Raw genomic sequence first — 124533 nt, 5'->3', positions numbered from 1 at the left:
CGTCGTGTCCCGACTCCCGCCGCAAAATACGGCTGGGTGTACACGAAGATTTTAGAGCGATTCAAAATGTTAATGCTAAATAGATACAATGATAATTATGATGTCAGAATCACACTTCCTCCGGAATTGTTAAAAGATTTAACCTGGTGGACCGAGAACATATTCTTAACTTTCAATCATATGCGACACTCACATTATAAATTCGAGATATACACTGACGCATCGAGTACGGGTTGGGGCGCAGTGTGTAACGACCGACGAGCTAACGGTATGTGGTCCACTTCAGAACGCGAAAATCATATAAACTATTTAGAATTGCTGGCTGTTTTTCTCGGTTTAAAAAGTTTTATTAATTCAGAGTCTAACTGTGCTATATTGCTTCGTATCGATAACACAACCGCCATTAGCTATGTGAATCGAATGGGTGGAATACAATTCCCTCACTTGAATAACTTATCTCGTCTCATTTGGCAATGGTGCGAGCAGCGTAATATTTGGATTACAGCTTCCTATGTTAATACAAAAGAAAACCATGCCGATTTTGATTCGAGAATTATAAATACAGACACAGAATGGGAGCTTTCAGACAAAGCTTTTAAAATGATAACTAAGCATTTAGGTCGGCCCGAGATATATTCGCTTCTCGCACCAATGCAAAGTGCGAAAAGTTTGTTTCCCGGAGACCAGAGCCGGACGCAGTATACGTAGACGCATTTACTTTAAACTGGCAACAATTTTACTTTTATGCATTTCCACCTTTCGCACTTATGTTAAAATGTTTAAGAAAATTGATAGACGATGAAGCGTGTGGCATATTCGTTTTTCCGTACTGGCCTTCGCAGCCCTGGTTTCCTATGATTAAACAATTAAGTTGTTCTGAAATACTATATTTCGATTTAGCTAATTACCGTCTTCAATCTCTTTACAGAGAACACCACCCGCTCCATCGGAACCTTACCCTGGCTGCAGCGAGGCTCTGCGGCAAGCCTTCGTCCTGCACGGATCTCCGCCCGAAGCCCTTAATCTAATGGTCGCTTCACTCGCTGATAGCACCATTAGACAGTACAACGTAACTATAAAGCTCTGGTGGCAATACTGTCACGAAAATAGTTTTGACGTATTTCGGCCTCAAAAATCGGCCGTACTGTCTTTTTTGGCCAAACAATTTGAAAATGGTTGTTCGTATGGTACCTTAAACAGCCATCGTTCTTCACTTTCATTACTCATCGGTGACAGTATTGGCTCAGACAATTGTGTGAAGCGTCTTTTAAAAGGAGCCTTTCGATTAAAACCCTCCACATCTAAGTACACCAGTACCTGGGATCCACTTTTAGTTTTAAATCACGTTTCACAATGGTACCCTAATGCTGATTTAGATCTTGAAAAGATCACTAAGAAATTAGTCGTTCTTCTTGCTCTCTGTACTGGTCATCGAGTCCAAACATTTTGCTTAGTAAAACTCGAAAATATTACGGTTTTAAATAACGGTGTCAAAATTTATATTACGGAACTAATTAAGACATCAGCTCCCGGTCGCGATCAACCACTCCTATATTTACCTTTTTTTAAGGATAATGTTAGCATATGTCCTGCGACAGCTCTCAAAGATTATATTTTTGTAACAAAAAATAGGAGAACTGCTAGCACGGGTTCATTGTTGTTGACGTTTAAAGCTCCGCACAGACCGGCCACCACCCAGTCGGTTAGCCGCTGGATAAAGCAAGTTCTGTGCGAGAGTGGCGTCGATACTAGTGTTTTTGGCGCGCACAGCACGCGACACGCCGCTACCTCGGCCGCCTACTCCCGGGGGCTGTCAGTGGACACAATTCGCAAGACGGCAGGATGGACCAGAGAGTCCAACACTTTTGCAAAATTTTATAACCGTACTATTATCGACACACAAGATTTTGCCAAATCAGTTTGTAATCGTCCTGATCTCAGGACTTAAATACTTACCTTAATTATAATAATATAAGGTCTATTTTATTTTGTTTCTAACTTTCTATTGATCGTTATTATTTACATAATGTAAAATGATTTTTCGAATATATAATGCATATTATTATTTACAATGTATTTCATTATTTATACACATAGCCTTAAAAACTTTCTTTCAATACTCTGAAAATCTACCTGGTTATATTATATTGAAGAATGAAGCGAAGAAATATAATAAAAGATCAAACGAACTTCTCAAGTGAAGTTCGATCATTATTATATGAGTCGCTTCATTCGAAGATATAATCTCCCTCCCTCCCGGTCTGCAGGAAACTATGTTTGCTGCTGTCCCCAAAGAAAGAAAGTTTTTCGTATTTCCTCTCTCTAAACATAATGAGCAGCGTTGGCGACCGAGTGGCCGTGCCGGCTGGTAAGTATTTGTTTTTTTTTATCAAGTACCCACATATTGTTTCATGCTCTAAAGACTGCGACGTTGCCTAGCGGCTGAAGGGACTACTACCTGGTTATATTATATCTTCGAATGAAGCGACTCATATAATAATGATCGAACTTCACTTGAGAAGTTCGTTTGATCATTTATAATATTTTACCCAAAACCGCCGTGCACATAATATTATATATTTCATTATTTTAAATAAACAATATATTTTTATCTAAGCCAAATTTCAAATTCATCCTATATCCATTTTCAGGCCCTAGGGCCTAGACTATTTATTCTGTGTTCAACATGGCATTTTATTATAATCGGTTCAATAGTTTTTGCGTGAAAGTGAAGCAGACAGAATAGACATATACTTTCGCTTTTATAATATTAGATTGGATAGTATGGACGTTGACTAAGGTGATAAGGTGTAGTGCTATGGATAACCAAGCCAAACACAGAACCTACTTTTTTAGGAAGTCTGGTAAAACGTTTAAGTAAAATACAAACCTCACGTTACTTCCGCAGCCATTATAATTTTACTGATTGATTCTTGTTCTTCTTGATACTCTTATACTAATAAATAACGTTTAGAGCGTGGCTCCTAAGGGTCAATTTATAATAGAGCAGAGTCGAAGCGCATCGAAGCGCATCAAAGCGTCAAGTTCGCAACAACTCAAAACTATCCAAATCTCGATGGAGCTGCTAGTTTCTAAAATCGGCCACGTGCGTGTCGGGCCACGCGCTATATACCTATAGGGTTTCGTAGTACCGCTAGTTTTTGATAAGTTTTACATGGTCAATGAATGTACATTAATAACGTGTTTTACACTACTAACATAGACCGAAGAGAAAAGTAACATTTAAAATAAAGCAGAACTAAAAGAATAACTAAACATAAACATAACAAAAAAAACTTCAAGTTTACGGATTCAGAAGAGATCTAAACAGCATCATCTGTTGTGCTTAAAGGACAAATCTTAGTTATAGGTCTTTCGAAAACTTGACCTTTCATTTTTAATGAGACGACGCGGGTTAAACCATCTTTACTAGGATGTTTTTCAAATACTCTAGCTAAAAGCCATTTGCCCGGAGAAAATCCCTCGTCCTTAACTAAGACAACACATCCAACATCAGGCTCTTTAACTTTGTCTTTGACTTTTTTTGATTGACTTTGATCGTTTTTGTAAAGTGTGAAGATATTCAGAACTCCAACGTGACCATAAATTCTGAATCATTTTTTTAATCATCTGCCAGCGGTCAAAATGAGAAAGAGAGATATCCTCTAAATTAGGCTCAGGTACAGTCATAGGAGCTTCGCCAATAAGAAAGTGTCCTGGAGTGATTGGTGAAATATTTTCATCTAGGCTATTTGAAGGAACAGTAAGAGGTCTTGAGTTAATAAAGTACAATATTCCTGAAAAGTAAGTCTAGTTTCACCAATTACTCGTTACCAATTACGCGATTTTACTGACCTTACCTAACCCGGCTTCCCATAATCCACCCATGTATGGTGAACCAGGAGGTATAAAATACTAGGTAGTGTTAAAATTCGTTAATATTTCACCTAGCACTTCGGACTTACTATTGATTATTGCTGGATAATATGTTTAATAGTAATTAAACATATTATCCAGCTCCTTGGAGGCACTTACAAAATTTGTTGCACTGGTCACTCCAAAAGATCACTACAATATCCATGTCTTGATATAAATCGTCGAAAAGCGACCAAGAAGTCATTAGTAGAGAGGTCAGTGACTAATTCAAGCTTTGGTGACCATACAAACGAACAAACAAAATATGTAAGCCTTACAAGTTTGTAAACATCGTCCGGGATACAATTTTAAGTTTACACGTCCTGCATAATCAACTCCACTACATCAAACCTATTCCCTTCAGACCTATTAGGTAATTACAGGCCTATATCCATCATACCAATTATATCAAAGATATTTGAAAAAGTCGTATCAGACAAAATCCAGACATTTATTTCTTTGAATAATTTGCTTAGCAAAGAACAATTTGGTTTTAGAAAAAATAGTTCTATAGCCCTTGCCTGCTTTAACTTAGTTAGATACATCTCTGAAAGCCTAAACAAAGGAATTCATGCCTTGGCTATATTTCTTGATATGAGCAAGGCATTCGATTGTGTTGACAAGAAATTACTTCTTCGGAAGCTTGAGAGATATGGAATAAGAGGAATAGCTTTAAAATGGATAGAAAGCTACCTTGAAAATCTCCAACAAAGGGTCGCAATAACTGTCATAGAAAATAATTCTAAGAAAACATATACCTCTAACTTCCTTACTAATACTTGTGGCGTTCCACAAGGAAGTGTTTTGGGGCCTTTGTTATTCCTTTTATATATTAAGGATCCTACTTTTACGGACCAAGAGTGTATACTGTTTGCAGATGACACAACACAGATAATTCAATGTAAAAATAAAAATATGTTAAAAACTATCGCAATTAAAGAGTCAAATTAAAATGTTTATTTAATTTATACAGCAAAGTATTTTTATTTTAACTGATAATTATAATAATAAGTAATAATTGCTATAAATAATGCTAAAATATAAAACAAAGACTATATATAAAAAACTAAATCTAAGTCAGAGGCTGCGGGCAATGTACCCAAGAGGCTGGCAGCATTACCTCGCTGTATCGCAAGACTGATGCGTTGGCCGAGGTAAGCGCCAGCTCTGGGATCGTTAGTTTTCTCAACCAGTCTTTGGGATAACTCTCTGAACATTAAAGAGTTAAACAAAATAATTAAATTGTTATATAGTAATAATTTCAATATTAACATAGAGAAAACACAATTTATAAAATTTCAATCTATAAATAAAAAAGAAGAAACACATCTTCATTTTTTCCATTTTTATTTTGCATGTACCGTTGAACAGTTGCTGAAAAAGGTATTTGTTTAAATTATTCAAGTACTAGCTTTTGCCCGCGGCTTCGCTCGCGTGAAATTCGAAAATCGTGTACAATACCAGCCCCCCCAAGTACCGGCCGGGGGCAAAGCCTCCCGCATGTTAACCAAACGACACGCAAAATCTGCATGTTTAGTTTTGGTTAGATTAATTTCACTTTTAATAAATAACTTACTTTGATTCTAAAGAAGGAGAAGTAAGTCTCAACACTAACGACGCAACACCATTTTGCTTAGCAATATTACCAGGTGGGGGGGGGGGGGGGGGCAGCCCCCCCAAGTACCCGCCGGGGGCAAAGCCTCCCGCATGTTAATCAAACGACACTCAAAATCTGTATGTTTAGTTTTGGTTAGAGTAATTTCACTTTTAATAAATAACTTTTTATAAATGACCAGGTGGGAGGGGGGAATTGGGGCATATATATCTGCAAAAACCGTATTCAAATCGGATCAGTAGTTTTCGTGTTAAAGAAAAAAGTTTTATGCACCAGATATTAAATTGGAAAATACAGTTTATAATATGATGTAAGTTTATTCAAGAAAAAAGTTTGATACAAAATCTGCCCCCTCTTTGGTCCGTTTGAGGGGTGGGGGGAAAAATTTTATACACCAGATATGAAGTTGGAAGATGACAAATATATCTGCGAAAACTATATTCAAATCGGATCAGTAGTTTTCATGTTAAAAAAAAGTTTGATACAATATCTGACCCCCTCTTCAGCCCCCTTAAAGGGGTGGGGAAAAATTTTATACACGAGATGTTAAATTGAAAAATACAGTTAATAATATTATGAAGTGAGTCCATTAAAGAAAAAAGTTTGATACAAAATTTGACCCACTCTTTGGTCCCCTAAGAGGGGTGAGGGGGGAAAAATTTATACACCAGATGTTAAGTTGGAAGAAGATAAATATATCTGCGAAAACCGTATTCAAATCGGATCAGTAGTTTTCGTGTTAACGAAAAAAGTTTGGTACAAAATCTAACCCCCTCTTTTGACCCCTTGGAGAGGTGGGGGGAAAAATTTTTGTACACCAGATGTTAAGTTGGGAGAAGACAAATATATCTGCTAAAACCGCATTCAAATCGGATCAGTAGTTTTCGTGTGATGCTGGATAAAACATACAGACAGACAGACAGACAGACAAAAAACTAACCACAGTTTTGGCTTCTATAGCGATGTAGTAACAGCCCCCGCTTATTATTTTTTGGATATCTTTAATGTATAGAATTGTCATTTCTACATTTTTATTATATGTATAGATATGTATAGATTAATTAGGTAATTTTCCAATTAATATAAAGCTCCACTTTCACGTCGTACAGTCGATTACCTACTCTGGTCTGTGGTATTACTTTTACACGGATGATTCGTTCTCCATCATCATGGATTTCGAAGACTTCATGAACATGATTGCTTTGGAATAGTTTGTGCCCTATAATTTTTAATTAGGTAAACAACCTGTTATTAGTAATAAGTGATAACTAATAAGATGATCTTACAAATAAATAAATACACAGTAAAAATCATATTCAATGAATTTGAAAGAATATTTCATGATATTGTATATTTAAGTAAATATAGCTTTCGATACAGATTTTATGCGGAAAAAGTATGTGGAAATATTCTGAAATCCAAACTTAATATTAATTTGACTCATTACTTTTTATTGTGCCAAAAATATAAACAATTACCAAAAAAGTGCATTGACTTGTATGAGAATCATGTGAGAAAAGCGTCCTCGAGTTTCCGCCGTCAACCGACCCGCGACGTTGCCGTAGCTTAGCAACGATATCCAATAGGCCTATACAGGTGTAACAGAACAAAGTGGGTGTGTATAATTATGTCCCTTATATTATATAGAGTTTGCTGTGAAAGTAGCAGCGCTGAAAGAGCAATATTTTTGGAGATTTTTAATAGCAAGCGATCCACTAGCGTCATGAATTTTCCCATACAAAAGTTTAAAAAATATATATTTACTCTTTCAGTGCTGCCACAAGTATTATCACTCAGTTTTGTTACACCCCGCATAAATCAGTAGCGGATCAGTTTCAGTAACGAAGTTTATCTAAATGCGCATCATAGAACAGATCCCAGAAAGCCATCCTGCTGCGTAAGGGCCGCGAGATGACGGTGAGGTCGGCGTCGAGCCGCAGCGCCGGCACGGTGTCGGCCGTCAGCGGCGGCCAGACCACCGGCAGCAGCGCCGTCCTCGCGGGGGTCGGCTCTCTGAAATAACGAGCCGTTTCAATCCTTAACGAGTAACGATTTCTACCCCCTTTACTTGATTTAAAACAGATTTATCTTCGACGCCCGTAAACTGTGTGTCTCCAGGCTGTAACTCAAGAACGGTAATAGCTACAGAGTTGGAACTTGAAATTTTCACAGATTAAAAATAAAATTAATGTTCAATTAAGGGGCTCCCATACAACAAACGTGATTTTTTTGCCTTTTTTGCTCTATACCAATAATGGCAACAGGTAGGTACTTGAATTTTTCACAGAGTCCCAGTTATATATTGTGTATTTTAATATTTAATAATAACATAAAAAATAAAATGAAAAATCAAGGGAGTCTCCCATACGAAAAACACAATTTTCGGCCTAATTTTGCTCTTAATTGGCACGGAGCCCTTCGTGCGCGAGTCCAACTCGCACTTGGCTAATTGTTAGATATTCAAAACGAATCCAAAGTACGTGAATCTGCACGTGCGTAGAAATGGAGTCAAGAGGGGGGGGGGGGGGCGCCCGTCTCACTATCGTCATCGAAACATTTTAATTTTAATTAGAATTGCCGTATGGTACGGGAGCCCTAGAACAAGATTTTTTTGTGATTACTAACAAGCTAATTTTTTGTGAGTAGCTTCATTTTGATAAGAGGAACAACATTTTTAGTATCGAAAAATCTCAAAAGTTTAAGTTTAGTGAAAAGCTAACAGAGATAGAAAGGATTTCATACTTTGACTTGATGGTCCTAAAATATGGATTGTTCTATTTGTAGGATAATGTAACTTTTAAATTATATAACTATTAACCTACCAATGTACAAAAAATCTGCTGGTTAGGGTTCCGTTTTAGGGTTCAGTAGTCAAGCAAGTTTTGTTGATTACAGATCCCTGTAACGGAATTCCGTAGCCAAATGGGAAAAAATGTAACCCTTATAGATTGGTCATGTCTATCTGTCTATCTATCCGTCCGTATGTCACAGCCACTTTTCTCCGAAACTATAATAGCTATACTATTGAAACTTGGTAACTAGATGTAATCTGTGAACCGCATTAAGATTTTGGTACAAAATGGAAAAAATATTAAAAATTTTAGGTGTCCCATAGGTACAACTGAAACAAACAAATTTTTTTTTCATCTAACATATGCGCAATTTTTTTTCATCTTACAGATGGGGTATCTATGGATAGGTCTTCAAAAATCATATTGAGGTTTCTAATATCATTTTTTTCTAACCTAACCTTTTTCTAACCCAAAGTGGTAAAAAGTATGTCCCCCCCCCCCTCTAACTTCTAAAGTAGGGGCATGATAAATCTAAAACAATATATGATATTCATTACTATAAAAACTACCAACGAAAATTGGTTTGAACGATATCTAGCAAGTATTTTTTTTTATATGTCATAAATGGTAAACCTTAATTTAACTTTCATTAAAACAACTGAAACATAAAAATAAATCAATTACCTTTTAATTTCATAGAAATAAACCTTTTTGCTGCTGCGAGTCCAACTCGCACTTGGCCGATTTTTCAATATGAACTGCAGCACAAAAATGTGTACAAATTTAATTGTACCCTCATATCGTAGCCTTGTCAAGACTATTGTGTTATAATATAATTATTTTGCAACGTAATAATTATTCGAGTTGTTTCTTTAATACTAACAGTTATTTTGTATGTGCAATTAGACTTTTAAGTTTTAATACAATATTGCGAAAATGTCTCAGTATAATAGGTAGGTAGTAGGTACCTATAAAATGTTCTATGAGTGATGACTGATGAGTGACTGTAATTTCCGAAAGTGATTGAGTTTGTGTAACTATTTTGTGAGGAAGAAACTGACATCTAAGATACAGGCTCAGCCTAGTTTAGATGCCAAGGGAACCTGCATTTTCTGTAAGTTATTGAATTACAAATATCAAAACTTTCCTCACTTCTTAACTAAACGAAATGTCTTAAAAATCCGTTCTTACTAACACATTCTTAGCCTTTAAGTTATAATGTTTTGTTAAATTCGGGTTTATAAAATAATGTGTGAATAATGTGTAAGTATTTATTTTGTAAGTGGGATATAATATCTGTTTGAACCAAATTTCGCACACAATATAACTATGATATAGGTAGATACTTACTTACAATTCACAATGATAACTATTGTTGTAAGTTGTAACCTAGCGTAGTGAGTATACCTAGTGGCAAAATTTTCGATCCCAAGAAGTCATTCGTAGGGCTAGGTACAGTATATGAGTACATACGTAGGTACGTCAGTAGAATGATGTAAGTACATTGACTATTATTATTAGCATGTGGCAATCAGTGGATATGAGAAGTACCTAATAATTGTGGAAAATCTTCTTGTTGTCGACATTGTTTACTTCAAAGTTTATTATTTTATATTATTATTCCTTATTTTGCTAAATATCTTATACTAGCTGTTGCCCGCGACTTCGTCCGCGTGAATTTTAGTTTATAGTTGTTCCCGTAGATCGATTGAGTCGTTTACGCGCAAATCAGAAAAGTATATTGTGTGAGAACCGCATATTTTTCCGGGACAAAAAACATCCCTTGTCCCAGATTCAAATTTGGCATGGAGATTGGAGATCAATCTCCGTGCCAAATTTCGTCAAAATAGATTGAATAGTTTAGGCAATAATCATCAAAGTTTATTGTGCGGGAACCGTACATTTTCCGTGACAAAATTAGTATTCCTTGTCATTTCCCGAGACTCAAAGTATCTCCATACCAAATTCCATCAAAATAGATTGAATAGTTTACGCGCAAATCATAAAAGTATATTGTGCAGTAACCGTACATTTTTCCGGGACAAAATGTATCCTTTGTTCTTTTTCGGGACTCAAAGTATCTTTGTACGACCACGCGAAATATAACGTTCCGCGCAGCTCCGCCCGCGTAAATTAGATATTTCATAGACAAATAAGTCCACAAAAAATAGCCTATGATCCTTCACGTGGTCTAATTCTTATCTGTGCCAAATAACAGAAAAAATGCTCCAGTAGTTCGTGAGATAAGCCCTTTCAAATAATTTCCCCCGTTTTTTTTCCACATTTTCCTCTATTTCTTCCCTCTTATTAGTCTTAGCGTGATAAAATATAGCTTATAGCCTTCTTTAATAAATGGGCTATCTAACACTGAAATAATTTTTAAAATCGGACCAGTAGTTCCTGAGATTAGCGCGTTCAAATAAGCCCTTTCAAATAATTTCCCCCATTTTTTCCACATTTTTCTCTATTTCTTCGCTCCTATTAGTCTTAGCGTACTAAAATATAGCCTATTACCTTTCTTGATTAATGGGCTATCTAACACTGGAAGAATTTTTCAAATCGGAATATTAATTCCTGAGATTAGCGCGTTCAAATAAGCCATTTCAAGTAATTTCTCACGTTTTTTCCACACTTTCCTTTATTTCTTCGCTTCTATTAGTCTTAGCATGATAAAATATAGCCTATAGCCTTTCTCGATAAATGGTCTATCTAACACTGAAAGAATTTTTCAAATCGGACCAGTAGTTCCTGAGATTAGCGCGTTCAAACAAATAAACAAACAAACTCTTCCGCTTTATAATATTAAGTATAGATGATTTGAGTGAATGTGTATCATAATGCAATGTGCCTGCATACAATAAATATGGGTATACTTATTGTACGGTGAAACAAAGACATAATGGATGTACCTATGGACTACTATTTACTAACACTCAAAATATGTACAAAGCCCGTACCTACGTGAAATTTATAACTAAGTATACTTATTATTATACTTATTATGATACTGATACACAGCTGAGTGTCCTTTGCCTACTGCATCGATCACATATAAGTAATGTGGTTTGTAATTTGTATATCAGATAGTGTTTTTATGTCTTATCCTTGATTTTTCGCACATTGTTTTTCGATTTTATGTAAATAGGTTTAGTTTCTAACTGTATGAATCTGTAAAATTTGAAACGTTTATTTGTGTTGCAATAATAATAATAATTATTATTATTAAAGGACTTAGTTATATGTCTACTTTAATAATTAATCATAATATCTAAATAAAATAAAAAATTAAGGTCGGCTCTCATACAAAAAACCATTCTGGCCTATTTTGTCCTCTATAACGGTACGGAACCCTTCGTGCGCGAGTCCGACTCGCATTTAACCGATTTTTTGTATATTGATAGATTAGTAGTCATATAATTTGTCCTACAAATAGAACAATCCATATTTTAGGACCATCAAGTCAAAGTATGAAATCCTTTCTATCTCTGTTAGCTACTACTTTCGAGATTTTTCTAAAATAAAAATGTTGTTCGTCTTATCAAAATGAAGCTACTCACAAAAATTTTGCTTGTTAGTAATCACAAAAAAAATGTGCTAGGCCTCCCGAACTAGTACTCTTACCCGTACTTAACGAAGTTGGCCCACAACGTGGTCAGTCGGTCGATCATACGCCGGTCTCTGCTATCGTCCATCTCCGGAATTAAGTCCATGGTAAACATGTACCCCAGCTCGTCGGAGTGAGTCGCTCCGGTATCCGTTATGTTGAAGATTATTTTCATTCTGTTCCGACAACCGTCGTAGGAGAACACGTAGAGGTACACGCTTGAGTTCGGGTGCTTCGCGTACTTCATCAGCTGTCGCTGCATCGGGTATGCGTAAGCGAAATCGGAAAGCAAATCGACAGTGTCATCTTTCACGATATCGCGATCTCCGTCGTCGTCCACGTAGAAGCGCCGAACTATATCTACGAGGTCGCTCTCGTCCCAAAGATTAAACTTTTGTTCCAGAGTATACCGAAAGCTATCCGGCTCGCGGTATAAATGTCTATAATCGGAAAAGTACCACGTAAAGGCGTACTCCCTGTCCGTGAACCCCCCCAGTATGTCCAACCCGTCGACGTTTCGCCCCTCCGAAAATTCCGGGTTTTCGGCGACGAACGGGACGACGCCGGGAAATTTTTTTTCGACGCACGGTCGCCACTCGTACTTTACCGTCGCTTCGACGACGGCCTCGGGACTCGCCTCGGCCAGGAACGACAGAGCGGCGGACGTGTCGTTAGTTTCGAAGCCGAGCGTCCCGGCGATATCGACGAGCGCCATAGGATCGGAGGGGCCCAGGAAGTCCGGCCCCAGGGTGGTTCCGCTCTGCAGGATGGCCCGCCGGAACAGCCGGGGCCGCTCGGTCAGCAGGTGCATGTCGACCAGCTGGGCGCCGGAGCTGTGGCCGCCGAGGGTGAGCCTCCCAGGGTCCCCCCCGAAAGCCCGGATGTTGTCTCTGACCCACTCGATGGCGGCGTACTGGTCCCGGCCGGCCTGGTTGCCGGGGATCTCGGGGATGTCCGCGCACATGAAACCGTAGGGGCCGCTTCTAAAATTAAACGTGACCACTATGATGTCGTGCCGCACGAGATATTTGGGTCCGTACGAACTTAATTTGCTGTCTCCTTCCACGAACTTGCCACCGAATACGAAAATATAAACACCTCGGTGTTTAGTCTCCGTCTTCGGTACGAATACGTTGAGCCGCAAGCAGTCGAGGGTGCCGTCGTACCTATCGCTATTTCTATTTGTAAATATTTTCTTCATCTGCGGACATACTGCGGATTCGGTGGAGGCTTCAAAAGTTTTGTCAAATTTTTCGTGCGGGATCGCGGCCTGAAAAGATTTGTTTATGTTCTAAATATCGTTATAGTGTCTGTCATATAGTATTATCTTTAAAACTGACCGACTAGGACCATCGAATTCGGCTTTTAAAATTAACTCGGCTGCCTCCCGGTGATTCGACACCCGATAATGCCAATAGTAGTTACTGTTATAAATTATTATAATTTTACATTATGGATTTTCCTGTCTATCATACTCGTAGTAGTGAGTGCACAGGGGCATGCGCGTGACCTGCGCGTCTACTTAGTAGACAATTAGTGGCAAGCGATTATCGTAAACGCTAACAAAATGTATGCAATTTGGCATAAGCCATCGCTTCGCTAGCGAATACTATTATGACAAATCCCATACATTTTTAACCGACTTCCAAAAAGGAGGAGGTTATAATATGTTCGGCTGTGGATATTTTTTTTGTATGTTCAACGGCGCGGCCCAATTGATATATACCTAGCACGTGTTCATTTTGATTTTTTTTATGTAAGTATTGTTGAAAGTTATCTACGGCTGATATTAAATTGTAATTTAAAGATACGTTCAATAATAATATACGTACGCGATGGTTTATAGTAAGGGAGGGGAAGGTGCTAATCACGAAGCTAAAAATTGTAGACAGCAAGGACCAAATCATTTAGTTTAGTGCAAAACAAAATATCTGCGAAGCTTAGTTAGGAAAATATGAAGCTTTATTTTTTTATATTTTAAAATGTCCCTACTGGCTTACCTAACCTTTGAATCGTCAGTGCTTTATATGGAAGCTTCTTTGGGGTATACTTAACATCCCCTATCTTAATCTGACAGATCCGATGACATTTAAATATTTAAAAAATATATTTTTAACCCACCACGTGAGAAATCTGATTTCTATATTATGATAACTAGACACATGTCGGAAGCCTATACAAGCTTGATCTGAGACGCTCGAGCTTGTCCCGAAATCCCCTCTTCCCCTCCCTAACTATTACTAGGTAACTGAAAAGAGTGAAATTATTATTTTTAACAAAAAATTAAAACCGACTTCCAAGGTGAAAACAATAATAACATCCTTATAATATGAACTAAAAAGTTTTAAATATTTTTTAAAATCTAAATCTAAAAAGTATTACCAGATATACTTAGCTGAATCTTCAGTCTGCCAGAATATTTGAAACTTTTTTAACTGGCACCGACTTCAAAATGATGAAGATTGAGTACAGAAATAGTTGAGTTTTAGCCGAATTCGTAAAAAAGGTACTATTAGATAGGAAACATTATTTAATACTTTTTAGTTCATAAAGAATGTTATTATTGTTTTTACCTTGGAAGTCGGTTTAAATTTTTTGTTAAAAATTATGTGGCGTTGGCGTTAGCGTTTACGATTAACGTTAACGATATCTAGAGGGCCTAGACAAGCGTGTCTAGGCCCTCTAGACAGGCGCGTATATATTACCATACGTATTCATAAATTCTTATATTATAATATTCCTGAAGTTATCGAGGGATGTTTTAATCATTATCGAGGCGTGTATCGGTCGAATCGCGGCGGAATAACTCGGACGAGCATGGACTCACCCCGAAAGGATTGCTGGCGTTGACTCTGGCATACGGTATGCCCAGGAACATGACGTAATCACCGTCGGGAGCGGGCACGCCGCGGATGCTGCCGGCCGGCGCGTGCACCAGCAGCCCCCCCTCTTCCCCCGCGGCGAGCAGCGAGCCCGCCCCCACCATCAGTATCGCTGCGTACACCGACATTTTACTCGGCCGCTGGCGGGAGCCGAGTAGCTGACCGTACAAACGATAGCCTCACGTTTCACGAAGTGTGTAAATAATATTATCATTGCGACTAACATTTATATAGATATTTATGGAAATGCGGAAATTAGCAAATCGCTAATTAAGCAGACGTTTGTAAGTGTAACGACCGATTAAACGTATTAAATATGAATTTAATCTTTTTGTAGAGTCAGTAAAAAACGAGTTCTCATTTGTAACAGATAACGAGCAATGCCAAATTCGAGCCGATAAAACTGGCGAGCGCACCGAGTGTAGTTTTGGTTCGACTCTTTTCACGCTACTTCTTATCGCTTCATAAACAAACATTTTCCACCTGTTACATTATGTGCTTTCCAGTGCTTTATAAATAAAGCACTTAATGCGCCAGTTGCACATGTTGAAAATCCACGTAAGACCTTAGTTAACAGTCATTCACTGTCCCTGCCTTCAGTAGCTCTATGAAAATTGATAAAGCTAAGACTTTATACTATAACTAGCTTTTGCCCGCGGCTTCGCTCGCTTGGAATTCGAAAATCGCGTAAAATACGAATATTGTTGCAAATCTCCTTCGGAAACCTATGCTACTCTCCATCCTTTCAACTAAGTTTATGCCAAAAATCAAGTCGATTGGTTGCTTCGTTAGGCTGTGAAGAAAGGACAAACAAACACACTTTCGCATTTATAATATTAGAATGGATAGCTCTTGCCCGCGACTTCGTCCGCGTTAGCATAGTATAATAACGGAAATGGATAATTTTATCCTTTTTATAGTATATTCAAAGGGTAAAAATAGGACCCGATCACAAAGATCAAACATCAGCCTGTCCGTCTGTCCATATCCAGGCAAAGCCTCCCGCATATTAATCAAATGACACTCGAAATCTGTATGTTTAGTTTAGGTTAGAATAATTTCACTATTAATTAATAACTTAGTTTGTCCCTAAAGAAGAAGAATTAAAACTCAACACTAACGACGAAACACGTTTTTGCTTGGCAACATTACCAGGATGGGCGTTTGGGGGGGCTCAGCCACCCCAATTAGGGGCCGGGGGCAAAGCCCCCCGCATAATCCAAAGACACTCGAAACTGTATGTTTAGTTTAGGCAAGAATAAATTCACTTTTAATTAATAACTTAGTTTGTTCTTAAAAATGGAGAATTAAAACTCCACACTAACGACGCGACACAATTTTGTTATAAGCAACATTTTCAGGAGAGGTTTGGGGTGACGCAGCTCCCCCAAGTAAGGGCCGGGGGCAAACTGCAAGCCCCCCGAATATGCAATATTCACATTCGATCAGTAGATTTGTATTAAAGAAAAAAGTTTGATACAAAATCTGTCCCTCTTTGGTCCCCTTTGAGAGTTGGGGGGAAAATTTTTTGCACCAGATATTAAATTGCAAAATACAGTAAGTAAATGATATGAAGTAAGTTCATCAAAGAAAAAAGTTTGATACAAAATCTGCCCCTCTTTGGTCCCCTTTGAGAGGTGGGGGGAAAAATTTTATACACCAGATGTTAAGTTAGAAGAAGACAAATATATCTGCGAAAACCATATTCAAATTGGATCAGTAGTTTTCATGTTAAAGAAAAATGTTTGATACAAAATCTGATCCCCACTTTTGCCCCCTTAAAGGGGTGGGGGGAAAAATGTTATACACCAGATGTTAAATTGGAATATTATACAGTAAATAATATGAAGTAAGTCCATTGAAGAAAAAAGTTTGATACAAAATCTGACCCCCTCTTTGTTCCCCTTAGAGGGGTGGGAGAGAAAAATGTATACACCAGTAGTGCTAGCACGGCGACTAGCGGAAATGCGAAAGTATGGACAAACTGTGGAAATAAACCTAAGGTGCCGTTCCGATCTTTTTTCGTTCCGAAAAATTCAATTAAAATGCCACTTTATACCACTCTATACCACTAGACCACGGAGGCGTCCAAATAAATAAATGTTTATAGCCGATACAGCATATCGATGTCCGTCATGCTTGCCGCGTCAGAACAAACTAACTCACTCGCAAGCGTGTGGATGGATTTCGAAATCAAACCAAACGTTTGTGTTCATTTGTGGCGATTTGGAGTTTGTAAACGTGCGGACGTAGCATTACGTGCGTGGCCCCCCTTAAAGCAACTTCAAAACCCACTAAATTTCAACCAAAACTCCCCATAAAATAAAAATATTTAAAATTACTTGGGGTGTGTTGAGTGTTCTACTAAGCGCTCAGAACGCTGAAATACACCTTCAACAGGCCAAACAAACAAACAGGCCAGCAGTTTTAAAATACTTCAATATTTTTTCTCCATTACATACAATGACAACAAAATATAATAATAATCTGTCAGCCTACTGTCAGCAGTGTCAGCTGGTATGACTCATAGACTATTCACTATAGAGACAATATTATGTGCTTTGTGCGGCATTTCCATCAGGTGGCTTTCGAATCTTTGCCGCGAGTGACCGCGAGCGGTAAAAAATCAACTAAAATGCTACTGTATGACATAGAATATAGGTATCATTTTCTACTGACATTTGCGCGGCTAGTGGCTACCCATGCTGCCCCCGGCGGCGGCGTAAAAGCTAGTGGTAGAATAAAATGAAACCTATAGACTATGTCATAAAGTGGCATTTCGTTTGAATTTTCGTCCATCGCGGTCGCTCGCGGCAAAGATCCGAAAGCCACTTTAAGGTTGTTATTAAAAAAATATTCCATTCTTCAAAAATTTTACGCCCAAAAATATCCCCAAAATATTTTACCCCCTAAAAAACCCACTAAATTTATTTTTTTCCTACTAAATTTAGTGGGAAATCCCCATAGTTGGCAACACTGACGCGTTGTCCGACGCGAGCGCCGGAGCGGTATGATTCGCTCCGGTGAGGCGGCGGAATGGCAGCGCTGAAAGTGCTCGCCTCGCCGCTGCCATTCCGGTGTAGCGCGGCCCTTAATTAATCAAAATACCCAAAAACAGCTGTGCAGTGTGCACATAATCTTTTCTAATATTATAAATGCAGAAGTATCTCTGTCTGTCTGTCTGTCAGTCTCGCTTTCACGCCAAACGCCAAAACTACCGAACCGATTGTAATGAAATTTTGTTTACAGATAGTATGAAGTCTGAAAAAGGACATAAGCTACTTTTTTACTGGAAAAAAGGGTTGTAAGGGGATGAAAATGCGTAAATTTGTTCAAATTAAGTTAGTTCCAAAAATTCATAATAGATGGCGCCGTGCGTCTTCTACATCGCGCTGACGCTTGCTCAAAAGTCTTTCTATAAAAGGTGGTATCATCTTACATTTAAGTTTAGATATTTTTTTCGATTGTTATATCTATTCTACGGTATTAAATAACTCAGTACTTTATCTGTGCAGTGATGTAACCTTAAACCTATCAATGATAAATAGTTTATGGGTAAAGTGATATGACGCTTCGCTTATTTTTAAAGTGAAGCGACGGCAGTCAAATTACGACGAGGTAAAAAGTGAACTCTCAAAAATAGTACATTGGTTTAATGTTAATAACTTACTTTTAAACTCTAAGAAAACCAAATGCTTAAAATTTACTTTGCCCAATGTTAGGCAAGTTCAAACCAATTTACTATTAAATGATGAGAAAATGAATTTGGTGGACTCCACAGTATTCTTAGGCATTACATTAGATAGTAAATTACAGTGGGGTCCTCATATTGCTCAGTTCTGCAGCATATGCAGTCAGAAAAATTAGGGAAATTTCTGATGAAGACACGGCAAGACTAGTTTATTTTAGTTATTTTCACAGTAGAATGTCTTATGGTATCCTTTTATGGGGAAACGCTGCCGACTTCAATACAATTTTTGTGCTGCAGAAGCGAGCTATACGCTCAATTTATAAAATGTCAGCTTTTGAATCTCTGAGAGAAAAGTTTAAAGAAATTGGTATTCTAAATGTTTCTTCTCGATACATTTTGGATAATGTATTGTATGTTAGAAAGAATTTAACTAAATTTAAAACTAAAAGTGATAGTCACGGTAGAAACACTAGAAATAGGCACAAGCTGGAAATACCAGTGATCAGACTTAGCAAAATAAGTAAATCTTTTAAAGGTCAATGTATACGCCTTTACAACAAAATCCCGGAAAACGTTCAAAATCTATCAATTAATAAATTTAAAAAAGTAATTAAAGAACGTTTGTGTGCCAAAGCCTACTATACGGTCAACGATTTCTTAAACGATAGCACTCTTGGGAGTAGGATGGCTGCTTGCAAGGCTGCTTCTACATTTATTATATGTGACTTACAATTGTGTATTCATATTGTATAGATTAAGTTATTTACATTGTAAATTTTATTTTTTTAAAAGACAAATTTTCCACTTTTTTACTAAAAAGTGGCCCCGTGCGAGTTTCTTACGCCGGTTCTTCTCGCCGGGTTAGTTCCCGAACCGGTGGTAGGCAACATGTAGTTCAACGTTCTGAAAATATTTGATTCAAATTTATTCAGAAATAAAAGAATCGCTCGTTTAAAGATATAAGATATATCCACATCCAAACATATTAACATAACCTTCTCCTTTTTGGAGACTGGTGAATAAATACAGTCTTAAGGAGTTGGAAACTGCGTGATTGGACCGATGCAATTTAGCCGCTGGTCGCTCGCCGCCGCTGCCGTTTCCGACAGCAGGAACATACAAATCTCTCATGCGGCTTTCGTCACCGAGACGGTCGCTTTCGTTATCAGTGTCACGGTTGGAAAGGCTAGTATTTTATATAAATTAAACTATTCCGCTAGATCATCACAAGACGGCAAAACAGTTTTACTCGGGGCCGAAATTGTCGGGGCCACGACGGCCGTAATTGTCAATACGTCAGCGGCTAATTAGATTGTGAGTGAGACGTCCCGCGCCGTCCCGCCCGAACCGGGCCGCGTCGGGGGACGGCCGTGTCCATTAGTTGCGTGATGAGAGCTGCATATTACTTTGTCCGCGTTGATTACCCCGGGGACTGACGCGTGCCGGCTCCGGACGAACAACGAATGAGGCGGGTTTCAGTGACGTGTTGACCTTCCGTTGACCGTCAGCCGTCACCGTTTGAGCACGGTAAATATAATATTATGTACAGTGTTACGTCTTCGAAGAAACGGACGGAGCGCGAGCCACCGTCGCCAGCTGTCAGCGGACGGTCGCGCGAATAAATTTTGTGCAGCGAGCGTCGCCTTCGTCCGAGATAACCACAAAGAGTCCGGGTGCCATCGCAATTCTCACACAAACGTAATAATATCAAGATCATTTCCCATAAAAGAATTGTGATGGCACCCGGACTCTTAAAAGCTATTTGTTGGCTTTCTGTATGGACGTTTTATTCAAATTGATTTCTCTTAAAATCCTTTTTCCTGGAATTTTGTATTCTTTGAGGAATTTTAAGATATCGTTGAAATTGTATTTACGCTTTAACCCTTACCGTTATCGCTCGATTCTAAACCTTTACGTTTAAAATCGAGCGATTGTCGCTCACTACCTACGATGCTCCAAAATAGATCAGCACCGACCAGCACATCTATTGGTGAAGGCCTATAAAAACTAGGATCGGCTAGCTGAACATCCGTAGGTATATTGATAAGCTTAGGGTCGATGGACCTTAAGCTTAGGAATTTCGCCAGTCAGATCAGATAGCACTGGGCAAGTAAGTTGCACAGTATAATCACTGTGTAATGATTTTAATTTGAATTCGCAAAATTCGTTTACCCAGTGTGAAGTAGAATTGCCCTTTGCCTACAACGTTGATCGAGCCTGCGGGCCGTGATCCTAAACCTAACTTGTCCCTCAGACGCTTAGAAGCTAGGCTGCACTGACTGCCGCAGTCGAGTAGCACACGGACAATTTGTCTCTTATTATTGCACGGATTAATCGCTAACACCATAGCCGTAGATAATAAAGTGAAAGTATTTTGACTTGACTTCGTCGTGCAAAGAGTTTGAGCAATTGAATCTGAATTAGTAACATTATTGTCTGCAGATGACTTTACTTAACCTTGAGAGTTATCATCGCAAAGTAAAGTATTGTGTCGTCGCTTACAATTACGATAAACACCAAACTTGCAAGTGAAAGCCTTGTGCCCCGGACGTAGGCAATTTTGACAAAGCTTTGATTTTAGGACAAAACCCTGACGCTGTTCAATAGGCATATTCCTAAACTTATCGCAATCGTAAATGCGATGTTGTTTGTCGCAAACAATACAATTTTTGAAAGTGGTATTATTGTTACCTACGCTAGAAATTTGCGCTGTAAATGAACTGTTATTGTTTGACATTGAACTTAATCGCCTTTTATTATGATTGTTAGATATTTTATTAGAACTCGTATTTAACTTATCCTCGATACTTCGGCTGTGATTATAAGTTTCTAGGATATCAGCCCGCTGTTTTAAAAATGAATTAAATTCCTCAAGTGAAGGTGACCCCGAGAGAGTATTTCTATATTCCTCCCACTTCATACTGGTTTTGCTACCTTATTTTGAGGAAATAATGTGAACTATAATTGAGTCCCAGTATGAGGTTTGTTCGCCTAGGCTAGGCTATCAATAATAGACCTAAGTGTAGATGCGCTTTCGTTAGATTTTACGTCGAAGTTTAGCAAGGCATTTAAATGATTTTTAATTAGTTATCGCTTATTGTCATAGCGCTCGCGTAACAACTCCCACGCTTTATTATAGTTGGACTCTGTGACCTCTAAATTGCTTATCATACGCGCGGCCTCACCCTCCAAGTATGAATTCAAGTAGCAAAATTTAATTGGAATAGGCATGTGCTTATTTTCGTGAACGAGAGAACAATATAGGTCGCGAAACTCAAGCCACTTGTAATAGCTACCATCAAACTTGCATATTTGTAGTGTAGGAGGCTTAAAACCTAAGCCTGGGCGCTCATGAAAGCATGAAGACGTGCTTTGAGCATCACAGAGAGGAGGTGTCTTGCTACCGTTATACCTATTTTGGTACTGATGGGCTAAAGCAATTAAATGTGCAAATTCCTGCTCGATTACATCGCGCTCCTCTAACTCACTATCTATGTCTGTCGAATTTAACACTTCTATCTGAATTTGCAAATCTTCGAACGCACTAGATAAGCTCTCAATTTTAGGTAATTGAACGTTAAGTTTAGATATTTCGAGCTCATCTAAAACATCAACTTTCTCGAATGAAGCTAGATAATTTTTAAACTTAGTCAAACGACCCTTTACGTAGCTATGTTTAGCGTAAAGTTCCTTTAACTTAGCATCTGAGATGTTTATGAATCACTAATAATTGTTAATTGAAAAAATTGATAAGAAATTGTGAATGAATATTGTAATCTTACGCCGCTCCAAGGTATTGCAACCGGTTTACCACGCTAGCCAGGCCGGCGACGCGCAGATTACCTACGTGGTCAGCTGATATCAAGTCCACCGAAGTTCCTGAAATTTGCAGTTAAAATAATGTAAATCATAGGAAATATAAATTGAAAACTGCGATTATTGTAAATAGAAAATTAAGATAAGGCAATTAGTTAAGTTAGTTAAGTTTTGTAAATAGTTAATTCTTGTAAATATCACTTGTAGTAATATAAATTATTGTTTAATTTTAACCTTAGAATACACAAAACTTAATATAATTTGATTTTGTAAATAGATTAGGGAAAAATAGCTAGAATAATAGGACCAAATAGCTTCGATAAATTATGTACCGAGTTTGGTGGGTAGGCTAAAGCTAACTATAGCCTAAATTATAGAAAAAATGTTTAGATTTAGCTTGAATCTTATTATTTGCTGTAAATAGCTAAAGATTGAGTTGCGTCAATCGATCCCTCGTGAAATGATCTATATTGATCGATAAGATCCACGTTCTTTGCACTACCACTATCCACACAGGTATGAAACTACTAGAAGAACGGGATTTTAGGAATAAATGAGAAAAGGAATAGGGACACTTAGCTGGTTGGCTGACGCTGCGGCGCGAAGAGCTGACCGGCGTGGTTCCAGAAGCTGTGCCACCTGCCGCTGGGAATAGGTGAGTCGTCTGCGATCGCTGCAGACCTCACGACGGCTGATGATGCTGCTGAAGATTCCTCGGGCTGCGCTGCTGCGGCGAAGACCTCTCACCGGCGGCGATGATGTCCCGAGAACAAAGGCAAACCAGTTAAGTGTCCTGTCACGGTCGCCAATTTTCTTGTTAAATACAAGAAAAGACTTGGAAATTGCTTATTCAAACAACTTCGTACAAAATACAAATTTATTTTGCACTATTTAGAACAGGGGTCGATTACAGATTGCTAAGATTTTAGTGGATTAACAAATAGAACGATATGCGGCTACGGGCGATTGTAGGGCGAATAGAGGACTTCAAGACAGGTCGAGCCCCCTCCTCAGTCCTCGATGACGTAGCTGATGACGTGAAGCGGTGGGGCCCGCCGACCATTTAATTGAAGCGCCTTACAGAAGAAAATAGCAATCGCTCGCTGCTGGTTCTCATGGTTGTGTTAAGGCCAGGCTTTAACACTGTGAGCACGTTTTTTACATCGCCATTGGCTACGAATAATTGCTATATAAGCTTTTACTCAACCTCTACATGGCCAAATTGGACACACATTATACAGTAAATTATTGCTGTGACATTACCATACAAGTTTTTTTTTTTAAAGAAGGTCGCTGTATTCCTGACGTCACTGCGACCCAATACTGCTCATAAATTGAACGATATGGTTGGGGTTGGTGCCACGAATTTCCTCTGTGGACGAGTATTCGTGACGACCAAGGTGCCTGTTCCTGCTCTGTAGTAGAGCAGGGCAGTCGAGGAGAAGGTGAATAGGTGTTTCATCCTCCTCCTCACAGAATCTGCAAGTCGTTATGCTACAAATACCCATTCTGTTTAGGTGTTTGTTGAGCTTGCAGTGCCCAGTTAGGCTTCTGGTAAGGATTCCTAATTGGTTCCTACCCAAGGTGAGCACTAATTCTGATTGTTTCTTGTTGAAGTCAGGAATTAGTGCCTTGGAGTGTTCAAGGCCAGGGGTCTCAGCCCATTGCTTACTGCATAGTCTGTGACCCCATTCCTTGAGCACTTGCTTTGTGATACTGGGAGCTATACCACAGATTGGTTCTGGACCATATATGAGACTCTCGGCCCCAAGCCTAGCCAGTTCGTCAGCGGTTTCACTGCCGGGGACGTTGCTGTGGCCCGGGACCCATACTAGGCGGATGTTGTTGACCATACAAGTAGGGTTCTGCTATATGGAAGCGATTTAATTTTTTTTTAAATTACTATCAAGCTAATTTTTTTGTGAGTAGCTTCATTTCGGTAAGACGAATAACAATTTTATTTGCGTAAAATCTTGAAAGTGGTAGCTAACAGAGGTTGAAAGGATTAAATACTTTGATTTGATGGTCCTAAAATATGGATTGTTTTATATATGGATTGTAGGACAACGTTACTCTTAAATTACGTAACTGTTAACCTATCAATATACAAGAAATCAGCTGCTTAGGGTTCCGTATTAGGGTTCTCTAATCAACAAAACTTGGTTGACGAGCCGACGAGCTCCTCGCGGACGCATTGCGCCGGGGAAAGAAATAAAAAGCCACCTTCAGAGAAAAGTGTTTATTGAACTTCCGGCCCCAGACAGACGGCCACGCGCTACTATGTACACACAATATACAACAATATGTACACACCCGGCTCCCACGTACGTCACACGTAGCTACAACACAGTACCTCTAAGCAAAATAACGTAACATTCCGGTAAAATAAACAAGTAATATTATTATTATATTCTAGAACATAGGAAATTACATTTTTTTTATGAAATAAGGGGGTAAACGAGCAAACGGGTCACCTGATGGAAAGCAACTTCCGTCGCCCATTAACACGCGCAGCATCAGAAGAGCTGCAGGTGCGTTGCCAGCCTTTTAAGTGGGAATAGGGTAATAGGGGAGGGTAGGAAAGGAAAGGGAATAGGGCAGGGTAGGGAAGGGAATAGGGTAGGGGATTGGGCCTCCGGTAATCCATACTTATATTATGTATTAATAAAATTATGCTATCGTTTTAAAGACATATGAACATATTTATCACTCCTAAAACACAATATAAAAACTAGCTCTCTACTGGAGGTAACACGTGAGCCGCGAGAGCGAGTCACCATAGACAAAATTACATTACAAAAGTACATTTATATAAGTATTTACATCATCGAGTTCATAACACAATATAAAATGTCAATCGCTAATGATAATATTATTATATAATTGTTTGAAAATCTTTCGCTATGTTACCGAGGAGGGGAGAGGGGGAGGGTAGTGGCGGCGGTACATTACGACGACGCGAAATCTTCCCCGGCCGACCTCCACCTCCACATCAGCTCTCAATTCACACGCTGCACGGGAGAACGTGCAACTAATATAGCTAATGGTCTGTCGTTCGAACGACCGTTCAACTGAGAGATTTTCATGGAGCGCATGCGATATTCGCAGCTGAGGGTATCCTGAGGGTGCAGCAATATGAATCGCCCGCGGATATGTCATCGCCGGTACGACTACGCGAGCCTCGCCCCGCTGCCTCTGCCTCACATCGCCACCCGACCGATCAATTAGGACACCTTTCCAATTTATTTTTCCAAAAAATATTTTTAATTGGAAACGATCAATTCCGGGGAAAGTTTCGAAGATTACGTAATTATTGGACCCCTCCTCCGAGAATTTGTATTATTTTTGATAATTAATAGCATTTTGAAATGCGAGTAGCGGATAATTAAAAGATGATACCCGGACCGGCGGTCGCGGGGCGGGCGGGGAGGGCGGGGAGGACGTGCGGCACCACCTTCGTCGCTGACATGGGAGTGCCCACCTCAGGTTATATTATAATATTTTAGTACTTTGTAGAGAGTAAGAGCCTGCGATGGCCAGACCTTCCTCAGTTTCGGAAAGCTGAAAGTTTACCGTTGAGGGTATCTAGCAGTGGAAAGCAACTGTCAAAAATGTCCGGCACTGGAAGACGAGATTTCTTAACTTACCGCGAAGAATATAAGCTATAAAATTGAGCTTTACTCTTTCTCGAAGGTCAGGTAGACATTCATAACGGGATACCTCCTAAAGTAACCGTGACCGAAAATCCATAGTTAATTTTAGTTACAAAAACTGTTAGGTACACAAACAAGTAAACGTTCAGCTTTTTGAAACTGAGGAAGGTCTGGCTGTCGCAGGCTCTTGGTCCATAGATATACATTTTTTTTAAAAATTGTTTCCGAACGCACTTAGTTATAGGGTCCCAACGAAGATATAAAAATAACAAAAATCAATTGGTAGTTCAAACGATGGTCTCTTGGGTAAGATAACAGACATCTCAAATGTAGCACGATAAATTCCTATACAGTAAACTATACTCCACTCGGGCTAACTTGTCGCTAGCGGTCATTGACTCCCTGTCAAAAACTTGCCATTTTCCATATAAAACCACGATTGACAGTATCTGACACTTCATTGTCAATCGCGGTTTATATGGAAAATGACAAGTTTTTGACAGGGAGTCAATGACCGCTAGCGACAAGTTAGCCCGAGTGAAGTATAGAAGTATAACAATTTTTTGTACAAAAAATTCTAAACACTCCTGAGTCCCGAAGTAAGTACGAAATATTTACACTGACAAACTTTGCTTAGAGAAGAAGCCCAAAAACGCGGGCCGCCCGAAAGTTACATACCGATCCGTTCGGAGCGGTCGTACGCAGGGCGCAGGAGCAGGGCGCAGGGCCGACACTGCACGGAGCACGACCTCCACCCCCCCCCCCCCCCCCCGCGCTCCGCACCAGCGGCACACGACTCATGACATTTACGGAACCGATAGAATTGAAGTTAACGATGTTACCGCTCCAGCATGAGAGACGAGGTCCGGCGGGGGTCCAGCAGAGCGACTCCTATCGTCTCGTCGTCAAAGCTATCGGGCTCCGAATCTAGCCCCACCGACCTGCATATAAAATGTACAACCTCCCCAGTCCGAACACGGCCGGACACCTTATACGCAGGCGGAGGAAGTATAAACTGTATAAAATATGTAAACGGTCCTAAATACGAAGTAACAGCTTCCGCACCGACTCGTGCCGATACATTTCAGAATCTCAGACAACAGTCAACGATCGGAGGTAAGTGCTAACTAACAGAACGAGCTCTACGACCGAGGCCGAACCACCCGGCCGCGGCCGTTTCATTACTCCTAGATTAATATTATGTACAGGATCCCGTATACTTATATATTTCACAAAATTTAATCATTCATTCGAGCTAAGTCTGTTGACGGTTTGAGCGTCGTTGGAAAATATCTTCACTCGTCGACTTCCAGTATGTTCCTGTGTTGAGTATGCCGGACGTTTATATTCAAACACAGCACTCACTCGACGACCGCAGTAATACTACAGTGGTTTTCACGATATACTATTTCTCGTTGCACCGGATATCTGTAACAAACAAATAATTATTAATAACTGCAAGGTAGTTCCCACTTCCCCTAATAGAAGGGATAGTGTTCCCGTAGCCCCGTGCTACGCCGTGCTACGAGTGCCGCTACGAAGCTGCTACGTCACACTGGGATTCAGCTGACAACCATTAATTATTTGTCTCTGAAGTCATCCAAGTGCTTTACTTATTACTGTAATATTAATATTCACAAAATATTCACAAAATAACCTGACTATTTCGAATAATAACCAGGTCGGAACTTAATATTATTATATTATAATATTAATCCGACCTGGGCGGTGAGCCAAAATTGTTTCGTTTTCGCTTCGTTATAGAATCGCCGATGAAAATGTATGGAATTGACATAAGCGTTCGTTAATATGACGTTGACGTTCGACTCGTCTTATGTCAATTACATACATTTTGATCGGTGATCTATAACGAAGCGAAAACGAAAAAGTTTCGGCTAAATGGCCAGGTGTCATTTAATTGACAAAGAGCGAAAAAGGGCAAAAAACCATATAATTATTTTGTAGTATATGAGTTCTCCTAATATTTTATTTTGTGTTCAGTATTTGTTGACGAACTGCAATAGCTAGACTGTCTTGAAAATGTCGACAGTCTAGCTATTGCGGTTCTCGAGACACCCTGGTGACAGACAGACGGACAGAAATACTCGTTTTTACTCTTTGGGTGCAGAATTCTAAAAACCAAAATATAATGAATCAAATCTGTCATTTTACGCGCGATTTATTTAAAATCAGTAATAGGCATGATGACTATTTTTTTTCTTATCGGTAATTGAAAGACACTTAAAAAATAAAAACATCGTTGAAAGAATGACTCTGATAGCTTAAAAATTCACCAAGACATGACAATTCAAATATCTCTTAAAAAATACCTGCCCGAAACGCTCCATACAAAGTGCTACGAAAGTATGACGTCAGTCTTTCGTAGTTTGTACGCGTCGGGAGACAACTTTGTTCGACAGGTATATTAAATATTGCGTTTATGAAAGTGGTTTCATAACAAAATTTGCTTTTAATTGCATAAGTTATCGAATTGTATACAAATATTAAGAAATTTAATTGAAAAAAAATTCGACTTGAATATCCAACTTTGAAGGCGCATAACAAAATAAATACAAATGCTATCAAGCTGAAATTTTGGGAACACTTATTATTTACCGTGATGTCTTTATTTTATTAACAAAATTCGCTAATCTTTGACCTTGTCATCATCCCTATTGGCGAATATTGAAGATAAATATCCGAATTCGTATTTGCGAATGCGATTGCGAATATTTTAAAATTAAAAAAAAAAGCGCACGTAAAATGTTTGACAGGTTCGACGTTTCGTGTCGGCCATGTTTAAATTGAACATAGCCGAGCATATATTAAGAATAAGAATAAGAAAAAAATATTTTGCACATCACACAACACAATATAAATTACAAAGGACGAAAGAACCAGGATACAGTACAATACTTAATTACATTATATTGTGTGATCTCACAAAAATGGACCCCAGCTCAGCATGAGCAGCAAGTTGCTGCACTGATTTTCTGCTGGGACCAATGAGTGACCTCACAATAATATAGTTTTAACAATACAATTAGGAACTAAGTAAATAAATTAATAAAGAAAATAAGAGCTAAAAGATAATAAATATTATACCATGTGCATAACATTGGGAGAAAAAAAAAGAAAAAAGAAAAAGCTGTCAATTGTCTATGACGTTTGACGTCTCGAACACTGGAACAAGATTTAAATTTTTAATTTATGCCTACCTTATTCTGTGAAAATAAAACTATAACGTGGTTTCATACGTGGCATAACCTATTAAAATATGATGTTACTGCTTAATATTATATATACTGTTGATAAACATTAAAAAATTAAACCTGTGGAGTGAGAACAGGCGTATAATTTACGGAGTACGGAGATCATTTTTTTTTTTTTTTTTTATGAAATAAGGGGGCAAACGAGCAAACGGGTCACCTGATGGAAAGCAACTTCCGTCGCCCATGGACACTCGCAGCATCAGAAGAGCTGCAAGTGCGTTGCCGGCCTTTTAAGAGGGAATAGGGTAATAGGGGAGGGTAGGGAAGGGAAGGGAAGGGAATAGTTGAGGGTAGAGAAAGGAATAGGGTAGGGGTTAGGGGATTGGGCCTCCGGTAAACTCACTCACTCGGCGAAACACAGCGCAAGCGCTGCTTCACGCCGGTTTTCTGTGAGAACGTGGTATTTATCCGGTCGAGCCGGTCCATTCGTGCTGAAGCATGGCTCTCCCACGTATAAATCATGGAACAAATGGGCTAAGATTGCTCATGGCTGTCCCGTATTCCGACCATGGACCAACCCTACACCACCGCCAGAGGTGCATCCATCGAAAGGTATTATATTGTATATTGGTTATTATATTGGTTAATTGAATGAATTTAGTCACAGAAAGTTCATTCTAAAAGTTTTATTATGTTTTGAGGTAAGTTTTAAGTTTTATATTTCAAATTCAAATTCTTTACTAAGCATACAATAATATACAACAGTATAAAAGCTAGGTAGCGTACATGACGTCGTCTAATCCCATGCTAAGTAAAAACTTGTGTTATGGCAATCAGACAACGGATGCACGCCGAACTATTTTATCCTAATATATATTATTTACACATTCACACACACAATCACACTACACTTTATCACATAAAGTCTCTTTCGGCGACTCTTTCAAGTAATTATTTAGTTTTTTAGTAAGTATAAATTGTAAACTTTATTTAAAAATGATAGTAAAGTAATAATACACTACTAAATGAATGCAAACCTTACATGGTTGTAACAAGGCTGATTAATGTTAGATTTGATAAGATCTCTGAAGTTCTTTTTTAATAAATGAGGCTTTAATTTAGAATGTAGAAGTATGATTCAATAAAAATATCTAAGTGTTATCTATTGTATTACTATGTCATATGCATGCATAGAATAATTTCCTTTTTGATTATTAAAAACATTCGCTAAATATTAGCATAATTTTTGCGAATGCGAATATTGTAAAATACGCAGATATTCGCGAATGCGAATGCGAGTGCGAATATCCGTTACATCACTAATCACTAGTATAATATAACAGACAACTCGTTCTAAGAATGACAATGCGAAAAACAGACCTGGTATCGCAACAAATAAAGGTACTGAGTGGGCCAGTCGCGGGCCAGAAAGGCGTAAACGAGAAGGTGTAGTTTTATGTAAGCTAGTGGATTTCTTTCCCCAGTAAGTTAGGTGTGTAACTTTACAACTATAATAGCTCCTGGGCTGAACACTGTTTTATTCCGGTCCTCCGGTAATCGGTATAGTCATTAGTCAGGTTTTTTTTTATGAAATAAGGGGGCAAACGAGCAAACGGGTCACCTGATGGAAAGCAACTTCCGTCGCGGATGGACCTCCGGTAAACTCACTCACTCGGCGAAACACAGCGCAAGCGCTGTATCACGCCGGTTTTCTGTAAGAACGTGGTATTTATCCGGTCGAGCCGGCCCATTCGTGCCGAAGCATGGCTCTCCCACGTATTTCCGGTTTCGCTCACCTGGTGTCAGAAGTCATCTAGACAGAGATCTCCTGTATTTGCACTCGCTTCTTGTGCGGTGCGGGAGCGGGCGCGGACGCGAGAGCGGGGGCGGGGGGCGCCGAGCCGCAGCTGCGCTGTGGACACCACGCCACGTTACTCGCCACGTAATCGACTGACACTCAATCCGCATATTTTGTAAAACGTGTAACATGTTTATTGTACAAACACCACCCACCAAACAGCGGGGAGCGATAGGGTTACCTTTAGCGAGCTTTTGCGCGGGCTGGCGGGGGCGGTGTGGGCGGCGGGGGGTGCGGAGGGCCCGCGAGCGGCGCGGGGGGGCCGGCGGCGGCCACGCTGTAGGTAGATGCCAGCGAACACCAGCAGGTTGAGCGCCAGCAGGCAGCAGCCCGCGCCCACCGTCACGCCCAGCGCCACCGTGTAGCTGCGCACACACGCGGAGGTCAATACCGTAGTGAGTACTACCATATGCACTTGGGCAACGACAGCGGGGCATTATGATATTAAAATTGAGGTTAAGTCTGTTTAAGTCATCTTATAATCGATAATTTTTAAACGAGCATTGGCCCACCGTACATTCCTACCACTGTACCTCTTGTGTCACCAGGATCGACAGCGGTAGCCAATTACGAAAACCCTTTGAAATTAACTCAGGGAGCTCGCGGGCCATGGTAAAGCTGTCTTGAGACCCGCAACTAAATTAATCAGATGAAAATACGAGGAGTAAGATGAATTCCAATTTCCCTCCCCATACAAAGTAGGAGATAGCATAAAGTTGCAATGACCTAAAGACGTAGAACTTATAGCACCACGGAAATAAAAATATTAATAATTGTAGTTATAACTTATAGCTAAGTTGCTAAGTTAATATTGAGATTTGTGACACCTGATTTACAATGTAGGTTATTTAGCATTGTAGTTCTTTCATCTTGCCAGAGACTATACTCCCAGAGAACAGGATGAGCGGTGTGTTCAGACATACTGCCTTCGGTCGAGCACTCGCACATAGGTGTATGCTACAAATTTAAATCTATAAAGTTTAGCTTTAAAATGCCTTTTTAAAGCCAAGCATGATCAGTCAGGAATTGAGATACGGGGTGATCAATATCCTTACAGTATTTGGATAGCCGTTCACGAATATTAGGGAAAAAGTTATAAAGACTTCGACCTTTAGTGGAATTGTCCCATCGCATCTGCTGTTCGGAGATATCATGCTAACTACGCAAGAAATACCTTCTTCGAGCGATCATGTTCCTATTGCACGTAAAGTAATATAAATTCTTTTGATATTTTTTCAAAAAATTTGAAGACAATACGAAATAGAATTAAATGATCTAATATTATTTGGATTATTAAATAAATTATATAAATTATATATAAAGTCGATATTGAGTACCGTAAGTGAGCTACACATTGTGTATGGTCACTATTTGGTTGTATCCGGGCCTCCCCGCCGTGTTATGAGGTGATAAATGGAGTGCGGCCCCTCCCCCGCTGGGCCCCCGCCCTCGCGGCGCCCCCGGCCGGGCACCCATTAACATCAGGTAAACCGGGTTGCAGGAAAAGCTTTTAAAAATCATTCGGGTTAGGGGACTTCCGGCGCGGTAGTCGGGGGAGGGGAGGGGCGGGGAGCAGGTAAACACATTATCGTGATTACTTCCGGATGCTCTGATCGATGTCGTCGGGGGTGACGGGCGCGAATGTCTGTCAAGTGTCAACACGTGAGCCTGTCGGGTCATGGTTTTAGAACAGGGACTTTACGACTTATACACGAGAATGTTATATGTACGAACGATACTCGTGCTTCGATTAATATAATATATGAAACAGCGACAATGTTATAGTGACTGCTGTATTGGCGTCTATAGTGACGGAGGACTGGAGTTTACTCGACGAGAGGCGACGCGGGCGCAGGTCGGGTCAGTCGGTTGTACCTGTAGTAATGCGCGTCGAGCGTGGTGAGGGAGTCCTCGCGCGGCGTGGGCGGGGGGGCGGCGAGCGCGGGGCGCGCGGGCGGGGAGGGCTCGCACTCCTCCGCGCCTCCCTCCTCCCCCGCCTCGCCCGCCGCCTCGTCGCCGGCCTCGTCGTCGTCGCCCGCCGTCGCCGCCGTCGTCGCCAGCTCCGGCAGCACGTCGCCTGTCCGCACAGACCACACTCGATTACGATAGGTATGACGACGAGGTCACAGTTTGGGTAATTATCTGAACAAATTAGAGACATAATAACGGTAAAAACGGTAAAAAATAAAAATGTACCATCGAGGAACTTGATTCCTAAGCAGATGACAGACCAACGTCATTTGGTCGGATCATGTCGATTATTCGATGTTAATCATAAAGTTAATATACTAACTTTATGATGTTAATTGTGAAGTAACCAAACTACCTAGGTCCCCCATCTGCCTAGGAATCAACTTCTCTGATAGTGCAAAATTTCAGCTTGATAAATTATGTATTTTTTTAAGTACCTAGTTGCTTATCTCACTTTGAAGGCTCATAAGTCGCATTTAAAGTGAGTGTCTTTAGAAGTGGTTTCCTATAAACCACTTCTAAAGACGCAATAATATTTAACATAGCCATCGAATAAAGTCTTCCCACGGTGCGTACAAAAAACAAAACTGTGACGTCATTATATTAGGTTAGGTACAGTTTGTATAGAATGTTTTTAGAAGGTCGACTTAGATAGTTTTTAGCTAACAGAGTCGTTTTTTCACCGACTTTTCTATTTTTAGGAGGTTCTTCAATTACAAAAAAATATAAGTTTTGTCAAGCCTTTTCCGAAATTCACATATTTCCTTATGTAACCTACTTTTTAGGGTTCCGTAGCCAAATGGCAAAAAACGGAACCCTTATAGATTTTTTTTGTTACAGCTACGACGATTCGTAGCGGTTTTACTAAGAGGAACAAAAGTAAACAAGAACAATTTATCTTTTATACTTTACGAAGAAAGTTGATGGAAATAATAGAAGGTAACCCGAGTGTGAGAGATTAGGGCCCCGCTGGCCAGCGCCGGTAGCGCGCCGCGCGCGGGTAGTGCTTATGACGTATCTTTATGCCGTTTTATCTCGTATATCACACGCTTCCTCACATTTTCGCTATATTTGTCTCGTTTTATAGGAAACACAATGTTGTGCGCACTATCGTTAGAAACATCCTCGTTTTCGGAACAAAAGAAATATTTAAGTCGGACGAGCATCGAGATAACAAAATATTTTTTGTTATGTAATCGGGGCGCCACGTCGTGTGTACAAGTGAACAGGTGAGTAATACCTCTACATAATATAACAATATGATTGACGATAAATGTTTTTATTAGGAACAGGTATGGATCGGGTCCTGAAATCACGATTTATGAGCTAAACTGCTCGAAAAACAAATGAATGTAAAAACAGTAAAAGTGTCCGGCAGTCGGCGCTGAATACGAACAAACTGAGATTCGAGGGTTACTTTTGTTTATGAAATTCTTACCCGAAATATTCGTTCTCTCCTCGCTCGTATCTCGTTATGAATCACAAAAACGTAATTAGAAAAGTTTACTCCGCCAGACCGAACCCTTTGAAACTCCCGCAAGATTTATTTATAATACACAAAATGATTTCATAAAATATATTCTGGCGCAGAGATCGTAGTCAATGGAGTGCAAGGAATATAAAGTACGAACCTCCACAAAGGCGCCCCGGGGCATTTTTTGGCCACGAGGGGCACTCAGGGCACCGCCAACGTTACTCACATTAAATAAATAAAACAAAATAAAATAAAATATCTTTTTATTAAAAATGAGTATCATGATACACTTTTTGAAAGTCGAACGAAGAAACTACGTTGCCTACCACCGGTTCGGGAATCGGGTCACATTCACCACAGGTTTCTAGATATCGGTGGTACGACCCGTTCAGTGTGATATGACCACTTTCCTAAACCGAAGTAGAGACCGAAACCACAGATTACTAAACAGCTACTACGTAAACGAAACTCTAATCGCGAATCGTGTACAACAATATTACTAGCAACAATTGTAAGAATTCTCTCTGAATACGAGACATGATTACACATGAAAAGTCAAACGTAGATCTTAATTACTGCGAAGAACCCCTGTTTTGAGGGGCCCCACTAGTAACTGTTGGGTCGCGGGCGGTGGGCGACGGTACGGGCACACGTCTTAACTATCGCACTATTGCGGCTAAATAGTCGGGCAGGTGGGGGAGGGGGCCGCAATTAGCAGCGGGGAGGGCAGGTATTGTTACCGGGCTGAGCCCGTGGGCGCGGGAATTAATAGCGCCATCGGTGCCTATTTAATTTTGCCTCGATCGCGACATATCGGTTACATAAAAGGTGGCGAGCCTTTGTCTTTCAAGCTGCAAGGCGTGGCGCTGAAATTGCGGGTAAAATACCGGCGCTTCCTGACGTTGCCCCGCCCCACTATGGAAAATGGTAGAACTAGAGCATATCATAAATGGATTTTAAAAATATCACAATTTGAATGAAATATTTATTGCATTCGATACTCTAATAACCAAATAATCTTAATCAGACATTTTTTTGTTCTAAAACTGCATAAATATTTTTTTTTCATAGGTTGAAGTAAGTTGAAGTAGCGGATGGCTCATTCAAATGTTTGCATACACGTAATTCAAATGAATATTGTGAAAAAAGTATTTAGCTCATGTATGCGGTTTTATACATTTTTAAAAATGATATTTTATGTTCTTAATAATGAGCTATTAACTTTTTTTAATATGCTTTTTATTTTTGAGTAAGTACTTAAAAATTGACATACCCTATTTTTCACTTTTCTTTTTTTTTCGTCGAAGGTTTTCACATTTACCGATGGCTCCCGACGCGCAACTTTATGTGTTATTTGATAGCCTAACTATTTGTAAATGAAAAATTAAAAAAATCTGCTGCGGAAGTTGCGGTCCTGGAAGTTATGGGAAAAAATGTGATAGCGGTCGGAGTAGATAATTCGGTATCTTTTGCGGTTACTGCTGACATAGTGTGCAAAAACTATATTAACCACAATATTTTGATAGCAATAGTTTATCATCTATTTTGCACTCGTCGTGCATGAGTAAATATGCATAACATTCATATTAGTACGTATTTCATATCTAAAAAACCAGTATATAAGGGGAAGCAAATATCTTCAAATTGCACACTTCAGCGTGTATTTCATATTGAGTGACACTTATTTAAATTGGTTATTTCCATTAAAATGTCAACTTTCAACTGTACTAAGGGCGATTTCATCATTCCCTATATCGAGCGTGGCAGAACCTTGGAATCGTTGTCCATAGTTCTACAGCAAACATTAAATGTTTATGAAAACATCTTGTGTTTTGTAATTGGTGACATTCAAAGAAATATTCTGCCTTCTTTCAATAAGCGCTGGGCTCAAGCATCACGGAAAAAGGACGAATTTATTCGAAATAATACAAGCTGGCTGGAGTCAGGATATTCAGTACAGTTTCCGGAGTCTGAAGCACATTCACTGCCATCAACTTCTGGTAAACGAGGAAGACCGTGCATTGCTTATGGAGACTCCTCAGAATCAACAAAGAAAAGGAAAAACACTCTTTTACTAGAAGAATATGGGTTTGAGCACATTTGTAACGCATTTTTGCAAGGACTGCGGGCCTTAGGTGAGTATGCAGAGGCTCATCTTGTTGAAGAGCTAAGAAACTCTGAGAGCGAAAAGAAAAAAGTTTTCTCGACTATGTGGAAAGAGTCAAACCAAATGAAGATTTTATCTGATACAGAAGCATTGAGTGCTTTTATTGATTTGGATCTAACTAAAGCACAATATATGTACCTAAGAAATTTAACCAACGAAAGAAAGTGTACAATGTTTCCCTCATATTACAAAATACAAGAAATAAAACAAACTTGCTATCCACCATCTTCTACAATCGAAATCACAAATACTTATGCTAAAGTGATTAATATACAAGACTTACTGGACCACACAGTTGCCAGAATTTTAAAAATTAATCCAGTTTTCCTAGAACAACACAGAAATTTAATCCTTTACTGTAAATGGGGATGTGATGGTTCATCTGGCCAAAGTCAATACAAGCAGAAACTGCCAGAAGAATCGGAAACTATTTCAGATGCCAATCTGTTCGTCACTTCATTAGTTCCCATTAGATTAATTGATGACCTCTCACAAGCCATTATTTGGCAAAATCCAGTACCTTCATCTGTTCGTTATTGTAGACCCATTTCTATTGAATTTTGTAAAGAAACTCCTGAAAAAACTAAGGCAGTTGTAGACGAAATTACCAGACAAATTGAATCTTTACGCCCGCCATTAATAAACAAAGATGGTGTTGCAGTAAATGTGAAGCACGAACTTTTTCTAACAATGATTGATGGTAAGGTGGCTCAGGTCCTAACAGAAACTCCATCGGGTTCTACGTGCACGATATGTGGGGCTACTCCTCGATTTATGAATGACCTATTAAAAGTGACTGCTAGACCTGAAAATGAAAGTGCTTACCAATATGGATTATCCACATTGCATGCCTGGATTCGCTGCATGGAAATGGTATTACACATTTGCTACAATCTTGACTTTAAGACTTGGTCTGCTACAACAGAAGAAAAAAAGAAATTGAAGAAAGAAAAGAAGGAATTTGTTCAAAAACGTTTCAGGGAAGAGCTAGGATTAATTATCGACAAACCTCGTCAATTAAGTGGAAACTCAAGTGATGGAAATACAGCACGAAGGTTCTTTTACAATTACACTTGCTCGGCGAACATAACAGGTGTTGATGAAACATTGATTAAACGCTTGTATATTATTTTACAAGCTCTATCTTCTGGAATGATGATCGATCCCGAAAAATTTGGAGTTTATGCCTTAGAAACTGCGCGAATTTATGTTAGTAACTATGATTGGTACTACATGCCATACTCCGTGCAAAAATTACTTATACACGGAGAAAGCGTGATCAAACATTTTTCTGTTCTTCCTATTGGGCAACTGTCGGAAGATGCACTAGAGTCGCGCAATAAAGACTACAGAAATATGCGCCTGCACCATGCCAGAAAATGTTCCCGTATAGCTACAAATGAAGACGTATTTAAAACGCTTCTATATACTTCAGATCCATACGTTTCAAGTTTAAGAAAACCTTATGTGAGAAATGTGAAGGATCTTGATGAAGAGGCACTAAGTCTTTTGAAGGTGGTACCTGAAGGTGATCCTACATTTACACCTGAAGTAATTTTAGTTAGGAATAGCGAGGATAATAACAATTAGATATAACATTATAAGTAACTAAAACCTAGAATAAAACCAATAATATTATAAGATTTGTCTAATCGAAGATAAATTAGTTTGGTGTGAGGCATAGATAGGTACTATACGATTTTATAATTTTATGTATTTTATTATGCTTGTGTGATATGTATAATTTTACTCATATTAGTACTTATTTATAAAAAATAAACTACTCGTATTACTTTTTTATCTTTTCTTTTTTTAACCTAAAATAAATATGTATACAATGAAAAAAAATACAAAATTTGATTATTTTTAAAATCTTTGTATATCACTGTATACATGTGCCAAATCTCAATACAATACGATGAAAAACCTTGAAGTTACAGATTTTTGATCCGATAAGGACCCAAATTTTCCACTGTGCGCCCGCACCGCGCCCGCTGGATGTAATTAAAACGAAATGACGGAACGGTTTTGTGTTTTTGAAATGTTTTGAGGGCAATCCCCTCCACCTCATCTGCCGCCGATGACGCATCTTTCGTTTGAAGAGCCGGCTATTTTACTAATCAATTAGGGAGGTTTCGATGGCATTCACAGTGAAAATAGCTATACTATAATAGTGTGCTGTAAACAGACGGAGGTTTCCCATGTATGATGTAGCATGGAGCTTAAATATTTGCTTCATATGCGTTACTTTTGATTTACTAGCAGACGCCGCTTTATTAATTTATTTTTATAGCCGCATTTCCAACATCCGGAGGGCGAGGGTGGACAAGGGGAAAAGGGGAATTCCCAGGGAGGGGAGCTGGTGCTCTAGGTATGCACTCAGTAAGAATATTAAGAGAGAATTGTAAGAGTTCAGTAGTTTTGGCGTGAAAGAGAGACGGACAGAGGCATTTATTATATTAGATTCTCCCCCTTACTAATAAAATCTTCTTACACATGCATTTAGCGCATGAATAGTAATACCGTACACTGTGTTTGAGTTACCCACACATTGCACAGGGCTTATACTACTAATAATCAAATGACAATGACAGTTATGACTTGTGTAACTAAAATCGCGTTATATACCACATACTGTAGACTCAAAGGAAAACGTTCAGGAATTAAGTAACACGCTATCTCATGTTCGGGTGTTGATGACAAAAATTGATATAAAAGTTATGTTTTTATAAACCTGGTAATTATAATTGGACACAAGATTGATATTTAAACATTTTTAGTCAATATTAATCAGTCGAGCGTTATCGTTGTAGGTGCTTAGTGCTTAGTGGAACGCACCCTAAATAAAACGATCGCGATGTATGTTATACTACGTTTACATTGATTATTTTTCCGACCCAAATATCGACCAATAGAATTGCACCATTCGACGTCACGTGGTACAACCTACATGGTATTATACTGATATTTTTTTTTAAATTTTCTCTGGTAGTTGCTATATATAAAAAACAAATTCTAATTCTATTGGCCGACATTTGGGACGGAAAAATAATCCCCCGAATACCACACGAGCTTCAAAATTATCTGGCATTTCCCTCAAGGTTCCCTGCAAACAAATAAAGTCGTCAAGTTTTTTTCAGGAAAAATCACTCGCGCTTCGCGCTCGTGATTTTTTAACCTGAAAAACTTGACTCCTTCATTTGTTTGCAACGAACCTATCGGGAAATACCCGATAATTTTGAAGCTCTTGTGGTATTATAAGTGAAAATCTATTTCATTCAATTGATTAAAGAAATAAAACGTATTAAATAGTTATTTTTATGTTTCTTTGATAATAAGATGATAGAAATCACCAAACGCACTCAAAACTACATATTCAAAATAAAATATAATCAGCTGATCTATTGAAAATCCGCCATCTTGATCTTATCCAGACTCTATACAAGGGTGATGCCTTGTGTAAGCGTTGTCGTAATTTGTATGGAAATTACAACAGCGTTATACAGGCCTTAAAGTAAAAAAAAATGATTATTAGTAGAAAAAATCTTATGCACCGTCTATAGTCTATACACGCTGTGTAACTTTTTATTAGTAAAAGGGTGTGTGTTTAATTCGAGTACGGACTACGGAGTAACTTCGGCGACGGGAGGTCCGCGAGTGACAGAAGAATAAATTCAATTTAATATATCCTAAGATCCGACCGTAAAATTCTGCATTAATCGTTTTTTTAGATCAAATATATTTTAAAATAATCTTTAGAACGTATAGAATGGATTAATGTTGGGTTGCCTTGTTAAAAGTAGCCGCAAGTACCTCTAATTGAGCAAAATGAAAGTAATACAAACTTGCGTGTATTCAATAGAAAAGTAAGAGAATTAAGAAGGAATGACATTGAGGAATGACAGGACAATACACATAAAAATAAAAACGCCTGTTAAATAAAAATAGCAATCTTGCGAGTTCTCGACGTCCTCAAATAATGCCAGGCATAATAATTGTAGGCCTGAACATTTGTCATATACAAAAGTGATGGCAACCCCAGTTTGCGGCTATCGTGCAACTGGCAACCATGGATATTCATGTACAAGATGCATAAAACTTTAATTTGGTATCAAAATTATTAAAAAAATCGATGCTTCAATTTTGACGAAGAACTATATCTGTTTACGGGCTGGCAACCCTAGGTTGCGGCCGACTTAGAGCTGGCAACCATTTATACCTTATTTTCTCACGTCATTTTCTTTCAAATGATGTAAAATTTAGTAAAAAAAAATATACATGCAAATGCATGCATTTATCTCATGAACATTCAACATAATTAGAGGTAGTTGCGGCTACTTTTGACAAGGCAACCCAACATTAATCCATTCTATACGTTCTAAAGATTATTTTAAAATATATTTGATCGAAAAATACGATTCCTGCAGAATTTTACGGTCGGATCCAATACTATAATAATTTATAAGTAGCTACGCTACAATCTCACGCACTTACTAGAGACGCATGCTGCGACCTATGTTTGGAAAATGCTTGCCTGAATACAAAAAATATCAGTTCTTAACCGAATTTGTATTTTTTTCCTTTAAGTATGTTTTAGTAATAAATTTATGAGTGTAACTGAAGTAGTATAGAATAATTAAAAAATTAAAAGCACAACTTTTCAATAGGTAAACTTTTTTAATTATGTTATCAGCTATAGATTCCTCTTTTTAACCCCCGACAAAAAAGAGAGGTGTTATAAGTTTGACGTGTCTGTCTGTCGGTCTGTCTGTCTGTCTGTCTGTCTGTCTGTCTGTCTGTCTGTCTGTCTGTCTGTCTGTCTGTCTGTGGCATCGTAGCATCCAAACGGGTGGACCGATTTTGATCTAGTTTTTTTTGTTTGAAAGCTGACTTCATTGAGAGTGTTCTTAGCTATAGTTCATCATCATCAGCCTGCTCCGTGCTGAAAAATCGCGGTTCATCTGGTTCGTGAAGGGCCGATTAGCAACTTATAGTCGTTTGGTGGGCTTTATTGCATTCTAGTTCGTGACATTTATGAATATATTTTATACATTAATGGAAAGTTGACCTGGTGCTGCAGCATCACCTGGTAATCAATAGGATACCCAACTCCTCACCAACTTAGAGCAACGGTTTCGTGTTTGGGCTCATTTCAATTGCGACAACTAGTAAGACGTAGATAATCAATAAATTTTTGCATGCTGCTGCTGCAGCATCACCTGGATTCTATAGGAGCCGAGCTCCATAAGAACCCAAAATGGAGGTTTCATGTTTGGACTCATATTGACGGCCTCATCCAAAAGGACATTCGTAGATGGTATTCATTGGGATATAATAATATAATCCTGTTGATAGGAATTATTCTGCACTATAACCAACACAAGTTTAAAAAGCATGAAATAAAATTAAATTAAGAAATTTAAAAAACCCCCGCCAAATAACTTTAAAAAGTAATGAAATAATATATTTTACTGACTTTAAGTTTAAATAATTCCTAAGTGTAAAGTGGTATTTTAGTCCATAATTGTTGTCAAGGTGTGTCGGGAGAATACTACACAGAGATGTCGTTCTCGTCCCGATCTGCAGTGGGTACGCCCGCGGTCGCGCACACCACGCGGTAGGAGATGACTGACCGGCGAACATGTCGGGGTGCGGCGCGCGCAGCTGGTGGTGACGCGGCGCGGCGCCGGGCCGGTGCAGCTGCGGCACCAGGTGCAGCCACAGCGCCATCTTGTGCCCGCGGTAGTGGCTCTTCACGCGGACCTTCGAACCTGCGCACGACCACATGACGATCATTACAATAACCGTGTTCGGGATCACTTCGACCACCTCGTCGCTGACGGCGCTAATCGTTTACTTTTTAGATTTCATAATACTAGGTTTAGTAAAAACCTCCCTACATCTACACCGACACGGAAACCCTTTTACGAGCAAAGAATATTTCCTCAAACGAGTTCCGAGGCGGCATTCGCGGGCGTCGCTCGCCCTCGAGGATGAGCTCGTACTCCCGAGGGCCGTGTTTCGAGAATTCGTCGGCACGTTTATTCAAAGCCGAGCCGGTGCGGCGGAGCGAGTTAATATATTTTTAATGACGGCGGAAGTTGCCGTGTGATGTAAACATACTCGACGGCTCGTTCTCGTTCAATACCGAGGAGCGGCGTCGGAAGTCGGAACTCACCGATGCTGACGTACTGCTGCGTGTTGAGGTCGTAGCGCGGCCATGCGGGCCGGTCGGGGCGGGCAGGGGCGGCGGGGTCGGCGGGGTCGGCGGTCTTGGCGAAGGCGGCCAGCAGCTGCACGGCCGCGTCCGCCGCGCCGGCGTCCGCGCGCGAGTAGTTGCGCGCGCCGCCGACCAGCGGCAGGCCCAGGAAGTACCACAGCGTATCGGCCGACAGCGAGCCCAGCCGCTGCGAGTTGCAACATCCCCACATGTAATCTCAGAGTCGGGTAAAGTTTCTTAAATCTAGTACCCCAAAAGTAGGGGGACAATTACCTCGACCGTAGTCACCGGCGCGGCCCGACCGAATGTCGAGTGTTCGATGAATAGTCGTTCCTAATGAATTGTTCAGCTTCTCTATTCGAATAATTTGTATGGAGTCGGCGGTCAGGCGAGCTTATTTACGACTCCGGGTGGGCTGGAGCTCGGCCGGCCTAGCAGGAGACAGAAAATCTTGAAATAGCTGCTCCGCGTGATATCGATCGGGATTCGGGACGGACCGGTCGACGAGACGAGACGAGATCGACGAAGGACGGGCTCAACTTTTATTCGGCACGAGAATTAATACAATCGTCTATTGGACGAATTATTGTAATCATTATTATGATTAAAAAAATACACGAATCACCTGCGGGTAGTCGGGGTCGCGCGTGGCGTGGGCGAGGTGCGCGAAGTAGGTGGGCGCGCCGCGGCGGGCGTGCGCCTGCGCCACGCGTAACGCGGGCGCGGCGGCGGCGTCGCTGAGCGCCTCCAGCGTGGCATCGCGGATGTTGATGGGGTGCTGGATGGGCTTCTCCCAGTCCGTGTACTCGTTGCGGATGGCGGCGAAGATCTCGTTGCGGTGGTAGCGGTACACGTTGCGCACGTACGTCCGGAGGATGCGATTTCTGATGATAATGTGAGGGTCCGGTGTATTACAACTGTACCATTCAGTATGTCGTTGAGCTCGTACCTTCTCCATGATCATGTATAAAAAGCATTCGTATTAAAACAAAGACGGATCATAATGAAGCATCAACTGGGTTTCATTTTACTTCCTAACGCCATTTGTATCAGCGTCAATATCAGTATCACCATTTATCAACAACATCGATCCTACAAAATGTTGTTGTAAGATTCTGTACATCGATAGAGTTGATGCGTGTGTGAGATGTGTGTGGTGTAGTAGGTAGTTGTTGTCAACAATTATAATAGTCGCAGGACGTGTCGGAGCAGAATATAATAATAATTATGGTACGCTTTTCGTCGGCCCATTTTTGTATAATATTAATTGAAACCAGCTGATCGACCGGTTACTCGCCGGTATAATCGCGAGCACGAACCTCTGCTCCTCCTCGAAGCCGTGCCGGATATCGTCCTCGCCGAAGAAGTCGGAGCTCTCGGTGGTGGCGACGACGACGGCGAGCGCGCAGTCGAGGAAAGCGTCGCTGGCGTGCAGAGCGCGCGCGGCGGGCTGCGGCGCGCCGTCCGCCGCGCGCGGCACGCTCGGCGCCCACCCCGCCAGGAAACGCGCGCGCGGCGCCCGCACCGCCAGCACCGCCGCCAGCGGCCGCGACCGCACGCACCGCACCAGCCTCGCAACACATACAACATTATAATATTATAATAATAATAACTAGAGATCGCCCAATAGTCGAATTTGGTTGAAATATGACCTTAGTTTCAACGACATTAGGACTACTACCTATATTTTGTAAAAAAATATTGACTTTATCATATTTTTTTCAAATCTTGTCTCTGGGACTCAGCTGATCTCAAACTGGCCGTGTAAGCATTGTCTAATAGTATCTAAGATTCAATAAAAAAAAAAATCATTTTGTATGATTATTTCCATAAATAAAAGAGTATAATTTGTATGTATAGGCTTGTCACTCAAAAATCTGTAATTTTTCCTAGTATGTGTGTTGTATTGTGTGTAATGTTTTATTTGTTAAACATTTTTTTTGATAAAAGCATAATTTCAAAATAATATTAGCTCGATGCACTCCTTCACTATATAAACTATAACTGTACAAAATTTCATTCACCTACGTTTTCCCATTTTTTGTCAAAAGGGATAATTACAAAGTCACGTATTAATATATTAATTAACGTTTATTAACAAATCACACTACCTTATAGAGTAAGAGCCTGCGACGGCCATACCTTCCTCAGTTTCGTAAAGCTGAAAGTTTACCTGCTTGTGGCCTTTACGGAGTAAGAACGACCAGCAACTATGGAGTTTCGGTCGCGGTTACTTTTGGAGGTATAAAGTTCTGAACGTCTACCTGACCTTCCAGAAACTCCATTTCATAGCTTATTTTCTTCGTGGTAAGAGGGGGAATCTCGTCTTCCAGTGCCGGAGATTTTTGATAGCTGCCAGACATCCTTAAACTTTCTTAAAGTATTAGACTTTGAGGATGTCTAGCAGTAGGAAGCAACTGTCAAAAATGGCACTGGAAGACGAGATTCCTCCACTAACCGCGAAGAACATAAGTCAGATATACCTTCAGAACTGAATACCTCCTAAAGTAACCGCGACCCAAACTCCATAGTTGCTGGTCGTTCTTATCTCTTTTATAAATGAAATGAAATGAAAATGAAATGAAAAATATTTATTTCTAAGTAGGTTAACAAAGTTAACACTTATAGAACGTCGTGTCTACATGAGGCCTACCACCGGTTCGGGAACTACCCCGCCGAGAAGAACCGGCGTAAGAAACTCGCACGGGGCCACCTTTTACCAAAAAGGTGGAAAATAACAATAATAGCTTAAGCTAAATTACACTAAGTATGTAAAATGTAGTGCCATTAATTATATTATAGAAGCGGCCTATGGTTTGTCAGCTTATTTTTCCCAAGGTGTGCTGTCATTGAGAAAATCAGTTACCTTATAATAAGCCTTAGCACACAAACGTTCTTTAACAACTTTTTTAAATTTATTAATTCAAAGATTTTGGACGTTTTCTGGGATTTTATTGTATAGGCGTATACATTGACCTTTGAAAGATTTGTTTACTTTGCTCAGCCTGGTTATTGGTATATCTAGCTTGTGCTTATTCCTAGTGTTCCTGCAGTGAATGTCACTTTGCATTTTAAAATTATTTACATTTTTTTTCACGTATAGCACATTGTCCAAAATGTATTGAGAGAGTACGGTTAAAATTTTCTCTAAGAGACTCAAAGGATAACATTTTATAAATGGATCGTATAGCTCGCTTCTGCAGCACAAATATAATTGTGGTAATATCAGCAGCACTTCCCCATAATAGAATGCCGTAAGACATTCTACTATGAAAATAACTATAATAACACAAATTTCTCTAATTTTTCTGACTGTATATGCTGCGGTACTGAGCTCATCAGCCAGTTTGGCAATATGAGGACCCCACTGCAATTTGTAATCTAGTGTTACTCCCAAAAATACAGTATTGTCAACGAGATTCATTTTCTCATCATTTAATAGCAAATTGGTTTGCACTTGCTTAACATTTGGCAAGGTAAATCTTAAACATTTCGTTTTATTAGAATTTAAAAGTAAGTTATTCACCTGGACCTTTTACTATTGACTTCAACGCTTTGAGTCCTGTTCCTCAAATAAGATGTCAAAAGGTTGAGTGCCGAGTCCCTTACGCCATAGTGGTGCAATTTCCTGATCAATGTAGCATGATCAACACAATCGAATGCCTTGGAGAAGTCGCTAAATACCCTAATGCATCTCACGACTCCTCCCAAGCTTCAAATATCCTACAAAGAAGACCTATACCAGCATCCGTAGTGGAACGACCCTTAGTAAAACCGTATTGATTATTATGCAATAAGTTATTAGAGTTAAAATGTACTAACAATTGTTTTAAAATTATTTTTTCAAATATTTTACTAAAAGTCGGTAAAATAGATATAGGCCTATAATTTTCCGGATCAGATTTAATTCCGGCTTTGGATAAAGGTCACAAACAGGTAAACTTTTAGCTTTACGAAACTGAGGAAGGTCTGGCCATCGCAGGCTCTTGGTCCATTACTGTTTAAATAATACACCAAGACGCAGTGTATCATAATATTTATTGTCTATATTTTATGTTTAACAGGGAGTGGAGGCGGTACCAGTGGTCGTCGCCGTCGGCGTGTGTGTCGGCGTTGCTGGCGTCATCCCGCTCGCAGCGCAGCGCCTGCGCCGCGCGCTCGCGGGCCAGCGCCGCGTCGGGCGCCAGCGACGCCGGGCCCAGCGCCGACCCGCTCAGCAGCAGCGCCCGAGATATCAGCCCTGCCACATTATACAAGGTTTATCAAATTTAACTCGTTTCATTTATACAGACCTAAATGTTACACAACTATAAAATACACGACGGCAATAAATTTTGTACAAAACGGTCTTATATCAAAGCGATACAAAATATACATGTAACATCGAAGGGGTCGATCGCCGACACCTCGTATCAGTTTCCTGAACACTGTTCTGTTCGGAGGTAAACTGCCGCCGCACACGCCACAGCGCGGCCGGGACACGCACACGACGTGCACCACACGATCAGTGGTGACTAGCGGGTAAAGTGGCACCGAGATTGCGAGTTATGTTATGTATTCCCTAAGAATACCTTGGTACCTTTGGGCAGCGGCAGCATGAGCACGACGTTGGCGAGCGCGGCGCCGGCGGCGTGGCCGACGAGCGTGATGCGCGCGGGGTCGCCGCCGAAGGCCGCCACGTTGTCGCTCAGCCATCGCAGCGCCGCCGCCACGTCCAGCGCCGCGGCGCCGCCCGCTTGCGTGGCCGCGTCCGCGCCGCCCGGCGTCAGGTGGCCGAGCAGCCCCAGCCTATGGTTGAGGGTGACGACGAGCAGGTGCGCGCGTGCCGCCAGCACGGCGCCGTCCAGCGTGTTGCCGGAGCCCCACTCGTGCGCACCGCCCAGCCAGGCCACCACGGCGTACGGCGCCTCCACGCCTCGCGCACCTGTACACAGACCGCCCACGTTGCAGAGTGGCATCGAAATTTTGAGAGATGATAGGAAAGCCTCCTGATCACAATAAATATCAATCAGAAGCCAGTCGAGTATAGTATGCGTGCACGGGGGAAGGAGAGGGCGTGCTCACCGCTACCGGGCACGTAGATGTTGAGGTAGAGGCAGTCCTCGCTCTGGTTGCGCAAGTGCGGCGCGGCGGCCAGCAGCTCGCGGTAGGCGGCCAGCGGCATCTCTTGCAGCGCCGCGGTGCGGTTGCGCGTGTCGGGCGGCTGCTGTGGGCAGACGGGCGCGAAGCTGTCGGCCAGCCGCGTGCCGGGCCAAGGGGCGGGGGGCGGCGGGGGGCCGAGCCGCGGGGGCCGCGCGCCGTACGGCACTCCCCGAAATACCTCCACTGGCTCCAGCCGCCGCGACGGCGGCTCCACGATCACGCCGCGGATTGCGCCTGCACGCAACACACACGTTCAATGCGTCGTACTATTTTATTTTATTTTAAAGGAAAACTTACAGCTACGAGTAGTACAAAGGTAGGATTCAAATGTAACAATACAAATGCCAATTAAAAGTTTTCGCGACTAGGTATTTGTTTAGATTGTACATACATTTGGTTGACGTCACATTGACGCACTGTGGTGAATATATTATCATATTATATATAAAAAAAAGAATAAAAAAAGACAACAATAAATATCGTAGACTATCCTTGGATCATCATGTATCAGTAATGTGGAATGTGGAACGAACTGTCACTAGCAGTATTTCCGGACCTATACGACCTGCAAACCTTCAAGAAGAGAGCGTATTCCCTCTTAAAAGGCCGGCAACGCACCTGCAGCTCTTCCGATGTTGCGAGTGTCCATGGGCGACGGTAGTTGCTTACCATCAGGTGACCCGTTTGCTCGTTTGCCCCCTTATTTAATAAAAAAAAAATGTGCAAATTATTATCATAAACTAAATTAGCTTTTATCAGTAGTATTAAAGAAATGGTCTGTTAACACTTTTCTGAGACTTGTAATATTAGTATTAAATAGATCTACGTCGGTACTTTGAGACGCTGTATTGTACGCTTTGCTAGCGCCTAGCTCGCACGATGTACGCATTTTGCCGGTAGGTGGTAGGGGCATATGGATCGTGTAGCAGTTGACGTCTTCTGAGCGAGCCGGAGGGTCGTATCACTGGACAATCAGATAGTAGGACATATTATGTAGCTAATGAACACTTTTTATTGTTGCTTGTAGGTTATTAATAAGTGCAATTAAAAAAGTTTCATTACCCACTTCACTCAATCTGATTGAGTACTACGAAACTCGTTTAAATATATTTTAAGAAGGTAGATACTTTCGTAAGTCAGCAATAATGTGGAGTCAAGTGGAAGTGAGTGTGTAGGTGGCGGCGCCGGTGGCGGCGGCGGCGCGGGTGGCGGCGGCGGCGCGGGTGGCGGCGGCGGCGCGGGTGGCGGCGGCGGCGGGAGGGTGCGAGGGCGGCGGTGTTTACTTTTAATAAAATCTCGTTGTCGTATAACTGCCTGAAGGGCGGCCTGAGTGCTCAGCTGTGATGTGACGTCACAAGTCGGCCATGACACGTAAAAGTTGGTCCTGCGCCTGGTCTCTCGCCAGTTGTGTGATCGTGTCGGTCATCCGTCCGACTGGGTTATGAGAGAATAGGTAGTATTATGTGCTATTTAGTACTGCTCACACATTCGCCAGCTAAAACGTTACAATATGCAAATTACAACTAATAGATAGATCGCCGAAACAATATTATGAGGCCTTGTTTGTATATAGGTGTGTGCGCGATGTATCACGTGGATGGCGATAACACGGGACAACTACGTGGTCTAGTGAGTGTCCCGGTGTCTGCATTAGTCACGACCGGTCGCCGAGCGGTCGCGGCGCGTAAAGCGTGAACACGATACATTATGTCCGAGCATTACGCGGATGGAGGCCGATGAAGCGAAACTCGAATATCGACTAATTAGGTTGGACGTTAGCCACCTACATCTACGAGCTGCCCGGGCACCTGACCAGTGACCACGTTGGATGCTCCCTCGAGTCCGTTGTGGCGGCATTCGACCTACCTACTCCTACCACAGCCGATTTTTTATTTGAGCCCTATAAGAAGCCAAAGTTCACCGTTCCGAGAAATAGATATTCTAATGGCGCGGCGGGGTGCCCAAGTCGGATCGGCGGGGACTGCCGGCCGGCGCCGGGGATCCCGTGCCGCATATTAAACACACTCGTCCCAGGAAATTAATCCCGCATACCATTAATAAAGCTCGGCAGGGGCTCGTCGGCGCCGAACGATCCGGGAAAGCGACTCCTCCGTGGCTCGCGGAACGTAGGAGGCGGGAACAAAAACCTTCACTTAAATATTACGATTAACTTCTCTTGTGACATGTTTTATGTAAGTACGGCGCTGTACCGCGAGTGCAGTGAAAGATCTTATCGGCGATAAATCAAGCCGAGCGCCGCTCCCCCGGGCGCGCAGACAGCCGGCCGGGGATCTCAAAGGTTTCATAACTACATACAGTTATGTCTCTTATATTATGAAAAATACTTCCGACAATACTACCAAAAATATTGAAACTTAAATGACGCAGACCGCTAGGCGTAGACCCTCTACGGCGGCGTAGACCCTCTACGTGGCCGTGTCTACGAGACCGGTAGTGTATACTTTTACCATCTACTCGTTGGTTGCCACAAAATAAACAGAAATTACAATACCTGATGAACGACCAACCCCTGCTAATAAATAGGCTACAATTTGCAACTAATTATGGAATAGAGATCACTTATAGAGCATAACCGCTTAGGGCTGTTATAACACTAGTGATATTATATGTAATATCTGTTTATTGTAAAATATAGTACGTTACCTATTCTCAAATCGTGGACTTCTGTCTGTAGCGGTCATTGACTCCCTGTCAAAATTCTTCTTGTCATTTTCTATGCAAACCTCGATTGACAATGAAGTGACAAAGGTTTCTTCTAAGGGTGATATCGTATCTGCATACACAATGTGAACATAGTACCTATGAGTTATATCACTTCAAACTCATAAATAGTTGGAGATTATCATACTAAGGGCCGATTTTTCAATCGTCAGATAACTTTTACCTAAAGAATAAATAAGACACTTTGACATTTTTTTCATATAAAGTCTGTCAAAACGCCAAATTTATTCCAGTTATAAAATTTATCTGACGATTGAAAAATCAGCCCTAAGTATGTAAATAATAGTTGTTTCTTTATAAGAATTAAATTTTATTCTTAAGTTAACAGAATTCAGTGCGAATTTTTTTCACATAGCCCCTAGACTAGAAAGGTCAATGACCGCTGGTGCCACCTTAAATTGTCCTGGCTATAACATAATATTGTAACGAGTGAGTCGACTAAAATTTTATATCATCATGTAATTTACCACAGTCATGTAAAATATACAATTATTATGTGTGTGTATGTGTGACACCGGTGTCCGATCCTTTCATGTTATTTATGGCATATTTTATTGACAAATTGGCTGTCAATTTTTTGTCTCTAATTTTTTAAAAAAGTTTGTCTGTGAAAGCCCAAGAAAAACTAAAACTAAAATGGCTGTCATTTTACAACCGTGAGAGAGAAATAAATGAGGGCCAATTTGTCAATAAAATTAAAGGATCGGACACCGGTGTCGGGACACATTGTATAAGTTGGAAGTTTGCATGTAATCCCTAAAACTAAAAACAATAAACAGCAGCCGCGGTAGCCCTAAGCCGCTGCGGCCTGCGGGTGTTAATTATACCGAGCTATTATTTGATCGGTCCGGAGTTCCTGAGCAACCTCCTCACAACCCCCAGCGGCCCCCAGCGGCCCCGAGCGACACCGATCGACCCGGAGCCTAATTCGGGCCTATTTTGTGTGGTCATTGGGAAGTTGATTCGATATTACATTATCTAAACAGAACATTCTGTTTATTAATTTACTCCGGTGTCATTGAGTTTCATATAATAGATCGTTACACAATTAAAAAGATTGTTAGAAATACGTAATGAATAATATAGACTTTAGACTTAACCCCACAATGTCACGATATGAATAGGGGGAAAAGCGTAAATTCACGTCTGCCACCTTAGCCCTTAGGCCTTAGGATATCTTCACACCGAAACGAGACAAGAACACATAATATCAAACCGCGTAAAGGCATTTCAGTTTCGTATTTCTTTATTTATCGCCAAGCTGCCGTTTGCTTCATCATGTTTCGGTACCCCCAACGTTAGCGGCCGACGTGTGTCGAGTTCTGGGGCAAGTATCGTCAGCGTCTGTGTCTTGTTATATATAGATTCGACTTTGAGCGTTACATTACAATAGTACCGACCGTAAAAATTTTAGATTCCACATGGAGCGAAATTAAGACATAAAAAAGTGCATCAATGTCACAAGTTGTATACAAATAACGTTAAATTACAGACGAATGCTCCAGGGGAGCACCTTTGCGTTAAGTAAATGTGTTTGTGTGTGTGTATATAACTGTATAGCGTTATATCAGTGCTCACACTGACCGGCGTGAGTGTGCACGATGCGCGAGCTGTAGCGCGGGCCGGCCGCCGCCAGCACCGCCAGCGTCAGGGCCGCGCACCACGCCGTCCGCAACCGCTCCATGCGCCATCACGCGCCGCTGACTGCAACAACACACGCACTGTTAACACACATGAAGCCGACGTCGATGGTTTTGTGCAGCTAGTGCGGACGTCACGCGCCGAATCGGAAAATAGACCAGGATGTTTTCTGATGTCTGACTCTTGGCGCTTTCATCAATAAAGTGAATTTTTAAAGTCAGTTTCGCTAAAACTCGAGAACAGCAGCTGTACCGATTTGACTGATTTTAGTCTTGAAAGAGTTGTGGGAGTTCAGGGAAGGTTTATATTAAGAGGGATGTGCTACGAAGTTCACCGGGTCAAAGTTAAGTTACAGATTTAATTTTCCTGATTCATCATAATTTTCGGGTGTCATTTATTATCTCGATATTTATTAGAACCTTTTCGTTTTGAATTATTGAATACGTACGCCAAATATACAATTATTGTTTTCGTGCATAAATTACTCATACTATTATAATATAGTAGATACAATAACAGATTAATTAATATTAATCACTATTGGAAATGTTTCATTGTATTTCGACTATGGCTTTTGTTAAACGAGGGCGGTTAAAAGTAATTGTATTTCTGTTAAAAATATGAATAAAACAATAAGTTGTATTATTCATATTATTTTATGGGGCCAATACTTTAGCATACAAAAGTGTTTCCAAAATATATTACGAAAATAGGAAGACCGTTGTTTCTGAATAATAGAATATTTATTGCGAGGGCCCCATCTGTTTTACGACGGTTTAGGGTTAAGTGGGCGTTTCGTGCCGGAGGCAAATACATCCAGCCCGTCTTGTGCACGTCGACTCGCCGACACGCCGATTCGCCGACACTCCGACTCGCCGACAAGCTTGCGACAAGCCGACTCGCCGACACGACGTCGACGACACACACGGTGGCTTATCAAATAACCGCCATAATATTTTGATTTTGTCATATTATAGTGTGTAGTTAACTGGCCTAAAGCTGCAAGTCGTGATTGAGAACATTTCTATTTATTTAAGCAGTAATCAATACCAAGCAAAAGGTCAGTAGGGCCAACGAGAGGCCACTAAAGTCTAAGAAAATGATGAAAATAAACGTTTAATATTTTACATGAATTAAAATTCACTTTTACAATAACAACATTATGATAATGATATTTGGAAATGATTTTCGATTACGAAACCTATTTTCTGATGCACGATGGGAGCGATCGATTTTCATAAATGAAATAGAAATATTCTAATTTATTTTGGGTCAATTGTGATTCCCATCGCCCGGGCGCGGGGCGCGGGCGGGTGAGAGGAGGGGGCTAGTATGACGTGTATCTGACAGCGGACCGCGGGGGGCCTACAGGTGCGACCCGCGTAACGCGCGAGGATCATCGTAAAAGGGCCCATTCACGGCAGGACAGCACGGCCGGCCGGAAACACCGAGTGTGAACCAATCAGTGAGGCCCATTCACTGCAGGACTGCCGTGCAGTCCTGCCGTGAATGGGCCTTTTTACTACTACAGCTATACACCAATTTAACGATAAACTTATGAGTAATGAGTGACAATGAGACTCATTACTCATAAGACTGACAATGACATATTAATCAAAACGTTGTTTTATTTTGCAGTCCTGATTTCTGTGCTATCAACGTGAACCAAATGTATCAAGAGCTGCACGAGCGGGCCTGCCCCATGGAGTGACGTCACAAGCGCCGGGCGGCTCCGCTGATCACAACAAATATTGACCTTAGCAGCACCGGCGATTTGATACCGGGCTGGAGGGGGAGGAGTAGAGAGGGTGCGGGATAAACCACCTGAGTGTATATCCCATAGCCTGCTTCAACTTGCAGTTTGGGCGGAATGCTCAATGACCGGCAGGCAAAAATCATAATAATAATTATAAAAGTTGTAGACTCAACCGGAGTGAAAAAGTAAAGTTAATCGGTGACGCTGTCTGTCGTGTTAATTTTATCTTAAAAATACTAATGTCTACATCAGGTTTATCTAAAATTATTTTGCCTATTTTATTATCATGTGATTTGCTAAAAAGCAGACGGTAATAGAATTAGGAGTTCAGTCCGGCGCAGCCGGTGCCTGGTGCCCCGGGGCTGCGGCTCCGCCATTAGCTTAATTTGTTTATCGCAGCCTTTGTGAAGCGCGAGGCGAGGCGAGAGCTGCAGCACCGTATTTACATACGAGGAGCAGTGGCGAACGTCGCGTCGCCGGCTGTGACGCCGCGCCGCGACACGCCGTGAATATTGGATAGCTTATCGTTGTTTATTTAAGAGATGCTACGGTTTACGAAATCATTTTAGCTGTTTCTATCGGTAAATTGTATTTTAAATATGTCTTCATACAGGCAATACCTAGTTATGGTATATTTAATAACCGACAGTCAACAGAGTGCTATTTGTCGTAATATGCTGTGAAATATAACGTTAACCACGAGCTAAAACCGCATATACGTACCTGAAATGGAAGTGATAATATTAGAGCCGTCCTACAGTTTAGGCGCGTACTACTGTGTCGGGAGCTGGAACAGCCCGCGAACCGAACGAACGTGCACAATCATCGTGTATCGCGGTCGATCGACCGACAATCGGCCCCCCGGCCGACCCGACCCCCTATCGGCCCGCCGTGCCGCGATTGAGTCCCGCGGCACGTAATCTCGCGACGTGATGGATGACCAAATCTGACAACTTCAATATAGTTTGTAAATAATATTTAATGCCTTTAAGTTCAAATAATTCCTAACTTGTGTAAAGTAATATTTTAGTCCATAATTGTTGTCACGGTGTGTCGGTGGACCGCCAAGTAAACTGCAACCTACAACCGCCAAGTCGCTGATTACCTCGATTCAGTTCGCTGTGAATTGATCCTTAAACTTGTTAATTGTTATGTGAAATCAAACATCTACATTAGCGGTCCCCCGACACACCTTGACAACAATTATGGACTAAAATATTACTTTACACAAGTTAGGAATTATTTGAACTTAAAGCTTAGAGGCATTAAATATTATTTCATTACTTTTTAAAGTTGTATGGCGGGGGTTTTTTTTAAATTTTCTAATTTAATTTCATACCTTTTAAACTTGTGTTGGTTATAGTGCAGAATAATTCCTATCAACAGAATCATATTCTCATGATTACCATCTATCAATGTCCTTTTCGATGAGGCCATTAATATGAGCCCAAACATGAAACCTCCACTTTGGGTTCATACGAAGCTCGGTTCCTATAGAATACAGGTGATGCTGCAGCAGCAGTATGTAAATATTTACTGTATATCTACTTCTTACTGGTTGTCGCAATTAAAATGAGCCCAAACACGAAACCTCTGCTCTAAGTTGGCGAGGAGTTGGATATCCTATTGATTACCAGGTAATGCTGCAGCACCAGGTCGACTTTCCATTATTATGTGTATACGTATATTGTATATTCACAAATGTCACGAACTAGAATGAAATATAAAACCCATCAAACGACTGCAAGTTGTAAACGGCCTTTCATGAACCAGATAAACCCTGATTGTCCAGCACGGAGCAGGCTGATGATGATGAACTATAGTTAAGAACACTCTTGATCATGTCAGCTTTCAAACAAAAAAAACTAGATCAAAATCGGTCCACCCGTTTGGATGCTACGATGCCACGGACAGATACACACACAGACAAACAGACAGATAGACAGACAGACAGACACGTCAAACTTATAACACCCCTCTTTTTTGTCGGGGGTTAAAAATATTATATTCGACCTCCGCTGGATTGATGCTGGGTAGTTTTGTGTCGTTCTTAAAAAAAATCAAAGTACGAACATCGAGCTACCGAGTCGTACTTTGTTATTGAATTGAATGTTATTGAATGTTTATTGTTTTCACTAAGGTAGGCAGATCCTGTGTGGTTCTGGCTATGTTGCTGGCGCTGAGTAAAAATGAACACTGGACTACGATACGAGCTCTCTGCAGTTTGTGTACTGTGGATGCTGTGGACTGTGGAGCCGCGCCATCGTACGAGGAAACCACACTCGTTTTTAAAAAGATGTATCGAAATTAATTGACTCAATTACATTATAATTATTATCGTTGCTCAATCCGAATTCCGATGCTGCTTGACTTCGACCGCGATGCGTACTCGTAACAGCGATGAATTTGATAATTAATGATTGTGCTCGTTTTGTTTGAAAATTTATATTGTCTGGTTTTTTGTATCGGCCGCATTGTATTTGTGGGTTCCCCTCGGTCCGTCCCCTACAGGCTTTCGGCACGACGGAGATAACGCTGACTGTGCTCCTCGACGGTTTTACTCCACGACAACGCTTAACCTCACACATCTTTAGCAACTCAGCAAATATTACGAGAGTTTGGCTGCTAATGCATCCTCTGCATGGTTCAGATCTTGATCTTGTAGACCTTTACCTATTTCGTCTCTACTGAAGTCCTTAGGTAGTGTCAGGTTAACATTACGAGAGGACTGCCATTTGCCGCAGTGGGTGGGTGCGGAGTTGGGATCACGCCCCTACCTACAAGATGGCGAACAGGTTTCCAGCAAAATGGCACCTGCATACTTTAGCAAAATGTAAATAAACTTTATGAAAACCTTTTGAATCTTTATGTAAAACGCGAAGAAACTTTTTCCCGAACACAAACCTAATATAAAGCTTACAAAATTATTTAAATAAGTAAAAGAAAAGGGATTTCGTAACAATAAGTGGGCATCACGCCACCGCCGGACAAAAGAGAGTTGTTTTTTAAAGTCGGTCGTCGGTTGGTCGGGGCTGCGAGTGGCAGCGAGTGGCGGCGAGTGGCGGCGACAGGGGACCCCGGACAAATTTTAATCGTTTCGTAATACCAAATTATGATTTTGACATTTCTTAACCCGAATCACAAATTTTAATATTCTTAAACCCGACATAAACCGATCTGGTTTAACGAGGGCACCCTTTAATTTGGGACGTAATTGAGAAACGCTTAGAAAAACTTAATATTTCCCGAGAAATCTACACCAATCAGCGCGTTCCTCGTTAATCTTGCTAATGGTGCAAAAATTCAGCCAAAGTATTCATATAGGATTTAATACGAGTAGGACCCAATCGTTTAACGCTAATCAAACGCCCGGAAGCGAATACCGCGATGGCGCTACAGGGAGGGTGACACAATTATAACTGCATCAGTGAGTTTTTCGCGGCGTCGGCAGCTCGAGCTCGCGCCCCCGAGGTGTCGGCCCGCTAACATATAACTCGCGTGACTCCCGGGGTTCCGCGCGCCAGCCGGGGTTCCGCCTGTCGGCCGGGGTTCCCAGGTGTTGGCGACCTCCCCGGGGTATGTCGCTGGAATTAATCACATCTCCGCCGTCCGTCACACACTGGAACGAGTGCGTCCTGATGGATCACAAGATCCATCAGAACCCGCCCCGACATACATCGTGCCGCTGGATATCGAAAACACGTCATTATCACCCAAGTATTTAGAAATATTCAAAGACTTTATTAGCATCGTAAAGTTAGGTATAATCAGAGATACTTATTACTCTAATTAGTATGGTATAATATAATTCAAATTGTACTGTAACACATTTTAATGTTTTTCAAGAGTGAACGTAATACATTGGTTGTGTTACGATGAGATTGTAGGTTCACGGTTATAACGACAAAAGCGAGCAGTGCTGATATAGCGGCGATACCGCAGCCGGCCGTACACGAGGTCGAGCCGCGCGATATTCTCAGTCGGCATTTCCGTGCGAGGCGACCTACTTCGCTCTATCGTTTAACCTGTAACAGAAAAAGGGAGGGAAAAATGGAAATTCGCCGGAATCATTTCAATATCGCTGCCGCCGGAGAAATCTTATTTCGCGAAGGTATGTCAAAGGGGAGCGTAATTGTGCGATATTTATACGTGCTCGGGCCCCGAGCGAGCTGTAATAACGAGCGGGGGCCTCGCACTACAAATTCAACTGCCCCGGGATCGATATGCCCCGTATCACGCGTCGCGTGTTTATCGATAACAGCGCCGGTGGTTATCGGCCGGCGGACCACTTCGAGCTCCGGAACAGATGCCAACTATTCGACAAACTTCGTCGTGTCTGATCAAAGCCCTTCGCAAACTTTCTCCGCCCGTCCCGTCTATTCGCGCTCGCCTCTCGAGTCTCGACCTTCTTTGTTCTTAAAGTTTGCTTTTGCGATTGTAAAAGACGTTGGAAATGTTTTTACTCGTCACTACCCGTTCACTATTCCAATACTCGTAAATGTTACACGTCGCTCGAGTCAGATGGGTTACGAAAATATTATTACCTAAGTTGCGATAAGAAGTTGAAACGTTGAAGCGAAGGTTACCTTAGATCTAACATTTCAAGTGCGAGAAATGCACCGAAATGTAGCTTCCCAAAACGCTTCCAGAGCAAAACATTTGTCGTAAATGACACATGAGAGTGCGCGATTTGATTCACGAGCTGCAATTACACGAGGCGAGAGGGCAGCATAAGAGAGCTACAAAAAAGGAAGGTATTTTAGCGGCATTCGGAACTGAGAATGTAGAGGAAACGGCGAACAATCGGCAGCGATCGTCGCCGCCAGAAGTGACACTCGCAAAACAATGAAACGACGAACGCCCCCCTCCGGCGCCGCCCGGACGGACCGCAAAAAAACCTAGCTCCGACACGTTCCTTCGTTCCCCTTAGGATGAATTGCAGACTGGGTAAAATCATTTGGTCTCTTAGTAAATCCTCATAAGTCTCAAGCAATAATCGTCGGCAGTAGATATATGACACAGCGATTTAATGATGTGCCCAGCATTATTTACAATGGTACTCCGATTGCCTTCACATAATCTACTAAAAACCTTGGAATCATCATTGATAATAATTTGTCCTAGCAACCGCAAGTCAACGAGGTAAGTAGAAAAGTATTCCACTCGTTCACATGCTTAGGCGCCTTCAGAACTTTTTACCCTTAAAAACTAAAATCTCCCTAGTCCAGTCACTCATTCTCCCTATCCTCGATTATGCTGACTCCTGTTATTTGGATGTTACCGAAGACTTGCTCACGAAGTTAGAACGTTTGCAAAACCAGTGCATTCGTTTTATCTTTGGTTTAAAAAAGTATGATCACGTATCAGCTCTTCGGTCACAGTTAAAGTGGCTCCCTATTCGCCTTCGGCGAAATAGCTATATCCTATTTTATTTAATTTTATTTTATTTTTATTTTATCAGGAAAACATACAGTGATTTGATTTACAATCTTAGATACTACACTAACACTTAACACCATTTACACGTTTTCACAGTTAAACACTCAATAATAACAAAAGCTTATGATCTAATTAATGTGAGGTATTCTATGTTTACGAGAAAAAAAAGAAAACAGATACGCACTGAAATATAACAGTAGGTAGGTATACCAATGAATGTAACATGGAGCAAATGAACAAGTTTAATGTTAGTTTCTAACTTTAACAGTTAAGAAACAGTCTCAAACCATTGCATAGTGATTAGCTTTTTTGTAGCTCTTACTGAAGAGTTAAATAAATCAAGATCCGCGAGTTTGCTTATGTCATTAAAAAAGTTAGCTGCACGAATAAAAAATGAGTTTTTACGATAATTTGTATGGGAAAAAGGAGTAAACAAAGGGTTATAGGAAGATAATCTAGAGGATCGGGAAGGGACTTTGAGATATATTTTGGAAAGGAGATGAGGTGAGTCGATTTTTTGTTGGGCTATATTTAATAGACTCGAGATGTCTGCTATTCGACGTCGCTCGAACTCGAACTATTCCTCCTTTACAGTATCCTTTATAACTCTTTATCTCCCTCTTACCTCGTGGATCGCTTCAACTTTTTTCGACCCTTGTAGGCCTAATGTGAGAACAAATCTTTCCCTCCCCTCCCATCGCTCCAACTTCTTCTCCTACTCCTTTACCGTTCATGCAGTTACATTATGAAATTCCCTTCCCCACACCATTCGTGATAGTCTTATAATCACTGTCTTTAAAAGACGCTTGAAGGAACACTACCTCAATACTGAATCCAGTTAAGATTATTATTAAATATACATAATATATATATATGTATGTATCCATACAATGTTTAAAAATTTATAATTGGTATATAATATCATGTCGATATAGTATGTAATAAATTATAGAATAGTATTATTAGTATCTAAGTATTGTAGTATAATAGTATAGTATAATTATTGTATTTTAATGTTACAGTAATTTAAATTGTTCATCAATATTAATTATTATCTGTGCACGCCCTATCTGATGTTTCTGTTCAAATTTCTCTACTTAGGACTGCTGGACGAAATTTCTTTTAGAGATAAGCAGTACCTGTTGTGTCGTCTTTCTAATATTATGTTACTTTTTAATGGTTTTGTGTGCAATAAAGTGTAAATAAATAAAATAAAAATATCATTCAAACTGTTCGAAGGAAAAAAGATGGGAGCTGGAACTGCACGGTGTACTCGGGAACCGACAAACATCGAAGCTTCCATTATATGCTTCGAAAGAAAATCATGCCCTGAAGGGGCATAAAGTCCGACTAACGAATAACGACTGCGAGCTCATGAACAATGTACGTTAATGTAACGTTTATGTAGGAATTGTGAGCTCACGATACGGCGGGGTAAAATATTATGATAGCGAGACAGGAAAACGTCAGGGCGAGGGCGGGGGCGGGGGTGAGTGATGCTGCACATCGCACCGCGCCGCGCCCGTCGTAAGGCCGGAGCCCCGCGCTTTGTGCGCTGTAATCTTCGTATCGATGCCGCTAATTAAAAAGCTACAAACGACAAACGGCTCACAAAAGGTCGAAACGAACGCGAAAAGGCCGGCGCGGAGCACAATAGCTTCGATTTATTGCGAGACACTATCGTTAATTGGAAGTCGGTCCGGCCGCCCCCGGATCGCGCCCTGACAATCCGACTCAAAAGACGTCCGAAGAAAATAGAACGTTCTCCGCCCGGTCGACACATTAGTAGTATTAAGAAACGAATAAAGCCTCAAGTAGCAGGTACTCCTTTGTGTTTATTTCTGTTTTCGATTCGAGAAAGGATAGGAGACCTTTTGTCGTTGCGGACTATCGGCATCGCCACCGCAGGGTCGTCGACCGCCGAGCCCCGGCCTCCGCCCCGCGGTGCGTCGCCGTTGATCGAGAACTCAGCGCGGCTTGTCGCCGTAATTGCTACAAGACGCGCCCGCACTCCCGCGCGAAGCCGACACGACTCCTCCATTACCCAAACGAATATTAAGAGCATCGATCTTGCAACTTCCAATATAATCTACTAATTAAACGTGCTCCACTCGGCACAAGCGTCGTTGGGTATTTTGTCGCCGCGACTTTTTCGCTTCCGTTTTGACGCTCAGACAAGATATCGGGGGTGCACTCGCGTAAGAGGCTTAGCGGTGCACGCGATTTCATTTGAAAGACCACAAATTTGCGAGACAAACTTCGGAAAGAATAAATGGCATTTTGCTAGTACTCCGCCCGGGGCACCCAAATAATCGTCCCGAACACTCTGGGGACTCGACTCCTTGTGAGCTGCAAAATAAACGTAAAGTAATCGGTGTAAATACACTTAAGGCGGAAGGTTTTTTCGCTTTGATTGATGAACTGATTGCTAGTAACTTAATGGCGCAAAAACATTTGCACAAAACGAAAACGGCGGGAGAATTTCAATAAAAGAATCTCCGGCCGGCGGCGAACAATGGCGGCGGCCGGAGTTTTTGTGGGATTCCGTGGGTCCGGACCCACATTCACCGACTAACGTTTTGGTTCGGAAATTATTGTTAGTGAAGCCGAAGTTTGTAAGTTTACAGAGTTGTTATCGTTGCTGTGGAAGATAATATATTTTACTGCTACGAGTAAATATTATCTATATATACGTTTTCTAATTGCATTAGCAATTAACTCATGATTGCCAATTTGCCACATTGTTTCATCTAAAGAAAGATCTACATTATATTATAGACATACAGTATCTACTGTATTAACTTGTCACTTGTCTCCTAGCTGTGACAAGTAATAACGTGTCAAGGTGCAGCGGGCGGCACGTCTCAGGGCGGCGTGTCTCAGGGTGGCGTTTCCCAGAGTGGCGTGTCTCAGGGTGGCGTATCCCAGCGCGGCGTATCCCAGGGCGGCGTATCCCAGGGCGGCGTATCCCAGGGCGGCATGACTCAGAGCGGCGTGTCCCAGGGCGGTGGGTATCAGGGTAGCGTGTCCCAGGGCGGTGGTTCTGAGGGTGGCGTATTCCAGGGCGGCGTGTCTCAGGGCGGCATATCTCAGGATGGCGTGTCTCCGGGCGGCGTATCCCAGGGCGTTATTTCTCGGGCTGGCGTGTCTCAGTGCGGCGTATCCCAGGGCGGCATCTCTCAGGATGGCGCATCCCAGGGCGGCATATCTCATGGCAGCGTGACTCAGGGCGGCGTGACTTAGGGCGGCGTGTCTCAGGGTGGCAGTTCAGGAGCCCGCAGATGTTTGCGAAGGGATCCGCGATATTACCTTATCACAATAAGTCCCGGCCATTGTGCGGCGGAAGGTGCGGCTCCGGCGCCCGCCAATTTGGCCGGATCTGAATACCCGACCCCCGCCCCGCTTCAGCCCCGCGCCTTTCGGCCCTAAGATATTAATATTTTCCCCTCCAGCTATAATAACATGCAAATGTGAACTGCGACCGGATCGGTTCCCGCGAAATTTTCATTCTAAAATTAATTCGATAGCTTTATGAACACATTTCGTCGAACACGACGGACGCGGACAATAACAGCTCGTGGCGGATGTCATTTGCCAGTTCATAATTAACAGACATAATCACCAGCCGCTGTAATGAGATTATTCCAAAAGTTGCAACTTTTAATTAATACGATACACCGTGGCGGCCCGGGATCCCGGATAAACTCGCGACCCACCCGGCATTCCGATACGCCGATACGTCGTTATGCTAGTGTGCATGCTCCGGACCTCGCCGCAACTTAAAACTGAGAGAGTCGCTAATGAAAACATAGTTTAAAGCGTTAGCGGAGCCCTCCTCCCCTTCCCCGGGCCCGAGCGGGTCGCAGGTGTCGGCCTCCGCCCCCGGCCCTCGGGCGTGCGGCTGGCAGTTGGCTTTATAAACTGTGGCGTTTCGGAGACACCGTCGTCGCTTTTTGTCCCTCGCTTTATTCGAGTCTTCCGAGTCGGTGACTCTATTTAGGCGGGAGAACGTCATTTTTAACGGTGGAGCGATAAATCTTAGGTACTATTGAAACTGAATAATATTAAAGCATTAAAAATAATTCTCTCGAATGGATTTTACTAAAGCACTCTTTTTGTCCGAGTGGGTATTCTGAGATTAGACTTTCCGTAAATAACGAGACCGCGCGAGATCCGACTCCATCGACGGAATCTAATTTGTCTCTCCGAATGCTGAAAGAGAAGGGGATTATTTAGCAAATTGCAGCGCATTACGAATTCCGAGCGGGTTCGTCGACCACCGCCGGTAGTTACCGGCCCCGGCGGACTCCGGCAGGAGCCGGGTGCGTCACCTGAGGGTACCGGCTCCGGAGCGGTTAACAAACTTCTAACAACGATCACTATAAAGATAATCTCGTTCTCTTGAAAGTAGGCTTTTATGTATTTATAGTCAGTTTACTGGTGCTGTGCATGGGGACCTATTTCGACATGATAGTGTTCATTACCATAATTTTGTTCCATAACAACAGAAGTATTGCTAAATCCCATTCACAGGCCTGAACAATTGTATGAAATGATGCAGCCCTGGCTACATTCGCATTTCATCATAATAATATACACAATTACACAGGTGTGTAAATAGGTAATAATATAAAATAATAATAATTTATTGAATGAAAGTTGAATAAAGTTAAACCATCACGAGCCTTTCATGATTTAACATAATGCAGCGAAATAATATTTAAGCAAAATGTAATTACTGTACATTACGTATCGCATGTAATAGCGGATTGGAAAATGCCGTCTGCGGTCTACCTCAGAGAATACTACAGTAATATTATGTACTTTACAACTATTGAACTCCATGATAATAATATTACTACTAACAGTATACATTTATTTTGTGAATATACTACCTTAGAATATATTCTAAGAGCATATGTTGCAAAAGTATCTATAATTATACTAATGAGTAATTACAAAAATATTAACGAGACTTTGTTATATTTGAACAAAAAAAAATGAAACCTATTTATGTAATGTGGGTACCCAGTTTCCTTGGCGCAGTGACTCTGGTCACTAGCGTAATAACTAATAAACGTGATCTAGCAAAAATGATATTATTTTTTATCATTTTTGCTAGATTTATTATGAACACTCATTTTTAGTTGCCCATTCGCACATATTATAACATTGGGTGTAACATTGGTGACCCCGACTAAAACTTTTTTGGTGGTGCACAGTGTAAGTGACTGTTGTGAACTATTTTCGGGAAGAATTAAGTGCACATTTTTGCGATGAATCCGATACCTGGACAGTCGTCTCAGCCCGCCGCCCAGCAGGGGCCAGCGCAGGCCAAGCCGGAGTTTAGTGACTTGTCGGCAATTTCCGTCACTAATCGTATCCTCGAATTCTGGACTGATCAGCCGAGAGTATGGTTCATCAGAGCGGAAGCAGTATTGGGTCCTCAAAGGTTGCTGACGAAACTCAATCCCAAATCGTTATGTCGAAACTGGGCAAAGAAGCTATTCAGCAGGTAACCAATTTGCTGAGTAAACCCTCTGACACAAATATGTATGGAGCTCTTAAAAGTAGACTTCTGAGTAATTATGAGTAGTCGGAGAATCGCCAGATTCAATCGCCGTCGCAACTTCTTCGCCGCATGTGTTATAGTATTACATTTTTAACTTATACATATTACATAAATATTATGATTTTATGATTGTTTTAAAAATGTGTAAATAGTTTAGAAACTATGCTAATAATGAAACTAGTATTATTTTGTATAAACTGTACCGGTGGGCGGGTCGAAGAGTGGGGACACGTTATAAAAGACTGTTCTTTACGTGTTCCGACACTTTTTTGCTCGGGCTATGATTGAAGAAGCATCTCTATTTGACGTGTTAAAGATAAGTATTACTTTCTACTGCCATAATGTTTGTGTAAAGTCATAATGTGATATAATATAGTGATTTAACTGTTTAAGTAAATTAGTGGATGTATACCAAGCTATAAATGGTTAATAAGAAGTACTTACGTTGTTTCAATGTTATAAACCTTGCTAAATAAATGCTTAAATGGATCTATATAACTTTCTTTTATTTTCAAGCCCTTTGTATAAATTTAATAAATTAATGAATAATACAATCACTACGTAAAATCTGCTTTAATACTTTGATTAAAATTTACTTTAAGTATGTTTTTATATTTATACTTCCTTTAAAGTCTAACACATGCGCGATCTCGTCGAGGCCGAGAGAGGATTCCTGATAAACTCATGATATTGTGGCAGAACCATCTCCCCACTGCCGTGCGAACCATTCTCGCCGTTACTGAAGCTAAAGACATGGATAACCTGGCTACTGTGGCCGACAAAATCATGGAGACTTCGCAGCAGCCACAGATCTCCGAATTATCCACATCTTAGCCTGTCAGAGAGGACGATAAAATTTTGGCCGAAATTGTGAAACTGAGCGCCAGGATAGCCAACATGGAGAGATCTCGCAGCAGTTCCCGGAGGAGAGACTCCAGTCGTTTCCGGCAACGCTAGCGGTCTCGCAATCACAGCCAGCCTCATCGCAGCCCTCAGAGTCATGATTGGCTCTGTTTCTACCATTTCCGTTTCAAAGAGCGCGAACAAGTGCGTGCAACCCTGTTCCTGGAAGAAGGGAAACTAGAATGTGATATCCGCCTCACGTACCTGCAGGTGAGGTGGATATCTCGCTCGAGCTCGACAACTTCCACCGGATAAGTACAAACACGTAAAGGACGAATTCAAGGTTACGCAGGAAATGGGGATAATAATATGTCTCGAAATCTTCGAAAAGTCCGTGGTCTAGTCCGCTCCGTGTAGTTCCTAAGTAAAACTGCGAAATAAGGCCGTGCGGAGACTACAGGCGATTAAACGCAATAACAAAGCCGGATCGTTATCCTGTGCCGCGGTTACACGATTTTACTTATCTGTTGGATGGTAAGACAATTATTACTAGACTCGACGTTATTAGAGCATACCATTGTATACCTATTATTCCGGATGACATTGATTACGACACCTTTCGGACCTTTTCAATTCCCGATGATGACTTTCGATTTACGTAATGCGAGTCAAACTTATCAACGATTTATGGGCCATTAAGACGAAAGCAAATAAAAAATCAAAGCCTTGAAGTACCGCTTCGAGGCTTTGATTTTTTATTTACTTTCAGCGATGACGTAATTATAGCTTCAGAGTCTGTAGAGCAACATAAGGAATATATTATTTTACAAACAGTTTTCGAACGTCTTAGCCAATTCGGAATAACCACACCACGTAATATGATGATTATGTAGCTTTATATACAATTGGTATTATTATTTATGAGAGTTGTAATGTTTATCTGTAAGTGTTGATTCAGACCGCAAGGTGACGTCTAGATGTATTCCTAAATTTGTATGGATTTAAATTGCGTGAGACGTCTTGCGAATCAGCTATCAATTCCACATAAATTTAGAAACCCCCTTAAAGTTACTCATAGTGACGTTAACTTCAAAAGCTCGCGACTGCTACTTGACACGATATACTTCCTTGAAATATTATAGTTATTTTATTTTACGTTATGTTTAATAAGCTGGAGGGTATCCAATATAATAGCCGGTTAAAAAAAGAACTAAAACTTACCTCAAGAACTAAAATACTAGGTAGGACCACTCAATTTAAAATCGTATCACACGTATGCTGCTGCTGCCGATGTCGATCAGTTTCAAGTCGAGGATCAAACCCGGGTGAGGTGTAGTTATTATCCGGTCGTCGCTCGAGGAAGCACACTACCGGGTGACCGGGCGGGGGGCTGCGGGCGGAGTCTCGTGCTCGCAAGTCACAGCACTCGCACTACAACTTCTTGCCTTTGTCCCTTGAGAACACTCGCCCGCGCTCTAAACACACGCTTGTACTGTAGCTTTCCCAAAGAAAAGTTGTACTCTAGCGAGGGCTTTCCAGAACAATAATTTGGTCGTAGAATATTTGGATTGCATCGTAATGCTAGGAATTGTCCTATTTTACGCATTCAACGGTATTTAACGTAAAACTCGTCAGGACTTCAATAATATTGGTTATTCCGAAGTCGCTATAATATACTAATACACTGCACATACACTGCACCTAGGCTAGATTTTTAGTAAAGAACGATCTCATAATAAAACGATAAAACTCAAAATCAATGACCTCCTTTTCTGACACAGGCTCGAAGCTAGTCGAGCTTCGCTACATTTAGGGGTTCCTATTTTATTCGATTATTTTTTCCTAAATAAAGAAAATATTCTACAGCCCGATTGAGGTCGGTTGATAAAATAAATAATAATATTTACCAAAAATAATTATTTTTATAATTATATATAATTTTTGGTATCCGACAGTTTCATCATGATTGTTCAAAACGAAATTCAATATCAAAATATAGTAATAATGAAATAGGAGCCAATCATTGCTCTCGCAATTTTAATAACTAGTCATGTAATATTTTGTATTACTTGTTGATAACAACAATAGTAAAATCATGTAACTACGTAATATTGTGCGCCTAGGAAGCCAAATAAAATGGAGCTGTAACAAAAAATTAATTCCCTCGTGATATTTGATCTACGCAGAAGCAAGATAGAGTGCCTTGTTTTGTAACAAATGGCTTCTGGGGTCGCGACGTCAACGGTGACAATTTCATCAACCTCGACCAAATAAACGAATCGAACCTCAAAGAGACGGTTTTTGTGCGGCTTCATACCCGGGTACGGCGGGTGTATACCGGGTCTAAACCGGGCGTGGACCGGTCGAACCCGCTGACACGATTTATGGCAGGAAGAGACGCGAGGTTTTATTGCCGACCTAGCCTCGCCGCCGCCGATCTATTTGCCAGTCAAACCGAACAATATACATTCTAAATTGTGAGGCTGGCCGGGTATCGTCACTTTTATAGCTGGCTAATTCGATACGCACGGCGCAGAATTGTTCTCTCCGGAGACGAGGGAATTAATTATTGCAGTGGGACCTATCGTTCCGATCACGGATGCTACGAAATTCGAGACGAATTCATTCCGCACCTACTCTACAATGCGAGTATATTATTTAGTTCTTTAAAGTGTTTATGCGTATAAATGTCGTAATATTTTGTAGCGGGAAGTAGGATCATCTCAGTTACGAACGAGTACAGTTGTCGGAGTTGAGGAGATCGTAACAAGAATGTTTAATCTCGGATACAAAAGTTGGCGATGTTATACCGCCCCGGGTTCGGAGCTCCAGCTGCAGCCGGCGCGGCTCCGTGCGGCTTTACGCGGCTCGGAGTTCATTTTTTTAAGACACAGTTTCTCCCTGAAATCTTGGCGCGTATCGGTGGGCTGACTTAAGGGGGCGACTAACCCTAAAGTGTCGTTTTTATAATTAATTTTTTTACTTGAAAATAAGCCCCGAATTATTTCATTTTCTAAAATTAGATACTACATTATATTTCCGAGAATTCGATCTGAGCAAAAGCACGATATCTTAAAATTTTCTCGATAGAAAAAAATCACAAAGATGCATCTAATTTTCACGAATTTTTCATTTATTACCATAATCGTGCATTGAACTAAGTTAATATTTTAACACATTGTATAAAATTCTATCATTGAGAGATCGACCTAGCGGATTTTTAAAATGTTGTCTATAACGAGTTATTGAGAAAAAACTAATTTGGCGATGATTCCGCGTCGTTCTTTTTCACCTGGCATATGAAAGACGGGCGTGAGAGAAGAGAGAAGGACGTTTGATTTCTCTTCAAGTAATTTTATTACTTTTTTGCTGCTTTTTGACACTTGAATCTCGACATATATTTACTTTAAATTATATTTTTTCGGTGCCATACATTAACTTTAAAATTTATTTTCGTCGGAGGAACTGTCTCTTTTCGGTTACTCAACGTGCAGAGACAAACATGTAGTGAATAGAGCAGTACAATTAGCCGAGACGATCGCTATCGGCGCGCGCGGGTGTCGCGGTGTGGCGCGGGCGGTAATTAGTGACATTGTTCCCTTTGTGCAGACACACGCTAGACACAGGCAGCCCGGCACCGGCGCGATATGATCTGATCAACTGACAACCGCCGGGGTACTGATTACACCTGCTTAGCTGGAGTTCCGGCAATCAGATACAGTCGATATCGCACTACGGCTAATGCACAGACATGTAACTTCTGAGGTTATTGATTAAAATCTTTATATGTTTTCTAAATAAGTAATATAAAGTCACATTACTATAATATTTTCTCTCCAGATCCCAAATTCTAGCCCCAGACTTAAAGAAAGGTAAGAATTATATTCATCGTACGGCTTGTGTAACGTATTTCAGGTGCTATTAAAATATTATTTGTATTAAATTGTTCCTCTTATTTACGTTTACATTAATCCGGGAGTTGACAGTATGTTTAAAATTTTAAAATAATAATTTTTTATAGATTTATTGATAAAAACTCTAAAATAATACAAATAACGAAAAAATAATTATTGATTTATTTTATTTTACACTGAAAAAAAATGAATTTATTAACTGTAAGTGACGTGATTGGAAACGCAAATCTGAAGCTGTGACGTCATCGTTCAATGTCAAACAAAATTGACGGTTATTCGGTTAAACACTTACTCACTTTTGCTCTGTCTACGCTTGTTTTGTTTCATGAACGATGACGTCACACGTGATCACGTGCCCATAATGCCGCGTTTTCGTGACACATTTAGAATTCAGTATTTAAAATATTTTTTAACTCATTCTAGGGCATAATAATGAATTAAATATTAATTTACGGATATTATTGTCAACAACTGAAGCGCTTGAAACTATTTTTAAAAAGTTGTCAACTCCCGGATTTGGGTTTGGGGCACGGGATATAAGGAATAATTACAAAGTTCAGAGACATTAAAGCGTCTAATAAAACATAAAACGTTTACGACGACACTAAGATTGGCATTTAATGATCGGATGAAATTGAACGTGACGAGTATTTGTCGATCGAGCCGGCTAAACAAGAGCGTTTGAAGTTGTTCCGCCTTTGTGTCGAGCCATTTGAAGTCGCCATCAAAAAACGAATCATTAATGGTGAAGGGGCGAGGAGGGCTCGGGGCGGAGAGTTCTCCGGCTGACGGAGAGTGAGCCGAGTGACGGACGAGTCCTTCGGCAGAGGAGATCGTAGGTTTTATGTCTATTAAATTTAATTTGAGAACGACTGTGAAGAGAGTCACTGAGGGTACATATTATTAATACGTACTCTCGGGCGTAGGAACCTCACGTGTCACTCCTTAACCCTAACGTAGCCTCGCTACTTAATTATTCACGAAATAATTTCGTGATCGTTAGCGTAACGAAGGGTTATCCCAGAAATGTGTTAGTACGGAAAACTGTTCAATCTAATTAATCTAAGAATTTGTAAGGATTCTTTATTAATTACTCAATATTATGACTTTATGTAGATTGTTCAACGTTTAGTCTTGCAACAAAACTGTACATCATTTTATAGTATCAGAGGCCGCTGTTCCAATACATAGAAGAGGGCATGAGCCAATGTAAAGAGGAAATAGGGTAATAGGGGAGGGTAGGGAAGGGAATAGGGTAGGGGATTGGACCTCCGGTAAACTCACTCACTCGGTGAAACACAGCGCAAGCGCTGTTTCACGCCGGTTTTTTGTGAGAACGTGGTATTTCTCCGTTCGAGCCGACCCATTCATGTCGAAGCATGTCTCTCCCACGCTTTAAATATTTCTGGATTGGATTGACATAGATTTTTAGGGTTCCGTACCTCAAAAGGAAAAAACGGAACCCTTATAGGATCACTTTGTTGTCCGTCTGTCCGTCCGTCCGTCTGTCAAGACCCTTTTTCTCAGGAACGCGTGGAGGTATGAAGCTGAAATTTATATCAATTACTCAGGTCTACTGTCCCTTGAAGCTGTGAAAAAATCAAACTTCTAAGCCAACGCAATCAAAAGATACAGCCGTTTATGCCGCAAATTTTCGACACTTGCAAGGGAATCAAAACCTACAGGGTGCTTCCCGTGAACTCAGAATCTTGAAATTTGGTACGAAGCAACGTCTTATAGCATAGATAAAGTAAAAATTACGAAAACCATAAATTTTTAGTTACATCACATAATATATTTTTTTTTAATAATTTTAAACTTACTACCCATTTCCTCATAAACGCGTAGAGGTATTAAATTGAAATTCATACCAAATACTCAGGTCTATAATACCTTTAAGCTGTAACAAAATCAAACTTCTATGTCAACGCAATCAAAAGAAACAGCAATTTAAGCTGCATATTTTGAAACTCGCAAGTACTCGCAAGGGAATCAAAACCTAAAAAGTTACTTCCAGTCGACCTAGAATCTTGAAATTTGGCATGAAGCAACGTTTTATAGCACACATAAAGGAAAAATTCCGAAAACCTTAAATTTTTAGTTACATTACAAAATATATATTTTTTAATAAATATAAACTTATTACTTTTTTCCTCATGAACGCGTAGAGCTATCAAGTTGAAATTCATATCAAATACTTAGATCTTTGTACGGAACCCTCGGTGCGCGAATCCGACTCGCACTTGGCCGGTTTTTTTAATATCTACGTCAATCCAATCCAGAAATTTTACAATGTGATATTGTGAACGGTTTCGGTTTGAAATACTAAATTAGTCTAATAAGCGTAAAGAGTATGTTTATCATTTCGGATACATATAAATTATTTAAAACCACCTAAAATAAAATAAAATAAATTTTTGAACGTAGTAAACAGAACGTAGAAACTAAGATGTCTACCACCGGTTCAGGAACTAGCCCGGCGAGAAGAACCGGCGTAAAATAGTCGTCCTGGCTCCTGTGACCTCAGTTAAGTCGAAGGCTGCTGTCATGTGTACCTTCGACTAACCTGTACCTGGCCGCGCAGCCTCGCCGCCTAATGCGTGGGGGCACTAACTCAACTTAAAAAACTTGTCAAAGTTTACACCATTAATTTTGAGTCGCTCTGAATATAAATAATAATACTCGTATTTTAATAATAAGTAATTATTATGGTGCAATACAAATTGTTACATGAATAACGATAACATTGCCATTATTTTACCAAACGGCTTATATCAAATCATCCGACAACCCTCAGTCGAGTTTCAGACTATCCATATTGATAAGAGTTCTCGCAAGTCACACATCTGAGCGCGCTCGGGGATGTAGAGGACAGAGGTATTTATCGATGACGTCATTGTTTGCTGATTCACAAATCGACAATAAACGGCGGCGATACCTCACGTCTCCGGCGAGGGCGGGCGGTGAGGGCGGGCGGCGAGGGGGAGGGGAAGGGCTCGAGTGCCAGAGACAAAGACCGGCTCGGCTTTGTGTGTGATATCACACAGTTATTCCATCGATTGTCGAAAATATTGGATGTCACCGGTATAATAGCGGGGCTCGAGCCCATGTCGCCCCCTGCCCCTCCCCCGGGAGCAGGCAGCAGGGGGGAGGCCGTAATATAATGTACGATTACGGCGCGACACTCACGCACACCGACACCGCACTCTTTGCAGGATCAGTTTATATTGCGAGCCTCGTGTAGGCCTTATAGCCCGACATACGCCTCGTGTAGGCCGTGTAGCCCGACGCACACCTCGTGAGGAGCGAGGGCGGGGCGCCCCGGTTCGTTTAATATTACCATAGACTAAGGAAAATATTTTTCTTTATGATATTATAGTCCCGGCGATGCTGCGGCCCGTGGCCGTGTGGCACGCCGCGCACCCTTTTGAGTACATTTTCGAGTGCGCCGGGGTCCTCGCCGGGGCTGTAAAATTATCTATTCGACTACTCTTGTCGCATCGTTAGTACTGCTCGAAGATACCGGACGCCTTATCTTAGGTGTTTTAATTTGACGATTTCAGGGTATTTCGTAGAAACTGGGGCTTCCAAAATTCGTCGGTAAAAGTTAATAGAAGGCTATTTTCAACGAAGTATTTGGCTTTCTTAGGGTCAATTCAGACCGCATGCATTTCTAAATTTGTAAGAATTTGACAGATGTTCAAGACGTCTCACGCAAACCCGGGGCCGGGGCCGCGGGGTCTGGTGTTTAATTTTAGCGAGAATCGGATCGTTTGTGTAGTGCGCTGTGCGGCCATTTGCATACACTTGACAGCGGTGGGCCCCGGGAAGTGTCCCGTGCCCAGGACGTGTTAATCCCGTCGCCACGCCGCGCGCCGTCACGCGCCGGCCGGGACGGGGAGATTCAATTTGCAGCGTGACATAATCGAGTCGAAGGCGCACGTGTTGGACGCTTTTCTGCAGGATTTGTCGCGGAAACGATCCAGACATCCCGGGGTGTCGCGATGTGGAGGCAGATTACTGAAGATCTCGCCCGAGCGCGTAGCTCCACATCAACTAAATTAATGTCAACCGCGACTCATTTCACATTATTATATATTATGTCCTCTGTACCGTAAACACATTGCTACCTGAAATGATTGATATAATTTTACCAGGAAAATGATGTAATATTATCGAAAGTTCAAAGGATGATACAGAAGGAAAATCTTATTAATTTGTCTCGGTATAAAGAGGACGAGGAGCCGTTACCCGATCGACAGAGCCCCGCATTACGGCGACTTTTAAACTTATTTGGACCACCCGAATCCAATTTAAGAAATCTAATACGATACAAAATTATATTTTTATCTTCAAAAGGCCATCAATCCGGCGGGCTCCGGGCGACGGGAGGCGGGCGACGGACACCTAACGATCGCCTCTCGATCTCCGCAGCAATTACTTCGGTCCCGAGAGGCTCTCGAGCGCTCGTCACTCCATTTTTACGTTAATGCACTCCGGGCGCTCAATTATTTACTCAGAGCGTTAGCAACTCGCCCGCCGCCCCTGCCCGCCGGCCGCGCGCCACTCGGAGACGACTTCCACTCGAGAGCGTCACGACGCCGGAGTCTCCTCACGTCGCGCCGCCGAGATTTAATGAGTCCTCCGTCAGCCTCAAGGGCGGCTATTATGATCATTTCGAAATTCATTAAATCGTTTCCTGATGAAATATCCGCCTCGAGTGTTACATTGTTACTTAAATTTCATTTTTATAACATTATTTGTGACCTACCTACCTTCCAATTTCACATTATTAGAAATTTATCTGTGATATAAACGACGTGTCATGTTATAATATATTTTGTCACATTGTAATGAGCTGTTTCGGAACAGCTCATTACAATGTGACAAAATATATGTGATATGTGTTCATTTTCCTCGAGTTATGAGTTCCTAAATCCCGGGGCAATTATTGTGACAAGATCTACGAATGATATCCTCGTGAGGTGTCACGCCCTCCGCGCCCGTCGCCCGACGTTCGCGTCAGTCTGCTAAACTTAGTGCTGCTGCTTATGCTGTAAGGAACATACGTCAACTAACCGATGTCCGATATAGATACAGCAAGGCTTGTTTACTTTGCATATTTTCACAGTTTAATGTCTTATGGGCTTTTATTATGGGAATCAGCAACGGACTTGGACAGTATTTCTATTTTGCAAAAACGTGCAGTACGTGCTATAATATATCAAATGAAATTATTAAAGAAATTAAAATTATCACTTTGCCCTCGTTATAAATATATGTATGTTATAAAAAGTACATAACCGGAACCCTATGTACGCCAGTCCAACTCGCACTTGGCCAATTTCACTGCCGGTCCCCCAGATTATTGACTTAAAATTGATTATTGTTAACTTTCTACTACTTAACTTACAAAATATTAATATGTCCTATTTTGCCACATAAAAGTTTACTTATTTATTTAAACGTAAAAATATTATGGCTCCTACAATAATTACTCCTAATTTGATTAAGGCTGCAACAGCTGCAGTTTACAGTTACTGTACTTTACTTTTGAACTCAAATAAAACAAAATGTTTAAAATTTATCTTGCCAAATGTAAGGCAAGTACAAACCAATGTACTATTAAATGATGAGAAAATGAATTTAGTAGACACCACCGTATTCCTAGGCATAACGCTGGATTGTAAGTTACAATGTGGTCCACATATTGCAAAACTGGCAGATAAACTTAGTACTGCAGCATGTGCTGTTAAAAAAAAATCGTGAAACCACTGATATAGAGACCGCGCGATTAGTTTACTTTAGCTACTTTCATAGCATAATGTCTTACGGCATCCTCTTGTGGCGCGGCGGACATTAATACAATATTTGTGCTGCAGAAGCGAGCTATTCGTTCTATTTATAAGATGTCATCTTTTGAATCTCTAAGAGAAAATTTTAAAGAAATAAGAATTCTGACCGTCGCATCTCAATACATTTTGGAAAATCTCTTATATGTTAGAAAGAAAAGTGATAATTATAATGTAAATACTAGAAATAAGAACAAGTTAGCAATACCAATGTTCAGACTAGCCAAAGTAAGCAAATCCTTTAAAGGCCAATGTACGCCTATACAATAAAATCCCAGAAAATCTACCTTTAGACAAATTTAAAAAAGCAGTTTTTAAAGAACGTTTGTGTGTTAAAGCGTATTATAAAGTCAATGATTTCATCGAGGACAGCACACCTTGGGAATAGGGTGGCTCCATGCAGGTTACTTTTCTTTTATTTTTGTTACATAGCTGTAAGCCATAACTTTGTAATTTTCAATTTTTTTGTAAAAGATGGCCCCGTGCGAGTTTCTTACGCCGGTTCTTCTCGGCGGGGTAGTTCCCGAACCGGTGCCGCGGTGGTAGGCAACGTAGTTTCTTCGTTCGACTTTCAAAAAGTGTATCATGATACCCATTTTGAATAAAAAGATATTTTATTTATTTATTTATGTACACGACCGGGACGAGCTTCAACGCAGCGATCGCGGGACCAGTATGGTGTAGGTGAATTATTAATAGTATGTTATAATAATAATGAATGAGGTTAATTGCTACGCGAGCCTTCAAAGCACGCGAAACGGCGTAGACCGCCAGACCGCAGCCGCTGCACAGCAGTGTTTTTCAACCTGTAGGCGATGCTTCCGTAGAGGGGTCGCCAGAGGTTGAAAAGCTATTTCAGTAAAAAAAACAATAAATAATAAAAATACTTTCATAACAGATATATTCTTAAGCATACAAACATGATAAAAAGCAAATGGGGGGGGTAGCGAAATATTTTTTCATACTGTCGGTTGCGTCAGAAAATGATTAAAAAACACTGGTGTACAGTATACACATAACTACATAGTGTACACAGTATATTATAGGGTGTAACAAAACTGAGTGATAATACTTTAGGGTGTGTATATTGTGTCCCTTACAATATAGAGTTCACTGTGAAAGTAGCAGCGCTAAAAGACACTATTTTTTCTTCCATACATTTTTATTTAAATACCGCATCGTAAAAAATAACATAAAAATAAAATCATAAGAATAAACTTAGAATCTTATTTCCCTTAAGTTGATTATTATGCGAAACCACAAAATTAAAAAGTATGTGGAGCTAGTAGATTTAGCCTTGAATGAAAAATTTTCGACGCATTGATTGGTTCACGCGCTCACGTGATCCGCCTGCGTTATACCAATCGATGCGTTCGAATCTGAGTCTATGAATGATGAAAGTCCACGTGGAGGAGTGGACAGGGCTGTAATTCAATTTTTTTTTCGAAGATTTCAAATGCGTTTTTCTCCAAAATCGGGTTGCGTAAATATTTAGTACTGCTTTTTGGATACACGTCAACACAAGAATTACCTCAGTTAATTATTATCACTTAGTTTTGTTACACCCTGTATTATACATAATATACACAACACAGAGTATACACTACTCAGTATTATTGACCGACCACATTACAGCCGGGCCGCGGGAATCAGAAACACATCGCAGATATCGACAATTACGAGTAGTACAAACGTGTCAGTTTTGTGATCATATCGCTCGCCGCTATGAATCACGCGAACGAGCAATATTATAATGAGGCTGATTATTTAGGCCCGAATGATCAGCAGTAGTAAACTTATGTAATATGATAATTATTAATAAATAATTTAATGTTACAACTTATAACTACTGAAATGACTCATTTCAGTAGTTAAAATATTATTTGTAACTCATTTCAAATGAGTTAACTAAAGTGTGTTTATTCGAAGACTACTAAGCGAAGGGCTACTGTGAGTCCGCTTGAGTCTCATTCCAAGGGCCCAGGTCGTAAGACATTCGGACCTTTTAATTTTTACACGCTTTTATTTGCAAGTGAATTCACCAAGTGAATGGGCGGCAAGATGTAATTGTCAACATAACGTTCTGGCGCATTACCGTACAGCGTGTTCCGTTACATATAGGCCGCGAACCGTCGGGCCTGGGGCGGCCGACGTGCGGCATGCCGCGCCTCGTGAACCTGGGAGACGCCGCCGAAAGTAATGTCACAAATATCTGGAGACGAGCCCGGCCGACCCGATCGAACCGTCGTTACCCCGCGCTCGCTCGTCTGATAGGAGGCGAACGGAAAAATTGCGAATTTTCACATTCCTGGGTAGGGATTTTAATATCGCAGCGTGTGATCCTCGCAAATTACCGTTCTTTGTGAGCGAGGCCTGCGCGGCGGTCGCGGGCACCGCACTAATCAGCCTCAAAGGGCCCGGCCCGGATCGTCGGCGGTCAATCCTTTTACGTTGATACCTCATTTTCGTTTACGTGCGCGAATATAAAAGCGAACGAAAATTATTTATAAAATATTTTGGGGAAGAAATTGGGGAAAATTCGGGGGCGAAATACCTCGAGAACGATATTGCCCCGGGAGGCGCGTAATAATAACGAGTAATGAATGTTAAATAAACTTCGGCTCGTAACGTAAAAGATGTACAAAGACTTTCCCGTTCGGCGCGGCCGCCCCGGGCTGCCGAAGTTACACACTCCGTACACACGCGGTACACACTACACACTACCCGCGCTCCCGGGCCCGCCCTCGTGTCGTTCACTACTTAATATCGTTACCGCGATTGTAGCTCGCTCGGAACCACTTGGAACAGTAACGATAAGCAAATGTTTACCGCAATTAGAACGTCAACAAATTACACACGCGCCGGGGGGGCGGAGCGGAGCGCGGGATGGAGCGGGTCTCACGCGTGATCGCCACGACTTAACGAGCTCGTCTCAGAAAATAATTAATCCGGCTCCTATTTACTCGCCGCCTGCGACTGAGCGACCGAGTGTTTACTGTTTACCCGCTGAGGATTAGGAGTGATTGCGAGTTGTGGAAAAATATGACGTCAAGTATAGCTCGATAAACTCACGTAATAACTAGTTATTGTATTGAAATTTGTAATAATATTGTTACGGTACATGGTATACGAACACGTAGTGCCATCTAGCGACAAACCAGCGAAACTTACCGAGGGAGCACAGGCAACATAAATCCCCTACTCAATACTAGATGGCATGAGGTGCGCAAGTACATACTCGAACCTTCTAGAAAAGTCCATCATTTATTACGTGTTTACCGGTTTATTTTGTTTACGTGTTTAGTTGCTTATGTTTATTGTGGTACATGCTCGAGCCTCCTAGAAAGTTCCACTTGTTTACTTGTTTACGTGAATCGGGAACTTTCTGGAATTCGTCTCGCCATATAGAAAGCCGCAGGTAGACGGCCCGGAGTTCAGTTCGTTTCGAGCTTTCATCAAGGCGATTTCGGAGTGACAACAAGTGATCAATAGTGAGTGAACCAGTGAAACCTGCGACTTGGCTACGACCTAGGACAGTGATAGTGCTTAGTGATTGGACCTAGTGATTAGTGTTTGGACTTAGTGCTAAGTGTTGTGACCTAGTGTGTGCTTGTGTGACCTAGACATAGTGAATAAAGTCTTCAAGAGAGTCACCAGGTCTTTCTCTCCGAATTCTTCGAACCCTAGCATCGTAACAATATAGTAAAGTGTTAGTTTTTAGTTACATAATATCACAACATATGCACTAATAATTATTACACTCGTAGTGAGAGTGACTGTAGAGTGTAAACGGTAGAGCGGCTGCGAGTCTCGGTGATGCCACTACGTATACACACATACAAACCACAACGCTAAGGTGAACGAGCGGATAATACATCACCCCGTTCAGTGCGCGTTATGTTCTCATTATAATAATAATTAGCTATCATTACTTTGCATAATACCATCGCTCATCGCGCGAGGCGGGTCGGGGCGACCGCCGACTGGCGACAGATCATTACTATTTGTATATATCAATTATTACGCCTAGCCTCCGTTACCGCCGCGTCAACGCGCGCGACGCGTTCGGCGAACTCGCGTGTATTTAGTCGCGGGTACGACCACACGCTCATAATGTGAGTTGGTATAGTATGGTCTGGTTTTAAATTTAATTATGCTATTATCATAACAGTCTGACATAATTTTAAGCGAATATAATATTATTAGCTCTACTGTCTACAATCCAGCCCGGGGGGAGCTGATATAAGCGTGCGGGCGCCGACTAGAATATATTTTATCGTCGCGCCTTTCCATAAATAATTTAATTATACGAGTCGGAGCTCAACTACAAAATAAATTATTACTAACTGAATTAAAGTAACAATCCAGGTATAACTGTTTGCGGTGCGAGCCGCGCGCTCTCGTTACTAGTGATCGCAGCTCGTCCGGCCCCGCCCGAATTTAAAATTAAATAGAAAAGTCCTAAGCATTGTGTGTTTCAGTTTTAAACACGTCATAACGGCGTGTAAGCGACGAGGCGCGTGTCCCGCGGGGCCGATGTGTAATAAGTCACGCGCCGCTCGTCGCTAATGAAAACGAGAGCTTCATCACACATCCCTCTCCCCCCTCCAGCAGCCACAGCAGTCGTCAAGTATTTATTACGGTCGCCACACGATGATGAAGCACCTACTGAAAACTGGTAATGCCTGTATTGCGTAATGTAAAACAAACACAAATTCAAATGTCTTTATTGCCAGAATGTTGTTGATATAAAGGTCTTCTATACATATTATAATAAAATCGCAGGAAACTCAATTCAGTACATTGAATATTTTTGAAAAATAATACTTGGAACGTGATCTACAATCGATATGGAAGCCAAAAATATAGTTTTTAGAATTTTTGTCTGTTTGTCTGTTTGTCTGATTGTCTGTTTGTATGTTTGTCTGTATGTATGTCCGGGATAAACTCAGAGGTACTGGATGGATTTACTTCAAATTTTGCACGAATATTACTTAGAAGTCGCGTCAACACATAGGTTATATTTTATTACGATATCGTCTAGGGTGGGGGGGAGGGGCTCAAGTTTCAATATTTTTCGTTTTTTGCTCATATCACTAAAACTGTGCGTTGTAGAAAAAAAAAGTACTGTACATAATGAAAGATCATAAAATTTTCTACAAATTTCCCATTTACACTTTGTCTCTATCTCCACTCCTTGCCTTGCTATGAGCTTTTATCTATCTTTTCTATACAGATTTCGAGTGTTGTTTGATTTATATGCAGCGAGCTTCGGCACCGGTCGTTTCTTGGGGGGGCAGCCCCCCCCAAACCCCTCCCCCCTCCCAATTTTTTTTCTTTCAACAAAACGATATCGCGGAAACATATTTCTCCTTTTTTAAGAACAAAGTTAAAAACTACACTAAACATACGGTTTTCGAGTTTCATTTGATTTGGGACGAGATCTACTATGCTGACGCGGACGAAGTCGCGGGCACCAGCTAGTATTAACTACGTATAGTTCTAACATTCTGCCATAACAATGAATTTGAATTTGAATTTGACAGGCAGCATTTGAATTTGAATTGAATTTGAATTTGACAAGCAGCATTTGAATTTGAAATTGACAAGCAGTAGGAGACGTCACTTACTCGTAGTACGTTGACAGCTCCACACAAAACATGTTTTTTCATCATGGAGAAGTTTCTCCGGAGGTTTTAAGATCTAGTGGATACTCCCGTAGGAGCGCTCCGACAACGCGGCTCCCGGCCATAAAACAAAGTGCTGGCGAACGTACTACGTTTTGTGATTGAAACCAAAGAAAATGATTTTCCACCTAAAACGTCTTGAGTATATATTTCCAAGAAAACTAGTTACTACAATAGAGGTATTAGTTGGTTTATATTGGAACACGCGGCCGTTTGCTTAACTGGCAGGCTCTGATAGGGTAAATTGGCGGTTCCCGCCAATTTATATTAAGTTTCTCGAGTAAAAAAGAAAATTATTTTAAAAATCAACAAGAATTTTGATCAATTCTACTCCCATGGGGATAAAATAGGGGATAAAAGTTTGTATGAAACTTTGTCAATTTTACACCGATTGGGACATTGAAACTTTGATAACTAATTAATAATAATACTTCTTAACGCGAGCGAAGCCCCGGGCAAAAGCTAGCTGATAAATAAGATTTTTATTAGGGAGCCATATCAGAACTACGAGTCCACTGACTACTGGTAACTGGCGGTCACTCGTACAACTAATTTTTCGTCTGAGCGGAGACAATTAATCACAATACAGTATCGAGTATTGCGCGATATTTTCGACTCTATTTCCCGGCTAACGACGCGGGCTGTGTACTGTATAATATAGAGAATGGATTTATTATGTCGCGGTGACTGGCGTTATGGGTATGGTGTATTTGATGTAACTTTTATTGGGCAATACTATTTTATGGAGTTACGCTATATTATATAGATCGTAGTATCTACCATGTTTATGCTTTTCGTAGATGTAATTTACGTTTAAGCTTTCTCTATCTTGCGGAAAGAATGATACATTATTTTTAGAGAGTAGTAAAAGTCTTGAATTATACATTGAGCGATATTTATTCGAGCAGAGTTTCACCTTACATGTCTCAAAGTTAATTACAGAATGAATCAATTAATGCAATATGGCTGGCTTTTATACCATTTTATACAAAAGAAACGAACTTCCGTTGACGATTCAAATATAGTAAAATCATACAAAATACATTAAAAATTAAGAATGGCTAAGAATAAGTTAAGTACATAATTCTAAATATTAATTAACGTACTTCCCATATTTAAGATAATTATTTACTTAAATATGAGAAGAGGAAGTTATAACGGAAGTAAATAATCCTCCCGCCCATTTATAACTAACTAATTGTCAAAATCAAGTACCTTACTTATTACTATTTAAAATATAATAATCACTTATTAAAATTATATATAGTGACTAACATAATATACCGATTTAAATAAATAAATATCGTGTCATGTAGCTGCTTGTCCATTGACATCCGCTAACATTATATTATATTTTAAGATAGTACTGCTATTTATAGTATTTGTAGTATAATTTATTTGTATCTGATGTGTAAATCTACTGTCCAGTTTTTAACCGACTTCTTTTTTTTTATGAAATAAGGGGGCAAACGAGCAAACGGGTCACCTGATGGAAAGCAACTTCCGTCGCCCATGGACACTCGCAGCATCAGAAGAGCTGCAGATGCGTTGCCGGCCTTTTAAGAGGGAATAGGGTAATAGGGGAGGGTAGGGAATAGGGAAGGATAGGGAAGGGAATTGGGCCTCCGGTAAACTCACTCACTCGGCGAAACACAGCGCAAGCGCTGTTTCACGCCGGTTTTCTGTGAGAACGTGGTATTTCTCCGGTCGAGCCGGCCCATTCGTGCCGAAACATTTTTTATTTTAGCGGTGGGATCAGACACTGCAGCCATTTAAAAGTTATGAAAAAGAAAATATAATTAGAAAAATACTTTTTTAGGTAAATTATAAAAAGATTTTAGACAACAAGGACTAAATTATTTAATTGAAAAAAAAATATCCGCAAAGCTTAGTTAAGAAAATATGAAGCTTTATTTTTATATATTTAAAAATGTCTCTAAAGGCTTACCTTACCTTTAAATAGTCAGTGCTTTATATGGAAGCTTCTTTGGGGTATGTTAAGCCTACCCTATCTTAATCTGACAGATCCGATAATATTTCAATACTTCAAAATAACTTTTTTAAATCCACCACGTGAGAAATCTGATTTCTATAACATGATAACTAGAGACACATGTCGGAAGCCTATACAAGCTTTATCTGACTCGAGCTCGAGCAGGTCGCGAAATCCCCTCTTCCCCTCCCCTACTATAACAGTCCCCCAAACGAGGCGAGGCCTGTCCTATATCAGCGTCTTTTATACGAGTAACTGTTATCTGTAAACTGTAATCAAAATCGGTTCAGTAGTTTGAGACAGGGAACACTGGGAATTATAAGTACAATTACAATTACAAAGTACAATTTGAAGTCGGTTTTATTTTGTTAATATACTACTTGTTAGCTCTGCTGTCGTTACAAAAAGTGTACTGAATGAGATCGCAATGTAACTTGAAGAAAAATTAATTGCGCAGCTTACTCTTGGTTTAATTCTACCATTATCTTCTCCCTCAGGTATATTAAGGTAAGTAACTCCTAATGGGGGACATCTGTCTGAGGGCGGTGGGGGCGGCGGGGGCGGGCGGGGGGCGCTGACGAACGGCCGGCGTGACGGACGGGGGCGCCGGGCGAGGCGCGAACTATTCCAATAACTACCCCGCAGTTAATCTCGCGGATAACACTAATACGCTCGTCGGCCCGACCGGGCCGGGGGCCGCCAGGCTCGATCGGTAATTAATATCCGACCCACCTGAACGATCCATTATGAGGTTCACTGATCGAGTGACAATGCCTCCCCGGCTCATCATAGAACCTTATACAGCAGATAATAATAGTCACAGTCAGACTTCCGGTGACTTCATAATAGTACGGCTATTGTAATACAGACATGATTAGATTCAATAATATGATCGTGACGTGGGCTGTTTCATTTACTTTAAAGTAATCTAGAGCGAACTAACGTGGCAACAATGGCGTCCCGGCCCGGCCGGCCGTCCGTCCCGCGGCCCGCCCGGGCACAATCACAAACGTACAATGGAAATAAAATGTGAAAGCCGAGGAATATTCCATTACGTCCGGAATCACAGCAGTGCGATTACGAGCGGATAGCGGATTGATCGAACATAAAAGTTTTAATTCGATCGAGGGCGCGGCGCCGACGGATTAAACGGGAAGGTATATTTCTTCCGGGAATATTCTAGCGATCGGATGTTTTGAAAATGCAATTAATAACGAGGTGGCGCGTGCCGGCCGGCCCGGACGGACGAACGGATGGACGTGGACACTCGGAGTCGGGCAGTCATCCGTTTGTGCCTTTTAATTAAGAAGAAGCCGTTCGTTCGGTCCTGTATCTTTTTCACAGAACAAAAACTCCTTCGTTAAAAGTTAAAGCTTTCCAATTAGAACCGAAGAAAAAGAAATTGTTTCGTGAAATATTTTTAGTTATTTACAAGTATAATTTAAATGATGCCATTTTTTCTGATCGGTTTTGCTCTATTTTTGTTTCTCACTGTGACTCGTGTAACGTGGAGGTAACTGATAGTCGTTATTACAAGTTCAAAATAATGTCCCCAGCGGGCAGCAGCGGGCCGCGCCGGCGATCACTTCGGCCGAGTCGCGCTCACGTTCAACTTCGGCCAGAGTCAAATCGATTTGGACAAGTGAAAAAAAAATAAAAAAATATCCACAGCTGAACATATAACCTCCTCTTTTTTTGTTAAAAATTCACGCGCACCGCTAAAAGTTGTGAATCACCGATCGCGATACAATCGTATTGTATTTCCGCACTGACGTGTTCCAATTCAATTAACTACGTAATATCGCAGCTCTACCCGATCGCCATATTGTTTTTACTGTAATTACTTTTCAGGAGCTATTTCAATGTTTTAGTAGCGGACTGCGGCCCGCGGCGCTGCAGCGTCGCGCGTGCAACTCGCCCGCACCCGCGACTCGCCTGCGACTCGCCCGCTCGGCCACGACCCCCATGACGAGCTCCCCAACGACGAGGAGGAGGTGTTCTATTGCAAAGATTTGTTTCTGCCCGGTCACCTGTTTTATACGCCGCGCGCAGCGTTCATAAAGTTTAACAGGCAGTAAATCCAATGATTTCGGAGACTAAATAAATTTAGATTTACGAGAAGCGTTTGGAGTGAATTTTAATTAGCCTAGGCGCAGGAGCGGGGTTGGGAGCGGGACGGGCGGGGAGTGGCGGGGGGGGCGATCAGATCAGGCTGGGATAAGCGGATTACGCGCAGGTACGAGCCCGGAATTAGTCCGTAATTACTCAAAACAAAATCCACAAATTAAATAAACTCCGCGCCGAATCGGCTCACTCTATAAATTGAATTCGCCGAGAGTCGAGACAGTTTTATTGGGTTAAAAACTGAGTAATCCCTTCGAGCGGTCGACCGTCGCACTCGGTAGTGTGTAGGTTCCAGAGACGGGAACGGAAATAACCCACTAAGTAATCTCGAAACTCCCTTCTGCTTCTGATCAATCTCTTCTCCTCCCACAATCGTCTAGTCACGACTGTGATTGTTACAGGTTTTAATAATCATCCGAACAATACTTCAGGCGAGTTGCTCCGGTATCTTGCCGAGTCAGAATCAGAATATGTCCATAATTAATGACTGCGTCTTATCGTGAGCGGGGCGGGGCGGGAGGTATCTTCTTTGATCGCTGCGGGACAAAGGCGCGGCGTCGTCGCGGCGGCGGTATTGAGGGCGAACAATGCCGGGATAAATTACCTGTCGAACTCTCGCGCCCTCCGCCGCGTCGCAGGCGGCAGGACTCACTCCGACCGTCTACACGCCGCGCAGTCTCAGTCCCGCTACACGAGAAACGAAAACTGCACAGTTCGGTCCCAGAAGACACCGCACCGCACTATTATAGACTGACCAGTTTAAGCGGGACCCTCGTAGCGTACTAAAACGTTGCTACGAGGATCGCGCTTATTACTGGTCTCTATAGAACGACTTTATAGCAGTCAGCCCAAATTATGTGCCACTATCATACAATATTTTACTGCGACCGAAATTTGCAGTTACGTAGTTCTAGTCTAATAAGTAGGATTTATTAATAAATATACATCACCACGACATAGTATAATTCGATATAATGTTGTACGCACCTATCTAGGACATAATCTGAAGAGTGTACTAGTAGTTAGTACTAGTAATTTATAGTATTAACGTAATCAGTCAATTTAGGGCTGCATTTTTTATTTTTGTTATCTTTTTAACTTGAAAAACAAATTTCATACGTCCGAAATTTGGGTTCCGATGGTTCGAGTTTTGACACTGCGTCCTAGTTTTTAAATGTCTGGGATGGCAACCCTACGTCAATTGCATAGTTTCGAGGTGGCAGGTGTTGAAGGTGAAGTGCGGGAATTCCGCAACGAACGTCGGTCGAACCCAACTCACCCACGTCAACGCCAATATCAGGCCTCTACTATATTTTGTTATGTTCTGAAGCCACCTGTTAGTGCACTTTAAAGACTTCGATTTTATAATAATCATTTAATAAAGTAAGTGACGTAGATACTTCTTATTGAATCGATGTTCAAAATAATGATTGAAGTTACTAAGTAAATCATCATTTTGATCGTCGATTCATCAAATTAAACTAGATGATCGTTTTTGTCACAGTAACATTGCAATCTTGGACCAAGATAGTCAATCTTGGTCCAAGATCTTGATTCAAGATCTTGGCGTCTTTTTTCTGAACCAAGATTGGTCAGTTCGAGATCTTGTTGAGATTCGGGTCGAGATCTTGGTCGCGAATCAAGATTTTCGAGATTTTCAAGATTGAGCAAAATAATGAAAAAACAATAAAATCTTTAAAATGCATTTTTTTGCTGCAAATTGATAGCAAACACAAACAATAAATATAACAAACTCAGTTTTTACAAATTCAAGTTTTTTGAAACATAAAAATCGGCGCAGCGCAGACGACAGCGGACAGACTATCCGTGACGCACTTTTTAGTCCGTGGAAATAGAACCTATATGCAGTAACGCACACGACGCGCAGCGCAGACGTGTGCGTTACTGCATATAATTTGGCAATTGCATATAGGTTCTATTTCCACGGACTAAAAAGTGCGTCACGGATAGTCCGTCGTCTGCGCTTATCTGTCTACTATATTATATACCCTTAAATCTGTGGTTCGCGCTTTGCAGCGCAGGTATGAACAGTCTGAAAATCTTGAAATCTTGTTACAATCTTGGACTATTTTGTCAAGATCGCGAACAGGATTTCGAAATTCAGGATTGATGGCTTTCAAGATTAAATCTTGGAAAATCACTCAAGATCTTGGTGGAATCTTGATCTTGCAAGATCAAGATTGCATTCCCTAATTGCTATATTATAATATGTTCATTGTTCGTGTTCGAGCGGCGGGCAGCAGGCAACTCGTCAAGCGGATGCAACCTGAATATGAATACCGCAAGTTCCTGTACACCACTAGTACAAGCCCTCGGAAGCCCGCAATCTGTGGAACACATTGCTTACATAAGCATACTTGGGGCCGATTCAACCAGATTAATATCTCAAAATCTTAGAGCACTGACGTGAAATCACACTCGTGTTGTTTCGTCGAGTGCAGCTATTGAAGTTCAATCTAGTTGAGAATTCGTAAATCCCCAGTCCTATAGGTAATAGGAGTGGCAAGCAGCAACAATTTAATATGGTGTTTTTAGTTCTGATATCGTAACCTGCCGCACTCGGAGCACCGCACTCGGAGCACCGCACTCGGAGCACCGCACTCGGAGCACCGCACTCGGAGCACCGCACTCGGAGCACCGCACTCGGAGCACCGCACTCGGAGCACCGCACTCGGAGCACCGCACTCGGAGCACCGCACTCGGAGCACCGCACTCGGAGCACCGCACTCGGAGCACCGCACTCGGAGCACCGCACTCGGAGCACCGCACTCGGAGCACCGCACTCGGAGCACCGCACTCGGAGCACCGCACTCGGAGCACCGCACTCGGAGCACCGCACTCGGAGCACCGCACTCGGAGCACCGCACTCGGAGCACCGCACTCGGAGCACCGCACTCAGAACATTAAAAAATGATGATTAAACTTCAATTTAATAAATAGTTTGACAGATGTATTTTAATTTTAATTTATAACTTTTTAACTTTTATTTTATTTTGTTTTTTTGAAAAAAAATAAAGACTCGTTATTTTATATTATTTTATTTAAATTTTAATGAATAATAATTATATACGATAGTTGTCGTGTGCATTAAATATAATACAAACTGTTATTTTAGTTTTAGGTAAAAAATGTATGCGATGTGCTTGTACTTTGTTAATAAATAAATAAATTTATTTTGACAGATAATGTAGAGGACTTATGTCAAATTTTCATTTTATTACAGTTAAGTAGTTGATGTTTGTCTCGAAGTCCGGCAGTTAGTTATCAATAAAGTAGCTTAAATTGTGTGCACTATGAACCGCGGTGGCCGCGGTGTAAAAACCACTACAAATATACAATCATATGAGGTTTATATTCTGTGATTATATTGGTTAATTTCATAAAAAAATGTTATCTACACTACAGCTGTAAATATTCGACAGCTCGCTGCCGATATCAATTCAATTATCATATTAATTGATTCCAAAATAAATTGATTAAATTTTAAAATTTATTTTGCGATTCGATTCGTTGTGAACTTTTGGTGCGATAGAGTAATTAACGAGCGGGTTAAAATATGATCGGAAGTGCTATAACATTAATTAATAAATTATTGTGCGTTTTAATTAGTCTTCACAACATATTCAACTGATCAATCTGAGAAAGCAAAATTATAGGTACATTATGTATTAAGAACATTTTACGGACTGGCCTAGTAAGGGCCTTTCCACACGACGTATTTTTTGGGCACTGACGACGCGCGTTTCTGATGCGCTTGTCAGAAATGTCTTCTCTTGCAAAATAAATGTATTGTATTGATCATAAACACCAGTAAATAAAACGTAGTTCACACGTCTTGTAAATACAATAAAATATTACAATATCTATTTTAAATATTAGTAAATATACAACGCCGCCGTGGTCTAGTGGTATAGAGCGCGGCTCTTGACTCCGAGGCCGTGAGTTCGATTCCTGCGTTGGAAACATGTTATTTCCAAGTTTGGTTTGGACAATGCACGCTGATCACCTGATTGTCTGACAAGTGAGATGATTCATGCGTCGGATGGGCATGTAAAAAGTCGGTCCTGCGCCTGATCTCTCGCCGATCGTGTCGGTCTTCCGTCCCACTGGGTAGAGAGTAAAGGAATAGAGAGTGCTCTTGTGTACTGCGCATACACTTGGATACTATAAAATTACTCCTGCGTAGCTGGCCAGGTTTCATTCAAACCAGGCCGCCGTCACCGAAACCGATAAGGGAGCTATTATTAAATAAATATTACAATAATTATTAATTATTCACTTAGATTTTCCTCATTTCCAAATATTAAGCTGGAAAGAACAGATACTTTGCACATTGATCGTGGCCAAAAGGCCTAGAAGCGTTTAAACAAATTAAATACTTTAAATACTTAACTTAAAACAATCTTTGTTCGAAGTATTCAGAGCCAATTCACATTGACAGGAAGCAGAGTGACAAGGCTTTCGACAAGAGAGAGAGTGAGCCCCCTCCATCAGACAACCCGGCTTACATACAGTTACATCAAAAACAATTCCAATGACGTCAGTCTGCCACGCCTCTGATTTGTAGCTAATATCATAAACACAATGGTTCATACTTCATAGTTACAATCCTCCTGAAAATCATTATAAATCAAGTATTCAATTATTAGATTTTGGTCCCAACGGGTAAAAACTGGACCCTATTACTGAGACTTCGATGTCTGTCCGTCTGTCCGTGTAACTCCAGGCTGTAACTCAAGAACTGCTATAGCTAGACTTCTGAAATTTTCACAGATTATGTATTTCTGGTGCCGCTATAACAACAAATACTAAAAACAAAATAAAGTTACTATTGAAGGGGGGCTCCCATACCACAAATGTTTTTTTTTGGTCTTTTTGGCTCGTAATCCATAATGGCAACATATAGGACACTTGAAATTTTTTACAAATTTTTTTGAAATTATATAATGTTAAATACTAAAATTAAAATAAAAAAAATAATTTAGGGCTCCATACAAAAAAACACAACTTTTTCCTTATTTTCGCTCTATACGGAATTTAATTGAATCATTTACTTTTTGTAACAAAAGTATCATAATCGGAAACCTTAATTAATATTGTCTGTTTAAAGATAAATTCACGTCTTCAAAAATAATGTTATAATATTATATAGTTGTCCAAATATCATGAATTATTTATTAATAATAATTAGTTCAACTCACAAATATGTACTTCTCATAAAAACAATTAAACAAACCGTACCATAATACATCATTTTATTTATGACTATTATTTAAATAAGAGTCATTTATATTCATCTTTTTTTAAGCAAAGCGGGTCGTACCTCACCCGCTCGTCTTCTGCGCGTTTTCATCGCGTTGTGGCAGATATAAAGTTAAAAACGTGTCGGCTTCCTTGCGTTTGCTGAGCGTTCAACTTGCGTTTGTATCGATACAAATGAGCGTAAAAAAACCACGCGTGGAAGGGCCTAAGAATAACAAAAACGACTGAAGTAAAGTATGAAATTGACTGTCTAAACTTAACTGAAGTAAGAATCGTTTGCAAACTAATATTACGTTAGTGATTTCGTACACATTTTTTAAGTATTAGTAAGTTACGTTATACGTGTGAGATGACACCGATAATTAAGAATATATTAGTTGTTACTTGTTCTCTATTTCGGTACTCGTATTACTAAAGACGTCACATATTTAACACCACAGTTCCCAGTGCCACAGCTATAGTAATATCATGTAGTGTGTGTGAATTGGCACAGTGTGTGTGTGTGATGATTTGCCCGCGTGATGTGTCGTTTGCCAAATACGTAATGCAATATCAAATATGCAAAATTTGTCCTGTAATAATCCGGGCTAACACTCGATAGATAATATCAATGAGTAGTCGCGGAGGTTGCGACATAATTAGCAGATTAATGAGTCACCCGCTGCCCGCTCCGCCGCGTCGCCCGCCACCCGCTATCCGCTCCGCCGCTCAACCGCCGTCCGCTACGTCGAGTCAGCGCATCCAGCCCGTCGCCCGCTGTAGCGATGGAGCGTCAAGCGGCGGAATTATGCCGCGGGCGCCGGCTTCAATAAATTATCAGAGCCGGACGTTTGACATCCCGCTCCCCCCCGTTCCCGCCCGCGCCCCCGCGCCCCTGCGCCCCACGCAAGCGACCGCGGGTAGTTTCACAAATTTGTCAATTTGTAAATGAGCAGCGGAGCTCAAACATTATCGTAGAAATTAGTGTAAACGAGCACCGAGCAATTTCATTAGTGATTCGATATATTAAGCCTCCTCGAATGATGCGTAGCGAGACGCGATCGCCGGCCGATAAATAAGTAATTACTGCGCATCGGGCCCCCGCCGCCTAATTTAGCTTTCTCGAGCGAGTTCGTCCGTAAATAATTAATAAGACGTCTCCCGAATGCTTTGACACGGTCTGCGGTCGGCGGTGGCCGAACGAGGCCGCGCGTTTCAGCGGACTCGCCGCTAACGAGGAACCGCCCGCCCGCCCTCCGGCTGCACGCCACAACTTTGTGTACAGCATCGAACATTTTGGTTACGAGTACTGCCAAACTAGATTCTCCGATAAAAATTTCCGATAAGGAAATTATTCATAATGGATATTTCAGCTCCATAATAATAACTTATAATTAGATAAATACGATATTAGAGGAAATGCTAACGACTGGTTTAAATCCTACTTACAAAATAGAACACAATGCACAGAAATAACTAGTATATCCAAAAACAGAGTAAAAAAATATAATTCAAAATTCAAGTTGAATACCAGCGGAGTTCCTCAGGGCAGTATACTCGGGTCATATCCTGTTTTTATTGTATATTAACGACATGCCTCAATCAACAAACCATGACTGTATTATGTTCGCTGATGACACGACATTAATAATTAAATGCAAAAAGGATAATTGAATCATGACATTAAAATTGAATTAAATAATATGATAAATTGGCTAAATAAGAATAATTTGAGAATAAATTTAGATAAGACAAAAATTATTAAATTTAATAAAAAAAATAACCATGATTTAGAACCTATAAAATGCGTGACAAAAACAAACTTCCTAGGATTTACAATTGACAATGAAATGAAGTGGAAAGAGCATGTTGACTATGTGAGTAATAAATTGAACCGATTTATTTTCGCATTAAGAAGAATTAGAAACATAGCTTCTATTAATACTGCTCTAATGGCATACCATGGTTATGTAGCGTCTATACTAAGATATGGGTTATTGTTATGGGGAAACTCGTCAGACGTCTCAAAGGCATTTATTGTTAAAAAAAAGTGTATAAGGTCTATAGCTGGGGCTGGCTACTTAGAACATTGTAAACCTTTATTTAAAGACTTGAAAATACTGCCCCTACCATGCCAGTATATATTTGAGATTTGTCTTTTTGTTAGAAAATACCAACATCTATTTCCAACTAATCAAGAAATGCAGAAACAAGGATCAAGTAGGCACAAGCATTAAATTTGGGTACCTAAGCAAAATCTAGAAATTTATCGCAGAAATGCATTTATCATGTCAATAAATAATTATAATAAGCTTTTAACGTTGTTCATGGCGGCCGAAAAGAAAGATCTTCCGACCGAGCGAGATAGCATGCTCGGTCAGGCCGAAGCCCACTGACGTCATTTCAGACGTTGTATTTAACTTGCCGTTCTACGAAACTTCGATAGCGCGATGCAGGAATGTTAGGCGAATTGTGGGTACCGCCACAAGCTCCCAAATAACATTAAAAGTATAACAATGTATAATAAATTTAAAAGTAATTTGTTTTCCTGGCTTTTGGATAAATGTTTTTATTCAAATAAAGAATATCTCGAACACAGACAAAATGAAAAATGGTTGTGATTAGGTTAAAAATTGTACCATCTCTTGAAATCTAATTAACCTTAGATTTAATTTTATTTTATGTACTTATTTGTAAATTGGACCGATTCGACTGACATAATATTATTATATCTTAATTGACATTTTATGTATTTTGAGTACTAATGAGTTTTTATTTGCATTGTTAATTTTAAGACTTTATATGAATTGACTTGTTTAATAATAAGATATTTGACTTAATTTATAAATTCGTAATTATAGAAATGACATAGCATAAGCATGATTTAGTATAATAGCAGTTCTGGAGTATGCGGCAGCGGGCCACACTCATCCACACCGAGGAACGAAATCTTTAAGTGGAAGCATTATTAACACCAAAAAAACAGAAGAATTCCACGATTTTTAGTAAAAAAAATAGCAAAGGATTTCATAATGAAAAAAAATGGTAAATACGCACCCGTCTCAATCTCACCACGCCACGAAATCAGCGTCGTCAAGTAATATGATTGAAGCTCAGTCGCAAACTAAAACATCAAGTGTAACATTGGTTTCGGCTGGGAGTTACGGAGAAAAGGAGCAACGGGAGGCTGATCCCATGACAATGAAGACCAATAAGATATCCCTAACCCAAGAAGTGAAACGAGGTGAGAGTATGGATTCAATGGAAATAAGGGCAGTTGAAAAGAAGAAAAATCTTCATGTCTGGAGACTAGAGGAGCTAGTACTTCAGTAGAGAAATTAACAGCTCATGTGAAACAAATATGTGGACAGACGTTAGATTTGAAAATTATAAAAATCAGGCACAAGAATGAGAAAAAGTATGCATCTTTCATCATAATGACGTCTGAATCTATTTATAATAATAATAATCATTTATTTCAAGTATCCCAGACTCATATACGTACAAGATTAAAAAATTACAAATAAAAGTCACATAAGCATACTTACATAATATTTAAATAATAATTATTTTGGTCTGTATTCTGCATGCATGCGACAGCAGTGACTGATATACGGGTTATCAGGGTGTTCACAGAGCGCGGCCAGCATGCCGTTGGAGCCCCCCCGCATGCGCCGCATCAGTGACGAAGTTCGCCTGCGCATTGTGGCAAAGAAACAGTCCACTCGTGCGCACGCGAACATCGCCGAAGCGCTGCACCAGCGGGGGAGCCCCACCAGCATCCTGAACGCGTTATTATATTGGACGCGAAGGGCGCTGTAGGCCCTTTGCGTATATGCTGCCCAGAGGCTGCAAGTGTAGAAGGATGTACAAAAGGCTCTAAACAACGTCATTTTTACTTCTAACGAGCATCTCGCAAACCTCCTGACAACCATGTTCGCCCTAACCGACAGCGCCCTTCGCTCCCTTTCGATATCAGTGTCGTCTTTCAAAGTGGACGTCACAATGTGTCCTAAGTATTTAAACTCCTCTACCCTAACCAAAGGAACACCATTTAGTAAAATAGTCGGCACTGTATCCACCTTTCTGGTTCCACTATGAAAGACCATGTACTGACTCTTTTTACTATTATAAATCAGCCCATGCTCCGCTGCGTAACGCTGACAAATATCAAGTAGCTTTTTAAGACCACAGACTGAGGCACTCAGCAAGACCATGTCATCCGCATAATTTATGTTATTAAAACATACTCCATCAACATGGCAACCAACATGCTGCTTGCTGAGCTCCTTAATCAGTCCGTTTATATAGAGGTTAAATAGGACAGGTGAGCTTAACCCGCCCTGTCTCATACCACATTCTAGCTTATAGGGATCTGACATCACACCAGCCCATCTAACAATGATAATTTGATTATCATACCAATATTTAAAAGTATTAACCAGCTCATGTGGTATACTCGACTTTCTCATCTTCTTCCAAAGGATGTCATAAGACACAAGATCAAATGCCTTCGAAAGGTCGAGGAAGCAGGCATAGACGGGCGTTTTTCTTGTATTATAATACTTAACAGCACTCTTAAGACCCAAAATTGCGGACTCGGTAGAAAGGCCAGATATAGAAAACTCTGTCAACCAGATGTTTGGCCTGTTAATGCGGAATTTTCTGAATGGTTTTGGTTTCGGAAAACAAACAGGCAAGCATTTGAAGAAAGAAGATAATTATTATACTATTTTTTATCAGAATGTCAGAGGTTTACGCACAAAATTAAATGTATTCTGTAATAATTTGGAATCCTTGTGTGCGGACCTAATTGCAATAACCGAGACTGGATGCAATGAATCTGTGGGATATGCGTGTGGTGGCCAAAGGAAGATCTTCCGACCGAGCGAGGTGTTATGCTCGCTCAGGCCGAAGCCCACGTGATACATCTCAGCTGTCGTATATATACCGACGCGCTCAGAAAACTTCGATAGCGCGATGCAGGAATGATAGGCGAATTGTGGGTACCGCCGCAAATCTATCATGGATGCGGAGTTAATTCCGCCAGGGTATCAAATCTTACGATGCGATCGAGCGGACGGATGAAAGCAGGGTGGCGCGCTTTTAGTGGCCACACATAACTTGCGCTTGCGACGAGTCGAGCTGAGTGACGTTAGTGTTGATCGGTGCTCGTTTGAACTAATTAGTGCAACAGTGTACGATAGACATTGTAAATATCTGTTTCTGTGTTGCGTGGTTTACGTACCGCCAAATACTAAAGATCTTGAATACTTGTTGTTACTTAGGATTATCGAGGATTTGTGTGTAAAGTATAGCAAAGTCATTGTCATTGGTGATTTCAATTTGCATTCGACAAGTGAATATGTTAAAAACTACATGGAGTATTTCATGTCGTTTTGTGAATTCGCTCAGATGAATGATGTACCTAACTGTAACGGTAGACAGTTGGATTTGGTGTTGTGCTCGGATTGTTTGTGCAATGGTATGTTCGTGAGCCGGGCGGACGAAGCCGTGGTGCCTGTCGATACCTACCACCCGCCGCTAACGATCGAACTGCGAAAGGGGCCGTATTCGTCGGTTGAGCCATGATGAGTTAACCTGTAGATTTTTTTTCCTTAATCTTATAACCTTTACCAACAGATTTTTTATTCCCTAAATTCCGTTCCTTTCCGATGATTTTATGTTTGTAGACCTGAACTTTGTAGACATTTTACAAAAAATAAATTTCTGAACGCACACATGATGTCTTCAGAAAAAAATAAAGTTGTGGCTTAAAAGTCTCAGCAACCAGGCTTCAAAAAAAATTGTTGTTACACTATTTGACAGGATTGGACAACAAATGTTTGACATGTAATAAACAAATCAGCATCTATTGAAATGATTAACATTCATTACACATAATTATCGAGTTTTCATTGTTTTTAAGATGTATTCTGCTATTCGGGACGGAAACAAATCCAACAAATCAAAAACCATGGCAATCGGTCCAGCCGTTCTCGAGTTATAAATGTTGTAACAAACACGACTTTCTTTTATATTTATATATAAGAATAAGATAAGAATAAGATAAGATAAGATAAGGCTTCGGTTATTTCAATTATTTTTTCTTGTGATGACAGTGTTCTTACATTGAAAGTACATATGAAGAGATGGTTTTGGCCTGAGGTTTTTATTTCCTTTGGAAGGTAGTGGTCGTAATCTTCCTCGGTGACCAGCCGGCTTGGAAGATGTGAATCACTGTTTGATTTTTGTTCTGTGTTTTTACATTTTAAATAATTATATTTTGAGAGAGGGGCTGTTAGTTGCTATTTGCTCAGATTGTTGTCTCCAGCTTGGCCTTTTCTGTCTTTTTCCACTAAATAATTAAGAATATTTGGCTTGGTCGTATCTTCTGTAAAGCTATAAGATCTTTGGGCAGTACGCGTTATAGTAGGTCTATTTTTCTTTGCAGCTTTGGTATTAGTTGAAATACTATTCTCTCTGTTAGTGTTGTTTTGCGGTGAAATAGAGAGAAATCTTTTCCTGTTCTCAGTTGATTCGAATTGGTTTGTTCGACTATTACGTATGATAAGTTTGTCGTATTTTATGATTGCGTTTTTACCCTTTTCCCTCTCTATTTTTACTTGCTCTTGTAAAAATTTTCTTTTAATCTAAAACATGTTGAGGATAGTCTTCTTTTATGTAGTATGTAGTATCCTTTAAGGCTGTTTTCTGCTTTAAGATCTTAATTTTGTTGCCCATTGTTGTAAATGTTACTGTAATTGGTCGTGGCTTTCCAGATTTTTTTCCTATTCGTCTAGCATCTTGTATGTCACTGCCATGAAGGTTGAGTATTTGTTTTTGTTTCTAATCACTTATGATTATTTTCTCCAATATATATTGTTTTTGGCACACTATTCTTCACAACTGTCTAGTCTGTCTAGTTTTTTCACTCACAGAGGCAATTTAATTATTTTTAAAACTTATTTTTTACGGAGCCGATGTTAACTGTCAGACGGTGGCGCCCTCTCACTCTTCTCACTATGAAACACTAATGTTCATTTAATGTTTGCACGTTGAGAAAATCTACCAAAATATGTGATCTACACTTTATAACTGTACCACCTTATTGTACCATATTTTTGCAAATAAACTATTATTATTATTATTATTAACTCCCGCACCGGTTTCGGTGACGATAGGCGATTTCAATGAAACCAGGCCAGTTACGCAGGGGTAATTTTATAGTGCCCAATTATGTGCGCAGTAGTTAATGGAATCAGGCGTTACTTTGCGGAAATCCATAGTTTAAATTTAGTTGTTATTTTTAGCAATATTCCGCGAAAACAACTTCCACCTTTAAGTAAATGAGTGAGTGTACGCATAGACATGCGTACAGCACCTCCCTCCTCCCACACTGCCTATGCGTACACTCGCATGCAAGAACTTGCAAACACCACCACCACACAAGCAATAATGTTGGCAAATCCGTGCAAGGCCCCTCACCACCATGCAGGTTGAAAACCTCGACGCGCGTTTCGCCCCAACACCGGAGCATCCTCAGGATGTGGACTCTACGAACAAAGTCCGTTAACGGACGTTGTTCGTTCGTCATTTACTTAAAGGTGGAAGTTGTTTTCGCGGAATATTGCTAAAAATAACAACTAAATTTAAATTTATGTGCGCAGTACACAAAATCGAGAGATCAGACACAGGACCGACATTTTAAATGCCGATAAGAGGCATGGATCATCTTACTTGTCAGACAATCGGGTGATCAGCCTGCATTGTTCTAACCAAACATGGAAATAATATGTTTCTAACGCGAGAACCGAACATACCAACACTGAGATCTGAGTCAAGAGCTACGCTCTAAACCACTGGACTACGTAGGCGTTCCGCCTCGTAGCCTGCCTATTAGCATGCCTTTATTATAATATTATTACTGTGCAAGTATTCCGGTCACAGAAACATTATAATATTATACTATCAATTACATAAACTAGTTTCTCTACCAGCCTATTTTGAACGATAAACATTGAGAATATATAGGATTTTCAAGCTTCCACATAATATTGTGAGAGTCACATACACATACACATACACATACACATACACATACACCAGCTAAACAACAACAGAGTGCCGTGTGGCAGTCGCGATCACGGCCGCGGTGCAGCGCCATAATCTGCGCTGGACAAAAACTTACCCCTCTCCGCCCCCCGCTGTCCTCCCGTTGTCCCCCGCCGGCGCCCTCAGGGGACATAATCTAATTTGTCCCTCGCATATTGCTGCCGCTTTTTGCGTGCACCCGGCGCTCGTAAGTAGTTGTGTACCTCAGGTAGGTCGGGCGTTGCTAGAAATTGTAGTTTTATTCATATCTCGCGATGCAATGGAATCAGGAAAACAAATTATTTTTCAATTTGTTTCAATCCTGCAGTTTACAATATGCTTTAGATGCCATTTTAAATGTTTAAATAAGGTCCGTAATCGCTTCAAGATCCAAACTAGCCAAATCCTCTAAGCAGAAATCAAAGTGGGCCGCATCTACTTATGTCAATGATGTTTTTTTTTTATAATATTATGTACTATCATTGGCTTATGTATTAACTTACTACCTGAGTAAATTTTGTTATGGGTTTTGTCAAACTGCTGGGTGAACGGGCCACTCTGCGGAGGGCGGGCCGGTGCAGCTACAGCTCGTCCGCGCTCCACTCTAATTGCGAGTGGGACAGATGTATAATTGGACTCAATTGAGTTTCGAACATTCCACATGATCTGGTCGTCTTTTGTCCGACTGTGTTCGCAGCGTAATTATAATTATCGAGGAGCTCTCGACCCGGATGTCGAGTGTCACGTCGAGGCCCCATCCCCGGCGCGGCGGGCAGCGGGCGGCGGGCAGCGGGCGGCGGGCGGCGGGCTGCGGGCGGCCTACTTCTGTCTCGTAGCCATGAACCGGGACTAATGAGCGCGTGGCTCGCGTCTGCCGGCATCGACTGTGTGCTAGCGGTAGTAATGCGCGAGTAACCTCGTTAGTCGCTAATGAACGAGCGATACAGTACAGACCGCACTGCTGTATATCACACACGCCTCCGTCACGAGCGGCTCATTGATTGCCGTTTTCCTCGTCTCCAACTTAACGTAATATTAGATTATAAATATTTGATGCTGGTAGACATTGATCCGTTTATTTTGTCTCATGTGTCTTAATAAGATAATGTATTTAGCATGTCAATTTCATGGCTACAAAAATATTTTGTTTTGTGCAAATCACATTATGCCAGCCGTACGCCTAGCGAACGCTCATAAGCAGGTGCAGGTTACCTCTAAGTACGAAATGACCAGGCTAACGACGTCATACCCCCGCCCGCGCCCCGCGCCAGGCCGCGCCTCGTCAATCCGCTACGTGTCTCGACTGGCGAGCGGCCGGCGACGGGTGTCGAAATAATAAAGATTCTACCTGATATCAAGTTTTATTAAAGCCTACCCTCGCCCCCCGCCGCACCCCGCGCGCTGGTCCGATCGGCGGCCCCCTCGATGTGCCCTTCATCGCGGTACTTTTTCTCGGCCGATTCTCACGTGCTGCGAATGTGCGATTATAATAATTTGCGTCGAGTGATTTTGGGTAAGTTTTCGTCGAAAATATGCCGGTGAATATGTCGAGCGGGTGCGATCGTCGCGCCGTCGCCGATGGAATTTATGGCACGGTAAACAGCTCGCCAGATTTATGTGTTTGTCCCGGACGTCCCGAGTTCACCGGCACGGACATAGCGTGCTCGACGCTGCGTCTGTAACGTACCTAATTGAGTCGGAGTCGCAGTCCTCGCCCGACTTTTAAACTCCATCATGTTAATAATTTACTAATGTAAAAACGTGCGAAGACGTGTCAGCCGCGCGTGATCGATGACGTAATGTGTTTCAGGATGACACGAGAGTCGATCGTCCGGGGCCCGGCGGGGCCGCACGGGGCCGTGGTAATTTCCATTATTTTTCTAAACTCGTATAAATTTACCGCCCCGTAACGCGCCGCCCATTAAAACTTCGCAACGGGAAGTCGGCGAGCCTTTTAAAAAAATGAGTAATGAAAGTTGCGAAAGTCGGCTGAACGACACGGGCGGGCGACATCGCACGCGGCGTCGTGTCGGCCGCCGTCACCTCCGCTAGGAATCTCCTCGAAACGTTATTTATCAAAATATCAGGTCCATTTACATTCCCAGCGGCGCGCCGGTAATTTTGAAGAGTACTCGATGAGCTGAATAATAATGTAACGGCATGACTTCGCAAAATATTTGCGCGAAATATGTTGCGAGATTCTCGAGAAGTAACGCCGAGTCGAGCAGACGAGATTTGCCCTAAGTATTTTCATCATTATCAATTACGCGGGGTAGAGGGGCGGGCGGGGGCGGCGGGGTGCGAGGGCGGGCGTATTGTGTCGGTGCGATATGGCCCGCGGGCTTATTGCTCAATGTCTCGGAAGCGCGCGGACCAAAAATATACGGCCGATGTGCTACTGTTTATATTATCATGCAGTGTGAGCATTGTGATTTGTGAATATATGCTCCCATTTTATTTATAAACATCAATAAACTAAAGGTTTAACGTGACAACATGCTGAGCGTATTCATTTTCTTTTTTCGACCGATACCGATTGCTGGGTCAATTAACATACCACAATGAGAGGCGTAGATGCATTTCTAAGGGTCAATTCAGGTTGCAATGCGACGAGTAGATGCATTTCTAAGGGTCAATTCAGACCACAACGTGACGCGTAGATGCATTTCAATTTTTTTTTGATTTGACAGACTTGCAAGACGTCTCGCGCAATTGAAATCTGTCAATTCAGTACTTTGGAATGCATAATATGCACGCGACGCATATATGCATTGCATATATGCGCCGCGTTGTGATCTAAATTGACCCTAACTCTTCTCTCATCTACACTGCGCTTCGTGTTTCTCTGATGGCAGCTGATTTTTATTGGAACCTCAAAGCAATGCATATTACACAGGAGCAAGCACTCTCTTCCATCGGCTCCGGCGGACGGGCGTGTAGAACTGTTTTACAAGCTCATTCTCACGCACGAGTCGTTCGTGACAGCTAATGAAGGGATCATGCATTATTCCAAATAATATATTATGAAACAATATGGTTTTTGTTCCAACGCTCGAATCAGGTACACGACCTCCGAGTTGTGAGCCGAGCTCTAAGCTGTACTAAGCGTTACTTCTTGAAAGTTTATTTCTAAAGCTCCTGCGTGCACGTGATATCGAGTTTAATCACCCCCACACACGAGCTTTCAGTGTTTTCTATTTTAAAATTTCTTCCACTTTATGTTTTGCATTTAGCAGCGTTTTATGAAAATGTTTTGGAAGCTTATCTCATGTAAATGCACTCATAACACGGACAATGTCGTAATGTACGATAACGCTAATGGTGGCGCGCGGGAGACAATGCCGGCGGGCTGGCGCGGCGCCCGCGACGGACACGGGACATTAGCGGAGCTCCCGGCGGGCTGGACGCCAGCTACTACTAAGTGGCTTCCGTATATCTCGATCTGTTAAGCCGCGCAATAAAACGTATCTAGTAAGCTTCGCCCAATAAATCCGGTTCCTCCCAATTAAAGTGTAATCGGGGAGATACTCCGGAGCATCCGTCTCGATTATGATCTCGAAAAAATTAAAGTGCCATAAAGCTCTAGGGCGGTGGGATCGGGCGGGCTCGGGTGGGCTCGGGCGAGGGCGGGCGGCGGCGCGGGGCGGGCGGTTATTGCTGGCATAAAGCAAGTTTATTGCCGCGCTATCGGAGGATCTCCGCCGGCTGCTCGGCCGACCCAATTCGGGCCGCACTCAAATCCGAGCGACCCTCGCCGATACATAAGGCGAGCGTCCTTACGTTATACGGTTTATTTACGTCTTGTGTGTTTCTATAAGATTATGCTCACTGGGTCAATTGTCTTCGTATAAATTAAAAAAATTCGAGTATAGCAGGACAGTGGCATATTCAATGCATATTACGTTACCACGCTTAGCATCTCGTTGAAAAATATAACAAACATTCATTAGATTGTAAGTGTTGTGTTCACATCCGTGAATAATAAATCTTCTTTGTACTATTATTTCTTTATGCACAGGTGAGAGGACGGGACACGGGCTATTTCATAAACACAAACGAGAAATAATATACAAGAAAAACATAGTATCGTGTTTGTCTTATTAAAATCGTCCGTAAAGAAGACTAATGTCTCTTTTTACTCAATTTACAATTAATATTCATTGTTTCCTGTCAAACGGTAATAAAACATCATTACATTGTTACGGGGCAGCAAAACAACTTTCGAATATTCGCAAAATAAAATGTCTTTGTTTTCTTCCGTCGCGGAGGTATTTTTCCTGCTCGGCGTTGATTTCATTCCGTTTCCCGATCTGAATACGATTACCGCACGGGGTAGCTCGCGCCTCCGCGCGGCGTCCGCCCGCATCGCGCCGGCGGCCCCGTCGCCCCGCTATCCAATATCCTAAATACGTCGGACGGAAAAAACGTGCGATCGTGAGATGTTTGTGAAGTGCCGGATACGCGAATATTGTGTAGAGCTCTCGCGAGATAACACCCGCCATCGCCGCCCGCCCCCGCCCGCCCCCGCACGTACGACACGAACAGAACGGAAATAACAAAAGCGCTCAATCGAATTTAGTTAAATGGGCTTTTTTATGTAAATCCGGCCGGTACTAACTATTTTTGACGCTCAGATAAAGCGAAGCTAAAACATTTATTCGTGCAGAGCGTATTGAAATTGTATTAAACCTAATAGAGTCGACGAAGTTTGCTTTTACCTCGTTCGAGGTGAGTTATCGAACGGTTAGCTGTTACATTACGCTTAACGACGGGCGGCGGCCGCCTACGGGGGTCGGGAACCGGCAGTGGATTACGGCCGCGTCGTTGTCACTCTACGAGGCGGCCGGCGGTGGACCGGCGGTCTGCCGACACTGTAGCGGGGGCGCAATATCGTCCGGGGCGAGTCGCGGGTAATCCCCTAAACCGTGTCCCCCCCTCCCCCCGCACCCCGGGATCCCGCGCCATAACTCTCCGGCGACAATTTCGTCGGCGAGGCAATCCACGGCCTCGGTATCAGCTCGCCCGAGCCTCCTCTCAACATTCAATTACTTTAATTGCCCATTCGGAGTTTATTACTGCCGTCGCGTGTTACGTCTACGAGTGCGGTGTTCCGTGTTACTTCCAAATACAAATATACACTGAGCAGTGGAGCTGGCTTCGGCGATGGTACTATTAGGTGAGGTAGGTCTACTCGAGCTCGCTATAGATGATATGATTTTGGTTAAAAAACTTGTAGACATTTTACGCAGTAAAACAAATATTAAATATTTTCAAGGATACAAGTAAATAACAACACATTATTAATTAGCATAATAAATAATTTGAACAAAATTAGAACAAAATAACAATAAATGAATATGGCGACGGCCGAATCCGTGGTTTCGATAGAGATATAGCCGAGTGCCACTCAGATTCGTCACCGCGGCGAGCTGCAGCTGCAGTACCAATTCATATTAAATATAAAAATAAATACATTGATATTTTATAAAAACTATATAAAAATATTAATACGTTTTGAGAATGAAAAACTAATTAGGAACAAATGCGTCCGGGCTGCGAGCAAAATATGAATAGGATGCATTAAAATTTTCCAGATTAAAATAATATATCTCGCGAAAACAGGGTCACAAAATCATGCGGAAAATATACGCAGAACGAGAATTTTATTCTTTCAGCGAAGCCGAGTAAACACGCGAGCGAGTAGGGGCGAAAATTCAACCGCTCTGTTTTATCTGCTAATATTGAATCGCTTATAAATCCGATTTATATTGTGATTTTGACGCGCGTTATCGCATCACGCACAAAATTGTACATGTTGCTACGCAGCTTCATCTAAAATTTCTTACTGCACATATAAACGCACAAACAAATAAAATATCTTATATCTTTAAACGAGCAATTCTTGTATATATATACAAGAATTGCTAAATTTTAAAAAATCATGATTCCTATCTAGATCGATTTATCGCCCCCGAAACTAACTTTCATGAAATTAAATTTCATGAAAATCGTTGGAGCCGATTCCGAGATTCCAATTATATATATATATATATATATATAAGGTTATTTCTTAGAATTTTCGACGATTTTGTAGAAAATAATAACACAATTGGGTCTCTGGAAAAAACAAAGTTTTTATTTTAGTAATGTAGATCCACATAACATAAACCTTAAATTATTACATTTAAATTATAAGTAAGAAAAATCTTACCTGGAAAAAACAAAGAAACGACATTTAGTGTTATTAAATTAATAATCGCCGAAACCAAAAAATTTAAAAATGCTTTTTAGTTTTTAGTCAATTCGGCCATCATTTTTTTATAGATTACATACAAGTCGTAGAACAGAAGGATCTGTCAATTATAACCTAAATGGCGGCAAAATTCAAATAAAGAAAAATACATTTTTCTTTACATCTCCCTCCCAAAAGTAAATACAATCAGGTACCTATTTAGTCACGCAAACTCTCAGAATAAATGCCATCAGGAGCTGGTGTTAGTTTCGAGATGTGAAAAAAATTGGACTCCGACTTCTTATGATCCGTATTTATCTTGTAGATTGTGTTCGATATTTTTCTATAATCTTATAAGGTCCGAGTTTCAATTCATCCAGTTTTTTCCTATTAAGTTTGTTACCATTCTCCACAAAGACAATATCACCAACTTTAAAGTCTATGCATATTCGATATTTATCATAGATTTCTTTGTTGTAATTGTGAGATTTTATTGTGTTTTCTAAAGCTTTTTTCCTGTCTTTTACTAAATTATTATCAGTCTTTTTTAGCTTCATCTCATTCGGCAAAAGAGAAACATCTGTGCCATATAGTAGGTACTTTGGAGCATATCCAGTAACCGAGTGTTTCGTCTCATTGTAGTTTTTTACACAGTTTTGTGCAATGGTTGTCCATGCACCTTTTTTAGCATGTTCATTTGCTTTGCATCGGATTTTGTTGACTAATGTCTGATTAAGTCTTTCATTTAGGCCATTTGAGTAAGGCGAGTTTACTGCTGTAAAGATTATACAAATATTTTTTTGGTCCAAAAATCCTTTAAATTCCTTAGAATTAATACCTGGATACTGATCTGATAGGATCAATTCAATATTGTGAATTTCTCCACAGTTTTTTATGAGTTTGATGAAATTATTTGAGTTTTGTGTACTTGAAGTTAAAATATGTGCATACCTAGTAAAATGGTCCACCAGCAGATGTAAATACTTCTTCGTTGACCGTGTACCTCCAAAGCCTCCAATTGTATCAATAGAACATATTTGAAACGGTTTTGTGGCAGGTCCCAAATGTGACATTAATCCATATTTGTTCTGTCCTCTTGATTTGTTTTTTAAACACACTAAGCAATTTTCACAAATTCTTTTTATGTTCTTTGTGATGTTTTTCGCTGTATACAATGAACTAATCATACTTTGCATCTGCCTAATTCCTAACTGACCCATGTCTTTATGAATTTTATTTATGAATTCTATGCTAAATTTTTCAGATAAAATTATTTTTTCTTTGTTCTTTACTCTCTTATAATAAATGTTGTCTTTTGATATTAATTTATCTTTCTTGCACTGTATATTTTCATTTTTTTCTTGATCTTCTAATATTTCTTGCAGTTTTACTGTGTTTACTATTTTTAATTGTTCATCTTGGTTTTCATTTGGTCCAAGGACAGGGTTTCTACTTAGACAATCAGCTTCAATGTTGTATCTGCCGGGCGAGTACTTAATTTGAAAATCATATTGTGACAGATAGAATGTAAGTTCACCCAATTCCTCATCTGTCCTTGATTTAAGGTTCATAGTTTCTAACGGTTTGTGGTCAGAAAATACAGTAAATTTTCTACCTATCAATAAATGCTGCCAATACTTGACACATTCCTTAATTGCTAGGCATTCCAGATATATTGCTTTCTTCCTTTTTTGAACTTCATTTAGCTTTTTAGAGAAGTATGCAACAGGTTTTTCTTCATTATTGTCTTGAAGCTGCTTCAAGACTGCTCCCAGTCCCTGTATACTGGCATCTGTATATATGTGAATAGGCAGATTAGGATCAAAGATTGTTAATATTGGTTGAGAACATAAAATTTGTTTCATTTCATCGAATGACTGTTGACATTTCTCAGTCCAGTTAAATATTTGTCCTTTTCTTAAAAGATTATGCAAAGGCTCTAGTTTTATTGCTATATTTGGCACATACTTATGGTAAAAGTTTATTTTCCCTAAAAATTGTCTTACCTGTTTCTGTGTTTTTGGAATTGGGAAATTTTGTATTGATATCAAATTATCCTTCAATGGTTTGACTGAGTTATTTTGTATTATATGACCCAAGTATTTGACTGATTGTGCTGCAAACATACATTTAGAAAATTTGAGTTTTAGGCCTTCATTTTTTATGGCTTCAAATAATTGTTTTAGGTGTCTTATATGGTCTAAAAATGTTTTTGAAAATACTAATATGTCATCGATGAAACTTACTGCAAATTCTCCTAGATTATTTTTTCGTATTATGTTACACATTATTCTTTGAAAAATGGCTGGTGCTGTCTTTAGACCGAACGGCAAACAGGTCCATTGGTAGTGGCCCTCCTGTGTGACGAATGCAGTTTTGTATCTGTCAGTAACACGCAATGGTATAGACCAAAAGGCAGAATTCAAATCTAGCGTAGAGAAAAATTTGCAATCTCTTGTTTTCACTATAAGGTCTTCAATAAGAGGGAATGGTTGCGATTGTGGAACAACTATCTTATTAAGTTCTCGAAAATCTATGCATAATCTGGACTTTTTATTTTCATCTCTTTTGTAAGCGAGTGTAACAGGCGCTGAAAAAGGGCTATATGATTCCTCGATTATATTTTTTTCCAATAACTTTGCAACCTGTTTTTCTATTTCCTTCTTATCTTGAATAGTGCAACGATATGGTCTTTTACTGCAATATTTTTCCACTTGTAAATCAATGTGTGCCTCATAACCCGTTACTCTTCCTATGTCATATTTATCTTTTGCAAATACAGATTTATATTTTGATATCAACTCCTCAATCTGTGCTTGATCCTTGAAATCTAGATGATTTATATAAATTTGAAGGTTTTCTTCACAGAAGTGTTCATTAAAGTTTATTATATTTGAATTATTTTGTTCTTCAAAAAACGGTTTAGAACCAGGCAATTTCTGATGTACTTTCAAATTTTCATCTTGACACAAGTAAAATTCTTTTATGCAGTCTAGTCCTATTAAAAAATCATAGTCAAAATTCTTTCTGTCTATCACAAAAACATTCATTTCCTTTTCCATATCAAAAATGTTTATATTAACTTTAATTATGCCATTTGCTTTTTTAACGCCATTAATTGTTTTCAAATTAGCATTGTGACTAAAGTTCGAATCTTTATTATTCATCTTTAATAACTTTGAATTGATTAATGATACATTAGAACCAGAGTCATAGATTCCAAATATCTCAATATTGTTATTAAGAACTAATTTTACTTTAATTAATGGCGGCACAGTTAGTTTTTTTGATCTTCACACTGTAGTTCACATTCCAACTCTGAATTATTGATGAGTTTTATTTGCTTTTTATCCTTTTCATTATTTATCTTAGGATTAAACCAACAAAAATCTTCCGAGTGGTAACGTACACCTTTTTTTAATTTTTCACAAATGCTACACTTTTCTTTTATTATATTTGGTTTAGTATCTTCTCTCTTTTTGAAAATTCTTCTTTTTAAAACTAGATGCTCTAACTTTCTCAGTTCATTAAATAAATCTCTTACATACACAACTTCCTCCTTGTTTATTCTGTCCGTTATAAAGTCTGGCAAGCCCGTAGCTATTATATCAATTAATGTCCCTTCATCAATTGTTTTTCTTACTTCTAGCAATAGTTTTTCTTTTCTTACAGCATAGTCCAACAAAGAGCCTGATTGATACTTAAAAGACAAAGCATACTTGCTTGTCGACCAACCTTTAATGGCATAGGTTTGTAAAAAACTTGACTTCCATTCGGACCACTGTGATTGTAAGCTGTGTTTAATCATAATGGCAGCATACCAATCTGTGCAAGATTTTTCAAGAAATAATCTGAAAATTTCAATTTTTTCATCATCGTTTACTAATCCAAATCTTTCACATTCCTTTTCAAACGTCTCCATCCAATAAGATGCACTTGTATTTCGTCCATCAAACTTTTCAATAACGAATTTGTCAGCCACTTTTTTCACACTTTGTTTTTCTTTTCTTTCTTGACTTTCAATCAATTTTTCCAAAATCTTTACAATTGGATCTTCTGTAACTTTTGTATTGCTTTTAGAAAATTGTTCTAGACTTATCTCCTCGAGAAATTGGTCCTGGAAAATCATATTTTTATCCTCATCCACATAAGTTCTTAAAATATCCTCCGTAGTTTTTATCCAAACGTTTCTGGATTGATATCTTTTTTTCAATGTATTTTTCATTGTACTAAAGGTTTTAGTGGATTGTATAATATGTTTGTGGAGTGACGCTGCTTGATATTCTTCAGGAATAAGAAAAATCCTGTCATCTTGTGTACTGATTGAGGTTATGGCAATGTGGTTCGACTTTCCGTCTGATGTTGGTTTTACTTGAAATGCGAATTTCAATCTTTCCATATTTTCTTTTCTTGACAATAAATGTCGTTTTATAAGGTTATTTCTTAGAATTTTCGACGATTTTGTAGAAAATAATAACACAATTGGGTTTCTGGAAAAATCAAAGTTTTTATTTTAGTAACGTAGATCCACATAACATAAACCTTAAATTATTACATTTAAATTATAAGTAAGAAAAATCTTACCTGGAAAAAACAAAGAAACGACATTTAGTGTTATTAAATTAATAATCGCCGAAACCAAAAAATTTAAAAATGCTTTTTAGTTTTTAGTCAATTCGGCCATCATTTTTTTATAGATTACATACAAGTCGTAGAACAGAAGGATCTGTCAATTATAACCTAAATGGCGGCAAAATTCAAATAAAGAAAAATACATTTTTCTTTACATATATATACAAGAATTGCTCGTTTAAAGATATAAGATTAGCACATTAACGTTATTTAATTACTTTTTTTTAATTTATAGAAATATTTTGAACATTTTCTGGTTTTACTGTATTATGATTATCGCTTTTCTATTGAAAAATATTAAGTTTTTTTTCTAACTTAAAGGAACAGTGCAAGAAGGCTGCAGGCTCTAAACGCATTGCGCCTAACAACGATATCAAATACTATATACGTTCTAATTCTATGGCGCCTTAACGCACCACGCACTATTCTATAAATAAACGCACCGCACACCACTAACGTATAACGCACTAACACGCCGAGCGACTTGTACAACAAGCGGGCGCACGCAGCACGGCTCAGCCGAGTCGAGCGTTCATGCAGATCCAGCTGAACCAGCCGAGCCACGCAATAAATGTTCGCTCCCATGACTCGGAAGGATTATCCCTTATTGGCTCCTATCCGTCCGCACATATTTGTGTTTAATTTATCAAACCAGGCTTACGCGCGATAATAGAGATAATATTATTTCATTTTCTCGAGAGATAATATTATTTTATTATTTATTTTCCCGCCGAGTCAGCGAGTTCGCCTCGCATGTACAATTTTAAACACGAGTAGAGATTAGTAATTCCTACGAATAAACGAAACGTGTAGGTTGCCGATATATTGTAAACAAACGCTACGATTTAAAACTGATCTACTGCTTTACGAGCGCTATTTACACGTAACATTTTCACCTTTCTTGTACATTTTTATCCTTGTGAAGTAGCAACAAACTTAAGTCAAAATAATTTGTGAAGTGGCAACACCGCGCTTCCGCCCGGCGTAGGCGCCATCATCTGTGTCGTTAATTTTTTGACATTGACCTTTTCGCTTCCGCGCTCTGGCTGGTACTTGTGCCAGCCAAAAAGCAGCGAGATCCTAGATTTTAATACATTTTCAATTTTTTGGAATGAATCCTTGGAACGTAAATTACAACTTTCAATTAGCGGTGAAACTTCAAAGTCTTAAATGTTCTGTTAATTTTTAAGCAGGTACGTGGAGCACGCCCGCCGACCTCAGCGGGAGCCTCGGGACCTCAGGGGATAATTGGCGGCCGTAGATCACGATAAGCACCCGAATTCCCTTCCGCGCTGACGTCACGAGATCTGCATGCCTCCCCCCACCTCCCCACCCCCTAATACTTCGACGCAGAGCATCCGCAGCGAATTCGTCTCAAATAATCGCTTCCTAAAACTAGCTGGCTATTTTCTAAAACTAGCTGGCGCAGGTATCCCCGAGCCAAGTTCCTGTAAACAATTGGCTCGCTTCGGATTTTCGACCAGCGACAGCCGCCGACATGTCCTGACAATACCCGGCCACGAGTCCACGAATATCAACAATGGGGCTTTAAATTGATTGGATTTAACTGTTTGTTGGTTTCGATTATAATTTTAAATAATTATATAGGGTGTAACAAAACTAAGAGATGACGTACTTTGGGGTGTGTATGGGACATGGGTCCCCTATATTATAGAGTTCGCTGTGAAATTGGAAGCTCGGAAAGAGTAACTTTTTTCACATTTGTATGGGAAAATTCATTCTTACCCAAACAAGTCACAAAAAATTGCTTCTAAGCGATGCTACTTTCACAGTGAATTCAATATTATAAGGGACATATAAAAACCCTAAAGTATTATCACAAAGTTTTGTTACACCCTTAAACTCAATATTTAGTTCAGAATTATGCACAATATACGAGTATGATGAGCAAATAAGTAAGATTTTCGTATTGTTGGCCATCATACATAGATATATTATATACAAATCGCGGCTGGTCACAGATATACACAAACGTCTACACCATCACTCCGAGCTCTCTCGAGGCGGCGAATTACCGGCGAGCGCCGCCGCCCGAACGCTCGATACTACCCAACTCCAAACTCACGGCTCATTACAGAACCAATCTCCAAATTATATTTACTTCATTTAAATTATTATGATTTTCTTACTTTCCCGAAGTAAGACTTTGGGAATTATTTTTGTACGAGACGTTTCCGCTACTTCGTGCAAAAGAATTACGCGGGTACTATTAGAGAAATTAATTCGGAATTGATTCATATTCAGATAATACGAGTAGATGTAAGTTTTTTGTGGGATACTGTTGACAGTTTAACGTGACCAGGAGAGATGTGCTTTGCTTGCTAACCAGTGGGTGTAGTGAGAATGCCCGTTGATGCCGATGCGTAGTCGCCCAGGGCCGCGGTACATTGCGGCTAGTGGACGAGGTACCCGATGAGGCGATGCTGTCTGGCGCGGTGCGGAGGGGCGGGGAGTGATGATGATGAAGGAGGCGTGTTTTATCGAGGCTCACAATGTGGGAATGGTGTGTGGCGACCCAAAGGAAGATCTTCCGACCGAGCGAGGTGTTATGCTCGGTCAGGCCGGAGCCCACGTGTTGCATCTCAGCTGTCGTATATATACCGACGCGCTCAGAAAACTTCGATAGCGTGATGCAGGAATGTCAGGCGAATTGTGGGTACCGCCACAACAGTATAACTTGTTGACTTGAGTCAATCATGTTAATTGTGATATTGTCCGTATCACGATAAGCATGATGATAACCCATTGGCTAGGCTTGATATGAAAGCACAATCAATTTTTTTCCATTATAATATTATGGTAAACATGCAAAGAAATATACAGGGTTACCTCTTATTTTGTTCGTCGTCATCATTAACACGTGGACGACCCAGGTCAGACCGTCGTCTTGAAACTGAACCAGTCTCTTTAATTCGTCGGTAAACTCCATCAAACAAACTGACATCTGGGGCGCGGCGGTTAGGAAACTGTCGTGTGTATTCGGCACGAGCTTTTGATGATACACCATCGCAATATCCGTAACACAATAACATGTCAGCATATTCCTCGTTCGTATAGGCCGCCATTTTCAACAGTTCCAAATCAGAAGCACAAAACAAAGTCCACAAAGCAAGCACAGGTAGTCACGAAGATAAAACGGGATCAGTTCCGACTCAACAGGAGGAGGAGGAGGGACAAAACAAGAATCAGAAGTACGGGATCAGTCCAGAAATACAAGCCGAGTCAAAAAACAGAGAGAGCACAGAGCAAGAATCGCATCTACCTCGGACGAATCGCATGAGCAGAGTAAGCAAAATCTTTTGTTTAGTCATCCAAACTCCAAAGTAACTCAAACTATCTTTTTTCTCACTCCCACATACCCAAAACGTATCTCATCTTGCTCGCATGTATCCCATTTCAAAAAAGAACACTTAACAAAATACCGGAATTTTCGCTACCGGCCTTTTAACTAAGTTTTTATTTATGAGGCTTTGATGTTACCCTATAATGTTTTACCTTTTTGGATAGCTGACAAAATTGAAATGTCATAAATGACAATTAGATTATCCAAGAGCCAGCGATAAACAGATTTTTGTAATTTTATAAAAGCTGAAAGTTTTCCTGTATGAACAAACAGCAACCATAGAATTTCGATGGCGTTTAGGAGGTATCCAGTTTTGAAGGTCTACCTAGCCTTCGATGCAATGTAAAGCGCTTTTATTTTCTTACTTCTTTCGGAAATGTAGGAATCTCATCTCAGACACCCTTAATTATTCCCTAAAATGTTAAAAGTATTACACTTTAAGGTGGTATGGGCAGTGGGAAGTTACTGACATAAGTTGTCTGGCAATAGGGAGCAACTGTCATAAGGGTCCGTCAGTGGGAGACGAGATTCGAGAGAGAGAGTGGGAGAGAGGAAAAAAAATTGCCTTAAATTTTATCGAAGGTGCGGTAGACTTTCAAAACTGGATACCTCCTAAAGTATCCGCGACCGAAGCTCTATAATAGTTGGTTGCCGTTCTTACCTCTATATGAGTTACTAGCTTTTGCCCCCGGCTTCGGTCGCGTGAAATTCAAAAATCGCGTAAAACACGAGTATTTTAGGAACATTATGTTTTCCGAAACCAAAAGTAGCCTTTGTTACTCTTCATTCTTTCGACTTAGTATATTATGCTAAAAATCATGTCGATTAAATGCTTCGCTAGGTCGTGAAGGAAGGACAAACAAACATACTTTCCCATTTATACTTTAAGTATAGGTTTATAATGATTATGCTATACTCGTATAGCATAATTATTATAGATAAAAGAAAACTCTGACTGTTTCTGGCACTTGTTTTAGCTTAAGAGTAGTTACAATATGACGGAGCAGTGCCTATTCTACTTCAACATCAGCTTAGCATGATAATGCTAATATTTTGTATTCTAAATCAAATTCTTTTATGAGACGATATAAGACATCCCTCGTGTCCTTTGGCACTCTTGCCAAAGGACCGATGATACATCATCAGCACAGCTCAAGAGATGTACTCAAAATTTTGGGTACGTTCAGTTACTCACAGTTCGTCCAATAAACCAAAAATATTAATAGTAACAAAAAAAGTTTCGTTACACTCACTCTCGATACACCAAAAGCTCTTTTCCTAAATTTTTAATAAAAACGAAACTTTTTTTCTATTCTTTCAGGCACCGGGGACTGTTTTCATTTTCTAGAACCTAAAAATACAAAAAAAAAACTCAAATTATATTGTGGAATATTATTTTATACTTAAATATTCTTGTAGCACACTACCTTTAACTATTTTTCTATACGGCGGAAAAAGCCACAAAGTTCACTGCGGCTTTTTAACAAAATTAAAACAAACCATTATAAACTTTCAATTATATACTTTTCGAAATGGTTAATATATAAAAGGCAAATTCATGTAATAATTTTTCCAATAATAACTGTTCAACTAAAGAAAAATTAAAGAAATAAATTTCGTACATAGAAAAAGGCAAAAAAAGCCATTAGGGCAAATGATTCCCTAGTACTAGTACTAATACTATACTACGTATACTTACTGTGTGTTCCATTTTACGGTTAACACAAAGTAATTTAAACAAAAAACAGTGCAATGACGCATACGCGAGTTCGCGGAGTAAGGGCGTGGTGGCGCGAGCGCCTCGTCCCCGCCCCGCGCGTCCTCTCACGGACTCCAAGAAAACGGTCACTGAAGCCTTTGTTGCTTTTTCCGCCGGGGAATTTAAGAGCTAACAAATGTGGCATTTTTTAAAACTTCATTTACTGGTTATTAAAATTAACTTTTTACTATTTTTTACACTGAAGGTTATAGATAATGAGCTGCCGATTTCGATTTTGCAATAAAAATAAAAAGCCATAGTGACCAGGGCGCCCTTATTCGTAGGATACGACGTTTTCACCATCTTTTACGACTTATTTTATTCTGAAATTGTATGTTTTTATTGTTATGGATAGAGCAATTCATCTTCTAAAATAAAACGTATAAACAAACATACCAGAGCCTCAGATTAAAAAAGGAGATACAACAAAAGGCAAAAAATGGACTGTTTATGAAAAATACTTAAAATTAGATTATCTCGAAAACCATTGGATTTAGGATAGGGTGTTTCATAGTCAAATCAGTCAGAAATGATCTTAACTATAGCCCCTTAAAGGATCTAGGTCGACTTACAAGGTAACCCTGTATAGTGTTAGTGTAGATATAATCTGTAGAGTCTAGAACTCTCTTTCCTAGTCCAGTGCAGGCTACTGCCAACCATATATTAAAATATTATCATATCTTCTATTTCATGCATACGAAATATAATAGAGACAACTCAATACCCACGTGTGAATTCACCAACGAAATTGAACGCGCTGAGTGAACCGGTTTTAAACGTATAAACGCGTTTTTAACACAAATTGCATTTCAGCACCATAATCAAAACGCGTTCACAGCAAATCCGAGTTTTATCTTCTGAACGATCAATGTTCGAGGTTTAACTACATAAAACCCGTTTAAATCTTGTCAGTGTAGTGTCATAGTGGAACGAAAAACGTATAAAGAAATTTGAGAGGTGTCATAAAGGGACACCCGAATGGAACGAAGTTACTTCTTATGTTCAAAAATCTGTAAGTAAACATATTATACTCTCAAAAAAATTATAAAAAAACGACATCTATTGACACCCAGGAATACTAACAACACGTCGTTGTTTATTCTCAAAAATGCCATCTAGTTGACGCACAGGAATACTGTCAACGCCCTCTGCCCCTACTATGCAGGTACTATTAAAAAGTGTCGAGGTCAAATATCGTTCTGTCTAGCCTCCTTTATGCCAAACGCGCCATAAGGAACTTCGTTCTAAAAAGAAATATCAACATAACAGTTTTGACAGATGCATTTGGTTAGTTTAAGTGTCGTTTCTTGCTATTAATTTTTGTTAAAATAATGTGACTTAGCTGCAATATGAAAACATGTAAAATTAATCGCGATATAAAAGAAGAAGAAATTCAATGAGAACTAGGTTTTATAAAACGAAGTTTTAGGTGTGAATGGTTAGATCGCCCCTTAGTCCAGGATTGGAGTTTCATTCCAACCCCTATTATTAAGGTAAGGAAAAATATTAGTTTTCAGGCTTCAACGCAATATGGCACAAGTGACGCGTTAAAAGTATCAACTTCAGTTGAGGGAAGGGTTACATATTCCTAAATTGACTATTAGAAAAACGAGCGATATACAGGGAGGCCGATCGAATCCGTTTGGACTGATCGCAAGTCGAACTGGAGCAGACGAACGGGAATGCACAAAACGTGTCTCATCTGGTCGACCTGCAATCAGCCTTAGAAACGGATTAGATCCTAAATCCTCCTTTTATATAGGGCTTTAATAATGAGGAAAGATAATGATAATAAATTGTATCCATGCTTAATGCAAAATATTATATCGCTTATTTTGTCATTTTCACACTACAAAACTAACAATGACGTCGTTTATATTCGATATTATTGTCTTATCTCTCCTTCTTAATATATTGTATGAGAAAATGTTTATTTCAACGTATTGTATTCCTAACAACATAAAATTTTACGTACAATATTTATTTGAAATGTTATCACCTAAAATATGACAAACAAAACAAAATCAACAAATTATTTCGAAACAAATTAATATCTATAAGAGAAATTAAAAGATCTAAAAATAGAAATTAACAAATAGCTTTCGAGATTTGAATTTTCGAAACCGACCTACTTTACACCCTTTCGGCATTTTGCATGCTTCACTAAAACAAATCAAATAGGTATATAGTACTATATTATTTAAATATCGTAGGTAGAAATACGACCCAGCAATATACCGGCTGTAACTCACTCTCCTCGCACCGAGAGGTAATTCCAAAAAACTTTCCCGCTATGGATCATAAAACAGAAATATTGCTCCTGTTACATGGCGGGAGAGAGATTTGAATAAAGCGGATCGCACAGTAAAGATCGAACTTTGATAAGTTCTCGTGATTTGTAGCGTATGGTTTATATTATGGTTGAGTAACTCTACAATTTGTAGAGCCTAAAAATGACTTGCGGTATACGTGTACCGTATACTCGTTTAAAGCAAACAAAATATTTTTAAATAAAATAAAAAATATAGGTTAAGTATTCACTAGAAAAAACAAATAATTAGGAAAAAATAATATACAAATTGTAAAAGTTCCTAAGGTCGTTACTTAAGTCTAATTGAGCATTGTAAAATTTTCAACTATGTAAAATGTTCTATTCCAATCTATAACACAATCATAAAATAGTTGTAAGTAGAAACTATGTGGTAAGATAGTAGTGAGGCAACGTGACGCACCTGGACGGGGGCGGCTGCGGCGGGTGTCACTCACTACACACTCGCACTGCACATGGCACGACACAGCACTCGCGACACTCGGCGACACGGGTGGCTCCGGCGGAGCGAGCGGAGCGACTGCCGCGCCGCGCCGCCTGTCGCCGCCACCGCCGCGCGCCGACACACGCCACGACAATCACGTCCTAATTAATAAATTATTTTATTATAATATTATTGTTCAGAAACATTGAAATTTTTTAAACAATTGAAAACGTTATTCTAATTGATATAATAATAGATTTGAATAGAAACGTGTACGAAGTTTTTTATGGTGCTAGAAAAGCATAAAATTTTTATTATATCTTCGTTATCTTTTTACTCTCGAGCGCCAAAACAATAGAGCACTTGACTCATATCGAATTTCATTGAACAAATGCGTATTTGTCTACTTGGTCTAGGAAATTATTATATTATTATAGTTATTATTAAATTATTATAGTATTTTACTCTTATCATAAAATGAAACTCATGATCGACAAATAAAGTCGATTTGAAAATATGATTTAATATTTTTAATTTGTACTGACGAGAACGCTTTTACGGTACTTCCGATTAGGATATTGTGACGATTTTTATGTAGGTAACACGCTAGTGGAGGAGTGTAGGGTTCGAGTGTATCAGACACAAACAAAAATAATTTACGCTAGTTTTTAGCATATTATTATGAATAATAATTCTACGCCTAAAAAGGCTTGTCAAATATAATTTCTAATTAAAATTAAACATGACTTTTATATTATGTCTCCATTAACATTTAATTGGGAAATGGAATGGTAATTTTTTTTAAATTAATTTTAGAGTTTAAAAAGTTTTCAAAATGACAACAACAAATGTTTTCTTATTTCATTTTTTTCTAATTTGTTGGCACTTTAAACTCAAACGTTTTGCACTTAAAATTAATAAAAAAATGACTTAAATGTCAATTTAAAACAGATGTCCGTTTTATTTTGTTTTAAGTCCCGATCTAGAAAAAAACACGAACATCTGTTTTTTAAAATTTGATAGTGACATAATATTATGACAGCACTTTTTGCACAGAACAGAAAAAACAAGTAATATAACGTCACACTATAATATGGCGGATAGTGTACGGCGGCATTTAAAGGGGGAATTTTCAATCAACATTTTTGTGGATTACTAATTTTTAAAATGTTGAAATATTAGTTAGTTTTGGTGAAAAGGAACACTAACAAATGAAAAGCGTGAAAAAAACAGTAGGTAAAATAAATTAGCCTATGGGCTTGTATGCTACACTACTACAGCACCTGCACTGCTGCTGCTGCTGCGGAGTACCACCGCACTACGCAGTACACAGCTACGTACTGTTACGCGGTGCTACGCGCTGCTACGCGGAGCTACGCGCTACTACGAAGTGCTACGCAGCTACGAAATGATATGCGGTGCTACGATGGTCTACATCGACTTACAAAATACTTTTACCAACAAGTGCTCGATTGTAGTGATCCTTTAGCATGAAACAAGTAATTTTTACCAACTTTAAAAATATAAATTGAGCGTATTATGTTTGTTTTAATCGTGACTCCACATCCTACGGCAAAGCTCTACAACATACCTGTAGTTCTACGCGGCGGATCTGTCATGACATCCTTATATGCAGCGTTGCTTTATTTATCTTTTATTTCCATGCTGTGTGCGATCTCTCCTCGTTTCGTATTTAATTTTTTCTACTTTACCGCGATAAAAAGAGCTACGATAGGAGATATGACGTCACTATACTTGCATGCTCCTGCATAATATGTAAACTGCAATCACACCAAGTGTTTCCTATAAAATATAATAAAACAGAGCTCGAAGGTATGAAATAATAATATTATGTACAAAGCGACGACGGGCGACAGTGGACAAACACACACACTTCACTGAATCACAAGCGGAGTTGTTCAGCTTGTGTGTTTCGAAGCGAATTTCATTTCCAATGTAGATTTAATTTTAAATCAAACAGGGAGGGGAAGAGGGGGAAAGCTATCGATACCGTCGATGAGTTTCGTTGCGTTGAGTTACGTCAGTTACGAAACTAACAAAACGTTTACAATTTATTAAAACTTGAAACCAGATTTTACTATTTTAATGCAACATTGTTGTCGCTTCGTTTACATTTATAACACAACAATAATTAGTGTTCACACTTAACATACCAAACAAATCTGTACTGGTATTAAAAAGGCTTAAAGTTTGTGGCGTTGTTGGGGATTAATCTATTAGATCGAGTTATTCTTTTTTTACTGTGAACCGACCTACGACTAGCGCCACAATCCTGCTCCTGCACAATCCTCCGGAAAATCTTTTTTTTCGGCCACAACGCATATACCTAAATTACCAATAGATAGATACGTTATCTAAAAGTGTACTACTTATAGAATACAAATTAAAATACAACAATTTTTATGAAAAAAAACGATTTATAAAATCGAGGTTTATGAGGACCGGTTTCACTACAAATTAGCCATTCAACTGAAAGTTGCATTCGAATATTTTTAATAATTGTTTGATAGATACTGAAATCGTTTGACCGAGAATCAAGATTGCACCTCACCGGCTTCGGTCATTAGCGAAACAAAGAACTAAGGAACTAATTGAAGTTGCCTCGTGAATATTCCGACGGTAAATATTTATCGGAAGTCAGCGGATTATACCGGCGCGGCCGACTGTTGAGGCTTAAGCGCGATCGAGCTGGGAAATAATAACTTCAACACTTTTCATATCGAACTTAGTTCTTTCTAAATCAGCTGTACTAACAATTTAAAAGAATGATAATTTAATTTTCTTACTTTAATCACTTTTTGTTCTTATTTCAAATTTTCTTTAATTATAGGAGCTGAATTTTCAATACTGTGTTTAATTAAACATTAACTTTTGGCAATCGATGTCACAGTATATTTTAAAATGAAAATTTTTGGCTGAAAATAATAGATGTAATTGTTGGCCCCTAATTATCTACAAACGGCCACAGTTTGCCCCCCGAGCCCGGCCGAGCCGCGCCGCGTCCTGTCGCGTTCCTGCCGTTTTCCTGTTACCTCCATTGTCCTATCGAGATTAAAGATTTCTATTCGCTAATAATTCCCTGATGACATTAAATGTCGTGGAGCAATGATTTTACCTAAATACAAAATATAACTATTTTGTATATATTATAGTAATAAAATTACCATGAATTAAAACATAGTACATGCATTAACTATCTATTCAAAATAATAGTAACGTAGATAATAATATTATAATGTGGTCGTAAATGACATCAGTTCAGGAGCGAGCTGCATTGATAATAGCAGAGCCGGTGATGACATAATGTACATATTGTATTTGAAGGTGAATCTCAAACAGGTAGCAATTATTTAATTGGCTTTGACAAACCTGTCGGCGAGCACAATGCTCGTAATTAATGTGGGAACGTGCTATAGACCGGGGCTCACCGGCTCGGGGCCTCACGCTGGTCCCGCGCCGGGCCCCGTGCCCCGGGGACATGCACGATTTATTATGATTTCCCCAAATTTGTGTACATCCAATCGATTCAGCTGACAGAGCGGCGAAGTTGTGACAACTTATGATTGAATGTTTGGATTCGCTCGGGACGGAGAGGGGGAGGGGGGGGGGGGGGGACAAATCGCGGGATGATTTGTTTTACTTGGAGCGTGTTGACTTACACATACTTGAGTATAACGTATGCTCACACAGTGATTTAAGGTTTGAAAGAGATTCATCACTTTTAGACTTTATTCCAGGACAATAAGGCATAACAGTAATTAAAAGCATTACACGAGGTTTTCGATCGCTGACAAGTCGATGTTTAAAAAGTAAACCTTGTGGTTGTAGCAGTAAGGATGACACGTCATCCATCGACTATTGTGCTCGTAGGGCTCAGCCGCACTCGCCGCAGTGATCACGCGAGATGTCGTGTGGTGTGTTCTCTGGTTATCTCTCATACACACTGGTTATATCACAGAGTAACAAGTAAGTGTAATGCTTATAATATTAAGTTCACGTGTGTTCTCTCTCTCTCTCTGTGTGAGTGTGTGTTTGTGGCGAGTCACCGGAAGTGTGAACAAGTTACACCGCACCAGTTAATCAGTTAACACCGGTCCGCACAACTCCGACAACGTTTAACTGATTTTCAAAGTTTCCTTTGCTTTGTTCCACCAGACTTTACTTTAAAAGTACCTCAATGCACATATTCGTAAAATGGTTAAATTTTGCTGTGTATGTATGTATGTGTGTTCTTTTTCATAGCGGAAATTATTATTTTTTGCATCCACCGGCCCCGTACTATGAAATTGGGGCTCCACCTTCACAGAGACTGTTTAATTATGACCTAAATTACATCGCTCTCGTTCAAAACAAAACGAATTACTGGCGATTCAAAGCTTAATTAAAATTAAAGCTCAATTTTTTGTTTGAAATAAATTTAGCACGTAAACGAATTTCGTTAGGAAATAATATGTTCCGCAATCGCGGCGCGCGCCATTTGCGGCGGCGGGCGCGGGCTGCGCTGTTTTTTGCTATGTTTATGTGGACAGTGCTACTAGCAACACGAGCCGGGTCCGCTAGTGCTAGCAAACGGTGCGGCCGTGTTAGCAGACCGCGCGCTAGTGTTAGCAGGTCAAACATTAGCGAGACAATACGGCGCCGGACGCCGCTGGCCGTAGGCGGAACTGCTGCGTGTGCTTATGTTGTAACTTATAACTCGCAGACCACCTGTGAGAGAGAAACGAGCGACGCGTAGGATTAACTTATACTATACACGACATTATGGCCGGGGTGAAAAACTTGTAAGTAATAATATTGTACGTTCACCGCTGCGATCAAAGTTGCCCCAGGTGACTTTGTCCCTCAGCCTCCAGTCGGCAGGCCACGGCCGACCGTCACGTGCACGACACAATAATAAACTTTTGTTACGAGAAAATGTTGGGAAAAAATAACGTCGATACGTCGGTCATCTTTATTGCGAGCCGGGCGCGATAACATCGAAATAAACGAGTGAACGCCGAACGACACAAAACGAAATTAATGAAAGTATAAAAGAGGAGCGGCGAGCGTCAAACGCCGTGTTTATTATCTGAAAATTGTTTATCCGACGTCGCCGGCTGCCACTAGAGTGTACTTTTTAATTTAAAATGTTTTTTTTTAATATTATTTATTTTTAATCCGATTCTTGGCGAACGTTATTGAATTTAAATGTAAGTCAGATCGCAGGGACGTTGTGACTGTGTAGTGTGTAATGTGTACGCTCTTTCGGTCCCAACTTTTAAGTAACAAAGTTTGTAATGGCGTTGTCCCTTACTCGCGTACTAAGACTACGTTCACAAACGACTTATTCGAGTAATATACGTTCTAAACGTTTCGAATTACGAGAATTTCACTTGACACAAAACATTTTCATGCATATTATAGTCGATACGCCTTAGTAAACAGGCTTTCTACGACGGAATAACATTTATTTTTATTGAAAAGCCTTCTCATGTATTAAAAAGAATATAATAATCAATATTTAACTGCAAGTTTTTCGGCAACTAATATACTATCAAGTATCACTCTCTTCTGTTATTCTATGTTTATTTTCTGGTGCTCCTACAATAATTCTGACTGACCGCTTTAACCGAAACTTTCGAGTCGTCCTTCGCGTTAATCGTGGTGCGTCACACTCCGAGTCTGGAGTACTCGCGACGATCAATCATTAAACATCTGATTATTGTTTAACGACTTCCCCGGAGACGCGACGGCGCGGATTTATCCCCCGCTCGGGAATAATTAACGTTTAATTGAAACGAAACTGTTCCCGTGACCGTTACCGCCGATAACGCCGACCGACATTGCCCGGGAACGATGTAAAACGGGCCATCGAGATCGTATCAATTTTTCGTTAAAAAATATTTTAGGAAGGAAAAGCTTAGTGCATCTTACAAAGCAGAACTTATAAATATTTTAGTAATTCTCCAATGATCCGAATTTTTATTTAGATTTAACTTAGCTTTAAATAGCTGCTTTCAATTCGAACCTCAATTCCTGTACTTTCTATCTTGTAGCTATGTGCACTGTACAGTCATGTACAGGTCGACGGTAATGGTCGTAGCACCGGCGGCGTAGCGCTTTAATTTCAATCGGCTACGGAAGATCGGCGACGGCGCGTAGCAGCGCTACGGTAATGGCTACGTGTGCTACGAGCGAGCGCCGCGCGCTAACGGCCCGTGCCCAGTCATTTCCGGGGGAGGGGTTGACCCACCCGGGGAGGGGAGGTCGACCCGCACATTCCCGCTCAAGGGATCACATAACTACGATATTTTTATCAGCAAATACGAACTGTTATATCAAAAGGGAACAAAAAACTCATTTAGATGGAAAAAATCGTTTGAAGTTATAATAATGTGAGAGGAAAAATCATTTTAGCACAATTAAATTAAAAATTGTTGGACGCGTAGGCAGAAATAATTAAACACGCGCTCGCTATTAAACGAATTGAAATATATTATTCCATGAACAGCGACAATGGGAATAAAATAGTAAAATTGAACAGATTTGAGTCGTTCAACCAGTGAAGTGAACAGAGGTCAGAGCGTCCACTGTAGCTGACTTCGTGTCTCTGAAATCCGTCCGTCAGTCACCCACCGTCCGGTTCGAGCCACGTGCAACCTTTGTACACTGTACACTGACACTATAGTCTATACGTACACTGTTTGATGTTCGTGCAGAGTGTAGGTACCCTTGTACAGTGTGCACTGGCGGCGTGCATGTTGCGGCTCCGTGCTGCGACACCTCATCAACTTTAGAGAGATAGGAGACCGGCCTCGAGCGAGCAACTGAAAAGGAAAACAAAACCTTTGAGACTGATAAT

The 124533-nt window shown here is 40.4% G+C and overlaps 3 protein-coding genes and 1 pseudogene across 3 annotated transcripts; 1 reads left to right on the top strand and 3 right to left on the bottom strand.

Annotated features, from left to right (window-relative positions):
- Positions 1-7365: 7365 nt before the first annotated feature.
- On the bottom strand, positions 7366-14936 carry LOC121740074 (juvenile hormone esterase-like). The gene is made up of 3 exons (XM_042132805.1): positions 14754-14936; positions 11944-13196; positions 7366-7543 (listed from the first exon to the last, which is right to left on the bottom strand). The coding sequence occupies exons 1-3, from the start codon at positions 14934-14936 to the stop codon at positions 7366-7368; spliced, it is 1614 nt and encodes a 537-aa protein (XP_041988739.1).
- Positions 14937-31171: 16235 nt separating this feature from the next.
- LOC121740001 (neuroligin-1-like) lies at positions 31172-117749 on the bottom strand. Its single transcript, XM_042132710.1, has 11 exons — positions 117651-117749; positions 52339-52458; positions 47935-48246; positions 47450-47794; positions 46951-47110; positions 44190-44441; positions 43496-43754; positions 42829-43057; positions 42284-42421; positions 32914-33115; positions 31172-31403 (listed from the first exon to the last, which is right to left on the bottom strand). The coding sequence occupies exons 2-11, from the start codon at positions 52436-52438 to the stop codon at positions 31172-31174; spliced, it is 2229 nt and encodes a 742-aa protein (XP_041988644.1). The 5' UTR covers positions 52439-52458; positions 117651-117749.
- On the top strand, positions 58827-62833 carry LOC121739929 (keratin, type II cytoskeletal 2 epidermal-like). Its single transcript, XM_042132588.1, has 3 exons — positions 58827-58905; positions 60999-61079; positions 62436-62833. The coding sequence occupies exons 1-3, from the start codon at positions 58827-58829 to the stop codon at positions 62831-62833; spliced, it is 558 nt and encodes a 185-aa protein (XP_041988522.1).
- Positions 89778-89959, bottom strand: LOC121734598 (annotated as a pseudogene).
- Positions 117750-124533: the final 6784 nt, after the last annotated feature.

This window comes from Aricia agestis, chromosome 1 (genome assembly GCF_905147365.1).
Source record: "Aricia agestis chromosome 1, ilAriAges1.1, whole genome shotgun sequence".
Classification (NCBI taxonomy): Eukaryota; Metazoa; Arthropoda; class Insecta; order Lepidoptera; family Lycaenidae; genus Aricia; species Aricia agestis.
The sequence above is the reverse complement of the archived record's forward strand: the minus strand, read 5'-3'. Positions and strand labels throughout refer to the sequence as shown.

What these genes read in the sequence shown, in the direction of transcription:
- LOC121739929 (XM_042132588.1), top strand. Translation starts at nt 58,827, where the DNA reads ATGAGAGTGCGCGATTTGATTCACGAGCTGCAATTACACGAGGCGAGA. An exon ending in GAGAGCTACAAAAAAGGAAG is followed by an intron (nt 58,906 to 60,998) that starts GTATTTTAGCGG and finishes ACGTTTATGTAG; the next exon opens with GAATTGTGAGCTCACGATAC. An exon ending in GGGCGAGGGCGGGGGCGGGG is followed by an intron (nt 61,080 to 62,435) that starts GTGAGTGATGCT and finishes TAACGTGTCAAG; the next exon opens with GTGCAGCGGGCGGCACGTCT.
- LOC121740001 (XM_042132710.1), bottom strand. Translation starts at nt 52,438, where the DNA reads ATGGAGCGGTTGCGGACGGCGTGGTGCGCGGCCCTGACGCTGGCGGTG. An exon ending in CATCGTGCACACTCACGCCG is followed by an intron (nt 48,247 to 52,338) that starts GTCAGTGTGAGC and finishes TGTTGCGTGCAG; the next exon opens with GCGCAATCCGCGGCGTGATC. An exon ending in GCACCCCGACATGTTCGCCG is followed by an intron (nt 33,116 to 42,283) that starts GTCAGTCATCTC and finishes CTGTGCGGACAG; the next exon opens with GCGACGTGCTGCCGGAGCTG.
- LOC121740074 (XM_042132805.1), bottom strand. Translation starts at nt 14,936, where the DNA reads ATGTCGGTGTACGCAGCGATACTGATGGTGGGGGCGGGCTCGCTGCTC. An exon ending in ACGCCAGCAATCCTTTCGGG is followed by an intron (nt 13,197 to 14,753) that starts GTGAGTCCATGC and finishes AAATCTTTTCAG; the next exon opens with GCCGCGATCCCGCACGAAAA. An exon ending in GCCAACTTCGTTAAGTACGG is followed by an intron (nt 7,544 to 11,943) that starts GTAAGAGTACTA and finishes TCGTTATTTCAG; the next exon opens with AGAGCCGACCCCCGCGAGGA.